Source organism: Spea bombifrons, chromosome 1 (genome assembly GCF_027358695.1).
Source record: "Spea bombifrons isolate aSpeBom1 chromosome 1, aSpeBom1.2.pri, whole genome shotgun sequence".
In the NCBI taxonomy this organism is placed as follows: Eukaryota; Metazoa; Chordata; class Amphibia; order Anura; family Pelobatidae; genus Spea; species Spea bombifrons.
In genome coordinates, this window is record NC_071087.1 from 19848791 (window position 1) to 19992969 (window position 144179).

At 39.3% G+C, this 144179-nt stretch overlaps 1 protein-coding gene across 4 annotated transcripts; it reads left to right on the plus strand.

Moving 5' to 3' along the window:
- Positions 1-23511: 23511 nt before the first annotated feature.
- TBC1D1 (TBC1 domain family member 1) lies at positions 23512-85716 on the plus strand. Of its 4 annotated transcripts, none has more exons than XM_053458361.1 (21): positions 23512-23685; positions 39176-39679; positions 40062-40151; positions 44440-44544; positions 45185-45317; positions 46535-46626; positions 48126-48236; positions 48793-48918; positions 49329-49412; positions 51120-51397; positions 55837-55992; positions 57066-57185; positions 57624-57763; positions 68753-68938; positions 70105-70266; positions 70554-70712; positions 75746-75990; positions 76987-77146; positions 81961-82130; positions 82484-82657; positions 85247-85716. In XM_053458361.1, the coding sequence occupies exons 1-21, from the start codon at positions 23620-23622 to the stop codon at positions 85433-85435; spliced, it is 3450 nt and encodes a 1149-aa protein (XP_053314336.1). In that variant the 5' UTR covers positions 23512-23619; the 3' UTR covers positions 85436-85716. The 4 variants fall into 4 exon arrangements, with proteins under 4 accessions (XP_053314336.1, XP_053314339.1, XP_053314340.1 ...); XM_053458363.1 differs by lacking the exon at positions 23512-23685 and adding an exon at positions 33891-34159; XM_053458364.1 differs by lacking the exon at positions 57066-57185 and having other exon boundaries at positions 23513-23685.
- Positions 85717-144179: the final 58463 nt, after the last annotated feature.

Here is a 144179-nt window from a genome sequence, read left to right on the forward strand (position 1 = left end):
GTGGGATCCTTTAATTTGTTCCAGCATCTTTGAGATCAAGCCACAGCTTGTACAGAAGTTGATCTATAATAGTCAAGATCCAGATTATTTTGCTTTTCTGCTAAGAGAGGAAAATACTGAATGTCAACAATGCACATGTTATGTTTTCCGATCTGCTGACCAGTCCAAAGTAAGTGCTATTGTTTTACAATGGAAATGGACACCTTTACTGTACATTATGACATTGTAAAGGCCAAGTGTACACTAACGAGAAACATAATGTGAAAAGAGTAAGTAGTAAATATTTTACCACATGAATTCAATGCATATAGTTTGAACTTCACCAAAACAGGTTAATATACCTTATATATATATATATATATATATACACACACACACACACACACACACACTATAAATACTACTTTTACTGTACTATACATATATATATATATATAGTATTGCAACAGTCAAATTGGACAATCATACAATGGCCCCTTTAAATGTAGGACAACTAATGTATAAAACATTGTTGGAGTTTTGTACAAATTGAAACGCACACTGTGGATTGCCACATCAGTAGTGACGGTACCGCATCCACGACAGACTTGTTTGTATAAAAGGTTGGTAATTCTAGTGTATATATATATATATATATATATATATATATATATATATATATATATATATATATATATATATATATATATATATATATATATATTGTTGTGGTGCAACTGATAATTATATCATGGACATAAAGCATTTTTGTTTATCATCCCTAGTGTATAATAGAGGTCACTGTTTCTCAAATGCTCTCACTTTTTACTGCACGTTATGCTAATATACCGTAATTATATAATTAGTATTAATAAAAGCATGCCTCTGTTACTTTCCATTGTGCTGTATGCAAGATCTGGTATCTTTCAAGTACATCCCATAAGCATTAAATGTAATAACCCAAGTAAATAAATGTTTTACAAAAAAAAAAAAATCTATAGGGATACAGAATGTCTGGACTCAGTTAAAGATATGAAAACCAGCAATATTTAGAAATACATTAAAAAGAATACCAGTAGTGAAATGAAAACATACAAATACATGCTACCAGGTAAAAAAAAAGACTTAAATATAAAAAAAAACTGCATGAGTGATTGTAGAGCAAACTCAGCGTGCATATACACCCTAAAAAGCGACACTCCGAGATCCAGACTGCATCCAGTCATCACCCCATGACACTAAAAAAATTCCTTGTTTTTTTTTTTTAAATAAAAGCACATTTTTGTCAATTAAAACAACATGAAATGGATCAGACATATAGTGTATAGTGATTTTTAATGGAATATACATACATACAGAGGGCCTTTATCACTCCCATCACTCCTGTGCTCCAATGGCCCTTTATCACTCCCATCACTCCTGTGTTCCAATGGCCTTTTATCACTCCCATCACTCTTGAGCTCCAATGGCCCTTTATCACTCCCATCACTCCTGTGTTCCAATGGCCTTTTATCACTCCCATCACTCTTGAGCTCCAATGGCCCTTTATCACTCCCATCACTCCTGTGTTCCAATGGCCTTTTATCACTCCCATCACTCTTGAGCTCCAATGGCCCTTTATCACTCCCATCACTCCTGTGTTCCAATGGCCTTTTATCACTCCCATCACTCTTGAGCTCCAATGGCCCTTTATCACTCCCATCACTCCTGTGTTCCAATGGCCTTTTATCACTCCCATCACTCCTGTGTTCCAATGGCCTTTTATTACTTCCATCACTCCTGTGTTCCAATGGCACATTGTGAAAAAGCTAACTGATCATTAGAAAGTGAAATTAGGCTTACTACGTCTTTAGGTTGAAAAGGTGTTAGATCTCATTATGATTGATTTTCCATGCCGAGACGATATCTCCTTGTATGTGATAGATTGTACCTTCACATTCTGGGAACTTCGGTCTTATTTTAAAGGCAACACAAACAGATGCTGGTCAGATGTCACAATCCTGGAGTACGTGCTAAAAGGGAAACCACAGGGTACAGCTGCCTTATAACAAATCGAACATAACAAAAGTCTGAACCTGACCCTGTTAACTGATCCAATGAAAAGCTTCAGCGCCAGGCATTTCTTATTTCTCTAGCTACATGGATAACATTTAAGATAGATATTGTCAAAACGCAATTTACTTATTCAGGGAAGATCTCCTTATCTCTCAAACATTTTGGCTGATAAAAGGGAGGATGATGCTACTAAAAAAAAAAATAAAAAAAAATATTCACACCCTAAAAGTGAAATGAAAGTCCAATAAAATAAAAAACTTATTAACGCTATACAAACATGGCGGTCCTCATCACTCAAAGTAATATGTGATCCTGTTTGTTAGCGTTCGCTGCTCCTGCTATGATCCTTGTCAGAATATTACCGGTCATTCTTAATTAATTCCTAAGACGACTTATTGTGATTTTACCCAAATTGATGTTCTTAGTTTCAGTGCTATTGAGAAGTTCACTCTTTTGAACAATTTCCCACACTTTTTACCCCCATTTTTCCACTTTCAGGGTATATGGGCAGTCCTCATGGTCACAACCCTTCATAGTTCACACGTGTTAGATGATTCTTTACAATGTATAAAACCCCTGTCCATATCCAAGTGTCTTCAATATCATTACAGAATTTAGGTTTCATAAAATAAATTTATTGAATGCGGTTTATGTTATGGCGCTCCCTTCCCGGTCGCGTCACTGCTGACGTCACCCGGAAGGTCATCGGAGGACAGGATATCCCCTGCAGGGTATAACCCTCTTGCCCCTGTTCACAACCCCCAAACCCATAAGCATAAAAAAAAAAAATTACGAATAATGTACACCTTATAGTATGTTCCCTATAAGTGCTGGAAAAGTATGGAAAATCTATATAAACTAGGTATTTCTGAAATCAGGACACCTGCATTGATACACTTGGAGGGGATTTTCCATCACTTTGGCTAATTTTGTGAGGATTCAGAGGGAAAATATATTAAAAAAAAATTAGTTTTTTTTCTAATTTTCACCAGTTTTTACTGATTTTCTGATCCTACATTTTCAGCTAATCATCTAACTATGGTTTCAAAAGAAAGCTCTATCTCTCCATGAAAAAACAATATATAGTTTACATGGGTATACTATTAGCAGGAAAGGAGAATAATCGCTGAATCGACATACCGCAAAAATGGCAAAATTGCTCAGGGCTTTGAGGTACCAAAAACCCCTGGGACTGAAGGAGCTCTTCAGTCCAATCCATTCTCCTGCCCATGTTTGTTTATGAAGAAGGCTGGCAATGTGCTTGGTTTTATACAACTGTTAGCAATAGGTGTGAATAAAACATCTAAACTTAATAATTAGAAGTGGTGTCCACATACTTTTCAGATGTTGGTAGATAGATAGGTAATCACAATTATTATTCATAAAAAGATAAATGCAAAAAGCCAACATAGGCATCAAAATTGGTTGGAGTCTTGAAATACGATAGGTGTTACAGCACCACTTAGTGGTCATCTTGTGTAAATGCATGAAAATGATGATATTCTATGTTCATCCATTCTCCAGTGGTAGAAGAAACCAGACCTGATTTTTAGTTTACTCAAAGTATTATCAAAAGATAAATAAAGTGCAGCGCTCTGTTTGTAATAACTATATTAATAGTGTTGTGCAGTTTTGCATTATAAACACTTGAACATGTCCGTCCTTACAAAATAACACCCATCGTGCATAATAAAAAATAAAATAAAAATAAATATAAAAAAAAAAAACAAAAAAAAACAGGTATACTTAGGTTCAGATCACAAATGATGTCTTCTATGAGACTCTCAGCAGGTTTGCATGAAAAATAAAAGAAACATATAGATAGTATAATATTGTTTATACAAAAGATATTGACCCTCCTATAAGATTGGTACTCACAATCTTTTGAGCAACCAAGTTTGCTCAAACTATAGGGCGTCTGTGTAGGAATATCATAGGATCCAATGGTTTCTGCAAAACAGCAGCTTGTGGTGTTCCACTCAATGGTGTTGTTCCTCAATGAGCATCAGCTCAAGATATACAGGAGGTTAAAATGAAGAGGAGGATTTAAAAGTAAAAATAGCAATTTATTATTAGTAAAATCTAAAAAACTGTATGCTTGCAACAAGCAAACAAAGTTCCATGCTTTGCCTGTGTAGTTTGTGCTACTTCCAGGTGGGCGTGTCGCCAATTTGCATAACGCGTTTCACCCAATCAGGCTTCCTCAGATGCATACCAGTCCCTCCTCTTCATTATCCTTATATGCTCTGCTGCATTAGATCTGCCAGGTGGAGTCCCTTTATGTGCAGCTGATGTTTAAATCCAATGTTATTAGAATGCATTATGTATAAAGGTTTGTCCATATCCAGCACTCATATTTAAATGTCCATAAAAATATCTATAACAATGTCCATATTGCACAAAGAGAATGAATTAAAAACACACTTAACTATAAAACATTTAAATCATAATAAGTTAGAAATTGGCTCAGAGACCTATCAAACCCATCCATATGGGGCATATAGCATTTCTCACGTTAGTAGAATGTTTATAAAGATCATGTATAAATACCAATATAAATAGATATACATTACATAATTTGAAACAAATAAAAGCATATATGAGAAATATATATCTAAAATCACATATATGTATTAATAATAAATAGTTTCCTATTTTATGGGGGAATAATTAATCTAAAAAATTAAATAGATCAAAATCCTGATTCAATCCCATAGGATGTAGTGTTTTCAATATATAGACCCACTTCATCTCAATCTGACCAACTTTTTTAATAAAATTTCCTCCTCTCCAATTTCTCTGGACTATCTGTATACCTATATATTTAAGGTGCTTAGGGTCGCTGTTGTGACATTCTTTAAAGTGCAGAGGTACAGTGTGATTTGTTTGAGCCCCCCTTATTGCTCTGACATGTTCATCGATTCTTTTATGAAGTGGTCTCACCGTTCTTCCAACATATTGGAGTCCACATGGACATTCCAATAGATAAATAACATTTTTAGTATGACATGTTATTACATTTTTTATGTTATATTGTTTGCCTGTTCTACAGCTCTTGAACACTTTAATTGCTGACCTATTCATACAGTTTGTCCCTTGACATGAGGTGCACTGCCCACATTTATAAAACCCTGTATTATTGTGTATAAATCCATTATCCTTATGCTGAGATTTAATAAAACTAGAGGTTAAACTTAAACTCAAATTTGGAGCCCCCCTATATATCACTTTAGGGGTTTCAGGGAGGATTTGTTTCAGGTCATCATCCTTTAAAAGTATAGACCAATGACGTTTAACAATTTGTTTTAGCTCGTGATGGCATTTATCATAATTGAAAATTAAAGGTATTGTATTATCTTGAACGTCCCTTTTTTTGGATGTTAATAAATGTGTCCGTTCTACCATCTCGGTCTCTCTCATAGCTTTTTGTAATATTGATTCTGGATAACCTTTTTGTATAAATTCATCGTTAACCTTATTAATTTGTTGCTGGTATATAGAATTATTTGAACAGTTACGTTTTATGCGCATGAACTGTCCCTTAGGGATATTATTCAGCCATGGACTATAATGTCCACTATTATAGAGGATATAACTGTTTGTGTCCACTGCTTTGAAGAAAGTTTTTGTACGTAATTTTGATTGTTCAATATATATTAAAAGATCCAGATATGAAATTTGTTGTTTGCTATGTTCTGAGGTTAAATTGATCCCCCACTGATTAGTATTAAGATGCTCCAAAAATGAATACAATCCTTCCGCTGGGCCATCCCAAATAAAAAACAGATCATCTATATAGCGACGATAGGCAATCAAATTTTGCCCCCAGCTATGGGAAGAATAGACAAACGTCTCTTCCCAATATGCCATGAATAGATTGGCATAGCTGGGAGCAAAACGAGTGCCCATCGCCGTTCCTCGTTGTTGTAAATAGAATTGGTCATTAAAGAAAAAATAGTTATTTTGTAAAATCCACTGGATGGCTCTTATTATAAAATCACCCTGTATTTTAGGTATGTTTTCTTCTCTATTCAAAAAATATCCTATAGCTTCGCAGCCCTTTTCATGTTGAATTATCGTGTATAATGAAGATACATCACACGTAACTAAAAAATAACTATCCTTCCATTGGATCCCTTCCAATTGTTGTAGCAAACTTGTTGTGTCTTTTAGATAAGATCTTGTTTTTTTCACCATAGGTTGTAAAAACTCATCAATATATTTAGACAAATTTGCAGAGATCGATCCAATCCCAGAGACTATTGGTCGTCCGGGAGGATTCTGTAAATCTTTATGAATTTTAGGGAGTGTGTAAAAAGTGGGTGTCCGCGGATAGGTTGTATTCAAGAAATTGTATTCCTTACTAGTTAGAATTCCACATAATTTTCCATAATCCAACATTTCTACTAAAGATTTTTTCATGTCGTTTATAGGATTATTTTTTAATTTTATGTAGACTGTTGTATCATTAAGCTGTTTATAACATTCATCAAGATATTTAGATCTATCTAAAAGAACCAACCCACCCCCCTTATCTGCTGGTTTTATAACAACATTTTCATTTTGACGCAGATTTTTGAGGGCCCGATATTCACCTGATGTAAGATTATTGGTATTAAAATTTTGTTTCTTTTCTGATAATTTATCAATATCATCTGTAACCAATTTCTCAAATATATCAATAGCCGATGATTTATATTGTGCTGGATAAAAGTGAGACTTGTTAGATAATGTGGTATGTTTAAATTGTGTGTTTGTTGTCATTCCTGTGTTTACAAGAGGATTATTTGTGAAATATTTTTTTAAAGTTAATCGTCTGGAAAATTTGTGGACATCTATATATGCATTAAAAGAATTAAAACATCTATTTGGGGCAAATTTTAAACCCTTATTTAACAAACTAATTTCATCTGGTGTGAGATTATGTGTAGATAGATTAAAGATCCCTATTGGTTCCACCAACGGCCTCTTTTTTCGCCATTGTACTCTCTGCCCCCCACGACACCCTCTCTTTCTTGGGATCTCCCTCTTTTCGGTTGTGAAATGGGGGTTAAATTCTGTCGCCATTGGCCCCTTTGGGGGCCTTCTCCTAAAAAAGAGGAAGGTGGAGTTGAGGCCTCTCCCATTTCATCATAATTTGCCAATGTTTCAAAACGATTTTTAATGTTAATCAAATTGGGGTTTTCTTGATTATGAAGTTGGGGGATTTTACGTGTATTGTGTGTTCTGGGGGTCTTATCCCATCTGTTTCCCTTGTTTTTATCTCGGGAAATTCGGGTAAAGCCATCCTCTTGTTCCTTATATGCAGTCTTTATAGTTGGATATTTAGTATGGTGTTGACCATTCCAAGCCCTCTTATTATATTGTGTATTACCTTCTTTTTTAGCATAATTCCTGATTCTATTATTATTATAATCATTTAAATCTCTAATGTATTTCTTTTGTTTCATATTTTTAATTTCTTTATCTATTTTGTCAAGATCTTTTTTACACTTCTCAGATAGTTCCATACAATCTTTTGTTTCCAAAAGCGGGTATAATTTTTCGCGAATGTCTGCAATATCATGATCTAATTTAATTAGGGATTCTTTACGTGTACGAATAATTAAATTCATCCACCCAATAGTGCAATGTTCCGCAATTAGATTCCAATCCTTCATAAAGGACTGATTTTCTTGTTCCATAGTAGGAAGTTTGCAGATACGTAAGCCCCTTGGGGTTATTTTCTCTTTAAGATATCTCTCTAGAGTGGCTATTTCCCACTTGTACTTAATTTCTTTAATCAACAATTTATCTAATTCTTTAAAGATGTTTTCTATATTGTCTGGAATACTTGGGGCTTGCTCCACTGATAGGATGGTATTAGAATCCCAATTGTAATCAAGATTGCTACGGTACTCGAAGATAGACATTATGTGTGTATATATATATATAAATAAATATAAATCAGCAGCCTTCACCAACAGGGAATCAACAGAAATTGTACAAAAATAAAGTGAATGACGGCGCTTCTAATAAATATTTGGATATATTAAGTGAGTATAAATAGCTGCCAGCACTTGACACTTAACCCCTACGTGACAGTAAAAAGAACACAAAAGATAAATAAAGTGCAGCGCTCTGTTTGTAATAACTATATTAATAGTGTTGTGCAGTTTTGCATTATAAACACTTGAACATGTCCGTCCTTACAAAATAACACCCATCGTGCATAATAAAAAATAAAATAAAAATAAATATAAAAAAAAAAACAAAAAAAAACAGGTATACTTAGGTTCAGATCACAAATGATGTCTTCTATGAGACTCTCAGCAGGTTTGCATGAAAAATAAAAGAAACATATAGATAGTATAATATTGTTTATACAAAAGATATTGACCCTCCTATAAGATTGGTACTCACAATCTTTTGAGCAACCAAGTTTGCTCAAACTATAGGGCGTCTGTGTAGGAATATCATAGGATCCAATGGTTTCTGCAAAACAGCAGCTTGGAGAGGAGGAAATTTTATTAAAAAAGTTGGTCAGATTGAGATGAAGTGGGTCTATATATTGAAAACACTACATCCTATGGGATTGAATCAGGATTTTGATCTATTTAATTTTTTAGATTAATTATTCCCCCATAAAATAGGAAACTATTTATTATTAATACATATATGTGATTTTAGATATATATTTCTCATATATGCTTTTATTTGTTTCAAATTATGTAATGTATATCTATTTATATTGGTATTTATACATGATCTTTATAAACATTCTACTAACGTGAGAAATGCTATATGCCCCATATGGATGGGTTTGATAGGTCTCTGAGCCAACTTCTAACTTATTATGATTTAAATGTTTTATAGTTAAGTGTGTTTTTAATTCATTCTCTTTGTGCAATATGGACATTGTTATAGATATTTTTATGGACATTTAAATATGAGTGCTGGATATGGACAAACCTTTATACATAATGCATTCTAATAACATTGGATTTAAACATCAGCTGCACATAAAGGGACTCCACCTGGCAGATCTAATGCAGCAGAGCATATAAGGATAATGAAGAGGAGGGACTGGTATGCATCTGAGGAAGCCTGATTGGGTGAAACGCGTTATGCAAATTGGCGACACGCCCACCTGGAAGTAGCACAAACTACACAGGCAAAGCATGGAACTTTGTTTGCTTGTTGCAAGCATACAGTTTTTTAGATTTTACTAATAATAAATTGCTATTTTTACTTTTAAATCCTCCTCTTCATTTTAACCTCCTGTATATCTTGAGCTGATGCTCATTGAGGAACAACACCATTGAGTGGAACACCACAAGCTGCTGTTTTGCAGAAACCATTGGATCCTATGATATTCCTACACAGACGCCCTATAGTTTGAGCAAACTTGGTTGCTCAAAAGATTGTGAGTACCAATCTTATAGGAGGGTCAATATCTTTTGTATAAACAATATTATACTATCTATATGTTTCTTTTATTTTTCATGCAAACCTGCTGAGAGTCTCATAGAAGACATCATTTGTGATCTGAACCTAAGTATACCTGTTTTTTTTTGTTTTTTTTTTTTATATTTATTTTTATTTTATTTTTTATTATGCACGATGGGTGTTATTTTGTAAGGACGGACATGTTCAAGTGTTTATAATGCAAAACTGCACAACACTATTAATATAGTTATTACAAACAGAGCGCTGCACTTTATTTATCTTTTGTGTTCTTTTTACTGTCACGTAGGGGTTAAGTGTCAAGTGCTGGCAGCTATTTATACTCACTTAATATATCCAAATATTTATTAGAAGCGCCGTCATTCACTTTATTTTTGTACAATTTCTGTTGATTCCCTGTTGGTGAAGGCTGCTGATTTATATTTATTTATATATATATATACACACATAATGTCTATCTTCGAGTACCGTAGCAATCTTGATTACAATTGGGATTCTAATACCATCCTATCAGTGGAGCAAGCCCCAAGTATTCCAGACAATATAGAAAACATCTTTAAAGAATTAGATAAATTGTTGATTAAAGAAATTAAGTACAAGTGGGAAATAGCCACTCTAGAGAGATATCTTAAAGAGAAAATAACCCCAAGGGGCTTACGTATCTGCAAACTTCCTACTATGGAACAAGAAAATCAGTCCTTTATGAAGGATTGGAATCTAATTGCGGAACATTGCACTATTGGGTGGATGAATTTAATTATTCGTACACGTAAAGAATCCCTAATTAAATTAGATCATGATATTGCAGACATTCGCGAAAAATTATACCCGCTTTTGGAAACAAAAGATTGTATGGAACTATCTGAGAAGTGTAAAAAAGATCTTGACAAAATAGATAAAGAAATTAAAAATATGAAACAAAAGAAATACATTAGAGATTTAAATGATTATAATAATAATAGAATCAGGAATTATGCTAAAAAAGAAGGTAATACACAATATAATAAGAGGGCTTGGAATGGTCAACACCATACTAAATATCCAACTATAAAGACTGCATATAAGGAACAAGAGGATGGCTTTACCCGAATTTCCCGAGATAAAAACAAGGGAAACAGATGGGATAAGACCCCCAGAACACACAATACACGTAAAATCCCCCAACTTCATAATCAAGAAAACCCCAATTTGATTAACATTAAAAATCGTTTTGAAACATTGGCAAATTATGATGAAATGGGAGAGGCCTCAACTCCACCTTCCTCTTTTTTAGGAGAAGGCCCCCAAAGGGGCCAATGGCGACAGAATTTAACCCCCATTTCACAACCGAAAAGAGGGAGATCCCAAGAAAGAGAGGGTGTCGTGGGGGGCAGAGAGTACAATGGCGAAAAAAGAGGCCGTTGGTGGAACCAATAGGGATCTTTAATCTATCTACACATAATCTCACACCAGATGAAATTAGTTTGTTAAATAAGGGTTTAAAATTTGCCCCAAATAGATGTTTTAATTCTTTTAATGCATATATAGATGTCCACAAATTTTCCAGACGATTAACTTTAAAAAAATATTTCACAAATAATCCTCTTGTAAACACAGGAATGACAACAAACACACAATTTAAACATACCACATTATCTAACAAGTCTCACTTTTATCCAGCACAATATAAATCATCGGCTATTGATATATTTGAGAAATTGGTTACAGATGATATTGATAAATTATCAGAAAAGAAACAAAATTTTAATACCAATAATCTTACATCAGGTGAATATCGGGCCCTCAAAAATCTGCGTCAAAATGAAAATGTTGTTATAAAACCAGCAGATAAGGGGGGTGGGTTGGTTCTTTTAGATAGATCTAAATATCTTGATGAATGTTATAAACAGCTTAATGATACAACAGTCTACATAAAATTAAAAAATAATCCTATAAACGACATGAAAAAATCTTTAGTAGAAATGTTGGATTATGGAAAATTATGTGGAATTCTAACTAGTAAGGAATACAATTTCTTGAATACAACCTATCCGCGGACACCCACTTTTTACACACTCCCTAAAATTCATAAAGATTTACAGAATCCTCCCGGACGACCAATAGTCTCTGGGATTGGATCGATCTCTGCAAATTTGTCTAAATATATTGATGAGTTTTTACAACCTATGGTGAAAAAAACAAGATCTTATCTAAAAGACACAACAAGTTTGCTACAACAATTGGAAGGGATCCAATGGAAGGATAGTTATTTTTTAGTTACGTGTGATGTATCTTCATTATACACGATAATTCAACATGAAAAGGGCTGCGAAGCTATAGGATATTTTTTGAATAGAGAAGAAAACATACCTAAAATACAGGGTGATTTTATAATAAGAGCCATCCAGTGGATTTTACAAAATAACTATTTTTTCTTTAATGACCAATTCTATTTACAACAACGAGGAACGGCGATGGGCACTCGTTTTGCTCCCAGCTATGCCAATCTATTCATGGCATATTGGGAAGAGACGTTTGTCTATTCTTCCCATAGCTGGGGGCAAAATTTGATTGCCTATCGTCGCTATATAGATGATCTGTTTTTTATTTGGGATGGCCCAGCGGAAGGATTGTATTCATTTTTGGAGCATCTTAATACTAATCAGTGGGGGATCAATTTAACCTCAGAACATAGCAAACAACAAATTTCATATCTGGATCTTTTAATATATATTGAACAATCAAAATTACGTACAAAAACTTTCTTCAAAGCAGTGGACACAAACAGTTATATCCTCTATAATAGTGGACATTATAGTCCATGGCTGAATAATATCCCTAAGGGACAGTTCATGCGCATAAAACGTAACTGTTCAAATAATTCTATATACCAGCAACAAATTAATAAGGTTAACGATGAATTTATACAAAAAGGTTATCCAGAATCAATATTACAAAAAGCTATGAGAGAGACCGAGATGGTAGAACGGACACATTTATTAACATCCAAAAAAAGGGACGTTCAAGATAATACAATACCTTTAATTTTCAATTATGATAAATGCCATCACGAGCTAAAACAAATTGTTAAACGTCATTGGTCTATACTTTTAAAGGATGATGACCTGAAACAAATCCTCCCTGAAACCCCTAAAGTGATATATAGGGGGGCTCCAAATTTGAGTTTAAGTTTAACCTCTAGTTTTATTAAATCTCAGCATAAGGATAATGGATTTATACACAATAATACAGGGTTTTATAAATGTGGGCAGTGCACCTCATGTCAAGGGACAAACTGTATGAATAGGTCAGCAATTAAAGTGTTCAAGAGCTGTAGAACAGGCAAACAATATAACATAAAAAATGTAATAACATGTCATACTAAAAATGTTATTTATCTATTGGAATGTCCATGTGGACTCCAATATGTTGGAAGAACGGTGAGACCACTTCATAAAAGAATCGATGAACATGTCAGAGCAATAAGGGGGGCTCAAACAAATCACACTGTACCTCTGCACTTTAAAGAATGTCACAACAGCGACCCTAAGCACCTTAAATATATAGGTATACAGATAGTCCAGAGAAATTGGAGAGGAGGAAATTTTATTAAAAAAGTTGGTCAGATTGAGATGAAGTGGGTCTATATATTGAAAACACTACATCCTATGGGATTGAATCAGGATTTTGATCTATTTAATTTTTTAGATTAATTATTCCCCCATAAAATAGGAAACTATTTATTATTAATACATATATGTGATTTTAGATATATATTTCTCATATATGCTTTTATTTGTTTCAAATTATGTAATGTATATCTATTTATATTGGTATTTATACATGATCTTTATAAACATTCTACTAACGTGAGAAATGCTATATGCCCCATATGGATGGGTTTGATAGGTCTCTGAGCCAATTTCTAACTTATTATGATTTAAATGTTTTATAGTTAAGTGTGTTTTTAATTCATTCTCTTTGTGCAATATGGACATTGTTATAGATATTTTTATGGACATTTAAATATGAGTGCTGGATATGGACAAACCTTTATACATAATGCATTCTAATAACATTGGATTTAAACATCAGCTGCACATAAAGGGACTCCACCTGGCAGATCTAATGCAGCAGAGCATATAAGGATAATGAAGAGGAGGGACTGGTATGCATCTGAGGAAGCCTGATTGGGTGAAACGCGTTATGCAAATTGGCGACACGCCCACCTGGAAGTAGCACAAACTACACAGGCAAAGCATGGAACTTTGTTTGCTTGTTGCAAGCATACAGTTTTTTAGATTTTACTAATAATAAATTGCTATTTTTACTTTTAAATCCTCCTCTTCATTTTAACCTCCTGTATATCTTGAGCTGATGCTCATTGAGGAACAACACCATTGAGTGGAACACCACAAGCTGCTGTTTTGCAGAAACCATTGGATCCTATGATATTCCTACACAGACGCCCTATAGTTTGAGCAAACTTGGTTGCTCAAAAGATTGTGAGTACCAATCTTATAGGAGGGTCAATATCTTTTGTATAAACAATATTATACTATCTATATGTTTCTTTTATTTTTCATGCAAACCTGCTGAGAGTCTCATAGAAGACATCATTTGTGATCTGAACCTAAGTATACCTGTTTTTTTTTTTTTTTTTTTTTTTTTTTTTTTTTTTTTTATATTTATTTTTATTTTATTTTTTATTATGCACGATGGGTGTTATTTTGTAAGGACGGACATGTTCAAGTGTTTATAATGCAAAACTGCACAACACTATTAATATAGTTATTACAAACAGAGCGCTGCACTTTATTTATCTTTTGTGTTCTTTTTACTGTCACGTAGGGGTTAAGTGTCAAGTGCTGGCAGCTATTTATACTCACTTAATATATCCAAATATTTATTAGAAGCGCCGTCATTCACTTTATTTTTGTACAATTTCAAAGTATTATCACTTACATGCATGTGCATTTGAATAGCTGTGATTCCAATTTTTTTTTTATTTAAAGACCCTTGAAGCAGATGCTATACTGCTTTCAATAATAACCAATGCGTTTAATAACTTTCAAAATGCAAATCCATGGGAGTTTCTTCGGAATCCATCCATGTATTTGTAAAGAGGGAAGTGTATTAATTTAAACGGGAGACACAGCTATCGTAAGCATTAAAGTGCATATGATGGCTAGAGAGTCCCTTTCATGGAAAGCACAGAGGCTTATTATAAGGATCGCTTTAAATAATTGCCACCGACATTCTCTTTTTGCATCTTTTCCGGTTTCTAGAGACGTTGCAGGGAGGGGGTTTCACATCATCTGATAACTGACCTTCTGCTGTTACCCAAGTTCCATTATCTTCATACTTTGCTACCTCTCTGTTTCCTGTCATTGTTCAACATACTGCTGCCTATACCAGATCCAACCATATATTCTGGCCAAAACTGGCTGGATATCAGATCTTAATGTAAATACTGGCCATAGAGGTCTCTGTCCTTTAAGTCCTGACCAGATGGAGCGTAAAACACTACACATAATACCTACTCCCAAAATGCAGATACCCCAAATCCGTGACCAAGCTCCATAGTCTTTAGAGTCCCTGATAATTGGGGAAAACATGGTACTCTGTACTAGGGGGGAGAGTAGTCCAAATGGACCTCTTGTACCGACTTCTCCAAAAGCCGAACCCCTTTCAAGGCCAGGGCCCATAGTCTGTAGGGGGGAGGATGGCCCATAGTGTGTAGGAAGGAGGTTGGCCCATAGGCCCCTCTAGGAGCTCAGGACACGGAGGCTTCCGTGACAACTGCTCCAATGGTATACAAATTTAGTTTTTAACACATATTTATTGCTTATTTTAACATATGCATACTGTAGCAAGGTTAAGGAAGACATAGGTCCATTTACTTCAAGCTTCCAAAGTGTATCTTTAATTGTATTGATCCAGATGAAGGCAAATAGAAAAATGCTTTTAAGCACACACTGATTTTGATGAGATCATGAATAAGGTGAGTTTGTCTCTTTCCTAGAACAATTAAATCCGATTTAGTTAAACTTTCCTTTTAGCTATAATCCCTCTGTCATGAAAAAAGGCCACAGGCAAATCCAGTATAAAGATGCCTCTGGTCCAGGCCCTGGATAAGCGTTTCAATGTAAATCTTTGCATGGTCGCAATAGTACAGATGTGCAACAAATAATCCCCTTGTAGTTGTTGTTTAACTGGAAGTCTCATTACCCTTGGTCATTACTTTGCTCTTCTGATCACTTATTAATATTTAGTATATTTACACTTTGTACTTTAATCGATACGTGATACTGAATGTGATAAATGGATTAGTGTGCAATGACACAACAACCAATAAACAACAAAAGGTTTTGTAGTTGGTGATAAACTTACAGGGTCATATAGGTACAGACACAATGGTTTCTCTTCTCCCTGCTTGTGTCCATGCCCTGGTCTAACAGCACGTTTCCTTATTCGCATGGGAGATCAGTGTCATTCCACAGCCTATTACACTAAATAACCAAAAATGTCTGTCTGTCTGACACCACTGGCAACCATGAAAATAAGTTTCCCAGAGGGTCCAGTGGGATTAGCCCACTCAATGGTTGATAATAAATTAGTAAATAGACTCCATAATGATGTGTACAATTCAGTTCCAGGAGAGATCCCTGGAGACCCCAAACAAGTCTAAAAATGGAAAAATATGTGGCTAAACAACTTACTCCTCATGTTTGAAATATACATTAAAAATAACCCCAAAAACGAAGCATGCAAGGAGCCTTTTGAAATCATGGTTGAACAGACAAAATAGCATTGGACACTTAGGACAATAATGGAGGGGTTAATTATAATCAAAATAAATGACTTTGGTTGAACACCAAAGCCTAGGAGGAGACAGCGAATGAGATAAATGGATACGGTGGGATTGTGCATAGTAGATAAAATTAGTATTTAAAAGGACCACCCAGCTATCACATGCATTAAAGTGCGTATAGTGACTGGAGTGTTCCCTTAAACAATCCCTGGTGCATGGCTTCCCCCACATACACATCTACATGTGGGGCAATTACCCCCAAGAACACCTCTGTTTTTTTCTACATGTTAGAATGTTAGTTGTCCTGAAAGGGATACTCTACCTGCCATATGCACTTTAATGAATATGATATGAATGGGCCCTTCCAATCTTTGTGACGTTTCCTCATATGTATTTGCCCCGTCTCCCACCTCCCTTACGTGCAGATTTGGTCAGCCAAACACATCTCCCTTACCATGATATACTTACCTCCGGTCAGCTCCAGCAATGGCTCTGTTCTGACCCCTGTGCATATTTCAATGGGAGAGCTTTCCTGCCGATGATTGGTTACTTCAAGCAACCAATAAGTAGCAAGATATTCTGCATTGAGATGCACTTTAAGTCAGTCCGATGGCTGCCAAATGATGTATGTGCGGCCACAGGCTGCATTCTCTCAACCACGTTCCTTCTTCTGTATATCAAACCGCTGTCTGTATGGTTCTGTAAGGCTAGGTTTCCACTTGGGTTTTTGTCCTGCGTTATTTTCTTGATGAAAAACGCCAGGAAAACTGCCACTGCATTTTCCTGCGTTTTGGCGTTTTTGCCTTTCTGTGGAAATTGCTTTTTTGACCTTAGGCAGTTTTTCCAGCCTTTACAAGTTAGAAGTTTCACCCAGCTAAAAGGGATTAGGATAAATGGCAAGTATCTGCCCTCTCCTGATGTCATTTACTTGGTAGACCCTTTTGTCTCCTTTCTGTGGTTTGTAAGGCATTCTTTATTCCGAATGTCTGCTCCTCTAGGAAGATTGGCCCCAAATGATGGTGCAAATTGTTTGCTGTTGCTTTTGGCACGCAGGATCCAGTTGATGCGTCGCGTATGTTTGTTTGTAATGGCATGTTTGTTCCAAATGGTGTAAAATTCAATATGAACTTTGTTTTGTGTGAAACTGTTTGTTTCCAGCCTATTTCTCGTAGGACACACAGATACTGGGTCCATCCTCTGCACTGTAACTGTGGAAAAAAACGCCATAAAAAATGCCAAGGCAAAACCCACATGGCTTTTTCATGGCGTTTTTTCTCTCCCATAGACTTCTATTGGAGAAAAACGCCAAGATTCCCTTGCAAAAAACGCCAGAGTGTCAACATGCCGCGATTTTGAAAAACTGCCACAGAGCCGAAAAAAGCAGAAAAACGCCAAAGAGGACTGAAAAAACGCCAAACAGAAAACCACCAAGTGGATATGGCATTGTGCGATTTCCTATTGAAGAACAACTAACATCTGGCCGCAGCATTTTTTCACTAATAAAACGCCGTGTGGCTGAATAGGCGTTATTATGGGCATTTTTGCAAAAAAAAAAAAAACCCAAGTGGAAACCTAGCCTAAGAATGCAGCAGTATCCGCATTTCCCCGGTGTGCCATCAACATAATTGTTCTCAGTTCAACAACCTTCATCATACAGAAGCATTTACTTTGCTGAGTTGGCATCTGAAATGATAACATTGCACCCTCTTTTAACCCCTTAAGAACAACGGGTATTTACATCAACCTCTTTACTTTTGTTTGCAATCTCTGGACTTTTTCCAAGCTGTGTAATACCAGGTTTACAAAATGTGGCAAAAGTTGTATATTAGACATTAGAGGCCTGGATACCGTGTGGTTCATCATACAGCGTTTAGTTTTGCGAAACACTTAGTGATAAAATATTTTATATGATACATAATATGAAAAGATTCATGAACTACCAATACAATATACTGAACCAGAGCTAGACTCTTCTGTAACGGGGACACTGCAGCCATCCTGCGCATGTTAATGCATGTGACAGCTTCATGGTCTCTTTACACGCTCCATGTGCATTTTACCCTTTCCCTGGCTAAACGCATTGAAGGAGATGTGTTCAGCTGAATATAATCTCCCTACCTGTGATCATACCTGGGAACCAGTGAGCTCCAGCACTGTCTCGGGGTATACGGAGGGTCTGCTCTCAGTGTGGAAAGTGGTGCCTGCCATTGATTTTTAGCAGCCAATCAGCGATAGGAAACAGAGTTGAAATCGGTTTTTAAAATTTTCTGAAAGATGAGGATCCATTTATAAAGAATGTACAGTAAATGCCACGCAGCTTGTTGTGCTGGACTGATTGTTGCAATGTTTTCAAATCTAATCAAAAAAGTCCCAAAGACAAACAGAGTTTGACAGCAGATAAGAACCGTCTAGTGTGCCCATGACTCAGGTCTTAATCAGTCTTTGATCTTAGATTCAGTATACCTACGCCACACGTTTCAATTCCATAACTGTATTAGCCTCTACCGCTTCTGATGGGAGGCTGTTCTATTTATCTACCACCTTCTCAGTACAGTAAAAACCTAAGATATTTCATGAATATCCCAAACAATCTACCTATTTTTCCCTCTGCCTGGGTGTTTTTCACTGTAAATCCCCAAGTTTTACTGTAATCCAGCCGATGCCCGTGACATCAGCGTGGGAGATCTGGCAGCCTCACGTAGTGGACTTTATGGAGGAGGCAGAATGCTGTAAGGCAATTTGACAGATTGCCAGCCCTCCGCCTTGGCAGCAGCATGCGCGTCAGTAGAAGAAGAGTAACGGTACTGCTAGAGGCACATCACATCCATAGCAGGGTTGTGTTTATATTTAAATATTTCCAGCTCTACAGCCCTCAAAAAGCTGGCATATTTATTAAAAAGGTAGCAGCTAGCAAGCTCAGCGGCTCAGACCGTATGACCTTTGAACACATTGAGTGAAAGGACTTTACTAAGAGAAAAGGCTTATGGTATTCTTCAGCAGCGTTCTCAGCCTCTCCCAGCGATGTTAGATCTACAGTCGGCAGGGTCTGCCTTTTTAGGTAACAGTCTCCAAAAGATCCCAGGGCTGTTACAAAGCAGATCTGTGTTAAACTGACCAAGTACTCAGAATTTCCCCTGGGTAAACATTGCAGTACCTGAGGGGGACTCCTTCAGCATCAATGACTGCGCTGTTTACAGTATTTTGCTCCAATAAACGTCGTTTATCGGCAGACCTGAAGGCTGCTGCTGTTGTCAGTTATGTGAGATTTTGGTATCTTTCACTGCCGAAACACCACACTGAGCTGATTCTTTATGGCAATGCTAATGAAGTCCATCCCCCCACAGACTTTCAGCATTCAGAGTGTCCAGCTGGGTGATTAACAAAGAGCAATTCTATTGTTTGCCATGGGCAGTATGATAAGAAGTCTGGGTGTTTGTCTAGTACAGGGGCGTCCAACATGCGGCCCGCGGGCCAAATGCGGCCCGCGAGACCTCGAGGTGCGGCCCGCGTAAGATCGGCAGCCAGGGCAACCGATCTTATGCGAGCCGCACCTCAAGCCCTGCTACTTACTTGTGGGAGGGTCTTCTGGACTGCACACAGAGGAAGCGGAGTTCACGTGACATCCTACTTCCTCTGTGCTTTAGCAGAGAAGGCAGAGGGAGGCCGCGCCCCCTGCTGAAGTTTGCAAGCGGCATCGAGGAGTTGCAGTGCAGGTAAGGGGGTGGGGAGGGTGTTTGAATGAGTGTGTGTGATTGAGGGAATGAATCTGTGAATGAATGATTATATGAATAAATGAGTGTGTGTGTGTGTGTGATAGCATGGATGTGTAAGTGCTGGAACATAGGCATGATGGGACTGTGATTGCTGTTAGCAATCACACTCCTATCATCCCAAGTCAGCCAGTACATGCTGAAACCTGGCCAGCTGCCCCCCTTGTGTATTGATGCTGCCAGCAGTATGGGGTCTGCACTTACAGCCACCCTGTACCAGCATGTACTGGCTGACTTGGCATGATAGGAGTGTGATTGCTAACAGCAATCACAGTCCCATAATGCCTAGGTTCCAGTATTTACTGGATGGATGTGTAAGTGCTGGAACCTAGGCATGATGGGACTGTGATTGCTGTTAGCAATCACACTCCTATCATGCCAAGTCAGCCAGTACATGCTGAAACCTGGCTAGCTGCCCCCCTTGTGTATTGATGCTGCCAGCAGTATGGGGTCTGCACATCACTTACAGCCACCCTGTACCAGCGTGTATTGGCTGACTTGGCATGATAGGAGTGTGATTGCTAACAGCAATCACAGTCCCATCATGCCTAGGTTCCAGCATTTACTGGATGGATGTGTAAGTGCTGGAACCTAGGCATGATGGGACTGTGACTACTGTTAGCAATCACACTCCTATCATGCCAAGTCAGCCAGTACATGCTGAAACCTAGCTAGCTGCCCCCCTTGTGTAGTGATGCTGCCAGCAGTATGGGGTCTGCACATCACTTACAGCCACCCTGTACCAGCATGTACTGGCTGACTTGGCATGATAGGAGTGTGATTGCTAAAAGCAATCACAGCGAGCACAGTCCCATCATGCCTAGGTACCAGCATTTACTGGTTGCCTGGGTTGCCAGCATTTACTGGTTGCCAAGTCATATTGCTAATTTTGTCCAGTTGTGTGTTACCTACTTTTATTAAAAATTTGAGTTTTTATTATTATTTTTAAAGGTGGGGGTCGGTTTTGGCTAAGTGAACCCTGAATGTTTTGGTCCAGCATTTTCATTTTAGTTCATCCCTAGAATAAATCTAGGGAATCCTGAATTTGTAGTCGCAAAACTTTCTAGGCCCAGAAATCAGCGAGTGGAAGAGTAAAGGTTTTGTGTCATTTTACTTTATTTTAATCTGCATATTTTATTAAAGGCCATATTTTTTGTCACAGTGAAAAATGAGTGCGGCCCGCGCACGTATACAATTCTGATGAAGTGGCCCACTGCAGAAAAAACTTGGACACCCCTGGTCTAGTAGACCAGGCAAACGTTATAAAGCCTGGACACATACAAGCGGCCAATATACAGCTGCCTCAAAACATTATATTCTATACACTAGAACTTTATACAAGAGTATTTCAGAAAACATATTCTTAATCTGACACAAGTAATACAAATAAATGGTGGAGATTCCCCTTTCAGGAGACGTCACATCAGCACCTGATGTTACAATCACTTTTTTTATGAAGAGGACATTAAAACGCTTGTATAAAATGTTCCGTTACTTGGCTTTGTACTTCTCCATGGTCCATTACAGGACTCCAGCATTCAGGCAGCGCCGTCTCATCAACGTCACAGGGTGTTCAGCAAATCGCTCCAGGACTGAACTGGTCAGGAAGAGGTCGAGCTTCTCTGACATCAGTATACTAACAGTCACTGGAAAGGCTCTCGAGGCCAAAGCAGGCGAGTCGCAGAAATTGTATCTACCTTCCATTGTTCCATGTTTTCCCTTGAGAAACACTCCATAAAACAGGGCATTAAAACCTTTGCCCATAAGGGTCTGGCACAGGCATCCACAGGACTATTTTCCAGAGGGGGCAAAATATCCTCCCCTCCTTTCCCTTCTCTCACCACAATACTTCCTTATCTCCTCCGCATTGCCTACCTTTGTTGTCTCAGGAGAGGGGTTTCCTGGTGGGAGGTGAATGCCAGCTACTACTACCATTAATTAAAGGGTTACAGACCACCATGTACCTGCGCAACATGAGAACTTTAGTTTCCAATAGTTGGGGTGTAAAGATTAGCCACAACTACCCAAGTCTAGATTGTAAGCTCACAAGAACAGGACCCTCTTCTCCTTCTGTACCTGTTTGTTATCGTGTCTGATTTGAATTTAATTTTACTGACTTTGTTTTACCAGCGCCATGGAATCTGCTGGCGCTATTTAAATAAAAGTAACGACTGTATATCATGGGGGCTGCAGTTAGTGTGTAGTGTCGCCCACCGCAACCCCAGTCTGTAACTACAATTCCCATGAAATGCAGCCAGCAATATGGGTGCTGAGTATTATTGTAGATGAAGTCAACAAAAGTTAGTGTTTGTACTGAAGACTTATTGTAGCCCCCCAGCCCCATCTACAGTTACCAGTTGTAGTCAAGAAATGTTAATGTTGTGTAGTGTAGCATTCTGAGGTGTTACAAAAGAGAGGGTAGTTAGAGGGGAGTAAAGGGGACATAAAGGCTCGGAACCAAAATAGAACACTTGGCAGTTTGCAGCAGTTGTGGTAACGTTTGGCACTCAATGTGCTCTTATTACATGTCTCATGATATTGAGCCAACTAAATGGACGGCTGAGAATCATGAGATGTGCATTCCACTGCAGCACCAATCCATAACAATATAAAAACTAACCTCAGACACTCCAGCTGTACTCACCTTCCCATGATACTTAACTTACCAGGCTAACTGAGAGTCATGGGAGCTGGAGTATCAGCTAACCCCAGCTGCAATACAGGATTGAAATAAAACCACCTTGTCTCTGCGCCAAAAAGCAATGCATATTAATGTACTCTGTGCTTTAACATGCATTGTTTAAACATGAAAACAGGTACAATTATTTACCTGAGGTAGAAGCTGCAGCTGCCTCTTCCATGGGCCTGAGAATCCTCCTCACTGATTGGCTGCTTGAAATTGCCAATCGGTGCTTGCTGAGCCAGTGCTGGAGCTGACTGGGGGTAAAATTGCTGTGGGATGGACAACGGGGCAAATGTATATGGGGGGGGGGATTCTGCAAAATGCCCCACTGGCCAGGGGCAAATCACATCCATTAAAGTGCATATGATAGCCGGAGTGTCCATTTAACAGCACGCCACGCGTACCTCCAAGTACTTTACATATTTACCCCCCAAGAACGTCACACATTTACATTTACCCCCCCCAGAACGTCACATATTGGCCCCTTCTTGCACGGCGCCAATAGTAAGCTGTCCCAATTAGTAAGACATTTGCCGGAACATAATCGCTGAAATAACGCAAAAGTACATTTCAAAGACAGTAACGCCCTGGGCGGCGGGAGCCCGTTATTCCGTACGGCTCCGTACAGCGCCAGCCGTCCGTGTGCTCGGCACTGCGCATTACTAACGACGAGCACAATGTACGCTTTGAGGAACTCGGTGCCGCTCCTCTCCTCATCCAATGGAAGGGGGCAGTTTTAGCGAGTGTGGCAGGCAGGGCCCGGATTGGCTGGCGCTCCCCAATAGCCGCTTGAAAGCTTTAGGAGCTCAGCTCGGCTCCAAGCATGTTCGGGAAAGCGGGCTGCGATCCGCACGGAGTTTGGGGAGATCGTCCTGACCCGCGCACGGATAACGATGAAAGCGAGGCTGCAGAAGCTCATCTCCGTCCACCTGGACGCGGGGCAGGACAGGGACCGCAAGGTATCTGCCGCTTAGGGGTGCTTTCTTCTTTATCCGCCCGGCTGCTGAGGGAACTTACGGGGCTGGGTTTCCATGAGCACAGGAGGGAGTATACTTTAATACACAACCTGCAAGTGCTGGGGGTATTAGGGGTCTGAGCGGGTCACACTGTCCGCCCTCTGGTGTGTTGCAGTTGCTAAGCCTTTCATCTCCACTGGCACTGAAGGGGTTAACTTGTCAGGCAGTGCTTTTGAAAAGAAATCCCCTTTTTTTAAGCAGGGTTTAACTCTTTCACTGCTATGACTGCAAAGTGCCGCTGACTGACTGGCTCTTGTATTATCCCTTTCAGTGCCAGACCGCTTTAAATACGCCTGCGCCGTAAGGGTTAAAGTTAACCGTGAACTGCCCAGGACATATTTATTTTAAGCTTTTCCTGTGATTATTAGTATATTTAACGCTCGTTAAACTTCATTAGAACTTCTTGCAGCCCACCCTGTATAGGCAGAGCGGGCCTTGGATGCGCTATTGAATATTTTTGTTTCCCCCAAATGTGTTGGATGTTTTATTGTGTGGCACACTTGTGCTGTTAGGTGTGTTCCCGATTGTGTCGTTCCAGGTTAGCGATGTCCTGTGTCTTGCGCTTTTGGTAGAAGAAGAGGCCGGAATATAAAACTAGTGGGTCAGAGATTGAAAGAAACTTTTACTTTACTGAGAGGGTGGTAAATAACTAGAACTGCCTCCCAGCAGAAATGGTATGCAATTTAAACACACATGGGGCAGGCATAAAGCTATCCTGAATCTAGGGCCACACAGAGGACCGATTAAGGTCTGAGTGTTTCTATCAGAGAAAACAGACAGACTAGACGGCTGAATGGTTCTTATCTGCCGGCAAATTCTATGCCTTGCATTGATCTGCTGCTTACAGCGCTCTTATTTCTAAATATTTACCCTGTCTATAAATTCTAATGATAAATACACAGATACGGCGGCGGAGGGCGAGATCCCAGTTAACTGACTCCTTTTTTGAGGTTATAGATCTATTTTTACAAAATATTTTACATTTTTTATTTTAAATATATTAACTCTTCGTGTGTTCCAACTCTGGAGGGTAAAAATGTCAATTTGCCAAGAGTCTGTTTTTCTGAATTTGTAGACTGTTAGCTGACAAGTAACTCTTGAGCTGTCGTCGGACTGCAAATCTCATAATGCTCAGCTGCTCGGAGTCACTCTTTGAACGCAGCCGCGGTGTAAGGAGAATAATCTTTGGAATAGATCATATGTTTGTTTTTCATTGGGTTTAACGATTGTTGCATTGATAACCCGCAGCTATTAAGTTATTCGGTGGAGTGAACTTGGCTGTCGCTCCCCTGGACCCCGTAGAGTTCGATATTAAATGTAGGGAGAGCCGCCGGTAACAGATCCCAGCAACAAGTGTGTTTAGTAATGCGTGATGTTGGACGCTCCGGCAGGAATTTGGCGGCTTTGCTTCGTAGCCGATGTGGTTGAGGAAGCGATGGTTCAGGTTACAGGGTTTCCTCAGCCCCTGGCTCTGCTTGAGTGGTATCCCAACGGCGTTGCTTGTGTCTGGCCTGAAGAATGGGCTTGAGGGGGCCCAACGTTCTTTGACTTTCTCTCGCTTGAAGACCACTTTTTCGTTTCAGCTTCTGTTCTTTGATTAGAGTCAGAAATGCTTGTGACCGGCTTTGTAAACTATCTGATGGAAGCCAAAGTTCTTCCACTTTCTCTACTTTGTATCAGGTGAGAAGATGGGTGAGCCTATGACCGGCTATGTAAACACTTATGGTGGAACCCAACGTTCTTTGACTTTCTGTAGTTGGTACCAAGTCAGGAGACCTTATCTTTGTGTTTGTTTCTTTTGGTATAGTCCTGATCATGTTTCTGGTGACCGGTTCTCTAAGGTATCTTATGATGGAACCCAAAGTTCTTTGACTTTCTCTAGCTTGTATCGGGTCAGAAGACGGGTCATTGTGCGATGTGAACTATGTGATGTTGGAATCCGACGTTCTTTGACTTTCTCTACCTCGTATCCGGTCAGGAGACCACTTATTCCAGTGAGTGCCTGTCTCTGGGTTGGACGTGTTTATATGGGTATTGTGGGAGATGTAATTCTTGAAATTCTGCACATCTCTGAGATTTTTGCGTGCGCAGGAAAACTTAGTATCGTTTTTTTATTTGTACTGTTACTTTACTGATTAAGAGTTTTAAAAGGACACCTTAGGTGCTTCACATCTTCTTCAAGCGAGCTGGAAAGAACGAGGAAACTTGACTGGGTTACGTAAAATACCTATCATTTAGAACATCTTGTGTGTAACAGTCACATATAATGGCTTAATTGCAGACATTTTATCAAGAAAACGTGGAATTAATAAATAATCCTATTCAAAGATTAATAATTCTTTGCCGTTTGGGGATGAGGATTTGGAACGCAGCAGTTAATGGATTCTTTCTGTTGGCATGCTTGTTTCTGTACACTCACAAGAGGCATTAGGCTTCTTCCGCGGGATTGAGTCACTTCCTCGTGCTTCGTGCCTGATCCTGCAGACCCGGACGGTCCCCTCCTATTGGTTAGTCAGAAAACCGAAACAAAAGTGCAGGAAATGTGTCAAGGAAATCCAACCTGGGATGAGGTCACTGCCTGATGCTATACGTATTCCTCTCATCAGTCTGCCTCCTGTTTAGTTTGACATACCCCGGAGAGGGGCAATTCTTTCCCTTTATACGACCTTTCCTCAACTCTTTGGAATAGTGTATGTATGTATGTATGTATGTATGTATGTATGTATATCTCTCACTCTCATGTGTGTACGGCCTGGCCATATTCATATAATGCAGACCGTGCATTCACAGTACCTGTTTTGCTAGTGTGTTGGGATAAACTGGGATGTTTCATGGGTGAAGTGTGACGTCACTCCCCAGAGTGTCGGTAAGTGATGCCATCAGACGTGCGTTGGTGTCTTCTGATTTGGGCCAAGATCATATCGGTTCATCAATCGTCTTGATCCTTTCTGCTGGATAGTCTTAATCTTCTACATCAACATTGCTTTCTTCAGCAAAAAATGTTTGTTGTAAAGGAACAACAAATAAGAATCTATGCCATGTTTCATAAGACCTGAGACTAGACAAGTCTAAGGACCCAAGCAGTCATAATTGATAACTATTTACTGTCTTCATAATAACTTTTAAAAATGTCTATCTCTATGGATATAGAACTTACCATCTCATATTTGATTATTTTCCTTTCTTTTGATCTCTGATCCATCCCTGCTAGCAAGTGGCCCTATGGGCTTTGTTCACTATGCATTATGAAGGTCCAACACTGGCAAGCTTCCGCCACAGTAAGTTCTGAGTTTGCCTTGCATAATGTGTAATATAACTATCCATTATACAGGGCCAGCCAAACTCTTCCTGCCGAAGGAAGCTCACTGCAGTTAGACCTTCATAGTGCATGGTAAAGAAGTTAAAACCACAACTCTCCTTTTAGTGAATAGACCCCTTTTCTGGCTTTTATTTAACCCTGAAGCAAAATACAAATATGCAGCTTTTTACACAAAGTTAAATATCCTTTTTGTTTAAGAAATATAGACAGTATACTTGTGCACCTCAGGTAGTTTTCAGGCTACTTGCTGGTTAGGGTGGTAGCATTATCACCCGTAAAAGCAGTCTACAGCAGCTGCCCCATACCCCTGTAATGTTTAACCTTTTTTTTTTTTTTTTTTGCTATATAAACCTAATTTTAAACTTTTACAGTTTCTCTTTGAGTACCTCCGTGCTCTGTTTGGCCAGCCCTTTAGTATATCGCTTACAAACTATCAAATGTACATTAGGATTCAAAGGGAATGATTTCCTGCCGCTGATGCGTTGCTTGCATTATTTATTTATGTTTTCGTGAGCCTGTTGGGTGACCGCATTTTATTTCGGCCATTCAGGGACACACCAACGTGTGTGTGTGTGTGTGTACATACAAACTGATTCACATATACTATTATGTCATTAGGAAACCTTGGAAACCGTGTTGATATCAGATTTAATAATATACCGATACATATGCTAATTACAGACATAAGCAAATTCAGAGTGTTATCTCCTCTTATTACCTGACATTAAACAGACACACTCAGTCACACAGACACACATACCTGGTGCCGGCTGCAGCTTACACTGAGCTTGGTGTGAAGGAGGGACTTGGCCTATCAGGAGAGGCTTCTGAACTCTCAGGCAATCAGAGTTGAGAAGTCTCTTCTGATTGGCTGAGACCTCCTTCACTCGCAATCTGGGACATGTGGTCACTCTACTTGGAGACATTATCATACCTGCAAACTTTCTGGCTCAAGCTACCCTGAGCCCTCCCTCTTCTGCCCCCCCCCCAATGGGGTTATAAGGAAACAGCCATGCTCTTGCCTGCCGGTTCAACATAAAACTGGGGTTTATTAACTAAAGCAGTAGTTTCCCAGGGTAGCTGCAGCTTCGCTGTACGTTGTGAGCTTCTGCAGCAAAGTGAATTGGATGAGCTGAAGTATCGCGGCAACTCTGCTTTAGTAAATGAACCCCACTGTAATCTTCCCCCCAGACTGGCAGATGCCCCGTGGGCTGATGGTGCCGCACGGTTACCTTTACTTCTGCTCTGGTGGCAAACTGTGTCGTTCAGTACGCAGCTGCGGCTGTTGGTCACACGTATATGACTTAGCAGCCATGGGCTTTAAAGTGTCAAGGGTACTCTTCTTCCCCAGACGGGCCCTTCTTCCCTCTATAAATGTGCCTGATGTTTAGTTAGCTCTCGAGGCCCTACGTTTCTTAGTGATGCACAAACACCGACTGCTGTAATGAAGGTTTTACGGCAGGAATGTCTGGTATTTTTGCCTTTAACGGCAGCCCTGATAGTCTCGCTTCTTCTCCTTGATTGTTTAGGGAGTTTTTTTGACCCTAGGTCTGTTTATATTAAAAAATATGCCGCTACATGCCCTGTTCTTATTTTTAGCACCTTGGAAAGCCGTTTAGCGCACGTGTGCTCGCTTGTTTATAAGACTGCCTGAAATAATATTTTGAAAGCTTTATTATTGTGAGATGTAGTACCGGAGATTCAGGTTCTGTATCAGTAGAATATTTATGTGTCTCTGCCTATATAGACGTTTATTCCTAAAGGTGGAAGGCCCTTTGGACTGGCCATCTGCCACAATGGGCAAACGTCTGGTGAGCTGGTGGCCGGTATCAGATACTTGCTTTCACCTGCTGCAACATCATCGTTTGGCGCCCACTGACCTTTAAAATGCCATCACCAGTCTAGCCCTGCTTGGAGTAAGGTGTTCATGTAAGGTTCTGGATCGTTTAAAATAAAAAGTGAAATAAAAATGGAATATATAATATGTATGTATATGGGGTTAGAGATCCATTTATATTTCATTAAAGCTGTGGTAAGTTTTGTCTTCCTGCAGTTAGGCTTTTGTGATGAGGATTTTAGCAAACCCCTTTGGAACCTCTTTAATGCAGCGGGTGCTTTACATTAAAAAACATGTTTCATAAATCATAGTTCCGTATTTACAAATGGATTCTGTCTAATACTTTGGTCTTTTGTAATTTTATGTAAAAATAGATGGAAAAAAATCAATTGCCGGTAATGTGCTCACTGAAAAAGGAGCATACTGTGGTATGCTTCTTGCACATGCTCAGTAGTACGCCCATCCATGTGACTGGCTGCAGCTTCACTGAGTGCTACTGAGCATGTGCAAGAAGTTTACATACTAATGCCTCCTGGTTTCAGTGACAGCCGGGGATGGAGGAAGACAAAAGTCTTGTTTTCTCACTGCGGTGTGCATTAAAAATACCCCTTTGGGGGCTAGACTGTCGCTGTGATGGACATTCTGATCTGACGGCCTCGATGGGTAACGGGAAGTGTAAGGCAGTTCCAACCTTGTAAATACAATATAATCCATTACTAATGTCTTGGATAGAAATAAACTTGGCGTTCCTGAACCAAATCCATCTCCCTCTCGATGTGTTTATCCAGCGGCTCGTCGTAGAGCGGCTTATTCGATGTATACCCTGAGACTTCCTGGTTAAATAGTATATGCTGTATACTACCGGCCACCGCTGCTTCCTCTATACAGGGGCGTAAAACCATACGTTTAATCTGCTTCCTAACCTTTTACCTTTAACACCGGAGTCTGCCAGGAGAGGATGGTGTGCAATTCACTGGAGCAAGATGCCCAAGTGAAAAAACAATCTATTTCATTAGATTAGGTAATGTGACATCCTTCAGAAAATGTATATTATAATAATTTCTTGGACCTTGTAAGAGAACAGAGTGGTAGTAGAGAAAGCTGTTGCAAGTCTATGAAGGGCTCAATCATGGAGCATGATGTGTAAATCTGACGTATGTATAGCCTTTATAAATAATGAGGACATCGATACCGCTTCTGGTATACGGTGGAAATTTTTTTAACACATTAAATATGTCACTATTTGCAGCTTGCCTATATTTCATAGGCTTGGTAAAATAGACCTTATTCACTAAAGAGGGGGTTTACAGGAGAGCTATAGTTTAAATTCAACAACTTTGTTATGTAGGACCAACCCTGCTAGGGGAGGGCCAAGCTGGTCCTGCACACTGCATAGTTCAATCAGCCGAGTCTTCTGTCAATAAACCTGCCCACGTGAAGCGTTTCTTGTATGAGACACTTGGACGTTTTGAAGTGCTTGAGTTGAAATCTCTGTAAACTTTAGAGAATAAACCTCCACGTCAACAATAAAATTGCCCGATCAGCAGTAACTCGGGTGGCTGTTGAGAAGACTGCGTCTGAAGCAGTTACTTTCTAGTTAAATAGTGACTGGAGAGTTGGTCAAAAGCCGTGAAGTTGTTGCAGATATAGAAGTAACCCCTGCTTTATAACCTACCTCCCGGTTCCGTGTTTCTTGCACTTTCTTTTTTTATTATTATTATTATAAATTAAAGGAACAGAGCCAGCTGCCTAAATACATTTTTTTTTTAAATTGTTGGCAAATTTTACTAACCTGTACTTTTCTGATATTGTGGGATTAAGATAAGTGTTGGGCAGAGCCATCTTAATTTAAAGAGAAGTACGATGGAGGGAAATGGAAAGAGGTTTTAATTCTTTTCTCTTTAGATCTGTATGATTGTAATAATAAATCTGCGGCAATACACGGAAACACTGCCACCAGGCGGCTCATTGCAGGTAGTGAAGCTGCACCGGGTGATCGGGTGCGATAGTGTAAACTGCACTACGGTTGTGCTGAGCGAGATTGTTGGCTGCAAGCCCCGGCCCCGCTTCTCTTCGGTGTTGGTGTGAATTTTAGTGTGTTTGATTTTCACTTCCCTTTTGTAACAGATGCTATGACTTACTTGATGCTATAAGCGCAGTATTACTCCATTGTGTAGCTGATGACTGCCGTGCTTTACATGGCCGGGAAACATGCGTGTGATTATTGCGGCAGATTTTGACAGTCACAAGGTGTTGGATGCTATGGAACTTTGGAAGATCACTTGTGATTAGATTGTAAGATGCAATAGTTGGGTGCTCCTGCTTTTGTACCAGTTTAATGTGAATGATTTAACTTGCTCTGTTGTAACAACTCTATGGGATCTGCTGGCGCTCTATAAATGAATGGAATATGTTCCTAGCACACCACTGCTCCAAGGGGGGAAATAAGAGGACCCCCTCGTAACTGGCCTATACACTATGGAGCTCCATAGTGATCATAGTCTGCACCGCGTGTCTTTGAAACGCGGCGTGCCGGGATATGACGTTGGCTTAAAGTGGTGGGCTGGCAGCTGGTGCTCAGGCCTAGGGCTGCACCCAGCCATGATATACCACGGGCACAGAGGATTGTTAGTGTCAAAGGTGCTCTCCTGTTAGTGTGTTTACAGCAACCATCTTATATGATCTTAAGTGCATTTTTTTGTGGCTTTGCTTCTCTGAGGACTCTATTTATTTTTTTTTTTTTAAATGTATATTTTGCATAATTGTTATACAGCATGAAGATCCATCCCTCAATGAGCTTCTGCTGCCGGAAGATCGTTTTATACATTGCGTTATGCACTGTCCAGGGTCCATAGCTTCATGAGGGTGAAACCTCCTAGTATTGGCCCTTCACAATGAATGGTAAAACGACAACTCTCCTGCTAACTCTGTAGTGAAAAAGGCTTTTTGAAGCAAACAGTTTAGTGAATATCCCCCAATATTATGTATTGGCTGCCCGGAATAAACCATGGGTTGTATTGTAAGTGGATCAGAGTAGAGAGATGGCCGCCTCAAACAGCACTGCCAATGGCTTTCTTATCCGTCAGTAATTTATAATCAGACTGGTAATTGGCAAACAAAAATATACAAATATTTACACAAGATGTAGACGTGAAACGACTGTTATTGTTCCTGTCCATATGTATCCTAGTTACAGGTCCTCTGCGCATGGATGTGCAGCGGGCCCCTTAATAACTGCGAGCAATCAATGTAGAACGGTAAGATTCTGTGCATATTCCGTTTTTGTCTTATTTAAGGAAGAGACATGGAATTCGCGAATATACTGTCCAGCTGGGAAAGGTGAAGCTGGGGTGTTTGCGTTGGGGCGAGGCTTTCTTTTCTATCCCCGTCTAGTGCTAGATGCCATGTGGAACTGGTCTCATCAAACCATGGTGTCCTTTGTTCAACAAAAAGCTGTCTGTCTAGCTTCTTAGTTTGCTTTCCAATGTCTTGCATTAATAATAATAATATTATTAGTAATATCAATGGGGTGAGCCTGGCATTGCTGTGAAAGGGTTACCAGTATGTATCCTTCCATTGTGTGGCTTTGAGACAGGTGTTTTTTCTCCTCCTCCTTTCACCAAGAGTACATTATTTATTTTTCAATCAGCACAGCCAAAGAAATGCATTGCACCACTTGATATAATGCAGGGGGGGGGGAATAAACTCCTTGTTTAATGTACCGCCCCCCCCTTTAGTAAAAGTGTTTGTGGGTAGTTCTTCATAAATGTAGATTATACATAAAGCCCATGTATGTTTTCATACACAATGTATGGCAGGGTAGGTACACAGAATTGTGTTTAAAGTATATTTAGGGCATTTAAAGCTATGTAGGGGATAAATGCACACTCCCACTTCTGGTGCCCCTGCTTTTGGGGACTACAACTCCCCTTCCCTCTTCTACATTTCTTTTTTTTTTTTCCAATGAACAATACATGTTTGGGGTATAATTGCTGCTGTTAATAAGAAATGGTTATTTGGGGGTGATAAGGGCACAATGCAGGGTAGCAGACATGCTAACCAGAGGCTCAAGCAATCAGATCTTCTGTGTCACATAGTTTACAGGATGATGCAGATGGGCTTACTGATGGCCCCCCAAGGACAGCCCCGGTGTCCCCTGAACCAGAAGCATAGCAGTGATTTCTTCTTATGCCGTGCCGTGAAAGGGTTGAAGCCCACCCGGCACAGTAAAGGTGTTGGATTCAGGTTCACAAATACACGGCTTTCGTTTTTCAGTTGGCCGCTGTTGCCGTAATCACTGGTTTCACGTTACCAAATTATCTCTGTGTATCCTCTGTCATTATCCCAGCGCCTCGGGGTGTGAATGCTGCATCTGATAAAAGGTACAGCCTCCTCGGCCTTTCAAGTAAATGTAAAAAAAATAAAATCTTAATTTCTCTGCTAAACTTTTTTTTTTATTGTTGAAAAAGGGAATTAACATTTTTATGTGAGTTTGTAAATATGTAAATTGTAAATATAAGCCTAGCAGCTGCCATCGTATGAGCAAAAAATGGGATTGTTTTCTGTGCAGTGTGTTGCCTTAAGGAGACTAAACTGTAATTAATACAAAATGATCGCGCATGTTCTATATGCACTACGTGAACAGACTGCTAGCAAATGTTTAGATCGGGATAAAATTAACAGATTACATTGTCCCATCATTATGACGTACCACATGCAAATATACACGTCACGTATGTCTGTATAGTGTGTGTGTGTGTATTTTAATATATAGTACAAAATTGTGTGTGTATTTTATAATTTTATATATATATATATATATATATTATAAAATACTTTTTTTTTATTTTTTTTATAAAAATGACTCTAGCAATCCTGTTACAAAGATTTGCAACCAAATTATTTTGGCCGGAGTGAAGTCCTGCCGGAAAATCTCTTTTTTCACTTTTCTCCCGGCTGACTCGCTGCCGCACGTTCACCTTGTGTAATTGGGAGCAGGCGGGAGTCGCTGTGAGAACTTGCTGGTTCGGCTGTTTTTCTCCTCCCCGCTCTCAGTCTGGGAAGTCTTTCGCTCCGTGAGATCACACCGGCTGCGGCTCTGCGATGGGAGCAGCGATCTGCTCAATGGGGCTCTGAGCCCGCAAACCCCGCTCTCCGGACTCTCACCATCCACGGGGGCAGAATGTCCGCGTTAACCACGTAGACCCAACGCGGTCGCTTTCAACTCAGACATGTCTCCGCTGTTTAGTTGGCTGTCTAAGGTGAGTTTTGCTCATTCATTTCTACTTTTGAGTGCCTGTTGAGGAAAAACTTTGCAAGAAATAGATCTGTTCCCCAAAATACTGACAGAAAAACTTGTTTGCGTCACAAAAACCATTTTTCCTCTGCTTTATCTGTTAAGGCATTTTTTTTTTTCATCCCCGTCATATTTTTATTAATATGCAGAATTCGCTGTGTGCTGACGTCGGCTGTAAAATGCCGTTATTTAAAGTTGAAGTAACATCTGATATTTAGTTAGACCGGGTTTTACGGCTGGATTTTTGTGCCTTCGGATTGGTAAATTATTTCTACGCAGCCGGATGTCGGCAAAGACATTTGAATATTACTAAAACTGATAGCGACCGGGAGAGGTTCTTAAATTGTGAAATACGACTGGGTTTCTAGAGCTGCCAGACGGTGTCTGACGGTGGGCAGATGAAGTAAATATACTATATATGGCTAATTCTTAACAACCCGTCATGTGTAGTTTAAACTTCTAACGTGCAAGACCAAAAAAAGACTTGTGACGACAGCCCTGCAAGTAGAGTATGTTATTTGTGCGACCAATCAGATTCTGCTGATTTCAGACGGACATTTAATAGTTAAATAAAACAAGTATATGATACGATGGGCATGGAGGTTCGGGTGTTCATCTGTTAGTCTTGTGCCTGTGGATTTCCGCGTGTTGCGTGGGGTATGGTGTGTATTTTGTTCGTATGTAACATAATATTCCCGATTAGTTTTGATGTCATCGTCTGCATTGCTCTTTTCTGTAGTGTACTTTTATGTCATAGTTCACTTTGAAGGCTGATCTAGTTTATACATTTCATTTTGCGACCTAGAGAGACATTCCAGCAGCATTTCTATGTAAATAAAGACAATTTATAAAGGGAAATATTTAATCTTTGGATATAAATATTTATCTCGCGTTGTTGCTCGTCTGGTATTAAAGCCTACGCTGCTGTGTGTTTTATTTACAGGTTCTGCAAACTCTTCAAGATCCAGTGTGTGTGTGTGAATTTTTTTGTTTTATACAAAATGTTATGCATATTTTCCATGAGCTCTCCTTTTTTATTTATTATGGTTACCTAAATATATATAGATATGATGGGAAATGAAAAGGAAATCTATTTTGCTGGTGGCAGGGTTTTCGGAGCTGGACTCCTGTAATCGTATTATGGCAGAAATGCTTTGGAAGTCAGCGGCCGTGTCTTGGATGGGGTTCTATATGGAATCGATCGTATATGAGCTTGCAAGCAGTGCCCTCGTGGCTTGATGTGTTGGTTTGTCTTGGTCCGTGAGTTCTAGTGTTTTGTCGGACCCTTTGGATATATGTATTGGAAGAATAGCCAGCCGTGATGGGTGGGGGTGTCTGTTCCTAAATGTAGGAATATTTGTTCTTCCCAATTCAAAGGAACAATGGATTAAATGGCCTTTCAGCAAAAGTAAATATAAAGGTGCCATGAATTTACCAATTTCCTCAACATCAAACATGACCGTTGAGCGAGTAATTGTGCGAAGAGCAAAGAATAATTTTGGCAATCTGTGGGCCTGACCTATGGAAACTTTCAGCAAAATCTTCAAGTTTATACCATAAAAGAGTGAATATTCACAATCCAGTCTTTTAGGTGTCTTCTCCCGCGTTTTCCTCCTTCCTATCTGTTGGGTGGGTGGGGGGTGCTTCGTTCTTATCTACAGGCATCTTTTTGTGATGGGTGACAGAAGCTCCTATCTGTACTCCTCTTCTGTCAGCAGGGTAGTCCTGTCTTAAAGGGACAGGCTAGCCATCTGTTTGTATGTGGGGATTCTGCAGAATCTGCCAAACATGTTTAATGACGGGGTCTGCTTATGGCCCCCGTGTGCAGAAATCACTCGGATTGATTTCAGTCTTCGGCCCCCAGAGGTGGCGGGTGGCTGCAGAGCTCCAGCATCTATCTTCGATACATCTTTTATTTTTCTGTAATATGCAGTCTTCTTTAGTGGGGCTGTCGGGCTCTTTAAACTGACCCTTTTTAAGCTTTTTCTTTCTTTAACCCTTTGACTTTCTGGTTACTTTAACACATCCAAGGAGGTTAAGTATGGGCTTCTAAAAATCATATGGCTTGCTTCCTGCCGTTGGAAATACACCATTTAAACCACAAAAAAAAGTTCTCACCGGGGTAAATATGAATACATCGCCTAATTTTATTAAAGTTAAAAACAACTGTAAACAAAAATAATAATTATATATATATTTCATTATCAATTTTTGTTTTAATTGTAATAGAATTATATGAATGTAAATTTATCATTGCAGAAAAAGCCTCTTATTCTTTGCCTCCCCCCTTCTTCCTTTCATATGGAACCTATCCTAATGACAAGGCAAAGTAATATTTGATTATTGTCATTGTGGGTATTATTTAGCGAGCACACATTGTCTGTAAACAGGGCCTGTTTATTCTGCAAATTCGTCAGTGTGTATAGTGTATGTGAATTGAAGTTGTCTTCCACTTCATACATGCTCTCTGACTCTTCGTATAGGTGTAGTATGCGTGTCAGCTTCACGTGTGCTAGGTGTGTGCAAGCGTCGCCTGAAACCCATGAGCAAGCCATTATCTATTTTAATGTACGAGTTATTTGCACATGACTGCTACCTATAGCTGGGTCTGCTATATGTGGATGGCTTAAATAAAGCCAAATCCTGAGGGCAGCATAAAGCCTGTGGTGTAGCGGATAAGAGCCATGCTTTCGTGGTGTTGGATATTCTTCTAGGAACCCAGAGAAGGACTACATAGACTTCTTAAAATATTGAATAAGTTGTCTTTTTTTTATTTTATATATTTTTTTTTGTTTTCTTTGGATCTGTGTCCCAGCATTTGGAAATCCCAGTTAAAGGTTTAACTCTTATCTTGAAGCCGTACATTGTTGCGATGAGGACTTGGATCATCATTTAACCGTTTCCGCAGATCACTGAAAGGTTTGCGGACCGTTTGTGTACAAACGCTGAACGTATTCAGATTCTGCCCACAACCCAGCCTTTGGCTGCATGATGTCAGCCGTCTGGTATTTTTAAAGCAGGAGTCGCATCAAATGAGAAATCTGCCTACAAATAGCCGGACTTTAACCCAGGGCGCTGCGCCGTGGGAATTCTGTATGTAACTGGCGGTGTCCTGACCACGGAGACCCCTTCTCCCACCCTTCTTTCTGCTGTTCGGAATACTGACTGTTCTTTTATAGATATGTTTCCCATTTTCTTTCAAACCTTGTTTATTGTAGACAAGAATGAATACAGCAACATGTCAAGTAGGAAAATGTAGAACAGTTACAATGAGGAAGGCCAATTTGTATGTCAGCGACACGTATCACCACTTTAATCTGCTAACTAATAGGGTGCATTATTTAGGGCAAAAATAACATTCAAATAAGTAAAATTACTGTTGTAATTTAAAAAAAAAAAGACTCTAACTACGTGTCATCTACAAGGATGTAATTTGATTTTTAGGATGTAGTTACCCCATACACGGGGGTTTGAGTTGTGTCCCACCTCGCGACCCCATACAAAAAGGCTCTCCACCTCCTTGTCTCGCTAGCAACAGATCATGACCCCCAAGATTGGCAATAATCCACGTTCTATGTTTATCACGCCCTGTCACCATTACTTCCGTCATCACTCAGCAGGCATATTGTATGTTGCGTTGATGAAATAAACACAATTGATACAAGGTGACTACTAGAGATCCCAGCTGTGAGTAATATCTGGCGTTGATATAGCTGAGGACCTGGCTCATCAGAACGCTAAATGTTGACCTTGTGTGAAGTATGGGAAGGTGACATTTACTTAAAGGGACAGTATACTTCCCTGATGGCCTCATCAAACAATAATGCATTCAAAGTTTGTTGTGTGCATTTATAATGTCCAGGGCCTGCTTAGTGCTATTCCTGCTGATCAATTTGCAGACCGTGTGTGTGCAAGCTCTTTAATTACTCCTGTCGACTGTATTTTTAGTTCCAGGATACAAACCCGTGAGCCCTAAAGATCTGTTCTGCGTGAACTGCGCCAGTTTTAGTTCTCTAGCCGGTGCGCGGAACAATAACAGGAGATTTCCCTGATGGCTTTTTAGTAGTTTGCTTATCGCTGTGTGTTCTCTCTCTGGAGGGAGGCTGATAATGTAACGAGCATACAGCCGCTGTCATAAAGGCTTTCAGCAGGAGTGCCTCTCTCCTCCTAGTCCTTGTCTGCACATCGGTGAGATGTTTTACCATTCAACAATGGATGGTAGAAAGTCATACCTGTAGGTGGTAACTCCGCCATCACACAAGCCCTAAATCTATATTTACCAACATTAGACACCCCAGGGCTTTTGTTTTATTTGTTGAGAATGTGTCATCGCCCAATATATAGTCTGTGTGGGCAACTAAGATTCATCCGTCCATCGTAAGCTCTCTAAAGGGCTTCATTGGGAGCTTGATGGGTCAAAACTGGAGGCCTCTCCAAACTGTAGCCTCTTAAGAAGACGTGTATTTAACTTGTCCTGTTCGGATGTCTTCTGTGCTGCGTTCTGGGAGACTGTCACGATTCTAGTGTTCAGTTTAAGTGTAGATCACATAAAATGTATTTCTGCTTATTAACATTCCTATTAGAATGTGCACAGAGGAGCAAACCGCTACAAAATCTTTTTAAAAGCCACCACGTGCGTTTGTATTTTACAGTCCTAAGCGGCTTTGTGTTTTTGACCTTGGAGTGATCTCTTAGAAGAGAGCACAAACTCCTTTTAAATGCAATAGTCAGTGTTTTGTGTTTAAGAGTGCTGTCAAAATGGGGTTCTCTTGATTTTTCTTTTTTGTTTAAAAAACACTGCATGAGTTTGCTTTTTGTTTTATATATCTGGGTTCCGTTTTAAGTGTTCCACATTTGGGGTGTCTCAATATGGCAGCGAGCATGTGTTGTTTTTTTTTTTTTTGTGTGGGTTTGTTAATGAAATTAGTATTGTTTTTCAAGAAAAGTAAATCTGCTTGGATTTTGTTTCCTCTTCTTGCAGGTGCCTGAGATAATTGGATCCATTAGACAAGCTGGAAAATTAGCACGCCAAGAGGCTATTCACTCTCACTTTTGTGACTCAGATGACTCCTTTTCTAAAAAGTTTGAGGTCCTCTTCTGTGGCCGAGTGATCGTGGCGCATAAGAATGCTCCGCCTGCCCTCATAGATGAGTGCATTGAGAAGTTCAGCCATGTTAGCTGTACCAGAAAACAAGAACACAATCCTGAGGACTCTAGCTTTGGAACGTCGTTGGGTGGCAAACTAAAGTCTGTCTTCCAGTCAACATTTAATGATGAAGACAAAAACAAACCCATGCGCAAATCTTATTCGCAGCCTGGATTGCGGACTAGTTCTTTTAAGAGGGAGTGGAAGGATGGAAGATGCAGTCTTCCTGGTTCCTTTGAAGAAAACGAGCTTTCTTTCGATCTACAAAATCAGAATGAAGGGAATCGGAATTTTGTGCAACCAACAGATACGGAGGAGAACCAAACTATGCTGTTTACTGTAAGAGTGATTAGTTAGAATTTTGTTGTTTGGCACCAACACTGACCAACTTACATTGAGTAGTTTTATTTACCTGACATGTACATATTGGGGTCGTACCTACACCATTAAAATGTTACAAAATATTAACCCCTTAATGACAGCCCGTACATGTACAGGCTCAAAATGCATTATCAATGGGTTTAGGGACCGCCCATTGTCCTTAAGGGGTTAAAAAGCGTTTGGGGTCAGGACCAATTATTTCAGCAGAAGGAAATGCAAACCGAAATCTAACAATGCCGATCATTCTAGAAATGGATGGTATGCGGCGTATAGTATTTATGTGTATATTGTTTTAGTTGAATGATTTGTAATTTGTGTTTATTGTTTCATTGTGTTTTAGATTGGCCAGTCAGAGGTTTACCTAATCAGCCCAGACACAAAGAAGATTGTGATTGAGAAGAGCTTTAAGGAAATATCATTCTGTTCTCAGGTGAATACACTGCAAATAAATCCAAGTGTTACCGGTACCACGCTTTCTGTTGTAACAACCACCGCACTCTCCTTTTATCTTGTTGCTGATATTTGGCTAATGAATTACGTGACTAAAAGGTAGCGCTGGCAGACACAAATTGTAGAATTCGCATTTTCCCTCTATTTGCCCCAGTTTACTTTCTAGCTTTAGTTGAATTCTTGTTTGCCCCTTTTTACAGTCTTCAGATTCTATTAAAAGTCTGCAGATCTCCATGTTTTCTAAATAAACAAGCCTATGTAATGGTCTCTACAGATTAAAAACAATCAAATGTGGTCCAAGGAAGGGAAAAAAAATATATAATATGATTTAAAAGGCGAGCCTTTATGTATTTCTCGGTCAGCAGTTATTTATACCTTGCAACACATGGTGGTCTGTTTTTGTGTCTTATTGTGAACACTGAACGGAGTCCTCCGGTTCTTTTGTCATCTGCTGGATGAGTCTAGAGCTGAAACAACGAATCGATAAAATCGATAATAATCGATAACGGAAATCATCGATAACGATTTCCGTTATCGATTAATCGAGTGATCAATTCGTTGTTGGAGCACTCGGCTCCTTTTACTTACCTCCGCGAGCGTTCCCCGCTTCTGCTACACGCTCTGCAGTCTCCGCCTTCTTTTAGCTACGTGACGGATGTGACGCGTTCCGGAGGTAAGTATTCTTCATGTCTATGTGCACGGATCGCACAGAGCCACTCGCACAGAGCGAATCGCTCTGTGCGAATGGAGCCACTCGCACAGAGCGGTTCGCACTGTGCGAGTGGCTCCACTCGCACAGAGCGGTTCGCTCTGTGCGAGTGGCTCCATTCGCACAGAGCGGTTCGCTCTGTGCGAGTGGCTCCATTCGCACAGAGCGGTTCGCTCTGTGCGAGTGGCTCCATTCGCACAGAGCGGTTCGCTCTGTGCGAGTGGCTCCATTCGCACAGAGCGGTTCGCTCTGTGCGAGTGGCTCCATTCGCACAGAGCGGTTCGCTCTGTGCGAGTGGCTCCATTCGCACAGAGCGGTTCGCTCTGTGCGAGTGGCTCCATTCGCACAGAGCGGTTCGCTCTGTGCGAGTGGCTCCATTCGCACAGAGCGGTTCGCTCTGTGCGAGTGGCTCCATTCGCACAGAGCGGTTCGCTCTGTGCGAGTGGCTCCATTCGCACAGAGCGGTTCGTGAGTGTGGGTGCAGGGCAGAGTGGGGGTGGGGGTGCAGGGCAGAGTGGGGGTGGGGGTGCAGGGCAGAGTGGGGGTGGGGGGTGCAGGGCAGGAGACTGGGTGCAGGGCAGAGTGGGGGTGGGGATGCAGGGTGTGAGTGTGGGTGCAGAGCAGAGTGGGAGACTGGGTGCAGGGCAGAGTGGGGGTGGGGATGCAGGGCAGGGTGTGAGTGTGGGTGCAGGGCAGAGTGGGTGCAGGGCAGAGTGTGAGTGTGGGGGCAGGGCAGAATGTGGGGGCAGGGCTGGGTGCAGGGCAGAGTTAGAGACTGGGTGCAGGGGCACAGTGCAAAGTGCTGGGTGCAAAGTGCCAGTGCTGGGTGCAAAGTGCCAGGGCTGGGTGCAAAGTGCTGGGTGCAAAGTGCCAGGGCTGGGTGCAAAGTGCAAAGTGCTGGTGCAAAGTGCTGAATGCTGGGTGCAAAGTGCTGGATGCAAAGTGCCAGGGCTGGGGCAAAGTGCTGGGTGCAAAGTGCTGGGTGCAAAGTGCCAGGGCTGGGTGCAAAGTGCTGGGTGCAAAGTGCTGGGTGCAAAGTGCTGGGTGCAAAGTGCAAAGTGCTGGGGCAAAGTTTCTTGAACAGTAATAGTCCACCTCTTTTCAGAATGTTTGGGGTTATTTTGTTTCATAAATATTGTGTTTGGGTTCTTGTACTTTGAAAATATTGTTTTTTATTACATCATAACAAAATAAGAATGTTAATGTAAATTTTAAGTTGTTTTTTAACATCCAGTTCATTAAATTCTTTTAAATAAACGAAAAATTTGCATATTGTTTTTTTTTATCCGATTAATCGATTAATCGAAAAAATAATCGGCCGATTAATCGATTATTAAAATAATCGTTAGTTGCAGCCCTAGATGAGTCTATGCACTCTTGAAGGAATTTTGTCTCTCGCTGTGGTTAGCTGGAGGCCCAGAGCCTTAGGAACGTAACCCTGATATCCAGGCTGATAACATCACTGACTTGGTTTCTGACCCATTCTTGCTGCTTTTTGAGACCTTTTAGCCGATTGCAAGACAGGTTTGTATTTAATTTCTGTTAAGACTCCACAGTCTGGCCGTAGTCATGCCTGGGTGCGTCTAGTGAAATTGAACCCAATTATCAATTACGTTTTGGCTTATTGGTTGACTTGGTAACTAAGGGGCAATTATGGAATCATCAAAGCTGCATTTTGTGCTTAATCTGGTTATCTTTGTCAAATGTTCTCGATCATCAAACTAATTTTTAATGTTGGTGTCAAATATGCCAAAATCCCGAATGGGCAAATATGTAGAAGAAATCAGGAATGGGCAAATACTTGATCACAGCATGGGGGGGGGCTTGGGGGCACATGCCGTGCCCTTTTTATTTGCAATTGCATTAACCAGATGGCTCCTTTTTTAACCAGGCTCATAAAAACATCTATTGCATTAATATCCCTGCATGATGATAACCTCCATTCTCCACGTGGAGCCACTAATGAGATTGGGTGCTAGGAGGATTAAAATTACCACAAAAACGTCAATTGCATAGTAAGAACCCTTGAAATATATGATAATGCTCTTGATGCATGAAGCACGTCAGGTGACAATGTTTCCAGTCATGGGATTACCACTACTACCGTATTTGCTCGATTATAAGACGACCCTGATTATAAGACGACCCCCCAAAATCTGAATATTAACTTAGGAAAAAAAGAAAAAGCCTGAATATAAGACGACCCCAAAGGAAAAAAGTTTTAGCAGTAAATGTTAATTCATGTAAACTATTTTTTTTTAATAAAAGCTATGATTGAGAAAAAGATTTTTTTTTTGTTTTTATTTCTTGTATTTTCCAACCTGTCCCCCAGTTACGCACATCTGCCCCCAGGCTTGCCACTCCAATATGGCACTGTGGCCCATGATATGCCTTTTAACCCTCTATATGCCACTGTGCCCCATGGTATGCCTTTTGACCCCCTATGTGCCACTCTGCCTCCAGAAATGCCTTATACCCCTATATCCCATTCTGGCATTTAGGGGGTTAAAATGCATATTATGGGGCAGAGTGGCATATAGGGAGGGATAAGGCATTTCAGGAGGCAGAGTGGCATTAAGGGAGTTAAAAGGCATTGTATAGATCACTCTGCCTCCAGAAATGCCTTATACCCCTATATGCCACTCTGGCATTTAGGGGGTTAAAAGGCATATTATGGGGCAGAGTGCCATATAGGGAGGTATAAGGCATTTCAGGAGGCAGAGTGCTCTATTAAATGCCCCCTTAACGCCACTCCGGAAATGCCCTATGCCCCCATTTAACACTCACACCCTATACCCCCATTTAACTAACACTCTCTCTCCCCCCTCTCTCCCCTGTGCTTCCAGCCGGGGCAGCGGGTTGACGTCGCCTTCCGCTGCAGCCGGAAGGAGGTGGAGTTGGCAGCGGGGGTTTGTATGCGTCCGTCGCGTATACTTTCCCCGGCTGTCAGAGATCAGAGTTCCCCGCACCGGTGCGGGGAGCTCTGATCTCTGACAGTCGGGGAAGGTCTACGCGACGGACGCAGGCAACCCCCGCTGCTAGCCACACCTCCTTCCGGCTGCAGCGGACGTTGTCTACACGGATCGCGTAGAAGTCAACCCGCTGCCCCGGCAACACAGCAGGAAGCACCGGTAAGTGTGTGTATGATTGGGGGAACAGGAGGATCCAGGTCCCCTGCAGCGGTGCGGGGGATCTGGATCTTAGTCTCCTTATCAGACCTCTATTTGAGGTCTGATTAGAAGACGACCCCGATTAGAAGACGAGGGGTATTTTTCAGAGCATTTGCTCTGAAAAAAACCTCTTCTTATATTCGAGCAAATACGGTAATTTTATTTATTTTTTTTTAAATTCTATCGCGGCCATTATAGTTCTGCGTTGGATCTCGTTTTCTGGTCCTTTGTGGAGAATTGAAGAGTTTAGTTTTTCCTCCTCTTGCGTTTCACAGGGAGTAGCCGTACGTGGTGTGTTTTGTGAGCAGTGTGGCTACTGCTGTATGCGGCCGCATGGTCACCCTTGTTTGTAACAAATAGAATAACAAGAAACTTCTTTTTGTTATTAGGGAATCCAGCATGTGGATCACTTCGGGTTTATCTGCAGGGAGCCGTTACACAATGGAGGATGTCACTTTGTTTGCTATGTATTTCAGTGCACACACGGGGCGTTGGTAAGAATTTACTGTTTATTTCTTCTTTCTGTTGGGATTCTATTAAAAGCTTGACTTAAAACAGTGTGTTAAAGCACCATTAGTGGGGAGAGGACAAAAGTGACTTCATCCTTAAGTGAATGGGGCTTGTTTTTCATAGACTACTAAAATATCAAAGATATTGCAACACTTTGCATTAAATGTATATCTAAAATAGTGCAACAAATATCTCAAACCACAAAATGGTTTTATTCCCTTTAAAAGGAAAAACATACCCAAGCAAGTATGTTTGAAGGGTCCCTCCAGCACCCCAGACAGCCTTTTCAGACAAAACAAATGTATATTAAAAAATGTCTCACATTTGGTGCCACAGATTGTCGCTCATTTCTATGCCACCGTCCTCTCTGCTAAACTGCCAGGTTATGATGTCATACCACAGGGCCCTGTCTGATGTGCAGTGCATATACCGCATGTTATAGAGGTAATGTTGTAAAGGCACTGCCTCCATAGATTACATTTGTTACATGGGACATTCTAGTTTTGATCTCCCCGTCCAGCGGCTAGAAGCTGATAGGAGGCCTCGGGTTTTGTGACAGCGCTTTCCCCGTTTATGTCTAGTCTGTCCAGACCCGGATGCCCTGCTGATTGTTCTCTCTTCTAGGTGGATGAGATAATGCTGACTCTGAAGCAGGCTTTCAGCGTAGCTGCCACGCAGCAGAGCTCCAAGGCTCTCGCCCAGCTATGTGACGAGTGTCCAATGCAATACATGCACAAGCTGTGTGAGAGAATAGAAGGTACTTGTATAGGAATACAGCCGGATGGGCGTTCAGTGGGAGGAAGCTTCTGGGATGATTAGAATCCAGCAGCCTACATTTTAGGGAAAAGAAAAAATGTCGGTGCGCTAAGCTAGTCTCAGGCTCAAATAATACAAATGTGTAATTCAAGGCCTACCAAACAGGTGTAAGCATGCTGCAAGAAACAGTGTATTGGCTGTACAATGTATAGAAAAAACAAAAACTGTCTGCGCTTCTTACCCTAATAAAGTTGGCAACAAATACCGTACTTACCGGCGTATTACACGCACCGGCGTATAACACGCACCCTCGCCGGAACCGGAAGTGCGGGAGACACGGCTGCAGATCGTGCAGCACAGAAAGTTATCGGCGTATAACACGCAGGTAGGGTTTAAACTTATTTTTTTAGATATAAAAGTGCGTGTTATACGCCGATAAATACGGTATATAAACATAATATAAATGAGAGGTTTTGGTTATATGAATTGGCCAAAGCATAATTAAGCTCACCCGCCACGTCAAGGCACACTCTCAATAGGGTGAGAACCTACTCTCACCTCCTACATAGTGGGCACACAAAGCAGTTTATACTGCTACCAAAACCTTATTAATGTGTTGGGGGAGGTGCAATTAAGTAGGTTCTCACCCTATTGAGAGTGTGCCTTGACGTGGCAGGTGAGCTTTGGCCATTTCATATAACCAAAACCTCTCATTAGCCTACATTTTAGTACAGCTCATTTTGGTAAAGATGATACTTTTTTTTATTGGCTGGTATAATAGCAAGTATTCAGCGCTACCAGACCTCTTCTTCAGGCCTTGGTACTATTGAGAGTTTTTAATCTATAAATAAGCAAGAGCTCGCTGAATACCATTCTTACAACCTAGCTAAGGCATACATATTGGGGATTCCGTTGCACTACATGGCCACACGTTGCTTAGCTGGCCACTTTGTCCAGATACCTAATTTTCCATGGCTTTATTGCCTACCAGGGAGTTGAACGCGTGAGCATGCTTTGCATTTTAACACGTGGTACAGTTCTATACTCCTTTTTCAGTCATTCATTTCTTGGCATTTCCAAAAAGTATTTTTTGTACAACTTTTAGTTTTTCCCCTCGCCCTGAATTTGTACGGGTTACATAAACCCTTGTATAAATATGGCTTTAAGAACGCAGTGTTACATTGTAATGACTGTCCTCTTCCCCTGCTATTTTTCTAGGACTTCCACCATCAAAGGCAAAACTTGAATTGCAAAAGCACCTCTCAACACTAAATAACCAGGAGCAGGCGTCCGTGTTTGAAGAAATACAGGTGAGCCTGGTACTGGAGAAGAAAATGTGTGGGCAACAATGAGAAATGTCATTATGTGTTTTAGTTGATACCTGTGTCTTTTTTGTTTGGGATTGACGTCCCTTTTTAAAAAAAAAAAAAATAAATAAAATAAAATTTCTGATTTCATTGTGCAGTTTTTAATTATTTTAAGGAGTAAATGTATGCTCATAGCGATAGAAGTTCATTATTTTTATATTTTGTATATCGGAAGGTAAAATGTATGTTCTCTAGATAATTATATATATATATATATATATATATATATATATATATATATATATATATATATATATATATATATATATATATATATATATATATATATATATATATATATATATATATATATATATATATATATAAGCACTGCAGTAAGGGCCGCCTGCCTGTAAGATACAGTTAACATACAACGAGCGGTTAACATGATTATCTGATGGGTTCCCGTGGCAGCCAGACTTGGACTCATGGACTTTGCGTTTGAAGTTCCACTTTCATTTAGCAAATCGCACTTTTGGATCAGTTTAAAAGCTTTTGAACAGTAAGGGCTAAGTTTACACCTAGCTGGTTTGTGCGGATTCTGTGGCTCGATCCAGAGAAGCCATCAAGTGATTTTAAGCAGGTATCGCTTATCTTACAGTTCCTTGGTCAACTCCATCAAAGTTTATACTTACAGTTTAAGTGCTAAATGAATGTTTAGATGTGTGTAGATGTATGCGTATTAGTACCATGTGACTAGGAATAATGGGAGTTTGTAACACTTAACCCTTTGGCTACTCTACAAATCTAGTTGGGCTTTGTTTTTAAAGGTGCCAGTTTGTATAAATCATTGAACTCCGACCCCCTCTTTAAATGTTCTTGTTCTTATTTGTATGCAAGCCTAAGAAGTTGACTTGTTTTTAGGCCAGATTTCTCATATGCAGTAATATTTATGTCGGTCTCGGGGCTCATTAGGAGATCCACTACATACTGAGAAACTGCCATTCAAAGGGCGGTTGGGTATGAAAATGTTCTGCATCCGCACATGTACATGCCAGCTCTGTTTTTGTGGGTTGTTTTGTTTTGTTTTTTTTAGTGGAAAATCCATCAAAAGGCCCTGAAAGGGTCCTTAAGTACATAATAATATTAATAATAATATATTATGCTAGAGATTCTGGTTTCTATGTGAAACTTCAAACAAAGCAGATAAACACAAGGCTAGCGTAGAAAGTTGAAATTGAAAATGCTTGAGATTGGAGCATTACTGAACACGATGTGAAACACAGATGCAGCCACCAACGGCTCTGTCACTGAAACGCTGCTCACCGTTATGAAAAACTAAAAGTATTTTGCACCCTACCAGCTACACCCCCCCCCAAGGCTCTGTCCCTTTACAGTGAACGGGGGTGTGGGGGACGTTTACACTGAATACATATCTGCAGTGCCAGCATACAGTATTACTATCAATAGCAATAAGACTATTTCCTTTTTCATTTTTTAAGAAAATTCGACCCAGGTCTGAGCAGTGTGAAAATGAACTGATCGTCTCCAGATTAAGGTGTCTGTATGAAGAGAAGCAGAAGGACCATACTCATAATACTGACCAAAAGCAGGTAATTTTACTCGCACACCTGTGTCTCCAACATTAATAAAAGTGATGCACAAAAGGTAAAGGCAGCCTCTTTCCTGATTGGGACCTAGACTAATTAAATAAATATATCTATATCATATCTATCTCTGTATAAATGATAAATTGAGTTTTAGAAATTAGCAGAGGTGACTTACCTGCAACCAACATTTATCTGGGTTCATAGTTTTAAGCTGGCTTGCCATCCTTTAAATGTATAATTTATTTATTACTTTAGAAAGATCGATTTACATTAAACCACAGAAGGACTACTGTATGTTTTTGTAAGTTGTATTTGGACATGTTGCTTAATGTAACAGTCAGGGATGGGAACCAACAAGCTATGTGGTCCCATAGACAGTGGTTCTACATTATAATGAGGTGTCTGGGGCCAGAATCAGTTAAAGGGGACCCCATCAAAAGGTGTAGGGGAAGGTTAAGATGCAGAATCCCGATCAAATTTTTTTTATATCTATTTATTTTTTAAAGCACATTTTAGTCTCGCGTTATTTTACTGTCTGTTTTTGTGCTTTTGTGATCAGGTTTCTCAAGTGACAGAAAACTCACTGAATGAGCTGCAGACCAGCGCCCCTCGATTCAGACTAGATATGTTGAAGAGTAAAGCCAAGAAATCATTAGCAGAATCTTTAGAAAATATTTTGTCAAGGGTAAGTGGATTAATCTCTGTTCACGCTGGGATTCACTCTTTAACGATATCATGTATTGTTTATATAAAGTGTATTCATTAGGAAACTGTTACAATAAGCACGTCATTGGTATTGATCATTTGGGTCCGTAGATGTAGCCTTGCCACCACCTGCAAATGTGAACGGGTATCTCCTGTTACTCAGGGGTTTATTTTAAATTGGGGCTTTTCGCATCTTGCCCTGCATCGAGGGATCCTGTTCATAAAAACGGACATGGAGATTTTATTTTACATTTGACTTAAACAGAACTTTAAAGCGAAAAAGAGGCGTCAGATAAGGAAGAAAAGGCTGAGGTTCCATAGAATGAAGGAAAAATGAAGTTTTTAGCTAGTAATAAATGCTTTTCATTTTTTATTTATTCTTAAATACAGGGTGGCAAGAGTCGAAGCCAGCAGGACTCCTCTGGAAGCACCGATGAGAGCTTGCAATGCACTCCATTGGATTACAGCAGTAAGGTATATTTGCTAAAGAAAGCCATCTTAGAGCAGAATTACATTAATATGTGAAAACTGAGTTACAGCACAGGACTAGTATTGATGGAGACAAAGTATTGTGAATAAAGAAATATACAAATTTGCTAATTGTTTAAAATCGTGTTTCTGTACAGTTTGTGCATAGTTAGGCCTGGAAATATTTGGACGCTGACACAATTTTCATAATTTTGGCTCTGCGCGCCACCACAAGAAGTGAATTGAAATGAAACATGGAGATGCAATTGAAGTGTAGACTTTCAGCTTTAATTCAATGGATTGGTTTCATCTTTCCAAAGAATATTGTTCCAGAACTGGGCTGATTTGATTTTGGCAGTCTAATCTGGCCTTTCTATTGTTGAGGCTTATGAATGATTTGCACCTTTTGGTGAACCTTCTGTATTTGCTCTCTTGAAGTCTTCTCTTTATGGTAAATTGGACGATGATATATCTATCTCCTGGAGAGTGTTTCTCACTTTGCTGGATGTTTCACCTGTCCATAAAATCGCTTTTGAGTCGATTGTCCGATTTTACTTTTGGTCTCTTGAAAACGAGGGGGCTACGTATTAGAGCTGTTAATCCTAAACCCTCAATCTAAAGCAGAGACTGCACTTATTATTATTTTTTGATGGCCCCAAAACCAGGGGTTAAATAGGAGGAGGTTTAATTGCACCTCCCCAACACATTAATAAGGTTTTGGTAGCAGTATAAACTGCTTTGTGTGCCCACTATGGAGGAGGTGAGAGTAGGTTCTCACCCTATTGAGAGTGTGCCTTGATGTGGCGGGTGAGCTTAATTATGCTTTGGCCAATTCATATAACCAAAACCTCTCATTTATATTATGTTTATATATTTGTTGCCAACTTTTATTAGGGTGAGAAGTGCAGACGGTTTTTGTTTTTGTATACATTGTACAGCCAGCACACTGTATTTGCAGAAAGCTCACGCTGTTTGGTAAGCCACCAACATTTTTTCTTTTTCCTTATTTTATGATGTGCCTGGCACATTCATTGACCACAAGGGGTTAACAGTAACTTACTGAACTGAATTTATTTTGGTTAACGGCCAAATAACAAAACTTTTGCCAGTGTCCAAATATTTCCGGACCTAACTGTAGCTCTGTCTCTCAAGGCATTATTGAACCTTCCATCCATATATGACCTTTTTGGTGAATTTGATTGCTTCTTGCTAAAAGAACTATGATTTTATTAAGGCAGGGAGGTTGTTCCAAACATCTTGGAAGTGCACCTAGAAGAATCGATGCTGTTTTGAAGGCAGAGGGTGCAAACCCCAAATATTGCATTTTGTTAAATGATAAACTATTGACATGTCTAATTTTTTTTTTTTTTTTTTTTTTTTAAGTATTCTTTTATATAATCCATCATTCCACTTTTGTCTTTGTAGGATTACAAATTATTTTGGAACCGTTTCACTTTTTTGACAGTTTTTTTTTTTTTTATAATTTAACACCTAGGGGACCATTATATATAAACAATACAGTACTGGGAAATAAAACTGTTACACAAGAGGAACTTTTTAATCATAATTAAAGGTTCCCTGTGAAAAGATATTTTGCTTTAGATAGAAAAATGCTTTTCCTTTTGCCATCTAAAATCTTGTTTATACCGCAGCACTTACTTTGAAGAATACCAGATCATTTTAATTAGTTTCACGCGTCTTTCTGCACTCTAGGAGCCTTCATTATGTGATACGGAGCCGGAAGCCCCTCCTGAAACTCCTCTGAAGGCTCACGGATCCATGGGAGATTTACCAAAGACCCCGGAGAGCTTTCCCTGTGAGCATCCTGAAGAATTATCTCATCACGGATTTCGTCGCCGTGCGAACACTTTGAGTCATTTTCCTTTCACAGCCCACGAATTTCAAGAGCCCGTCCAGAAATCCCCATCTGTTCATCAGAGAAAGCTTATACGACATCACTCGGTGAGCACGGAGACGCCACACAAAAGAAAGTAAGTACCAATTTTTTATGTGATTAGAGATCTCCGAAATAGAATTAAAGTGTTACGGTTCTTTTAAAGCATTGTCCCCTCTTAGGCGGTATTACAGCTGTAAACCCAAATAATTACAGCCTGCTATAACCCTCATAAATCTATGCAAAGCCTATGGATTCTCTCGCTGGAAAACCCGAATGACTGGTAACTGTCGGGCAGATCTTTCATCCTGTTTTGGTAGATCATTCGCAGATAACACCAGTTAAATAGATCAGAGAATCTCGTTTCCATCAATTTGCAGGCAGCACTTTGTGACGCTGCACAAAGGGTCCTGATGCTAAATTCCTGGGATCATATCTTGTTAGCATCGTACAAGAGTTTAAGGACTCTTAAGACCAACTAATATTGGTTTGTGGAATGATTGAATTTGATGGCCTTTTTTTTATTTGCAATCTTATATATGGTCCATTATTATATGCTACCTTCTGTCACTTTCATGCAGAGATATCTGAAGATATCTACTTTGTGCATACATTTTTAATATATATATATATATATATATATATATATATATATCTAGTTTTTCGTGTTTGCTGAAACTTACATACCTTTTTGAGAAAATTGTTTTCTGTGAGTAGTTTCCTTCCATCCATACCATTAGTTTGTATATATGTATATAATATATAGGTGTGTTTGTATACACGTACTGTATATATTGAGCACGTCTGGGTATTTTATTTTCTCCACCTTGCACGGACCCCCCCCGCTCGCTTTAATGTTGGGGGAAATGCGTCAGCTGCTGTCTAATCCATCGTACCGTAATGTCGGCTGCTGCTGATTTTTGTTTTTATACCAATGGATATGTTTGCTTAGGATTTGGATATGATTTAAACTCAAGAATAATGTAAGGGCTGCTTGGGAAATCTTATGATATAGACTCTAAAGGTATAAGCTTCTTTTAATTTGAAGTTACTTGTATGAATGTTCGTGTTTTTGTTGTTGGTATATGTATTGTAACAGTAATGGGCAGCATCGCATGGACTGCATTATTATACCTGTCCATCCTCCTGTATATCATTAAATATTCTAATGATTTACTGTATTTGCTCGATTATAAGACGACCCCCCAAATCTGAATATTAATTTAGGAAAAAAAGGAAAAACCTGAATATAAGACGACCCTATAGGAAAAAATGTTAATTCATGTAAACTATTTTTTTTTTAATAAAAGCTATAATTGAGAAAAAATATTTTGTTTTTATTTCCTTTTATTTTCCAACCTGCCCCCCCCCAGTTATGCACATCTGCTCCAGAAATGCCTTATACCCCCATATGCCACTGTGCCCCATGATATGCCTTTTGACCCCCTATGTGCCACTCTGCCTCCAGAAATGCCTTATACCTTATACTCTGGCATTTAGGGGCTTAAAAGGCATATTATGGGGCAGGGTGGCATATAGGGAGGAATAAGGCATTTCTGGAGGCAGAGTGGCATTAAGGGGGTTAAAAGGCATTTCATAGAGCACTCTGCCTACAGAAATGCCTTATGCCCCCTATTTAACACTCCCTCCCCCTCCAAACTTACCGGTGCTTCTGACTCCCTGGTCATGTAGCCAGGGCAGCGTGTAGACGTCTACGCAACTCGCAGTGTGGGGAACTCTCCTTGCTGACAGCCGGGGAAGGTATGCGCGATGAACGCAGACAACCCCGCTGCTAACCGCACTTCCTTCCGGCCGCAGCGGAAGTTGCCTACGTGAATTGCGTCAGAAATTGAGTCAGAAACACCAGTAACTTCTGGAGGGGGGGGCTAAATGGGTGGGCATAAGACAGGAGGATCCAGGTCCCCTGCAGCGCTGCGGGGGATCTGGATCTTAGTCTCATAGTCAGGCCTATTTGAGGTCTGATTATAAGAAAACCCTGATTATAAGACGAGGGGTATGAAAAAAACCTAGTTTTATAATCCAGCAAATACGGTAATAAAAAATCCTTATATTCTGTAGCATTTTTTGTTAATTCTATCTGCCCAGGCATTATAGATCTATCCTTACCCAGACAGTCCGTTTCTTTCTTTGCTGTGGAATCGAAGTCTCAGACTTTATTTGGAAGAATAGACTGTCCCTTTTTAATATAAAGGAATTAAACCAGATCGGTCTTCTGCCCCGAACAGCCTTGGCAAAGCATAGTGCATAATAATGTACTTGGTAACTACTCTAATATACGCTTCCCATCTTAAACGCTGCCGCCTTGGAACCTACACCCGCTTTCCTTGCCGCGACTCCCACCGCATACACCGGGCCTGACCTGAGAGGAGTATCTGCGCATGCGCGCTTCCGAACAGGAAAAAATGCTTTGCCAAGGAACTGAGTAGCATGAAGAAGACCATATGTACATGATTCATGCGTGTGGGTGAAATAAGGAAAAATGTGCTGCTTTGCTATCAGACGCACATGATACCTTGAATACACGTTTTTAATGTAGCCAAAAACATACACAATGCGTGGACAGGTATACTTGTCGCCTTGCTTGTTGTCCTTTTTATCTTTACACATTGTGGTTTGGTGCATCTGTCAGCCTGTTGTAGGCGTGAGAGAGAATTATAATAATGTATTTAGGTTAGACAAAGCGAGTGCTTCTTCTGACAGGTTTTGCGGTAAAACAGATGGACATAATATGTGTGTATTTTGCGTGTAATGCTCATTAAGCACTACATGTAAAGAGCCCCCTTAACATCTGTAGATGTAATATAGAAGTATGGTCCGAGGTGCTTGTACTCGGGCCTTTCCACATAACTCCAATGGATTGCCCTGGCGCCGGATTGCCCCGGTAGCGTCTGTAATAAAACCGCTTTCTTTATGAAGCGCTATGGATTTCAGTCCTGCAGTGGGATGTGTGTGTGTGTGTGTGTGTTTATACAATATCCTGTGCGTTAGGAACAGTCTATCACATAATGATGTCCTTGTATATCTGTATGTATACTTTGGGACTTGCTGTATGGTCCCACCCTGAGACTTTTCAAATATTAACCCTTTAATTAAAGCCTGTTCTGGAGATTCTATGTGTAGTACTCACCAAATGTGTTACCAAAATGAGTCTAACCCCAGCGATCATGGAAAACCTGCATTCAAGCAGGGAAATCAACCATAATATACCGGGGTAAAGACACCAACTGGAAGCCCTATATCCCCACAGCAGTGGAGAATAGGAAGGAGTCGGGTTCATAGTGTGTGGCCCTGAGAATCTGCCCCTTTTTCCTGAGACTGGGGCTACAGCCATGAGTATTCACTCCTATAACAATAAAGAGAAATCCATGCATAGGGTATGATGACTTGAACATTTTGGGTTATAATCAGGTTTCTGAGTGAAAATTTTGTAACAACTTAGAATATTTTACCTCTTGCCGTCTGTTTTTTCCACCAGACGTCATCGCGGTAAAACCTGTTTGCATTTGATGTTGACATTAAGGGGCACATGAACGAGGCCTGGAAAGTCCATCCCTGCTTGCGTTGACCGTGCGGTGCGAGAAACCCGTCGCGTGTTTGTTTTTAAAGGGCAGCGTTGTGCTCGTACACGCCCTGTGTTTTTAATAGCATACAATAGCTATCTGCATATTTTCGGTGACATTTCGTGCCTCAGTTCTGCTTGGCCTAATATAAAGAAACGGAATAATAAGTCTAATGGGAGAAAAAAAGACACGGCTAATTATTCTATAGAAATGTATGAGATGCAGTTTTGCAAAGTGTAGTCTCGCTCCAGGTGTTGTAGCGGATGACCTCCTGTATGTATTATCTGCATTATTCTATGTACATAGAATTTGTTTTCTGAATCCACCTTATTTTTCACAGTTTTTGAGAGGCAGCGTTCTCGCATAACTAAATTCATTCATTTAAACCATATCAAGCTTGTGCTTTTTTGTTGGGCAATAATTCTCTTGAAGATATTTCGATTAAGCCTTAACGTTCTGGAAGCAGAGGCAGCCTGTGGCAGGAACAGAATTGGACTTCGTGCCCTGAATTTGTCTCTTCTCTTCACCCCGGACTGCCTGCACTAATCAGGAAAGGGAAAATAAAATACCCTTTCCGATGGCATATCCCCCCCCCCCCCCACACACACACACACGCACGTATTACTTATCCAATAGAGTCCAATAAACACAATTGCATCAAAATTTGAGATGTTTATGTAGGGTGAACCATCTGACCCTGTAAGCACTCTACAAGCAGCAAAAAAAATAAACTGGTCTTGTTGGGTTTGAATGCTTTTTATTAATCTATCAGACGCATAATGTGTTGCGTTTATTAGACGGGGCTGTAACATCACAGACTTGCGAATTGATCCCTCCAGCCAGGCATGCCTGTGTTTCTTAGCATACTTCAGTGAGCTTTATCTCTGCTTTCTATCTTTCTCTCCCGCTCTCCACACCCTCTACTCCTCCCTGTTCGGGATTCCGGCGTTTGTAGCTCCAGCATACCTGTGAGTGAGCCCGAGAGCAATTCTTCACAATCTGAGGAGTATGTTCCCACTCGACTTGTCGCTTCTGCTTCTTCCCCTTTATTTTTTAAGAAATTAAGGCATAATTCTGGCGGAGAGACGAGCGGCCCTGGTACACAAAAAAGGTGAGCCTTTCCAGTGTGATGGTTTTATATACCCTGAGATATTGCGTTGGGCAGTTGTTTTAAGATATCTGGACCATAACGGAGTGGTGTGTGTGTGTGTGTTTTTGTTTTTCTTCTCATGGCTCTATGTCTGCTAGTAAAAATTGGTGTGACAGAGTAGGCACTGTGTCTTCTTTATCAGCTCTTCTAGTCTGCACATATGCTTTCAGATGTTGGTACACTCAGAGGCCCTTATTAATCTTAATCCATACTTGGTTTAAAGTAGATCTGTCATCAATTTGTGGATTACCAGGTATGCTAAAGGGTTAAATATGGTGGGGTCATTTTAATTTGATGGTTAAAACATACGTACATCGACAAACACCATTCACTAGTCATGTCATTTCAACATTAATGTCCTTTTAATATATACTTTGACATGCTGAGTAAATCAATGTGTATAGATATGTAGATAATCCACACTTTGTGATAAAAGTTCCCAAATATATGAATGCTGGGCTAACCGTGTGTAACGCTATCATCTTGTTTCAAACACACCCGAGTTCCCAGTAAAGGGCTAATTCACGTTTACGCATTAAGCCACATGTCCTGTCACCTTACATTGTCATTTGGGGCAGTTAAAGGATTTGTGTGCTTGCTTTTTTTGTTTGTTTAGTATAGTTGTTGCCCCCCCCCCGAATTATGCATTATACAGGGCCACCATTGACCCCAAAAGAGCTTCTATTCGAGAAGGACTTTAAATTTCTTGTACGTCTCTGCTCTATGCTTTATCAACTCTGTCTACATTTTCACATTGTTTGGGAGCGGTAGGAGTGCAGAGCCCTGTTTGGTAATTCATACAAAGGCTATGAATGTTGTATTTAATGCTTCTTTTTGCTATGACTATAAGGTACTCCTTGCCATTGTGAATGAAGTAATAAGCGTGCAGAACTAAGGAGTCGCTGGGTGTCTGTTTTTTGCCCACATCCGCATATTTCTTCAGACTTTAATTTAATCTTTGTTTTTCTATCTTTTTTTCTCTCTCTGCATAATGATCCTCCTCCTGTTTTCTTTCAATCTTGCCTATCGCTCAGCCTCTTCTATCGTTCTTCTCTGCGCAAGAAACTCCACTCTTCTTCCTCCGTGCCAAACTTTCTAAAATTTCTGGCTCCTGTAGCTGAAAACAGCACGTCTGACTTTAACATCAACAAAAGGTAGGTGTGTGAGCCGGTTAAAGCTCTCCATACAGCGTGTCCTCCTTCAGGACATTTATCGCTTTAACTTGGTTTGGTTGTGGGGTCTGGCGTGACGGACCATTCCCGCAGTTACCAGTCTTTGTATGCGGAGGCACATTGTGGACTAAGGACATTCTGTAATTAATTGCAAAGCATCTTGGGAGTCTTATTCCAAAAATCTGTTGGTAAAGCTGTTGCTTAGGTCTGCGCATCCTACAATGTGTTCTGTTGCTGGCTGATTGATGGAAGTTGTCGGCCAAATACGAGAATCTTCTGTGGCCCCCTCTTCTTGTGGTGCGTCGATGTCTTATGTGGCCGCAGGTAGTAATGTGTTCATTTTTCTTCCGCGTAGGTTAATTTAATTACAAATTGTGCCTATTGTTCAGATAAGTCTAACCACGCGTCTCTTTGTTTCAGTGACTTTGAATGTGAAACCAACCACAGTGAAGTTGGATATGAAACTCCTGTAAAAACGCGGCGGCATTCATGGCGCCAACAGATTTTCCTTCGCGTAGCAACTCCCCAGAAGGGATGTGATTCTCCCAACAGGTTTGAAGGTAAGAAGCCTTGTCATATATATATATATATATATATATATATATATATATATATATATATATATATATATATATATATATATATATATATATATATATATATATATATATATATATATATATATATATATATATATATATATATATATGTATATATGTATATATATATGTATATATGTGTGTGTGTATATATATATGTATGTATATATGTGTGTATATATACATACATACATACATACATACATACATACATACATACAGTGTGGCCAATGGCTGGAATATATCACATATATAGCAGAAAAAAAACAAAAAATCTATTCCAGAATAGAATAGAGAGGCAGATAATATGACCTATGAATATGGGCCTCTCTAAATAACATCATTATTTTGTAGTTATAAATCCAATCCTATAGCATTTTAAAATAAAACATTAAAAAAAACCAATGTGTTTTGCCATTATTTATTCTGGTTTGGTTTTCCCCCATGTATAGCTTTCTCTGGGCTATCCCTACCTACAACATGCTCGAATTACACTTTGAGCCCTGTTTAAGTTTAGCAGTCATAATAAATACTCCGCAACCTGTCATCAAGAACTCGCTCTTACCGTCCCCTCAGCACTTATTGTTCTTGTCTAAACTAGGTGCACAACACCAAACCACATAGACAAACAGCCACACAAAGCTACACCTAAACCATTTGCAGCTCTTTCCTGCCTACATGCTCTCTCCCACAAGGCTGACACTTGAAAGAAAGGGTCACATCATGATGCCGCCATTCTTTTTACCTGCTCCTCTGCTGATATAGGGGCTCTAGTTCCCCGTGGGCCACCTGCACCGTGAGAGCTTGTAATACCTCTGCTTCACTGACGTTTCTTTCATTTACAGCCAGTGGAAGTGGAATTATATATTATAGTTAGTGAGAAATTTACAGTAAAATAGAAACCGTTATTCCTGGTGCATAAAACCCTTTTTTGGCCAGAGCTTTTTTTATTTTGTTTTGGCAGTTTTAGTATCCATTTGTTCCTCGCTTCTTCAAGTTTAGTGTACCCACATAAACTTACCGTATTTGCTCGATTATAAGACGAGGTTTTTTTCAGAGCAAATGCTCTGAAAAATACCCCTCGTCTTATAATCGGGGTCGTCTTCTAATCAGACCTCAAAGATCCAGATCCCCCGCACCGCTGCAGGGGACCTGGATCCTCCTGTCGTCGCCCCCCCCCCCACACACACACACACTTACCGGTGCTCCCGGAGGTGAAGTTGGCAGCGGGGGTTTGTATGCGTCCGTCGCAAATACCTTCCCCGACTGTCAGAGATCAGAGTTCCAGAGTTCCTGATCTCTGACAGCCGGGGAAGGTATTTGCGACGGACGCATACAAACCCCCGCTGCCAACTCCACCTCCTTCCGGCTGCCGCGGAATGAGACGTCAACCCGCTGCCCCGGCAATACAGCAGGAAATTGGAAGCACCGGTAAGTAAGTAAGTGTGTGTGTGTGTGTGTGTGTAGGGCATTTCTGGAATGCCTTACACCCCTATATGCCACTCTGGCACTTAGGGGGTTAAAAGGCATATTATGGGGCAGAGTGGCATATAGGGAGGTATAAGGCATTTCAGGAGGCAGAGTGGCGTTAAGGGGGCATTTAATAGTGCACTCTGCCTCCTGAAATGCCTTATACCTCCCTATATGCCACTCTGCCCCATAATATGCCTTTTAACCCCCTAAATGCCAGAGTGGCATATAGGGAGGTATAAGGCATTTCTGGAGGCAGAGTGCTCTATATAATACCTTTTAACTCCCTTAATGCCACTCTGCCTCCTGGAATGCCTTATACCTCCCTATATGCCACTCTGCCCCATAATATGCATTTTAACCCCCTAAATGCCAGAATGGGATATAGGGGTATAAGGCATTTCTGGAGGCAGAGTGGCACATAGGGGGTCAAAAGGCATACCATGGGGCACAGTGGCATATAGAGGGTTAAAAGGCATATCATGGGCCACAGTGTCATATTGGTGTGGCAAGCCTGGGGGCAGATGTGCGTAACTGGGGGACAGGTTGGAAAATACAAGAAATAAAAACAAAAAAAAAATATTTTTCTCAATCATAGCTTTTATTAAAAAAAATAGTTTACATGAATTAACATTTACTGGTAAAACTTTTTTTCATTTAGGGTCGTCTTATATTCAGGCTTTTTCTTTTTTTCCTAAGTTAATATTCAGATTTTGGGGGGTCGTCTTATAATCAGGGTCGTCTTATAATCGAGCAAATACGGTATATAGTTTTTTTGTTTTTTTTGAAGGACAGCTAGGTCTTTCTCCTTTCTTCCACTCTCCATTTTTCGCAATTTTAATTAGGATTTCTTCCACAAATTGGGTCTCGGTGGGGGGAAAAAAGCATGGTAAACGTCTGTTGAGCAGAATACCCCATATGTATTCATATGTATGTGTGTGTGTGTGTGTATATGTGTGTATATGTATGTGTATATATATACACACGATTTATGTGTGTGTTTTGAACTTTAAATTGAGGACAAGAAAGTGTGTTTTTTTTTTTTTGTTTTTTTTTTTTAATACTTTTTGACTCGTCATCCCTTTAGAAGTATTTAAAGACCTCAGGAATCTTAGAACTAGATGGGGTACTCCTTATGTCATGGTGACATCACTGGAATCTTTAAAAGAAAAGCTGATAGGATGAATCACCACTGCAGCTGATCCAATTGACCGATAAGCAAGTCTCCTGTGATGAGCTTTGAGAGCTCATCAGAGGGTCTGGCTTGGCTAGACCCTCTGGGAACTTATTTTATTTTTGTTACATTTGTCCTGATTTGCAAACCACGTTGTTGCTAAGCAGTCTCCACTGGCGGACATATTTGAGACATTCTCCGTAGCGATGCTAGCTCATGCTGACAGAGGAGATCTCGGGCTGCTGGATGAAAGTCTGATCTCCTATCTACCAGTGGGGAAACCATGTTGAGGTGAGCCTGGATGTGCGACCCTCAGTTGTATATGATGTGATAGGTGGAGTAAAGATGTTCAGAAGCTTAAGAGACACAATCTGTTTAGCACACTTCTGGATTTCCTACCATCAGAAGAACGTGCATGGTATTTAAATAAAAGTAAGCATGTAAGGCTAATCATTGACTCCTGGAGATGTTGCTTCCAATACAATTCCCATCAACCGGGTTTGAAGGTACATACAACGCTAATGGTACTTGACATATAATAATGAAAGTAGTTCTACCCCCCCAACCCCCACACCACTGCCACTTGGCACATTACCCTATCTGCACATTTTGTTTCTGCAAGGAAGCAAAGCTTTATGCCTCTGCACCTGCCTTCCAACACCCTTCGCCAGCCGAGGGATAAACCTGCTTCTGTGAAAACCGTATTTCTTCATTCAGTGTAGCATGTATGTATATGTTTGAGTGCTAAGAGCTTTACAGTGTAGAGTATCACAAGTGCTGACAAATAAGTAACATGGTCTACAGATGGTATGAATACATTGGGGAAAGGGGGCTCCTTGCTCCGTGGAGTGTACGGTTTAAGAAGTATCATAAGGAGTGGGCAGACGTACCGATGCAATCATGGGGTGGAAGCTCAGTTTGGAGTTACGGGAGTTGAGCCCTCGCTGGTAGTCGGCGTTCACTATACGTTCTTGCAAGTGTCTGATGTTTGGCCCCCAAAGGACGCTGTCTTCTTCAATTAAAACAGGCGGAGGAGGAAGAAAATGTGACCTCAATCTTATACCCCTGGAAAAATCTGCCCATGTCGTACGTGATAAAATGCGCTGAACTCTGAAAATGGACCGTAAAGTGCTTTTTACTTGGAGGGTAGAACATTTAACAATTTCACTTTTAATGATTTTAGCTAATTAAGAAAAAATTCTTAGCAAACTCCTTCTGAGCATTCTAACTTAGTCAGCAAGTTAATTTATTAAAATGGGGGTATTTCAATGCCCCTGGCACAACATAATGGCGATACAACTAGTGAAAATATCATTAGTAAGTAAAAATGACATCCTGGTTTTTTTTTTTGTATTTTTTTTCTGTATAATTTCAGGGAACTTTGCCAAGTCAGCTTTTAACTTATTTTATTTGCATATGAAGGACTTAGTTTCCATATGCTTAATGTACAAAATATCTTTTCTCCATCTTAAAGGTGCCTTTCTACTGTAATTGCATGTAATAGCTTGGAACCTTCAGAGGAAAATGTAATTTTGTAATCTGCTCGGTTACAACACATTTGTTTCAGTTTCTAAGGCAAATATCTTGTTGCTGCTTTTGGGTCTCACTATTAGGTGTTACAGGCAAAAAAAAAAAAACAGATTAAATTTCCTATAATTACGTTTGTGTCTGCAGGCGGCATTCAGCAGTAGAAATAATGCTTCGTTTGGTTACAGTAACTAATGAGTATACGTTAGTCTTGTAATGGCTCGTATTGCAGCTAAAATTGATGGAACTGCATGACCTGCAGCCCACGATGATTTGAGCTTATTTGTGACCGAAGTCTGTGTCTTGAGATGTGCAATGTCTCTCGTTGAGCCTTAGAGTACATTTAATTAAGCAATGACAGCCAGCGGTGGGGTGAGTGGGCTGAAGCCCCAGGTGTTGTGGCATTCATCCCCGAATGGGGACGCTGACATAAACTTCAGCCGCGAGTCTCTGGCGTCTAAGTTGGGTGCAGCAGGTTCACAAAACTTCTGTAACCAAACTGCCTGGCCGTTTCATGTAATTCATGTCACGGGACTACTCAGGCGCAGCGTGGCAGCTCACACAGGTAATGGGGAGAGCTGCACCGAAGTTGGGGGAGGAAGAAAAGCACTGTAGGAAGTGAGAAATGGGAGTTTTATCTTAGTGTGTGTGTGCGTGCTATTGCCGTGTGTGTTACTGTATGCTGTTAGTGTGTGTGTTTTGGAGCATTGTTTAATTGCCCGAAAAAGTTTTTGCTTTCAAACGTTTGCATGCGTTAACAGTGTAGATGATAATGTAGCATGACGTGTACATCTCATACATATAAACCTTATGAATGTTCTCTAGGTAGTCGGTTTGAAAAAAATATGTATTGTCGATGGGTATCTGTCTACCGGCTTAGGGTTTACATTCCCTGTTTACTTTTACAGTGCATGACAATGCAGTAGGGCAGGGCTTGACAAATTTGTTGTGAATCTAGGCGCCAGGTAAAAAAGTTAGGAGCCAGGATTTTTTTAAACTAACAGTTGGTCAGGAGTGATATGATCATCATCAGCCCACTTACTAAACTCACAGCGCTTGACCTGGAAGCACCCTGGACTTTCAGGTCAGTGCTGGGTTTTTTTAATTAATTTTTTAATTTTATTTTTTTAACTCTTTCGATGCTGATGTTCCATTGGAGCACAGCATTGATTGATATTTAGTCACCACAAGCTTGTGGGGACAAATGTTAACCCCTGCAATGCCACGAATGTGTCATACACAATTGTGGCATTGAAGGGGTTAACGCAGCAGGGGGGTGTTGGGGCTGCTCTCCACACTCATGTGGAGACCAAAGAACCCTCTCCCCTGTCCCTGAAGCTGCCTCTGGCAGCTGGGACTCAATTGCTGGTCTATAGACCAGCCATTGCAGGGAGGGGAGTCTTTGATGACTGCTGTAGGCTTCCATGCCTACAGGAATCATCAAAGGGCTAGTGGGGGCTCGTTTTTGCTGTTGCTGGTCTGCCTGGGCTTCCAGGCAGACCACCAGCAGCAGAGCCCCGTACAAAACGGGAATTAACCCCTAAATGGCGGCACTTAAGGGGTTAACGCTGCACTGTCGCTCTCATGGAGCGATCAGGCAGCTGGGGGGTGTTGGGTCCGGTCCCCACACTTGTGTGGGGACCCAATCAACACACAACCCCCTTCCATGAAGCTGCCTGTGGCAGCTGAAAACACGATTGCTGGTTTTGCAGCAACCGCGTTTTCAGCCTACAGGCTCACTCCGTGGGAGTGGTCTCAGGCTCAGGGGCGGGCTCGGAGTGGCTGTGCTGTCTGCCCAGACTCCTGGGCAGACAGCAGCAGCAGCGCCCCCGTGTGGTGACTCAGCCTCTTACATCCACAATTTTTTCTGGATGTAAGAGGCTGACAAAACCTAGGCGCCAGGACAAAATTCTCTGTCGCCATGGCGACCTGGCGCCTGGGATTTGTCGAGCCCTGCAGTAGGGTTTGATGGATCCACCAATAGCTAATAAATTGGAAGAAGGAAGTAGACTGTTATTTCTCCCACTGTTATCTGTGGAGTGATCATGACTCAGATTTCAGTATTTATCTGAGTATTTGGGGGAGAGCTAACAAAACCTAGTTCTTAAAATGGTTTAATTGTGGATAAAATGTCCGGGAACATACGGTAACTCCAGCAAAGTTCCAAGTACAAATTCGTGTGAAACCCACATGCATCACCGGAGGCTTTCTGTTTCATGTGCTCGCTTTACTTTCGCAACTTAACGCATTAATAGTATCCTTTTTTTTTTTTTTTTTTTTTCTTTAAAGAAACATTTCTTATAATAAAAGTAAAGTTTGCACAACATTTCTGTGTATTACTTAAAAACCAGGTTAACATACAATACCTGATATTTTTGGCTCATCTTTAACACACCAGTAGAGGGAGCCAAAGCACCACGTGTAATAAAGACAATAAAACATGTTCTTTAGAACTTAACACAATGATAACTTTTTCATAAACTGCTGCAGTGCATTCTTGCAAATTTGAGCTCTCCTATGGATCTTGTATTACTTTTTTTATGGTGCTTCTATATTTCTACAACAATGTCTAAGGATTATGATGTAAACAGAGTATATACGTACATACGGTACTCAGATCTTTTTGCAGTGGGGCATTTCTGTTCTACAACCCAGCTGCAAATCCCAATAAAAATCCCAAACAGTGGACTGATCAAACCACGGAGCAAATTAGGATAAAATATTTTCAAATCAGTACAGTACTGTAGTCATGGCTAAAAATTTACTCAAAGAGTATATTCGGGGTAATAACAGTTCATAGTCATTGGCTTTCAGGAATTAAGTAGAAATTTGGGATTTTTATTGGAGCTGTTATTACCCCAAATGCACTCCTTGAGCAAATCTTTAGCCATGACTACAGTACAGTACTTTATCCTAACTTGCTCCGTGGTTTGATCAGTCCACTATTTGAGATTCACAGGACCCTACTCCTCGTATTCTTTATTAAAATGAATAAATACAATTTAGATTTGATATTTAAAAACTTATTAAATGTGTTTTCATTCCCAGAAATGGTCTTCAAATAACGGAAAAAATTTTTCAAGAAAAATAAGCCTTTTATGTCCAGCCTGACAACAGGAGGACAACTACCCAGTGTAGCTCGTATGTTTTAGCTGGTTAGAAGCATAAATGTCGTTTATTAGAATCAATCTCCTTTATTTCAGTAATTTATTATACGTAGAATATATGGCAAATCTTAAAAGGTAATCTTCCCCTTTTTATAATCCTCATCGTGTAATCTCTTTTCTAATACCTGTGAAGGTTGGGTTAAGGGAGCCGCTCCTTGTGTTTACTCTTCGGTTACATTGCGTCCTTATCTGTGACATGATGTGACTGGTAACCATTGGTGGTGTTCGAATCCAAAGTTCTGTGCTGGTGAAACCAGTCACCGTTTTGTATAGCGATGTCTTTTGATTATTACTAATGCACATGATATGTAACTATTACAAGTAGATCTGTGTAATAAATATCGTATATGTACATTTGTCTTACTGTTAAATAATTCCAGTGTTGTATATACAAAAGGAAGTATCTGGACCCTGCAGTCATTTCAGACCTTATCACATCTATGTGTAGTGATCAACAGGCTTTGTGATGGGTATTAAACAGTCTACTGGCACCAATGACTTTCCCAAGCCTTGCCATGGGTGTTGGTGATCAACATGTATCTTATTTTATATCCATCAGTTCAGTCCAAAAAATAAAGTTATATCATTGGAATATGAGCCATATTAAGATATAAAATAGGGGGCTATATAAGTGTCTTTTCATCCTCTGAACACACTTTAAGCAGAATAGGTAACCCTACTTGACTTGCTCTATGGCCCATGACTGCGCCTTCTTCCCACACCCTGCAGAACATTATCTGTTGCAATTTAGGTTACTCGGCCCTCCCGGCCAGCTTTTAACTCTTGAAGCAATACATTGAACTGCATAAATGGTAGCACCTTCAAATTCCTTCTACGATACAGTATTTGCTCAAATATAGACTGTCCTGACTTGCAAACCACATCTTTGGTGCGTTTGTTAATCTTATGATGTACATTATGACATCGGGTAAGCAGTGGGGTTCATTTCTGGCTATTACAATTACAATATTACTCAAAAAGGGTTCAAAGTTATATTACATTAACTCTGAGCAGGTGATCCATTCTAGAATTTTCTGACTTAAGATAAATCTGTTAACAGGGTTATCTATGAGCGAAGCAAAGTTTAGTTAAACTTGTACACATTCTGTGCTGCTAATACCATAGCATACCACATTTTGACGCTTATTTTGCTAAACTAGCAATCTTCTCCTGGCCTCGGGTACCAGCTGCACCAAAGAATTCTCAAAATGTTTGTTTTTTTCCCCCCTCCCATTTTCTTCATTTTTATGTATAGTGTGAATTATGTATGTTTAAGTTCAAAGGTGTTTTTATTTCTACTATTCAATTTCTATCTTGTCTAAATAAACTTTAAGGATGTCCTACTTTGGTTACATCAGTTATGTTTTTGCTCAAGCTGTATTAGAAATGGAAAATACCTTGATAATGTAACTAGTTAAACCCCAGTGAGATCTGCAATATATCATGAAGGACGCTGTCAGCAGTTCCTTGCAATTCTCTGTTAATTAAAGCTATATTTAGCGCTCCTCCCGATCTAACTAATGCTGAATTAAACAATTTAGTGCCCAAAGGACACTAATTAGATATGCTGTTAGGCCCTGAATGGACCCATTGCGTAGATCTGTCTGGCAATAGATTAGTAAATACCAGTTGATTGCCTTCACTAGACGGCTTGCTTGGAAATATAGGAAGCGCCTCGGGTTAAAAATGGTGGACTTCATAATCACCTGCACTGGCACAAGAGGTTTTCAAACAAAAGCGCTCCATTGTTTTACTTCTCGAGTCGAGAACAGCTGCGGTATTAAACTTACATCCTTTTAATTCCCATCTTCTTATCAATGCACGCTTGTTTTCTGAAAAACCTTGGGTTTCCACATAATTCCTCTGCATGAAACTGCAAGATTGGACATGAGCTGTCTCGCATACAGTGATTTCTGTAGATCGCGGCTTATTCAGCAACGTATATAGAGCAAACAGCAACGTGTGTTGCTTTTTGGTTACCATAAGGAGTTGATTTTTATGGCTGTTAATTGCAATGCCAATGGGTTGTATTAAGCATTACATAAAAATACCATAATCACTAATTTTAGGCGTTTAAAAAAAAATAAAAAAATCTTGCATTCAAAGGAAAATATTTAAACTGGTCCCTGTACTAATGTTAGTGGAAGGAGTGTCTTAAAATGCTATTTCAAGTCTACAACACGTGATTTCCCCACCGCAAATTTCTGCTGTAAGAGAACACTTTTTCTAATCCCCACGTGGTGAAACTAGCATAAGTTAAATTGCCTCTGTGGTCACACCAAAACCAAGTAATCAAATAGAATGATGGGAGTAAAAACAAATTGCCAGCATATTCTGATTTATCCATCACCATGTTATGCCTTCCCATTTAAACGCTGGTTAGACGACAGAGTTGCTCTCGCTATGCCACCGATCATCTGTCAGACTGGAGAGAAGAATTACATTGTGTGTCTTTGGCTTTCGGCAGTGAAACCACAGCACGGAGCAGCTGTGCCTAACACAGATCCCAATGTAGTGTAGATAAGATAAGAGAGCGTGCCCTATAAACTAGCAGATAGGCCATACCTCTGTTTACACAATAGTCACATTTCTCACCCATGCAGTGTTTGCATAGTGCTTTTCTTCACTTGATATGGACTCAGACAGCCAGGGTGGTGTTTATCCTGTAGATTGACCTCTGAAATATTCGAGTTTCTTCCTTAAATATTAACAAGTGTTGTGTTCCTTGTGTTGAGTAATCCATTGTTAACTACACAAATAATAGCACCTGCCCATCCTGATGGTTGTGAATTGCTGTTCTTAAGGTGTTCGCTGTCAACTATAATGGTTCTTCTTACCCGAACATCTCGCTGTTTACGAAGCACTAAAAAAGGTCATACAGTGCTGTCTGGATAATAAAAATTTCTGAATATGTTACCATAACAACTTTTACAATACCTAAATTGAGATATATAGCTGCATGAGGCACTTCCAGCATTATCGTCTTTGTTTTCTTAAGCAGAAAACGGGGAGAAATTATACCAGGTGTTATACCAGGTACCCCACAAAGCGCTGACCCTACAGGGCCAGTGACGTACTTGGTACATGCATTCAAATTGGTGTGGCCAATCAGCTAGAGCTAGCATTGGTAGATTGAAAGCTTGAGCATTCCATTCCTGGAGCGCCCAAACTGGCACCACACAAAACGCTGTTAAGATTAGCTATGATGCCCATCAGCCCCTGAAGTGGCCTATTTGTTTTTAGTGTATCTGGTGGAGCGCACCCAAAAAAGTAATTATTCAGTGGTTATATTTTGAATTCATAGTTGTTCTCATGTAGGTTCGTGGTGTTGTGCAATATTGCATGATTAACATAAAACATAACTTATGTTGTACTGCATGTTCAATACAGCCAGTAGTCGTAGGGGTTTATTTGAATTACAAAAACGGCAAATTGACTCCAACCTCTCCCCTTCCTCTTCACCATTTTCCATGAAATCTTGAATAGTGAAATTTGGTTCAAGAACTGGAGTTTTATTAACATGTTTAATTCAAGTAGGACATAGGTGTAGATTATAAAATGTTTTAGGTGGATTGCCACGGAATTATATGTGGTATTATATCTTTTGTGTAGAGCGCACAGAATTGGGAGATATTGCTCCCAGATCCCCTCTGGAGCCTGTTTGTGAAGATGGCCCGTTTGGCTCAGTAGCCGTATTTAAACATCGATCACCGGAGGAACTTCGGGAACTTTGGAAGAAAGCTATCTTACAGCAGATTCTACTTCTCAGGATGGAAAAGGAAAACCAGAAGTTACAAGGTAACATTTCAATGCATTTCTTGGTCATGACATTCAAAGGCAGAGTTGGCAGGAGTGTTTTGGTATCATCACTATACTTTTTATGAAGGGCCAACATCGGTAAGGTTCTTAATAATGCATAGTTAAACTGGTCTTCTTACACATTGAATTGGGCATTATACTGGGACACTCAGCCTTTCTTGCTGGAGAAACCTACTGGTTTCACTATAATATATGAAGTGAAAGTTAAAACTTGGTGACCTGACCAGTAATATGTATTAGAATACACGGCCTCGCTCCTTCCTTATAAACCTATTTAAAATATATCTTCGTCTTAGCACTTGTACCGTGTTATTCAGTTGATCTACTTACATGTTGAGTTATTTTCTGTGGACTGTTTTCCTTTATCCGTACGCATGCATTGTCCTAGTAGTGGCTTCCATCATCACAGTATGTGCAGGTTTGTGTTTGCCAAGGGCTGGGCGCTCTGTGGTCAGAGATTTAGGTGTGTAGATTGAGCCAACAAGGAAGAAGATATATTTACTGAAACTGCAAGAAAACAAATGAACACTTGTAAGCTGTAAATAACATATTTAGCATTTGATATCTGCTTCTTGGCATCAATGCCTTTGCCCCTATTGGGGGAGATCGTTATTAATATTTGTAGAATGTTTTAGTTGCCACCTCGCAAATGGCTTGACTTCTAAATGATTACTTATGTAGCCAGCTAAATTGTCCTTTTTGAAAGGGGCAGTTATATCCAAATATGTATGGCTCATTGTGACAAACCACCTCCTGGTTATGCCACACAGGGATTAGGCGTAGGCGTGCATTCTCCTGCAGCAACCAGTGGTGACCCATCATCGCCTTGGGCATGAAAGCTTGCAATACGTGGAAGTATGGCAGCCCCTATGTGGCATGGAGAGGCTGGCAGGCTTTTTTTTTTTTTTTTTTTTTTTTTAGAGCACTCTGCTGGATGGGGTAACTTGTACCAATAAGAGTAAGAGGGCCTAATTTGGCTCTACTCATAGCTTAAATCCTTTAATTATCCTAACTCTGTCTAGCTAAAAAATAAATCTTGAAAGTGTGCCATTCATCAACATTTGTTGGAAGGCAGTTTTATATAGTAGTCTTTGTTTTACCCATAAAGTGGCATCTCTTTTGCTTACGCTAAATGCTTGTTCCAGCTTCAGAAAATGATTTGCAAAATAAGCGTCTAAAGCTTGATTATGAAGAAATCACGCCTTGTTTAAAGGAGGTGACTTTGGTTTGGGAGAAGATGTTGAACGTGACTGGAAGATCAAAAATTAAAGTAGACATGGAAAAAATCCACGCAGCAGTCGGACAAGGTAAGATCTGTTGCCTAAATACCCAACAGACATGGGGCCTTTTCATGGATGTGGTGTTTACCAAGGATGGGACTGTCTAACTGTAGACTTGTCCTGTGGACTTGTGTGTTGCTATGTGAAACCATTGGTCTAGTAAGTGGGTTTTCAGCGAGTTTCTGATCTAAATGTCATCCCTTTGGATCATTTTGCAAAGAACTTCTTTTTGTTTTTTTAATCATTAGTCATGTTCTTTCTGTATATGTAGAGTGTTTTTTTAATGCAATTGTTTTTGTGTTCATTTTAATCAGGAGTTCCGCGCCTCCACCGAGGGGAAATATGGATATTCTTAGCAGAGCAATATCAACTGAGGCATCAGCTGCCAAGTAAAAACCTCTTGAAAGATAATCCGTACAAGGAGCTGCTCAAGCAGCTGACCACCCAGCAGCATGCCATACTCATCGATCTGGGTAAGTGATAAACCGCTCCACCAGTTAATGTCTAGGTCCATTTTCTGGATCTAATCTGTGTAACTATAGGGCATGGCCTCCGACATCTGCTATACTTTTCTGCCATCCATCAGTATGCCTCGGGGGGCTTTTTAGGATTGATTGACACAGTAAGACAACATATCATCCATGCAGTGTGATTACCATTTTCTAATTGTCATATTAGACGTCAACATAGCAAAATTACATAAGTTTGATTTGAGATGGTAGAATCTTGGCGCTTGATCGAAGGCAGAAATACAAACTATGAATATGTATATTACACTCCCCTGCTTAAAGTTAAAAAAATCTCTCTTGATGAACCTAATAGTTTTAAATATGTGTTGGTTTGGCAAATGGGGGGATATTTCAATGGTGGGCAAATCATAATCGGGCAAGTTATAGATTTCTCCTTTTTTTTTTTTTTTTTTTTTTTTAACTTTTGAAAATCAATATAATTCTCAACTAGGGGCTAAACCATTTAATTCTAGAAGGATTATTGTTTGCGTTAGAATTAAAGTTGGTTTATAACTATTTAAGGCAGCTTTTTCATTAATTGAATACTATAAAAGAATAAAACTTTTTCATATGAGTCTTAAATGTTTGGCGCTGGAATGAAATAAAAAAGCATGTTGTAGTAACTCTGTTGCTCATTAACCCTTTATTTACTAAGGGAATCTTGCCCCCCGATAACCTGTAGCTTTTGTCATTATTTTTACCATTTGTTCAACCATGATTCCGATTTCCCAAATATATATTTGTGGACTACAATGCCCATCACGCTCATCATCAGTCTCTACATAACAGCAGGGAACAGACACAGGGTAGCAGTACTGTACTGTAGACATGACAATTAATGCTATTATTATGCATTGATTTATATACTGTATACATATGCTACAATTTATTCCATAAAAAATCAGCTGTTCCCCGGTACAATAGTCATTTACAACAGTAGCAATATCTGTGCTGTATTTCTGATCAATTTCATGTTGTTTTAATGGATAAAATGTAACGTTTCTTTTGAAACAAGGGCATTTGTAAGCGACCCCAAACTTTTGAACATTAGTGTATGTTTTCGGCTAAATAAATGTATAATTAAAGTATGACTACTTTTTTGCTGTAGTTTCATTCATATTGTCTTTTACAAGATCTGACTTAAGAGGAAGGGCCTCGAGGTATAAATTAAGTCTGTCAAATCCCACGATTGTGTACGCTGCTGGTTTGTGTAAATTGTTAGGTTTGTTTTATTGGATGGGTTAACAAGTAAGTCATTATATTAACATACTTTGTGCGTCTTGTTATGATGGGAATCTTCTCTGCCATATAAAACAATCCTCTTTAGCAGGACACACAGGTTTACAACATTATAAACCATTATTTCTATTCCAGAATGCTGTTGTGTCAAGTTATATTCTTAATAATATGTCTTGAGATCTTGTTACAATATGTGTCAAAATGTGTGGCATTAAGAACTAAAAAAAAAATTTAATCTCTAAAGCACCATTTCTCTTTGAATTTTAAAATGCTAATAGACTAGTATAAATTAGCCTTTTTTTATTTATGTATTTATAACCTTAAGTGATAGGTGCTAAATCTCCCAATTTTTTACGACATAATTTTAAATATATTTAGATGTAATCCTAGTGTGTGAACTAAATTATATAACGCACATGTATGCTTTGTGTTCTGTAAGGTAGCATCCTTGAGAATCAAGCAGATGTTCCCAAGTTTCTTTGTGTCTGCTATCTAAAATCTAGAATGGAATTTAAACTATAACAATCCAGAAAGTATCTGTAGGATAGACAACAAACCTGTGCTTATCTCATTGGTCCCATGTTACATAGAATAAAAAGATATGGAAAAAAAAATATATATATTCCTAGTCAATTGTAAGCCTAGTGATAGTAGTTATAAAAAAAAAAAAAAATACTAGTTATATATAACTTCAATTTAGTTCTAAGATAACGTTAAATATTTAAACACATGTCCTGCATCCCATTCTGGTTTGTGGCCGCCTGGTGTTAGAGTACCCAATTGGAATATCTGAAATAGCCCTTGTTGGCAAAGAAGACATCCCCCTCCTCTTGGTGGTTAACCTTAAAGTCTAAACACCGAAAGGCTCCCACTCCTTGAGAAACAAAATGCGAGAACATTTCTGTTTTAAGGCTGGCACATACGACCTACATATTGTATATGGTACATGTGATCATTTAAATGACATGATCAAAGCTGTAGTTGGAATAAGGGTTTAACTTGTACTGTGCTCCAGAGACTGAGAAATGTAAATACCTGCCTTAGCCACTCGCTCCAATCCTGAGCCTGCTAAAAGCATGAATAGATGTGCCTTCCCTGTGTCACATACCTTGTTATATCCAAGGCTGTATGTGGTAAGAAAGGAAGGACTGGGCAAGGTTATTTTCAGACCTTCATTTGTGGCCCTCAAAAGGGACTTTCTCCTAATACCCCACCCGTCCTCTTAGCTGTGAAGACATCTGGTTTGGAATAGCCCCTGTCCAGGAACCTCTCTACCAAGTCTTTGGTGACAAGATCTGGCATGTGGAAGATGGTTTCGTGTGCTGGGTTTCCTTTTGTAGGTAAAGGACACATCCAAGTAGTTTACTGGAATTATGCTACATGTGTACCTGACTACAACCAGAATATTAAGCTACACTTGCTCTGGTTTAAGCCAGAGCTATGTTTACGTCCGGGTGAGACTGATCGGCTCGGCTCCGTTAGTTTTCTTGTGAGATGTGTCCCAGTCGTCAATCCGTGGTCAAATTAATCCAGCTAGATACTAATTATTTCAATCTTTTATTTGTTTACTGTAGGTAACCCGTAGGTAAATGGCATGCATGGCCAGCCTTTAGAAATAAAATAGTCGATGACACGTTAAGGCCAGAGGCTGATAAATGACGTTTGTGTGGCCACGCACTATGCTCTCGCATTCTCGCGGCATGTGGCCGCTTGTATCTAGCCTATGGCTGCACAAGCAGCATTGATTTTTAACTGGGCAACACCATCGGGCAATGGCCCTCTGGGCACGTGTCTGGTTTGTCAGCCAATCTGGGCCTGTTGACGCAGGAAGATAGACTAAATATGAGGTCTTGGGATTATATTCGTTATCAAATTGGTTATAGGAACTAAAATGTCTTTTGCCATTCTGTTGATATTAAGCGGGTGTAGGTCTATCTCACCACGTACACGCACACCTGTGATATGTTGAATCCAGTATGTTTTGTAAGGCTTTGTATTGCTGAAAGGGAATGTAATTGTATCCGGTAACGCCTCCGTACCAACGACATTATTGCTGCAGCATTCCTGAAAGCTTTGGGTGGGGTGATGTTTAACAAGAGGGCTGCGGGGAGTGACACTTCATTTCACTTTACGAGAAGCCTCCCCGACTTCTGTTTAATCGCTAGCGAGTACCGCGTTAAAGGGTTGCGATAGCGCGCAGGCTCTCATACTGATGCTATTCATTACACTTGATACATTATTGGGATCGCAGTGTGTGGTTACGCCACTCTATTTTATCCTGAAGGTTCCCAAATTTTAGTTAAGATAATAGTCAGTTAGTGTAACCTTGCTGTTTTTGACTCAGACCTTTTTATGTCATGCTTAACCGTTCATCTGTAGATCACGGCTCCAACACGCAATTCTCTTTAAAATATTACTGTCCTCGTTATAGGCTGAACATTTTAATTAAACTAGTATTTTGCCTTTAGCACTTACAGAAATAGGACATTAAGTACCTGGACTTTGGTTTAATACATTATCTACATTTCCAAGATGCATAATGTATTATTACTACTCATCAGGTGGGGGTGAAAAATGAGAACAGTGTCCATAGATTGTTACCCAAAATGTGTGTGACATAGAACCTTATTGGCCCTTATTTCCTTCATGGGCTGTAATGGCATCCACACAATGACCTTGTCTTTTTTTTTTTACACAGCAGCTTCCAATTATTATTGTTCACGTAAAATGAAATTAAGAAAAAGTTAACTTGTTAGGAAGGCTTAAAGTCAAGTTGTTTTGTAATAATAGTATCAGGTGATGATCTTTAACCAAACTCAGCTTGGCATAAAATAATCACTGTAGATGATACCGAAGACAAGCTGGGTTAGTTTTAGTGCCAATTGGAAGACAAACCCTTTATTCCGCACGGTATCATGCAAATATCTAGGCATCGAATACAGCTAGTATTAATCATTCATTGCAATGTGCAATACCGCTTTCACAGCAAAAGTGGCCATTAGTTAACCTTGAGTGACCGCCTAGGTTAAGGTAAGCTGGCACCGTATCTGTCACAGTATTTGAGTATAATATATTTTGATTCTACAATTTTCCAGGACCAAAGTAAGATTATTTTCCCTTTTATTAAGAAAAACCTCAAAGTTGTAGTTTGTTTGTTTTGACATTTTGTATCATGTTTGTGGAGCAGTGCCTTATAAAACCCTGGAAATGACAGCACATCTACATTAGACTGAGAGTTGTAGCTCATCAAGAGTTGATGGTTACCGGTTGCTCATTTGTGACCTAAACTGGGTATTCTTTCCCCAAACCTGAGAATATGTGCCGTGGTCGCAGTGAGAGAAGCACAGGTTCGTTGTCTATCCACACAGACGAGTGACTCTGGTGGCCATCGGGTGTCACTGCGGTTGCTTGCTGTCTCTGTACATGCAGCGATGGCACGGTATGAGGCGAACGCACAGATCAAGCGGTACAGCCTGTGTTTCTCTATATCTGGGTATAGATAGCAGGGAATTTCTTTATCTGAGCGACAGCAGGGAACCTTATGAAGTGGCTCATTTTCATTAACTGAGTACATATCGCTCTGGGGCCAATCTGAGTTGACTTTTTTTTCTTGTTGTTGACCTAGTAAGTGGCGTTGAACGTTTACTTAAGGAGATAAACCTACGTAAGAGAAAATAAAATCTGTTTTGTTTGATATGTCTTGCTAAGCGAGGATCATGTAAACCTATTTGAGTTGCTAACCTCAATTGTTTTCACAGGGCGCACCTTTCCAACACACCCATACTTTTCAGCCCAGCTGGGAGCAGGACAGCTGTCCCTGTACAACATTCTGAAGGCCTATTCACTGCTTGATCCAGAAGTGGGTTACTGCCAGGGGCTCAGCTTTGTTGCGGGGATTCTTTTGCTGCACATGAGCGAAGAAGATGCTTTTAAAATGCTGAAGTTCCTCATGTATGACGTGGGCCTCAGGAAACAGTATCGACCCGACATGATAACCCTTCAGGTACTAAGCCTTTTTAGTGAGCTTGACGGACACGTCGATATGCAGCACGTGCGCGGAGACTTTCACAAATCCTACCATTGCCTACATATCGGATAGTAGTTTCAATGCCGTTAATCAACTTTTTATGTAAATTTGATTTAAAAAATGCAGTGTAAATTTGCTAAGTCTTGTAGCCCATTTTAGCCGTATACCACAGGGTGTACCCGCTCAGTTTCCTGTTTACGGGTTTTGGATTGTTTTTCCTCCATATTATTGCTTCACTAATGTGATATTGCTGTACCACTTGGTTGGCAGCCTTGGTAAGGGTAGAGGCAGAGAAGGGGAGAACTTCAGGGCAGGAAATTATTATTATTATAATTTTACCGCAGAGCTAATCTTTTTTTCTAAGGTATAACAATCACACGGTACAAGGGTAATACAAAGCCAGTTGGTTAGGTGGCTGTTGGGCACCGTGGTATTTACCAGTCAAGGCCTTCCCTTAAAGATAAAAAGCTACTTTCTAGGAATGTTTTTCAACCTACTTGTTATACCGGAGACGTTAGCGGAGCTATGGTAATTCATAAATCTTTACAACACAAAATAGAAGGAAACAATGTGTCAGAAGTCTGATATCTTCAATAGGCTGTGAAGTGGATGTTAAACAATATACAAAGAACCCCTTTATATCATATCCTTTTTGTGTTGTATGTTCTTAGACGACAGGGCTCCTCTACATCATCCTCCCTCCTTTACATTGATATTAGCTCCTTAATTGTTTCTCTCATTGCCAAAGTTAGGCGTTAAGGAGCTGTGTACCCATTGGATTACCTCCAACTATTGTTCACTTCCAAATATTATATATAACATTATGAGAGGGGGTACTAAAATTGTAATAAGCTGCACTGCCACTGACTAGGTTAAATGGTACTCACTGTTCTGTTTATAACTATTGTACTACCCTAACTAAAGAACACATCTGAGAAATGTACTTTTAAAGATTTTGTGTTATTTCCGCAGATCCAGATGTACCAACTCTCGCGACTTCTTCACGACTATCACCGAGACCTCTATGATCACTTGGAAGAGTATGAGATTGGACCCAGCCTTTACGCTGCTCCTTGGTTCCTCACCATGTTCGCTTCTCAGTTTCCTCTTGGTTTTGTGGCCAGAGTCTTTGGTAAATATTTCAGGAAACGAATACTTTTTTTTTTATTTTAAATACTATATATTTTTCAGAGGTGGTAAGGGTGATCAGGTGATATAAAAAGCAGCAAGTCTTATACTCATAACACTAGCTAACAGTTACCTTTATGTGTAATCAGGAAATGGCAGCAGTAACTTACATAAATGCATTAATATGTGTTCACTGTATTTGAAGCCCAACAATTAGTCTTTGAGAAGGTGCAAATCTTTTTATTTGTTGATGTGATGGGTCACTTTAAACAAATTTATCTTCAAACATGTGCCTTTGCAGGTTTAGCCTTGTATATTCTACACAGGTGTGGGATTTTAACTTTTTTTTCCCCACCGCATTTACTAGTTTATTCAATAGGCCAATATAGCAACCACAATCTAAATTCAAGGACGGCTTTGGCTAAACCGATTACTGAAAGCAGGTGTATGTATAGTTACAGATCTACGCGTCCTCTCTTGTCCATGGTACTGAAACGCATGCTGACCTATTCTGGGGGGTCAGTGTAGTTCTTCCAAATTGGAAATCTGAGTCATTGACAGCAGGTTATATCTCCATTGGACGTGAGGAACAGACCTCTTTATGTGCCAAGCACTTCGAAACAACTGTGAAAGGGGTAGATTAACCGGTTAGCTTCCAGGTGGGTCCAAAGGTAACCGTACTTGTCTTTTTATGACCTGGCCAGGTTCGCCCAAAATCTGGCAGTTAGTCTACCCCTCTCATACAATAAGCAGACATGCCTGTCTATTGTGCCAGCTGGATTCCATTAAGTTCTGATTTAGACAGGATGTGTTGTGGGTTTGTACGCGCCGATGAGTACGGCAATCTGCCCATTTTAATCCAATTGCATCTCTGATTATAAATCCATCTCCGATAGAATACAATAAAGTTTTGATTCCTAGGTCTCCGGAAGGTAATACAACTCATCTTTGCTTTGTATGTCTATTTTTCTTTAAACATATGCAGATAACCGTATGTACTTGTGATTCCATATTTGCTTTTCTCTATATGCATCTGTTTAATGTTTCCGTATATCTTCTATATTTGTTTATATCTCGCTTGACTCGTCGTGGTTGGCTATGAGTGTGTTGTTGATTGGAATTGGGCTCTAGGCTAATAGTTCCAGACATCGTTTAATATGCTTATGGAACAAACTGTTGTCTGATAAACAATCTGAGTTTTTTTTTTTTCTTTCTGAAGTTGAGAACATCATTAAATGTGGAGCTCATCCACACAGAAGGAAAAAAACATTCTCTTACATTGCTTTATGCCAATGGTTTTGTGCTGACTTGACAGTGCGCTCGCCTTGGCTGGAAGCCACTTCACAGAAGAGCTCCTAGAAACTCATTTGGCTTGTGTCTGTGAATCTAAAGCCGTGGCATAAAGGCTGCCCATATAAAGCCAGTATATGCAGTTACTGGTGAGGTTCAGCCATGATAATAGTCCTTGTCATTCCTATTAGTATTAAACTCTGCAGCACACTGCATGCTATACATACTTTGAAAGTGTTGAATAACTCCTAAAATATTTTTTTATTTAAATTGAATTTATAATATTGGCAGTGTTTGAGTAGATTTTTTTTTTCTTAAAAATGAGTCTGGTGTAGATTTTGTTTCTTTCTTGACATGTAAAGAGATTAAAATCTGAATCTTGGCAGATTTGTGTTGATGTTCTACCGGCGTGCTGCAGTTAGCTGCCTGTTACAGGGACAGGCTTTGTGTGGACACTTTTGTGTAATCTTAAGGTTTTAAAGGAGCATACATTTTTAGGCAAACATTCAGAAAAGCCACTTGTACCAACACCTGCTTTGACGCAAGGAGAGGCCGAGAGGTAAAACATCACTAAGTTAGAGGAGCGGAGGTATAAAAACTTGTCGGAGGGAGGAAGCAGCTGTCTAGACCAGTGTGATGAAATTGCACGCGTGTAAATAGTGATCAGTGCCATTCACATGTACAGTAGCGGTATTCTACGCTAACATAACATTGGTACATCTATGTCTCTTGAATCCTCCCATTCGCTGTGTGTGATATAATCATTAGTGAGTTACATCATGTCCTTTCATATAGCTTTCACCTTTTCTTCTTGTACACGATGCTAGGCGTTGGATGCACGCTGGTGCATGGGCTGCGCAGGCACCGTAATATGTTATGTAAGCTTCTTTTGTGTGCTTGTTACTAGAGTTTCACCTTAAGGGAGCGTTTGGCCGGTTATTTTTTCCAGTTCGACATTATGAGCGCAGCATTTAGACAGGCTGGTTTAGAGATTAGTGCTGAGCGGAGCAGGAGCGGATGGAAAGTGCTGGCTCTATTCTGCACCCAGAGAAGACTTTGCTTTTGTTGGCAGTTGTAACAAATGTCCCTTGTGTTTCCTCCCTGGTAAATGCAGAATGTTAAGGAGGAAAAGGAACGGTTGATGGACGGAAGCAATATTTTTTTTTGTTTGTTTCTTGTTAAGTTTGTGACTTCTTATTGGCCTCTGTGAAGAGCTTCTGTATGTTTAACTCCCAGACACCTGCACAATGTATACTTTTATTTATATTGGCTCTCTCATTTACTCATTTAAAACATTTGCATCTTTCCAGTTACATTTAGCGTTTAGAATATTTGTAAAGGTTCTCCTTGATGATAAAATATGTAAAATGCAAACTTTGTTCTAAGAAAAGAAAAAAAAAATAGATCATGTAGATCAGAACTTACACAATTACTTCTTGGTGTCAAAAATGTGTGGGTATCCTCCAGCCATTAAATGCACTTTAATGGATATGACAGATGCGTGGTTGGTTTTGCAAATCCATGGGGGTATTCTGCAGAACCCCCCCACCAAAGTGCATTTGCCCCTTCCCCTGCCCCCTGCAGGAGATGTGTTTGGCTGAATGCACGTGATGGTAGTTGCCTCCAGTCAGCTATGGAGTTTCAAATACATTTTCGATCACAAATCTTCCCTTGTCGGGTAATGCTCCACAATCATATGTCCCCGTAATGGGTAAAATATTATAAATATAAAGATTATAGATTATCTCACAAAATATACTAAATAGAAAATGTGTGTATATAAAATGTATTGATCAATACATTCAATTATTGGTCGATTAAGTTAATAAATATAAAATTTCCTAAAACCAAAAATAAAGCTGAGAAATGCATTGGTACATGAACACAACCTGAAGCTACACACGCCAGCACTCCCGGACACTTATACTAACCTATATATATATATATATATATATATATATATATATATATATATATATATATATATGAGTTGTGGGTGTTGTGTGTCAGGGTTTGTTAGCGTGAGTGTCTGGGCATGTGTGTTTATATATTTATATATATATATATATCACACACATGCCCAGACACCCCAGCTTGTCTTTGAATACCGTTTGCACACCGTGTGAGCTGCTGCGGTCTTCCCGCAGGGTCTCCCACCGCTGAACCCGGCGTCCTCCATGAAGTCAGACATAGAGGGAAGTCGGGGTCTCCCACCGCTGAACCCGGCCTCCTCCATGAAGTCAGACATAGAGGGAAGTCCAGGCAGTCGGAGCATGTCCTGCAAAACCCAAGGCACCAGGAAGTGGTTTCTTGTCACCATGGCGACCTGCTGTCTGGGTTTTGTCAAGCCCTGATAATGTTATTTATAAACATGCCACAAGTTAACAAAAGTGCATTGGGACAGCATTATTGTGCAGGCCTCTGCTTGCTGTGACCTCGGATAGTGACTCATGTTGGTCACGTATGAACGCTCTGTCTCCAGCCACATCAAGCTTAGTCCATTACCATGAGAGATATCACGGTTAGCAGGGGAGACACAGAATGGCCGCCACTTACACCGACCAAACATTCTGTGAGGATAAAGCGTGTACAATAAGCTGTCTGTCAGGCTTGCGTACAGGGGTACATTTTATAGCACATGGATTATGTGTACCCCCAGCCTCTCGTATAACTCTCACTCCAAAGAATGTAGAAGCAGCTATTTCTTAATCCGTACCCACGACCCCTCACAACCCAAAAGATCATACGCGTTCTAATCGAATTGGTATTATATGGAATCCACAGGTAAACATGGAGTCGTGGCAGGAGAGTCTCCCACTGCGTGTGCGCCCCAGGGGGGACTCTTTAGACAAATTGATCGGAATCTGTGTGTTTAAAACGTACAACACTGCAAAACGTTTCAGGCAGGGGTGAAAAAGTGTAAAATAAGAATGCCTTCAAAAACAGACAAATAGGATTATTACCCAGCGCTAAGGTTTCTGGGAACCATACGCTGTATCATCAGAACAAATAAACAAATCATGCTGGTAGCTCAATTATGTAGCAAACTATTGTCTGGGCTGTAAAGAGGCGCTCCCTGGCCTCAGGTTAAATGACACCTACATACGCTGTGACATTTACTTAATGGCTTGTCCTTTGCTGTGTCATACAAAAACTTTTTTATTTTTTTTTTGAAGAAATTCTAGCAACTGTTTAAGTTTTTATTTTAAAGAGCAGGAAGAGACTGCTTTGCTGTCTATCAACAATGTTTTAGTTGTGAAAGAGCAAATATGTATGCAATCAGATAAGGAAAACCAGCGAACCCGGAAGTCTTCTGTACGTCTAGGTCATGCAAAGTGCACGCGTTTTTGAAAAAAAAATGCTTAAAAATCTTTCACTCATTTCGAAAGTTTTATTCAGCAGAAAAGATCAGTCATGTGGGAACCCAGGAACTACGACAGTCAAGCTTGAGTTAAAGCAGTGTCCAAATAAATAAGGTTGTATTTATCACGGAATGGTGCTTACATTTTCTTATTTCTTGTCTTGCAGATATTCTTTATCTTCAGGGATCCGAAGTGATATTTAAGGTGGCGCTCAGCTTGCTTGGAAGCCATAAGCCTTTAATTTTGCAACATGAGAATCTTGAATCTATTGTAGAATTCATAAAAAACACCCTTCCAAATCTTGGCCTAGTGCAGATGGAGAAGACTATAAACCAGGTGATATTTCAATATAAAATATTTATTTCATTAGTAGTTCCTGATTTAGAAAGATTGTAACCTAAAAGGTTGCAGGTTTTTCAGACAAGTACTTAAAGGGGAACTCCCACAATACTTTTTAGAATGCTATTTTCCCATAGCTCTAAAGAGAAATATATATATATATATATATATATATATATATATATATATATATGTGTGTGTGTGTGTAAATAGCCCCAAACTGTCAATTATTCCTGTAAAATAGCGAAATGCGTCTTTATTTGCAACAACACTCTGACTTAATGTACTGCGTGTCTCTTCGGTTAATGGGTGTAAACGCTAAAGCTATTAACTATTTTATTTCTGCATAGGTGTTTGAAATGGACATCTCAAAGCAGCTACAGGCTTACGAAGTGGAATACCATGTGCTGCAGGATGAATTGATCGATTCGTCTCCACTTAGTGACAATCAGAGAATAAATCGGTTGGAAAAAGCAAATAATACGCTGCGCAAACAAAACTTTGATCTTTTAGAGGAGTTGCAGGTATGTTGTCTGCTGATGGATATAAGTTAACTATTCAGCTTATTATTTAACACAAAAAACATTCTGCTGAATCATTGTTTGGCCAGTTTTAGTTTCAACTTTTTGCATAGGTCTGGGATTTTAATATATATTCGCTCGTCATGCAATATTGTCCTTACAGTTTACAGTAGACGCGTCCCCTTTGCCAGGACAGATTTGTCAAAAACAAAAGCTACTAGGCCACCCAACTTTGGCAATACACCAGTGTCAGCGTTAGTCAGGGGGTGCGTTACTTTACATTCTCCGATGTCCAACTCGCAGTGAAGTCTTCTGCCGCTGGGTGTCCAGCTGGGGTGCAAGACAGGACGGTGTTGGGCTTCCTTTGCAACTCTTGCTGGGTTTTCCCTTATAGGCTGAATTGATCGATGTCTAAAGTAAAATAAATACTTGTACTGAAAACCATGGTGCTTTCCACATGTGCAAAAGACAAATTCCCGCTCGCAATATGCAGGGCTATGCAACTCTATTTGTGTAGGGAATTTAGGGGCAAGATCCTCAGATCGTTTCAGAATAGGAGTGGGAGACATTAAAAACTCGTATCTAGAGTTTCCTTTTCTGAAATGCGATCTCCTGATTTGTAAAGAAACTTGCCTGCTGGCTTCTGTGGACACAGGGCTCCTCTTGGCCACTCATGTCCTTCCCTCCTTGCGTGGCGATATGACAACGTGTGTGTGTGTGTATGTGGTTTTACTTAGCGCAGTAGAAGACAGCAGTTTGTATAACCGTTATAACGTTGCTTGCCTGAAAGGAAGACAAAGATCAGATGGAAGTCTAGAAAAAAGTGGGGGGAGAGGATGTTGTTTTACTTGGCCGAGCGCACATTCCTCCTCACCAGCGAAGCTCGCTCTGGAAAACTGTCACTGCCAGTAGCTGCACACAGAGTATTATTCTTTCCAAAATGCTACTGCACAGTTACGCACCATAATTCAATGTTAATACCGGCAATTTACAGAAAACTCTGCCCAGCCTAGCAGAAACGTACAGTTCTGTGTTAGTTGGATACTTGCTCTGTGCATTTAGGTTCAAGGGTCAGTTGCCCATAAACTTGTGACCAGTGCTTTTTTGGGGGGGCTCTGCATCAGTCATCCACGTTTTCTTTAACCGTTTGAGTGCCAGGAGTCAGGGAGCATTCCCCCCCCCCCAGGGGCCAGCAGGGTTTTACTATAGTTACATTAAGGTGACAGTACACAACTTTATACTTTTGAGGAAAACCTAACTATATTTTTTTCCCAGGACAAGTTGAAATAACTAGTTTAGGGTAAACGATGCGTCCATCATGTAAAACCACTTTTTGATTGATGGCATGGACGGTGTTGACCGGATTCAATCTCGACCCCTGCTGCTACGGGGGGGGGGGAATATTACGAGCGAGACCACAGTGTCTGTTTACGCACAGTAGACCCAACAGACGGCAACGTCCATGAAAGTAAAACGAGTGCAATTTCTATATGAAACACTTTGTGAAGACCATTTCCTTTACGGAGACTTACTAAAAGGCGCAATCGTTCTTTTCAAAGATATGTCTTCTGCCCCAGCCTTTTAAATAACATCATCCACACCCTTTAATGTTTCGGTTAGTGATAAATGAATGTTGATAGGGCTTAGTACAGACTCCAGTATTAAACCTTAGTTTGTCACCACCACCCAGTGTACATCACAGCAGCCGTAAAGGACAGGCTTACGCAGCTATTAGGAAAACCGGAGAGACAAATTACACATGTTCTTCATGACCCATTCCTTAATATCAACTTTCATTGATTTTGCAAAGTATGTCACTGGAATTGAATACAAATTCATTGCACACTTGCAATCTTAAGGTATGCATATAAATAATGAGTTGCAATCATACTTTCAACCATGCATTTTTTTTTTTAAATTAATTTTTTTTAAAAAAATGGATGCTCTGACGTCTGCGTTGCATCTTTTCAGTTTCCCCCTACGGATTCTTAACCTTCACTTGTCCTCTACGGCCTTTTCCCAGGAGCAACGGAGCAGAAAAGCAGCGCTCCAAAAATGCTGCTCAGATGTTTCTTGTTACATTAATATGACAAACCCTTGTGTTAATGGAAACAAACTGTACTAAATAGAATGAAAGGATAAGCATCGAGCAGCCTATTGTGTAACTTTCTTTTGTACAACTTGTGATTCTGAGCAGAGCAATTGGCTTCAAGAATGAAGCTTCAGAGTTACGAGCATTTTTCTTGGGGATGCATCAACTAACCTAATGCGTTTATTTCAGGCTGTGAAAGCAAGTTTGAATAGTTTGGTATTTGTATATTCTATAGCCTGTTGGTGTGGTTATTTTATGTAATTGCCATAATTACGAAAAGACTACAATTTTCTAAAGTACAAACGTGTCATTCATGCCATTTATTTGGTCACCAGTCATACTGAACCACTTTCTGAGCTAGACATCAATATGACATTGAAAGGAAAGTGCATGAATGGTAGTGTGTGTGTGTGTGTGTGTGTGTGTTATGCTTGTATGTATGTACAAATTTAGAAAGGACTAATCATCTTCTTTTTGTTTTTATTTAATGGCAAATGTAGGTGTCCCATGCCAGAGTCCAGAATCTGGAATCTACACTAGAAAATTTACAGAGTAATGAGGTCAAGTTAAAGCAGTCTCTTCGTACTTTGGAATTGGAGCGATCAGCCTTACTTCATACAATTGAAGAACTGAAACGCCAAAATAAAAACAATCAAGAGGACACTGTACAGAAAGAAAACAATCCATAAGTTTTTATTCTATAAATCACACCGGTGGGTCACTCCACTCCACTCCTAGCCACGTTTCTGCACAGCACATTCAGACATTTGTGGAAGGAGGATTGGAGATGTTGGTATCCAATGCCGAAAGAGCTTGCTTCTCAGGAAGGAATCTTTGAATTCTAATGAACAATATCTGACTTCATGGTTTGTTTCAACTTAAAGCAGAGCACGTCCGTTCATAGATGTACTATGGGCTGATTCCATAATATGTATACATTTATATATAATTTGGTTTTATGAAAGCCTTAGAAAGGGATTTCAATAATGTAGTTTAAGTGGTAAGAGCGTGGGTAATATTACATGTTCCCATTTCTTTGTACACTCGCATGTGAAAATGAGTGAACCATTAGCCGTGTATAGTGGTCTTTTAAAACTGAAGGCCTTTCAGCTGAGTTTTTATTTATATGGTTTAGATTATCACTGTATTATCAGTAGCTTTTATAAGTAAGGCCTTTTTATTTTATTTTCTGTAAGATAACCGTTTTAGCTGTTTTTAGCAATACATTGAGCATTTTCACCATTCTTGGGGCAAACAAGTTTGTTCAAATCCGGTCTTTAAAGGACCACAGGTGAGTTTTTCACTAAACCAGAGTTTGCAGGGGAGTTGCAGTTTGATATCCCTAACTTTGTGTTATGAAGGACCGATCCTTCTAAGTTATTCCCCACAAGAAGAGCGAGCCATAATGTGGAATCTATATGGGTGAGGCGCAGCCAAAGTCCACCATCTGTGCCTATGTCATATGGGCTTCTGGAAGCAGAGAGAAGCACAAAGATGTGCAACGGCATTACAGATGGCCAGCTAAAGCGTGCCTGCGCCTGGGACAGCTTGCCCTCTTGCCCCTTGGAAGTTATGGCCCTACAAAAAGCACTGACTTTACCCTGCGCTAATTCCTAGATCGGTTAGCGAGGTGAATGTCAGGAAATCTCAGGGATTTTAACGCATTACCGAGGGTCTTGTTGGAGAAGCTCGCTATGGCTGGCCCTTCTTAATGTACAGTAAAGACGTTGAGGTGAAATTGGAACTCTCGTACAAACCACCATTTTAACGAATAAACACCTGTAGGTTAGAAGTTTGATAATGGTTCTCGTGACTGGTGCAATGGACCCTTATTGCAGATTTTGAGAGGTGCTAAACAAGTTTACCTTTTTGTCATTGTGACTTAGTGTCACGTGGCCATCAGGAACAAGGGTCAGGTTAAAAAAAAATGCTTTAAGCCCCTTCCCCATCCCGACTGCAGGGGTGATATATATTATACATGCATTAGGAGTTCCCATTACCTGTATTCATCCCACATGTGGAAGAACCTGGTGCTGTTAAATGACTAATGTCAAGAGGCAGCCGCCAGGTACGTGAATGCTGCTAGGACATGACTGCCTTCTAATAACGCCCGTTTCTTACGTTCTAACAAAATAACTTGCGTTTCTATTGTAGTTGGACATGGTATTTTTTTGTGTATTGATGCCATTCTGTTAACAATATTAATCTAAAAATGTTTATTTTTGCAATGTCTCAATGTCCTGACTTTCCATCATAGCCAATGCAAGGTTTTAAAATATATTATTTTATCGATTTTTAAAAATAGAAAAACATGGAATTTTTATAATTGTCCTAAAAAGGAGAGAGTAGTCCTTAACCCAAAGTTTGTGGATTGTATTGTCACGGATCTGCGATCGTGTACGGTATCTGCTGTGAATTACTTTCATTTTATGTGATTTCAGTAAAGTGATAAACAGCTTTGGGTGTGTTTCACAGGTTTAATCAAACAATAGTATCGTGTAGCATTCAGTACCAACCCTCTCTCCCCCGTATTTATCATGTCTGTGCTGGCTTGCGTCATGGGAGTTTGCAAAACACATACACGCTCCTCTTCTGAATAGTACAGAAAAAAATACAGCTAAACACAGCTAGACAATGAACAGCCCGTGGTCCTGAACACAAACATTTCAAACGGCACTGATTGTTAATCAGATGCTATGAACAGATGCCCTCCAGGATCGCCTGCACTGTATAAGCCAGGACTGCGGTTTCCGTCTTTGGTACCCAGTGTTACTGGAATGCCGATGTGTTAAAATGCTGCTCTCACTAGCGGTTCAGGTTTTATATATGCACGTGATACCCACAGAATAATACCCTCGGGGCTGTGTGTTTAAGGTCACGAACAGCTGTAAGTCCAATGGGTTTAATCGCTAAATGGAGCATTAACAGAATAGCTTGCAGAAGAGTTGCATTTCAGCTACTTCACGTCACTATACATTGTGAAGGGCCAAACCCAGTGAGCCTCTTATACATTATACAGGGCCAGCCAATATCTAAACGCAGAAGTAAATCGGTGAGATTTCTTTAGTCTCCTAACACATTGAATTACACATTATACAGGGCCAGCTCAGTCCTTCATTATGATTAGTGACATGAGTTAAAACCACAACTCTCTCGCAAACTCTTCTTTTAGTAAATAGACCCAATCGTGTTACAAATCGTCTTAAGGTATGTTCAGCGCATCTACTGTGCTTTTGGACTTTTTGATTAGTATACGTTTATGTGATTCTCATTTTATCCGTTTAACTGAATTTTATACAACCGTTTTTTGTTTTTGTTTGGTTTTTTTTTTGCCAGCCAGTATCACCATTTTGTTTGAGGAACTATGATTTCCACAACTATCAGTCACAGGGTACATTATTGCAGTCTTCGTATCACAGACCTGGCACGCTACATGCAGACCCCTCCTGATTTTGACAATAGGTTATCCATGTTTAATCTATAAATATGTCCTAAATTATCTGTTGCAATCCTGTCTGGTTGCACCAAGTATTTAAGGTGTATATATTTCGTAAGTATATAATATTTTCTGTTACACAGATGCACATATCTCACACCCACTCTTGTTTTCGCTTTATCAATATAAATGTAACTGTCAACAAATCTCAAGATCTGTACTTACTGACTTCACAAGCACGTCATGAAATGACTTTAATAACAATAAAAGGAACTCCTTCTGAATCATAATAGAACTTTGGTATTTTGTCCACCAGTTGAAAAGATACAACGTAAGCCGGAATATAAATATCTTTATAGTATAAGTTAAGAAATATACAGCTCTGTGGAATACGATGGCACTATTTAAAACAATAAATAATAAAATCACAGATAACTAGGTACCCTACAAGAAAAGATGATTTTATTGGAGGTTTTTCTTAAGGAGGGGGATTGTTGGTGAGTTGGCACAGAATTTTTTTTTTTTTATGTACCGTAGTTTTGTAAATACAAATATATATATAATACGTGTGGTTCCTTTTCATTTTTGTGTGGTCCATTTAGCAATTGCATGTGGGATTCTTAAAATCTATTTGCTCCTTTCCCTACCCCATACTAAAATGCCCCGCAGGAGATGCATTTGTCCGAAGCGTGAGGTCTACTCATTGATCTCAATGTAAGAACTTAACTGCCACAGATTGGCTGCTTAAGCCGTCATTCATACTACCATTGATTTCATTGGAAGAACTTTCTGCCACTGATCAAGAAATCAGATCAGAGAGACGCACAAGATTTTCCAGCATGGATATAACTTCTAAATGCCCCCCCCCCCTTTTAGAAGAATGCATATTAAAGTACTTGCGGAGTGTTAGGGTTACTCTGAGTACTTTAATACAGATTCTTCTAAGTTGATACTTGCTTAGACAATTGGCTGTGTGTGCAACTAGGGTCTGCACCTGTAGGAGGTTTGTATGCTTTCTTATGGAATTTGGTAGCAACTGAAGATATGTGTGTTAAGGTACACATTTTTTTGATTCCGCTTTTCTATGAAAAGTAGAGAAAATATACCGATATTTCTCTAGTAAGTCTGTTTTTCGGTCTAAGGCTGCTTCATTAAAAATAGTCATGTTTCTAATTTCTATCCAACTAATGTAGAAAACGTCTAAAATATGTTTTGTTGATTTGATCAAAGAGAAATGTGTATAGATAGGTTGAAAGACACAATCTCCATAATTTGACCTCTGATCAGAAAGGAACATGTACTTTAAAATACAGATTACCTAAATAATTTTTGAAGATGAAATGAAAATCTATTTATTGAATGTTTTTCCCATGAATTTAGAACATTGTTCTGCTGTTTGCCAAGCAGCATGTTAACGAGTTTACAAATATATTAGTTATGTTTCTGAATATAATTAGGGAAAATAAATGGTGAATTCATTTACAGCAGTGTTTACCAGTGCTTGTAAACCAGTAAACAGTGCTTGTTTATCCAAGATCTGTAGCACCAAGGCTCTAAGTAATGTAAGTACCCCTATAGACATACTTGAGCGTTCCCGGGGTAGACTGCCAGGGGCTTTTGGTCTAGGCAGTGCCAGTCGTGGTTGGGGCATGTCTTGCCCAACACAGCCTTAAGTAGGGATGAGGAGAGGGCCTAGTCATACCCCTGCCTGGAAAAACCAGAAAAAGGGCCACGGAAACCGTGCTTCACCTGGCTATTCCGGGTCAAACCTAGAGAGTTCGTAGGTGTGCTACTAGGGTGGTGTTGGTTAAGAAATAAATAAATCCTGACTTTGGGCTTTATTGTTTATAACCCTATGATTTACCATACTTTTGACCTTCAAACATTAGGACCCGTGAGTAAAAGCTTTGTATGAGGTAAGTGTCTCCTGAAGCTGTAAAATCGAAACCGACGGAATGTGGATCATTTCTGTAACATGTAAGCATTACAAAAGAGCTGGAAGAATATTGTATGCATGAAGTGAACCCCCAACGTGTTATGCAGTTACATCTAAACGGTCTCCTGGTTTTCATTAACATAATTGTATACAGTGTTAATAACTAAACACATTAGCTCACTGAAATGAGATCTTTTAACAAAATAATAGTTTTTGAGTGTCAAGGAGCCCACATTGGCAGCACATTAACCACATCATGATGAAACAAGCCCAGATGTGGATTCTGGACCCACACGTCTTGTGTTTATAACACCGTAAAATACGGGTTTACAGGAATGAGAATTATTTCACATATTTTATGATTAAGAGAACATAGAAAATCAAATATTCTCATTAACATATTTATACTTGAATTGAGATCCTCTTAATTTTAAATCAAATATTGATGTCATGGTCTCAAGCCAACGTAAAGGCGTAGGTAATAGAAATGTCATTGCATTGGTTTTTTAATAGCCCTTCTGAAGCCGGACATGGACTGTTGAATTCAGTAGTTGATGAAAGTGCACATTTAACACGTACCTATGGGGTCTGTTCCCTAAAGAGAAAGCTGTTTAAACTCATTCACTATACATTCAGAAGGGCTGAGTTGTCCCTGCATAATGTGTAATATAGTGTATATGTTAATGAAACCCTGCTGATTTAACTATACAGTATACAGGGCCAGACAAGCTCTTCCTGAAGCAGAAAATCACTGGGTTGGTTCTTCAAAATGCCTTCAAATATGGGCTGGATGATTTTTTAGCACAGAATATACAGCGATATACAGTAACCAGTTATAGGGACCGCATTAGTCGAATCAATAAGAACTCAGATTTCCATTTTGTAATCAAGAAGGAATTTTCCCCTTTTTGAGGCACAATCGGAGAAGTTTCTGGATAAACGGCATAGTTGGATTAGTTCTTGTTTCATCATCTTCCATTACAGCAAGTGATGCAATTATTTTACTTCTGTGCGGCTGCCCCTTGGATTTAACTTCATGCCATATCAAATAGCTCTTAAAAATGCAAGAGTGAAAAATTGTTAAACTAATAACTCTTATTTGCTGTGAGTGGAGGCAATCATAGTACTTTATAAAATAAACTTGTCATACTTGTCATGTGGAATATAGTTTATGTACATTTCCCATCTGACTGACAGCATGGATTGGAGGATATCACTTTACTCTTCTTCAGAATTACCAGCTGATGGAGACTGCAAAGTTCCTCACATAGACAGTGATTGTTAAACTTTTGGCCTGGTGTTTCTTAATGCTGCTATCCTAATGCAACTCCCACCATCCCAAGGCAGACATGTTTCCTCTTTTGACCTCAGGCGTAGGTTCAGTTGAAGAACTCGCTTATAGATCAAACTCAGAGGTTGCCCATGGCCAGCTGAGGAAGATAGGAGCTGCATCTATGCAACCAAATGGGTTATGGCCCTTACTAAATCACTGATGGCCCGAAGAGACTGCATAGTGTTTATACGAATATCTTTTACAAAATCTATACCTATTTTATTCCAGTACAAGCAATTTTCTTGCTTTCTAATCATTGGAGTTGAGGCGTATTCTAGAGCCGACATCAGTGATGAGAGAAGAAAATGCTCTCGGCCAGGAACTTAGGAGACTGAAATATTCTTTATAGTATTAGCAGGGACTGTTATTCATGGGGACAGCATCATCATGTACACAAGAGTAGTTATTAATGTGATGGTATTTTACTCAAAAGAAAGTAAAGACTTATATTCCAAATGTCCTTACAAATGCCCTGGTTAGTGGGGCTGCTGCCAGCCCGTGCATGCAATAAAGGGGGCATCGATGGGGTGGGCAGAGCGCAATGTGTCAAATATGTGTTAAGTATGGTTTGGTATATTGGAAACCAACAAAGTACCGCTACTGAGGGTTTTACATGATGATAACAATGGGTGGAAATAAGTTAGGACCCGCATGGCACATTTTGAGAGACAAAATATAAATACGGTAAGCTTTTAAAGGTTTCAACAGATTTGATTATACAATACAATTAAGTTCTACACTAAAAATTAACCAAGAACAAGGACTACGGCATACAATCTAAAGAAACAAATAAGTAGGCTTAATTAAGAAATTAAGAGAGATATTTAATACGCTTGGTAAAGAGCTATAAGATCCACTCTACCGGATGTTTTGTAAGTTGGAAGGAAGGGTGCTTTGAACTAGGGCATTAATTATTTTGTTAGGAAAAAAGTGTCAAGAAAAGGAGTCAGATTTTGTTTCTCACAACCAATGGTCCTTCTAAGCTGTGCATGTGAAGACGTCCACACACCCCACACACCCCACACACCCCACACACAACACCACAATAAAGCGCTGAAACAGAGGTCTGAGAAACAGAGGTCTAAGATTTGGGAAGAAAGGGCAGATATTACAAGAATAAAGAGAGATTGGGAGAGAGCTAAGAGAAATGAGGTAAGGGTGATGTAAAGAGAAGGTGACTAAAAGAGGAGAGGAAAAGAGAAGAAAGAGATAAAGGAAAGAAGAGAGAGAGTGATGGATAATGAGAAGGGGAATCAGAGAATAAATAAAGAGTGCAGAGGTATAAGAAAGTTAAATAAATAACTGGGTGACTCCTGTGGCTCTATTATGGGAAAGCCCTGTGGGTGCAGTCCGTGGTCTATGCCTGCAGTTTAGTGCTTCCATGCATTCATTTTATTGACACCTTTAACCCCTTCAATCCCCTATAGACGTACCGGGACGTCCAAAAAACGCCCACAAAGAAACCCCTATGGACGTCCCGGTACGTCCAGCCCTTTGTGCAGCGTCAGGGACACATCCCTGCCGCTGCACGGGACTCCCCACTGACAGCAGAAGCCGGCTTTCTGCTGTCCGATCGCCCGTAACAGCTTCCGGCATGAAAGCCGGTAAACTGTTACCGGTAAACTGCCCGATCGCGCAGTTGCAAACGCGCGATCGGGCATTCCCTTCCGGGTTACGTCACTGCTGACGTAATCCGGAAGGTCATCGGAGGACAGGATATCCCCCGCAGGGGATATCCTGTCCTCCGATGAGGCACAGAGACGCTGCGATCTCTATGCAGGTCTGTGAGGACCTGCATAGAGATCACAGTGTGATCGGTGCAGGGGATCGCGGGGAGGGGAGTGAGAGACCATCTCTCTCACTCCCCCTCCCGTCCTGTAAGAGAAAAGCAGAAAAAAAAAACGGTTAGTCATTTAAAAATATTATTAAATAAATCATTAAAATATTAATATAAATAATACAAAAAAAATTATAACGTGAGCTGTGATGTCATTGTGACATCACTGGCATGTTCAGGAGGTCCCTAGGAGGACCTCTAACCATTTCTGTGTAAAAATAATATATAAAAAATAAAAAAAAAATGTTAAAAAATTAAAATAAAAAAAAAATTAAAAAAAATATCTAAAAAAAGATAATAAAAAAATTATTAAAAAACCTTACTTCCCATTGCCCTAGCATAACATCTAGCCAGTATAACCCTCCTGCCCCCGTTAACAACCCCCAAACCCTTTAAGCCATAGGCATAAAAATTATACAAAATTGTACACCTAATAGTATGCTCCCTGGAGCTGGCAAATTCTGGAAAATCTATATAAATTAGGTATTTCTGAAATCAGGACACCTGAATTAATAAACTTGGAGGGGATTTTCCATCACTTTACCTAATTTTGTGAGGATTCAGAGGGAAAATGTAAAAAAAAATTAGTTTATTTTTCTAATCTTCGCTAGTTTTTACTAAATTTCTCATTCTAAATTTTCAGCTAATCATCCAACTATGGTATCAAACGAAAGCTCTATCTCTCCTTGAAAAAACAATATATAGTTTACATGGGTACACTATTCACAGGAAAACAGAATCATTGCTACACCGACATACCCCAAAAATGGCAAAATTTCTCTGGGCTTTGAGGTACCAAAAACCCCTGGGATTGAAGGGGTTAATGCTGGGTTTGTGTGTTATTCATTTGCTAAGTACCTGCAATGCTGGGTTTCAATGTCATTTATTTAATCTATACCTGCAAATACAGGCTTTGTGTGTTCTCTTTAGTCGATCTATACTTGCAATGCTGTTTTTCCACATGTTGTTTATTTGACCTACACCTGAACTACATGTGGAAGAAAATAGAGTTGCATCACAGTGAAGGAGGAGAGACAGGGACTTTGGCATAGTCTTTCTCTCGTAGCTAATAAAACTGACGTTACCCCCAAAGTTATCTTGAAACAATTTCAGGCTTATATTTGCACAAGCATTCAGCGCTCAGCGCTCAGATACTTTTGTAACGGTAAAAATTTGCACAACATAAGATTTCTTCCCACATCAACTCTCACAGTTTGAAAGAATGAACTGTACAATAAAGAATGTCGGCATCTTTCCCAAAGACAATAAAATTCATCAGCAAATATGTTTTACTAACTAGTATTTAAACTAGGAAGGGGATGCAGGTTGCAAGCGAACGACCGCCGCTCAGTACAGCTGCCTGCCGTGTCGGAATAGGTTTGGGTTTATGGTAATACCGTGTTTCTGACGGGTGCATATTTGCTATATGAATGTGTTTTAGCTATGTTATCTTTAGCCTAATCTACTAGACAAACACATTAAGTCCTTATCTTACTCCCTTGTGGTAAGTAATACAATAGAACTGTCACTGTCAGATTTGTAGCATTACTAAATTAATTTATTAAAACTACCTATACCCGGTGTTTTTTTCTTTTTCCACTGTGATTGTTTTGGAGATATTTGGTAAGTAACAGACCATTTTATCTCACGGAAGCTGAGCTCTGTTGCAGATCTAGATGTAGTTTGGGTAACCGCTGACATAGGGCTAACATGCCCCACAGATACCAAAGGCTGGGCTAAAGATGTATAAGGAAGGTGAGACTAAAGTCTAATTTTCTATCTCAAATAACTTAAAGAATGACAGATGTGATTTGCATAAAAGTAAAATGCATTGGAGTGCATCGCTCTACAATAAATATAGATTTATATCAATATTATCTAGACTTCCCTTCTGTTTAAACATGTTCTAGATTGTAAGCTTGTTTGAACAGGGCTTTCCTTGTCACTCGTTGTACAGGGCTGCAGAATATGATTGCGCTATATCACTCAATAAAAATGTTAAACTGATACATTTTAGTACGTTTTTCATATGAACCCTGTCATCGCCAGGTGAAGCTTAAAATGTGCCAGCATTGCTTTGCAACACAGAATAGTGTACTAGTCCATATGTTTAAAATTTACTGTAAGAATTAACCCCTTAAGGACAATGGGCGGTCCCTAAACCCATTGAAAACAATGCATTTTGAGCCTGTACATGTACGGGCTTTGTCATTAAGGGGTTAATAACTGCATGACAGTATCTCTAAATACGTAACAAATATTGAATACTGAATTTTAAACAGCTCACTAGAGCCCATTGTACTTGTACCTAATTTACTGGGCAACAGCGGTGACATGAAATAGCAATAATTTTAAAAAGAAACTTTTATGAAATTAATATTAAGAATTTAGTTATTTCGTTGATAAATTGCTTTAATCCTAACATATAAAAAATGCATTTAAGGGTTAATTTTGGTGGCATTAGGTCATCTGAAATATTTATAGTTATTTACCCTGAATAAATAAATCGGTCTCTTTTTATTATGCTTCTGAAATGTTCCCTCAAATTTGTTCTCTTTGCTTTTGGTTTTCAAAAGAAGATGAATTAATCGCCCAACCCTTTCACCACAAGCTAGGCTCCAATGCACTTATAGAAAAATAATCTCACCATTAAATAAGAGACAGACATACAGATTGCTAAACCCTGGGGAGAGTATTTCTGTAAACATATCCCATTCCTGCTCCACCCTGTTAAAGTTCTAGACTGAATCGGACCCAGATATCTGTCACATTGCTCCGTGTGTAAATAGCTCCATGATGTACGTGCGAGTTAACAAGACCTCCGCTTCACCGATGCCATGCAAAAGTCATCTGTTATCCTGTTACCATCTTACATTGTTATATAAATGAATCGTAGAAAATCTGTTGTATGTAAAATGTAATTCGAATTGGATGGCAACATAGAATCAAGAACAGTGTAATGGGTAACCTGGGTATTATTATTGATAGTACATTAATATAATTATTAATATTAGTATTTATATAGTGTCGTCATATCCTGCAGCACTGCGCAATGGGTATAATAAATAGTGCATATCCCCCATTTATTTATGTGGAGTGGTCCTGATTTTCGCAGGTAGCAGGAATAATGGGCCAGTTCAAGAGATCCTCGTGTAGCAACTGACTGGCCCAGGGCGCTTTAAAATGAGCGGAGGGGTTACCGCGCTAACCTCCATTGTAGGTCCTACTTGGCTACCTTCCAATGCTTTGAAGCCAAGCGCAGAGTGGCGGCCCTTTGGCCCAGGTTGCTACTGGTACTGCGTGCTCCCAACACTGGTGTCCTGATTTGAACACGTGAAACATTTAGGGATATGGTAGTGTGATTTGGAGCTACAAAAATAAAAGGTCTTATTAAATTACGTAATCATGTATTAACATATCTTGTAAATAACATATCCTCCACATGAAGCTCATCAAACCATGTCTTTATGGACCTTGTTTTGTTCACAGGCATATAGTCATACTGGAACATACCCTCGTAGCCGGGACCTCTCCGGGTGAATCATGTCTTCTCTGAGGCACTGTTTAGACACACCCCACTCTCCACCCATGGTAAGTTACCCCTCCCACCCCCATACAAATATGTGGTTGGAGCTGGCCCTGCCCACAACATTTACAGTCCTGTTCACTGAGGTGGGCTCTGCCCACAAATGACATTAATCACGCCCATCGGTTATATTGGCCCCACCCACCAACATCATCGGACTTCCTGAAGAGTAAGGGCCTCGGGAGCTGGACCCTGGACGTTCCCCAGTATGGTGATGAGGAAAAGATGGCATGAATTTCTTTACTTAAATAGTAATGCCTTTTGCCAATATATTTTATTTTGAAACACAAAAAGCCTTGTGAATCCTAAGACCAGCCCTTTCCGAAAATACTTTTTCCAATGTGTGAAACAGCATTGTTATCGGTGAAACATTTACTTATCTTCTAAAAAAAAAAAAAAAAAACTGCTGCGCCACATTTACAGCCAACTAATACTCATGGAAGCAGATTACATTTTTTGAGAATATATAGTCAACTGTAAAAAATGTTTGGTTTTGTAATATTAGCTTCTCAGGTGTCAAACATTCCTGTATGTACAGGTCCTCCGTGGCACCTCACCTGTTCTGTGGTGGTTTGCTTATTACTGTGCAATACAAAGTGACGTCTCTACTCTCCACTAAACAGGGTTTGTTAAAGCATTTGAACCAGGTCCCATAAATCATGTTACATCAAAGCCTCCCAGCACTTGATAGATACAAACTATTGTCTCCATTAACCTTTCAGAGGGGTGACATATCAATTAGCTCAAACCTAGCAACTTTTTATGATATGCGTACAAGTGTACCAAGCTGTGTGAAGGATTCTGTAGCTTTGAGTGTATTTCACTAAACCAACAAGTTTTGTAGGTCAATAAGTTACACATCAAGTCTGTGTTTGTCAAGACAGAGCTTTGTATCGGTTTTTACAAGAACAATGCCAGTGGCTACAGTTTCAGACCAGATCAAAGCCACGGTTCTTGTTTCTACTTCAGTGTTTGCCTAGACATAATGTTCAGAATATGTCTTACGTTCAAGTAATTTCCAAGGAAATAAAAAAAAAATCTCAAAAAGGATAATTCAGTAGAAGAGTTATTTATATATATATATATATATATATATATATATATATTTGTGAACACTCCTCCGGCTCTGCAAGACCTTTAATCTGTCCAGACTGCCTTCTGTCATGTTCAAGGAGACTTCTAGCACCTAGAGATCAATGATTTGCCACCTCATACATGCCATTAAAGTACTGAGTATGATGCAGCATAGTTATCAGATGTTAACTTATGTTATTCTTGGTCTTCAAGAACTTTCATTTACAAACAATGCTTTTCTTTTTGTAGATAATGCTAATAATACAAACATTTGTTCACGATGATCCAAGTCTGATGTATTAAATAAACACCCAAGTACCTGGGAAAATAAAACATTACTATACAAACCACAAAATAACATTCATAATAAATCTTTAAGTAGGCAACAGCCAACGAGGCAGAGTTAAAATGAACAAATGTGCGTGCGGCTTACAATGCATCTTTTGCATTAAACCACAGTCTGCAGTGCAAAAAGAGAGTCTAGACTTTAAATAGACAAATGTGTGCCCAATAGATACTCAGCTAATAAGTGGAAACGCTTCTCTTTTGTAGGAAGGAAATGATGGGTTAGATATGCTACAGGTGATCTCCACTATGTATTTAGAACATAACATTAAGTGTTAATAAAATCTATAAAAAAAAGTAAAATAAAAGGCACGCTTGACTTTTGATTCTCAAACAAAATATAAATAAATGGGCATTGTGTGTTTCTTGCTTTTTGGGAAAAGATCCTGGAACGAAATCAGAGTAATGTAGGCAGCTTGTGCCGGGAACTTCCAGCTTTGGGACCTGGCCTTGCCTTCTTGTGGCCCTGAGAATCAAAAAAGCACTGGGGCTTAAATGTGCACATCCACATCCACTTCGTGCATGGAGGAAGAAAGACACACCACTTCTGCAGGTAAGTGGTGTAGGCAGGGGCACAGGCAGGCTACTTGTGGGGAAAAGATGGCACTGACAAGCTGTTTGTGGACAAAGATGACACTGATAAGCTGTTTGGGGGGCAAAGGTGGCACTGTGTCAGACGATGATTGATGATGTTGGGGAGGCCCAAGGCAATTTTTACACCAGGTAAGCACATTTTCTCTACAAAAAAAGGACTCTTTCCCACCAGGTAAGCACATTTCCATAATACTGGGTATTGGAACTAAACATAGACCTTATAGGCAGGGGAACACATATTGTGTAATATGCAAATGGTAATTAACCATTACAGTGCCTGTAAGGAAAGTTGCACATTAATTTACCTTTACAGACAAGCAAGGATTATATTGTGATTCAGGGCAGCTTCTATTGCAGGCATTGTGTACACTATACGCACTCCCTCCTTCTCTCATGTCAAGTTCTTCTCTGCAGCCGCACTCACACTGACATGATCCCCTTCCATGCCCCATCCCTTCTCTCCTATCAGCGTCTTCTCTACAACTGTACACTCTCACACACTGACCCTCTCCCCTCCCATTTATCCTGTCAGTATCATCTCTGCAGCTTCACAGAGAGATCAGAGGAAACCAGACAACAGCTGGATAAGGTGATTGAGTCAGTAGGGGGGAGATACAAGGAAGTAGGAAGAATGGGAGGACAAGGGCACAGACAGGGCAAGGAGGAGAGAGAAGGCTGTGGGGAAAAAGTAGAGCAATACTAGGATGAGAGTGTATCCGAACCCAAACAACAGAAAACGAATGAGCCCAAAACCAAACAAAAACATTCTGAAATTACTTTGTACTTTATGCACAAGTCTGATATAAAATAAAAACAAAAAAATCAAAAGCAATTGTGAAAAAAAACATATTTTGCTTTTTGCAAAAAAAAAATATTCACTCACATTCTAAATACTGATTGCAATCAGGGCTCAGTAGAATGTGTTGCGTAAAGAATTCTTGGCTTTTTTTAATGATATTCTATATACTCAACCATATTAACACTGTGTAAATACCATCTGTTTCATTGATGTCAAACTTAGTAATCACAGAACTGAGAAATGTAGACACAAAAAACAAAGGATACATGTTTTTAAAAGATTAACCAGATTTCATATCTTGTACATACATGAGTAAGCCAACTTTCAAAGGGATGGGAGAGGAGCGTGCTTGTAGCCTACACACGAGAATTTGCTTCAGTTGGTGAAACTAAGATTAGATTAATCTTTGGGGAGGGGAAAACACCTTCACTGGTGCTACGTCTCTTGGCCAGCTTAGAAATGCTTGATTAATTTAACCCCTTAAGGACAATGGGCGTTCCCAAAACCCATTGAAAACAATGCATTTTGAGCCCGTACATGTACGGGCGTTGTCATTAAGGGGTTAATAACTTGTATGTATTTATACCTTCCAACCTTTCCAATGGATTAAGGTGGTTAGTATGGGGTATTACTAACACTAACTAATGTTATGTGTCTTTGTGACCTTTTGGTAGCTACTTATGTAATATAATAAGAAATTAAGAAGAAGAATGGTGTAGTTTTTGTTTGCTTTTTACATTTTTTTTACAGCGTTTAATGAATAATAATAGCAATTTTCTACTGTTCCCATACATAGCTAGGGTAGAAGATCAATGTTATGTGCTCATACCCAAAATAGGGACTGCCTCTCCTTAATAGGGACACTTGGGATGTATGGCAGGTTCATGTTGGGTGTGTAAATGGAAACTAAACGGTGTAAAACCAAGGAAACTAATTAACAATTTGTTTTCATTGAATAAATTCTAAACCTAAAAGAAAAAATGTCCTTTAGTTTCTAATGATTTTTGTCTTTTTTGTGTATGTTTTTTTTTAAAACCAAGTTTGAAATGAATGTGACTATACAAGTATTATGTGCATCTGATTGCATCTCAACATCCCATACACAAGTATAGAATGTCAATCACAAATCACATCCGTCTACACAGACAAGAAAAAAAAGAGTTCACTTTCAACTATAATAGAAACAATTGCATTAACTCACGGCTATGGGGAGGGACAAGTGACGATTCATTTCGGCGCATTCATTCTGATATGTATGATGTGGCAATACAGGTATTACAATTTATTCACAGAGATATCATATGCTGATTGAGAAGGATATCTGGTTAAATTAGTGCAGATTACTGTAACTGCATGTGTTAATTTATTGCATATTGGAGAAAGATTTAAAAAGGTAGGATCAATTGAACAATGGACTTTGTTTCAATGCTTTATTGATAACAACTAAGTTAAAATACCAATAAAACTGCTATTTGGAGTCACTGATTTATAATAATTACAAAAGTCGGATCTGCCAATACATCTGGTAACATTGTATTGTATGGACTTTTGCCACATTAGACTAATCATTTATTTTAAAGAAAATTCTTTAAACCCAAAATGTGTATCCTCCCTTGGCATGTGCTCAAGTACGCTTGTACATATAGCTTCAGTTCCACTTACAGCAGATACGAAGTGCCTGATTCAATTCCAGATTCAAGTCAGTCCATAATTTAAATTCACAGAATCCCTGCGCAGGCTTTCCAAGAATGTGTTACAGCTCCTAAACCTTGACGCAATAAGCAGTGTTTGAGGTTTTAAGGAGGCTCACACCCAGACGTGCATGGCCAGTGATTCAGTTTCAGATTTTAATAGTCATTGTTTATCAAGAACTACATGCTGTAGACAAGCAACATATTCAAAGAAACTATCTTCTAAAATATACTTTTAGTAGCCAGTTCTTAAGATCTAAATGATTTAAGTTATCACTGAGACACTTAACATGTGAGAATATTGTGAAACAAAAGCAATATGTATGAAAGGTTTGAGGTGTCTATGTAGCTGATTGCAAACTTTTTACTTGACTCTATCCCTGGATGCCCCTTTCACTTTCTTGATGTTCCAGGAGGGAATGAAATCAGAATTTACCGAGACAGAGGCTGAAAAATTGGGTCTCTTAACATCTACATCTGAAGAGGCCCTAATTGCATGCATGTCAGCCATGCTAAAACTAGTTAATTTGTCTGTACCAAATCCCAATGATTTGCTAGTTATTTGGTGACATTTCACTACCATACTTAGACATTAAGGTAATAGCTTTTTGCCGAAGTTATGCTCCCAAGATGTGATCGTGCTACACTTTCCCTGCATTGGAATATACACCTTAGTGTTGATCTTAAACTTCTATCTTAAAGGTCTATCATTGTATCCACTATAGATGGGCATGAAACTTGCCTTAGGAGACCGATATAATAAATAATTGTGGGAGGGGTGCAGTAACAAACACACACATACTAACACACAAACTCACTCTGGCACCATACACTTACATACACAATACTCTCTTATATCACAAACCATAACTTACCTCTGATACTCATGCTAACACCACACATTAACACCCACTCACAATACCATATACTAACATGCTCACACGTACTAACAGCATGTATTTTTTTTTATACATTCTACTATGCTGGTAATGTCCTATCATTTTATGACTAAATCATGTGAATCTTTTTGTACACATTTTTGTGTGAATGCATCCAATGATTTTTTTGTGGCCAAAAGGCAGAAGTGCATTTCAGGGGCCCGTCTAGTAGAAGATCTAGTTTCATACATTTTCAGACTCCATTGGTGAAACAACCTTCCGCTTCCACTTTGTAACACGTTGCGCAATAACATTTCTTTCATTTGCTTTTCTTCAATAAAGATAGACAGATTTTTTTTTGGCTTTTATTGCTACTACTACTTTCAATATGACATTAAATTATAGATAATATTTAAAAATATGTAATTACTATTCACACACGTGCAATACAGTTGTAACATTTAAATGTAATTGGAAAGGCTGTATTTATCTTGTACCAGTTTCAGTTCAAAGGAAATCTGGATACTTTTATTGCGAGTTTACCTTAGCTGACCCTAATTGTTCAATTACTTTGATTTTAAGATAAAGGAAAGCATGGAAGTAGATTTTACAGTAGTAATTACAATTAATATATCAAACATGACATTGTATGATCTTAGTGTGGAACATGTATATTTGTAACTCTTTATAGCGGCAAGACTATGGAAGGTGTGATTCGGTGGTTGTGCTGTTATCATTCAAAGCACAGTATTTTGTGGCAAACCAATATCCTGTGCAAGAGCTGCTTCTTAAAGATTGACACCTATAACACAGCAAAACATAATGCTGTTATTGCAGGCAAATGTCATCAGAATACCAGGTATAAGTGTAAATTTGGTAACTCGCATTTTAATGCTGACTAACTAGTCCTTATTTTCAAGAAAAAGGTTATTTGTAAAAATGGATAAGAATAAAACTGGGTTATGTATTAGGAGGAATTATGGCTCAAAAAGTCATGCTAGTAACCAATATTCCATACTGATTGATCCATTTTTATCCCTTTGCGCATAAACAGCTCTTAATGCATACATTGATTGCTGTTAAATTAAATGTGCATCATATTGTTTTTTATACTTCCATATCTGGGCAGTACATACTGTAAAAAAGTAGGTAAATTCATACCTTTACAAAGAAACAAATACCGTATTTGCTCGATTATAAGACGAGGTTTTTTCCATATCAAATGCTCTGAAAAATACCCCTCGTCTTATAATCGAGGTCGTCTTCTAATCAGACCTCATTCTGTTGGGGCCGTGCTGCTTACCGGTCTTTGATCGCGAGCAGTGTCTCTGCTATTAGCAGCAGGAAACAGGAAGCTAGCACAGTCCTCACATAACTCTACCTCCCCCCTCCTTCCTCTGGGGGCGGGGCCAGAGAAGTTGCTCGCACAGCCGGCCCCTGCAGAAGTCTTCGAGTGGGAGATCTGCAGTTCAGGTAAGGGGGTGGGGGGTTTGAGTGTGTGTGTGTATGTGTGATTAATGGAATGAATGAGTATTTAAATGTTTGTGAATGAGTGTGTGTGTGTGATAGCATGGATGTGTAAGGGGGGGTGGGGGTGGTAGCATGGCATAGGGAGGCTGTAATCACACTTCTAACATACCCAGGTTCCAGCATGTACTGGCTGCCTTGGCTTGATAGGAGTGTGATTGCTGTTAGCAGTATATATATATATCTCCAGAAATGCATTTTAACCCCCTATATGCCACTCAGCCCCATGATATGCCTTTTAACCCCCTATATGCCAGAGTGGCATATAGGGGTATAAGGCATATCATGGGTCAGAGGGGCATATAGGGGGTTAAAAGGCACATCATGGGGCAGAGTGGCAAATAGGGGGGTATAAGGCATTTCTGGGGGCAGAGTGGCAAGCCTGGGGGCAGATGTGCATAACCTGGGGGGGGCAGGTTGGCAAATAAAAGGAAATAAAAAATATATTTTTCTCAATCATAGCTTTTATTAAATATGAAAATTAGTTTACATGAATTAATATTTACTAGTAAAACTTTTTTTCCTATAGGGTAGTCTTATATTCAGGCTTTTTGTTTTTTTCCTAAATTAATATTTTGATTTTGGGGGGTCGTCTTATAATCAGGGTCGTCTTATAATCGAGCAAATACGGTAATATAAGTTGTGTTATGTTCATGACCAAAGGTCTGCGTCAATCTACCTTGCCTTTTGAGACCATTTTCAAACAAATAGTTCCCGTCCCCAATACCATTCCATATGACACCCCTACGAATGTTCACCAATAACTACAACCTTCTGTTGTTTGTAAACGATTTCCTTGTCTAACTAAACCCAAACACTACAATTCATTTTTAATCTCATATGAAGGACAGTGCGAAATGCCTTCAGGTAGGTTTCACAAAATCTCTCTGCAGTTAACCTGTCTTGGTTTTGATCTTGCCATGTATACGAAGATATTTAGCAATCGTTTCCTTTAACATGACTTTCTTCTTGAATGATGTGTCACTTTTTGGATACCCTCATGACTGTATACCTTTAATTAAAAATTAGCCTTATCGTTTTGTCATGTGCTTCTGATTTGCCAGCCCTATGATAATACTTAATGGGTGATTGCTGACTCTTTTTTCTTTTATGCAGATTGGAGTAGCCTTATTAGTCCAGTGTACAAGACTGCAAAAAACCAAACTGAATATTGCAGAATCTCGTAAAATACCTTTTTTATTGGACTAACAGTATTTAAATAATAGACAAGCAATTTTCTTATTGATGATGCTTGGTTTGTATCCCCTGTGTTTTTAGATACATGTCTCTGTCATCAGTGTTGGAGCAGATGCGGTGGTACCTGGTAGCTTGGCTATGGATGATGCCTTGCTTTGTGTGGGATGGATGGAAGCTGGATTTGTGCAAATAGTTGGATCGGTCTGTGGGTTTTCTGTATAGCGATGTATGTAGTGTGTCCTTCTTTATTGTGACAGTTGTGTCCAAGAAGTTTACACTTTCTGTGGAGAAGTCCATTTTGAGTTTGATAGATGGGTGACATGTATTAAATGCATTATGAAACTTTCTGAGGTTTTTTTCCCTTCTGTCCAGACAATGAAAATATCATCGATGTAGCGATAATATTTGTAGGGTTTGTAAAGTTGTGTTTCCAAGAATCGTTGTTCTAGGTCAGCCATAAATAGATTGGCAAATTGTGGTGCCATCCTCATCCCCATGGCAGTAAGTGTAACTATATACAATATCTTTATAAAAAAAAGCCCTAAAAGTCACAATGATTTCAGCACCGCAAAAAAGAATGCATGTATGGTTACATAAATTATTTAAAAAATAATTTAAAAAAGGGAATATGATAAATGCCTGAGGCTACCATGCAGTGATGTCTCCAGCTTTCATATTTAGGGGTGGGTACATGGGGGGACAGGGACCAAAGTGGGGGGGCCAATTATAAAATGCTTCATATACACTCTGTGTGTGTGTGTGTGTGTGTGTGTGTGTATGTGTATATACTTTAGATATGAATTTTTAACTACATAATATGTAATTACTTGTCTCCTTGAAGTAAAGTTCGTGATTGAAATATAATTTCAAAATAACAGCTGAACTGGCAGTTTTCATTCTTTAATATTAGAACCTGCCGTTAGCCCCTGCTGCCAATATATATTAGACCCTACTGCTAATATATATATATATATATATATATATATATATTAAACCCTGTTGCCAATATATTTTATATTAAAAAAATTGGACCCCAGGAGGGCATTTTCTTGGGCCACACTCATAGCATGCAATCAATCCCTCTGCTCCCACACCAAAAACAATATTTGCCACACTGGCAGCAGATTAGGGGAATACTGTGAGAGTCAGTGCAGTCTTCCCTCTTTATGACCCTACCGTGACATTGAGAGGTCCTCTTCCCCATAATCATCCCCAGAGTCCCTTTGTCCCCTAATTCACTAAGCCACATCTCTCTTTTACTTACTCCCTGTAGTTCAGGTTTAGATCAACATATGTAAATGGATATGACATGTATAGATCAACTGAATAAGACATTAAAACCCTGTATTTGCAGGAATACAATAATGTATGGAAACATAGCATAGCAGGTATAGCTCAACAGAACACACAAACCCAGCAGTGCAGGTATAGTTCAACTGGAAATCACATGTAAACTCAGCACTGAAGGTATAGATCAAATAAACACATGGAAACAATACTGCAGGTATTGATCAACTGAATAAGACATACAAACCCTGTATTTGCAGGTATATAGTAATAATGCAGATATAGATCAACAGAATAACACAAAAACCCAGCTTTGCAGGTATAGATCAATTGGATTCGCATAAAAACTCAGCATTAAATCACAGGTTTCACACCCCCAAAGGCCAGCCCTGGCATCCACAATGCCCACATAGAACCTGACCAGCACCCAAATTACACACATAGGACGTGCCATCTTTGTCCCCAAACAGCCCAGCATGAGTCAACTTTGTCCCCAAACAGCCCAGCGTATAACATCTTTGTCCCATAAACACGCTACCTGTGCCACCCTTGTCCCATAAACATCCTGCCTGTACCATCTTGGTCCCCAACGATTAAACACCCTGCTTGTGTCATCTTTGATACACACACGTTTACAGTCACTCACTAATTCACACTTTCATTCACATAATTCATTCACACAATTTATTCTCTCACTCTTTCACACAAATCATATTCACATATTCATAAATGCATTCACAAATTAATTGATTCTCTCACTCATTCACACAATTCTTTCACACATTAATTCATACACTCGCTCATTCAGACAATTCATCCACACATTAATTTATATGCTCACTCATTCAGACAATTCATACACACATTAATTTATACTGTCACTCATTCAGACAATTCATACACACATTAATTTATACTGTCACTCATATACACAATTCATACACACAATCCATACTCATTCTCACTCTTCATTTATTTAACTATTCTTACTTCCCTCCTTTCTCACTACCCCCTCTTCTCATTTTCTACCCCCTCTCCCCTCTTTTTTCACTATCTACCCTCTCCCCCTTTGGTAGTTCACTTACCTTTCAGAAGTCCTGCGGTGGGAGCGTGAGGCCTCTGCCTCTGCCATGGTGCACGCTGCTTCACTGCTGAGCGCCGGATATTACGTCATATTCCGGCGCTCAGAATGAAATGCCGGCACCGCAACCAAAGCAGAGTCCTTGAGCAGGAGAGTGAGGGGCGCCGAGCGGTTGCTGAAAACGTATTCCTGGGCGACCGCTTGGCGCCCCTCTCTCTCCTTCCTTGTGGCTGCAAGTCTTTTTTTAAATTACAGCGTTTCAATTGGGGGGCATGTGGTGGGGCACAGCATGGCCCCCTCTGCCCCCCCTACTGCTATCATGGTGAAACTTGAGATCAGGCCTAAAACTAAAAATCAGTGCATGGATCTCCTTACATTATAGTTATGTAAGTCAGCCATTGTGTCAAAACTGCTGGGACCCAGGAGCTCACAATGCAGAAGCCCTGATACACCTAGCAAGGAATTCAGTTCCCAAGATAACATGACTTTGATGTTCCCAACAGTGAGGGGCTTAGGTTTAGGCAGTTATAAATCAGTATCGATAACAAAGCAGGAGTAGCCGGGTACCTGTATAGGTGATGCTGCAGATGAATGCTAGGATAGGTAGCACAGGATGCCAGGTAAGGTATGCAGAATAGGTAGTCAGCCAATGTCAGGTTTGGTACACTAAACGTGTAGTCGGCCAAAGTCAAGGGCGGTATACAGAACAATTAGTCAGACAGAGCCAAGTTCGCTATGTGGAGCAGGTGGTTACAAAGTCAGGTTCTGTACACATAGTGAGCAAGCTGACAGCACGGTAAACAGCTGACTGTCAAGCAAGGGCCACACTCTGGCAGCATACTCCAGCAGTTCCAGGTTTTTGAATCCTGGCGCCAAGTCGACTCCGCCACCCGCTGTCCATCATGGCACTCATCACAGAAGCTCCTGCAGTACTTCAGGAAGCCTGTGCTGAGGACAGTCGGTGGGGAGCCCCATTTCGCTATGTAACACATTGCCTGTAATATTGACAAACAATAAGGAAACACTGTTCAAAAGGCCATTATCTAGCAAAATGAACAATAAATTGGTCCAACACAGCAGCAACTATGCTCACATAATGGGTTAAACCAAAGGTTTTAAGTACAGTATGAATTAAACATTGTTTAGGGAGGGTAGAATTTCTCACTCCTGTAATGAGAGACAGATGAAGCATTTTGGAAGAAACCAATTTAATACTGGAATGAAGGCAGGAGGGAAGGTGGTAAAAATCCAAAGTCAATAAAAGTTCTATAAATATGGCTGTTGGATATACGTAAGACTTGTTTTCTGCCTGAAGCCAGAGTAAATCCCTCTTGTGCATCTCCTTCTTGACTTGGCTATGGTTCCCGTATTCTAATTCCCAACCTCTGATGAACACTTGAAAAAAATACAGGAAAAATATAATAAACTCTTTTCCATTTTAAGAATGCGAAAAGATGCTTGAAGGAGGGAAGAGGAAAGTGTAGGAAATCCACCAAGAGTCCAAACTGTCAGTTTACATTTCCTTTGGATGGTGAGGCAGGAAACTATAAGACATTTTATTAGCAGTGCGTTGCTTTTATTACAGGAAGATTAACAATGATTTTCTTAAACTTGACATAAAGAAAATGTATTGTACCATGCATGGTAAACTATTAGATGACATGTATACTATTGTCAATGCAACACATATATGTCACTGTCAGCCTTATGTGAACATGCTGGCAGTGATATAATTTGTGGTACCATTCTAAAGTCATATCGTTCTTTACCCACATGTCTTTTGGGATAGGTCTATCCTTTGGTCGTACCTAGACTAATTGCCCTAAAGGAGTATACTGACAAAAGCCTAAAATAGGGTTTCATCATACTTTCCACCTCCCATGAAGCTGCCATTTTAATGGGCAAGGAAGGATGAAAGCTGTTGTGTAGACTATCTATTTGAATCAAATCACTGTAAAAAGTTCTATCCACTCCCTTTCATCACTCCACCTTAAGCAAACTATATGAGAACAAGGGCAAGCCTAGGGTTATTGGCATTTGGGTGCAGTATTTGTTCAAGGCTCCCTATAACTATAACACACTCTTAAATACATGCATACACTATCCCATAGCATACATTAACCCACTGACTATATACATATATTGTAACATCACACACACACAGTAACACTTACACAGACTAACATCCTTACACACACAGACTAACATACATACATACAGCAACATATTTTCACACACTAACATACCTATTTATGCTTACATACACACAACCCAACTTTGTTGGCTTGGGGAGTTGGTTGTTGCTGGCTCTTCTGATCACTCCATGTCCTCACATGCTATGTTGGAAAATCGAGAACTGACACCATATTCCAGCGAAGAGTTAGTGTGTTGGGCCTCAGGAAACGTGGCCAGCAATACCGGCCTAGCAGTATGTTGGGGACAGGGGTTGCTGAGGCTGGTGCTAGGGGCCCGTGGGGGCCTCCTTTACATCAGTGTCTCAACTACCACGCATGTTACGTGACCCTGTTAGGCGCTTCTCTATGGCAAAGCAGGGCAGCCCGGCTGGGCCAGGTACATCAGTACCAGGTATACCCTCCTTATGGTGGAACTGGTGGGAAGACTGCCTTCAGGTTCAGGTATGATAATTTTGAATCTTGTGATGCTCTGGTTTGTGCAATGCTCCAACCATCTGGACAATAAACTGGTTTATCCAACAGCTCTATAGGAACACCAGAAGCATGTTGCCCAAGTCCTTACCTGCCTTGGTAAGAACAAACTTTGTGCCAAAGTGGGAAAAATGTCTGAGCTTCATAATATTCTCATAAAGCATTGCTAAAAAGGTTACTGCAAATCTCAACTGCTCTTACTGCTTGCATCAATGGTATCCACAATTTTATTAGGTTTGCCAACTTCTACAAAATGTTTGAGTAGCTTGACATCACTGCAAAACGTTTTGTAGTTTGACATCACTGAAACTGTAGTTGGTGGTGTACTGCCCCAAAGCCATAAGGTGAAAAATCACATATCTTGCCTCTTCTCATAGAAATTAACAAGCACTCAGAAAAACTACAATTTGGGGGAATAAAAGCTTTCCTGCCCACAATTAGAGCAACAGTGTAGCAGTAGTATTGGTCCCTCTGCTCTGCATTTTTATGTATAAAATTAGCATAAATACCGGTGTTTTTAAAATCCTATTACAAAAAACAAAACCATAGAACCAGTCATATAATATTGTTCATGACAGATTACTAATGAATGCAAGAAATACATCTTTGCAGATTATAATGATTATGATTGTAAACACTGTTCTTTTACATATCCCCGCAATATTTTTTAATACTTTTTTTATGAATGAATGCTTGATTAAAAACACTTTCTGAATGGCAGTAGCAAATAGAGCAAATACACTTTTGTGTCAGGAGATTATAGGAGCCCAGAGGTAGAAACCTGACGAGAAGCAGAACAATGGAACTGGAACCAGGGTGCCAGGGCACCAGAACTAAGTCATGAGGCAGAATCAGAGTCCAAGGACAAGCCGGGCCTAAGTCAATCGGGAACATCAGTGCCTAATCGGAGAGAAGGCAGGTAGGAAAGGAACCTGGGTGGGGAGTGGACTTGATAAAATGTTGCTCGCCTACTCAGAGACTAAAGATGCTAATCCGGAGTGCCCATGGTAAATCCTGGCAGGTTTCCTGGTATGGTGATCACGTGTGCGCAAGAAGAATCCTCTGTGTATAGAAATGGAAAATCAAGAAAAAGCCTAACACCGAAATAGATGTCACTAAAGGAGAAGCCCACTGACTCCAGATCATTTAAATCTTTAGACCAAATGTTCTCCAAATACTTGATGTCAGGGTCATATATAATTTAAGATTATATGCTATTAAAATAATTATGTATTGTAGGGAATGTAGGCAGAATGAAATGAAACAGAGATGCTCACAAATTCAGATATCAGAAATCAAGGGGGTTGTGTATTGTGTTGCAACCACCATAGAAAACTACTCATCAGAATTTATTTTTATACATAAACTCAATGACTGGTCAATCTCTAAATCAATAAAGTAATTGTAACTCTGTGATCATAAAACATATTTTACTGCAATCATGAATTCTAATTACATTTTAATTAAGAAACCTTAAACCAGACACTATCCCTATTTAAAGCACCATCCAAAAGGCACAGCATTTCATTAATCCTTATTTAAGGTAAACCTATATAAATTTCTGCCTGCATATAGAAAACAAACATCACTGTTTCTGTATGGTTTATTCAGCAAAGTCATGGCTTTATACTCAAAATATCCAGTGCTAACTCAGTACTTGTGCAATTAAACAGTCATAAAATATCCTTCGTTTACTATCAGTTGAACTTAATGATCATAATAGTAAGTACTAATAATAAGTAGTAGTAGTTATGAACATGAATTGGTATGGGGTACTTAAGGGTGTGAACCACTTCCTTGAGTCACTTGCCTGAGGATACAAGAGCTGTAACAAACCTCAAGTAAGCTGCAATCCTCCACACGATGCTTCAACTTGCCCGACAATCTTAATGCTCTTTGTTCTTTGATAGTACTGGTATATATGGAATCACAACTAACTATGAGTACTACTAATGTCTACAATTCACACAACAATGATTTACAGATAAAGAACAAGATACTGAGAAGTTATAGTTCTGTGGAATATTATTTTACTAGTATATATGCCTGTCACCAAAATGGAATGCCTAAAAAAAACATTATTAGCTTTCTATTCTCTCTCTCTGCAGGTACTGCATTCATGAAAGTCAATGGAGTCTAATTTTCTAATTAGTAAAAAAAAATAAAAAAAAAATATTATGCAGTTTCATCAAAAAGTAAAAAAAAAAAAGTAAAATACTAGCATTTGAAATAATCATGGGGTGTCTAGTATAAAAAAAATTATGGTACAATGTGAATGAAAAAAACACACACAAATTTACTACCACAAGCTTTGGCAAAGGCTAGTAGTAGAATTAGTTTGTGGAAAGTGTTAAAACACCACTACTTCAAAAATATTTTCAAAAATATATGGTTTGATGGGGTAAATTGAATTGGCCGTCTTCAAATATGTCCTAAATAGGACATGTGGAAAGGATAACCAGATCTGAAAAAAAGGTTTTGAAATTGAAAAATGCTTATGGTGTACTTGGCCCTATAACTTGAAAAAAAAACATAAAAACTCTATTTCTAAATTCAGAACAAACAATAGAATCTATTATGCAGTTTCTTTTGTTAGCTTTTGTAGATGAGTAAAATATATATATATATATTTTAAATGTCCACCATATTTTATTAATTTTTTATAGGAATGTACATTACAATATTGTAAGATGATAATGTATATTGTATTGTCTTTCAATGGAAAAAAAACATTTATAGGAAATTAGGTGATATGATCAAAATGGTATCTAAAGAAAACCCTGACAAAACAACACATAACTTGTATGGGTTCACTAATCGAGAGAGAAGAAAATTACAGCTAAACAAGAGCACCACAAAAATGTTAAAACAGCCTTGGTCATGAAGGGTAAAAAAAAAAAACAGCTCAGTAAGGGGTTAATGATTTTGACTGAATGTTTGGGGTTGTTGTCATGCTGCAGAAAAAAAATTGGGGGGCCAATCAGATGCCTCCCTGATACTATTGCATGATAGATAAGTATCTGCTTGTACTCCTCAGGAGTTTTTAAGAAATGCACCTCAAACTTGTAGGGAGCCTCCTTTACAGTTGTGTACAAACAAAAAGAGCGTAGATGAAACATCTGGAAGCTCCTGATGAAAACTTCTTAAATTTATGTGTGGGAGAGACCCTGCTGATGCAGTGTAACTACCTTGTGCCTTGTTGTTGTGCTCCGTCTTGCCATGATGTATGACTTTTGGCATTAAGCAACTTCATCTATTTTTTGTTGTTTCTCACCCAGTTTTATGTCTCCCATAAAACAGTTTCTGTTTCAGTGAATAATTGTGAAGCTACATATTAAATTGATGACCATTAGCACCTGCTTGGTATAAACAGTTAATCATAGGCTTAATTATATGCCTACAAAAACCACATGGTAACATACTTCCACAGACACACTAACGCTTTGCTTACTCAGGAGGGGCCAGCCCGCCAGCCGGTGACTGCACTCTCTTGTATTCCTTCTTGGTCCTCACATCCTGCTCCATTAAGTCTGAGCCTTGGGAAATGACATCATATCCCAACGCTCATACTCAGTGAGACAGCGGTCAACAGCGTAGTGGTATGCTGGGGAGGGTTGTGAAGCTGGGGGCCCTACTTGTCAGGGGACCTTCTGCAATGCAGGGCCTCCGTTACACAAGTTGGGCCACCGAAGATAGGTCTTATGATCTCCCTCTTCCTAGGGCACTTGCACCCCTTATTCTTCTGCCCCTGAATGCCAAGGAGTGTATTGGTATGGCCTTTTTCATAATCTTGCTGCAAAGTTATAGTAAAGGGACTAAAATAACATTTATGCAATAGTTTTAAAAATCAGACAAACTTTGATTTGTGATTACAGTGAACAACATAGCAGATAAACATCAATAAACTTAAGAGTTTCTTTCTAAAACACATCCACTGTGAACTTTTATCAGATAAGAAAGTAAATTCATATGCATCTCTCTATCATGTTTAATTATCTGTCACCAATGCTGTGCAATGGGTAAACTAAACATAACAGATAACAAAATAATTGGAGGTCCCTGCTCTCATGAGCTTACAAAGTAGTCAAATGCAGTAAAAAAACGGTACATTTGGTGATTTATTACAAGTCAATGCGTCATGCGTTTTTAAAAAGAAACAAAAAATGTTTTATGGAATACTTATAAATATATACATGGCTCTGTGCGTCTCCATATATTTACCATTACACAATGAATAAACACATCAGGGAAAAGGCACCGTTTAATTTATACATACAGGGCTGTTTATGAACCATAGGTGTCAAATGTAGCAAATTCCAAGACCCTTTAAGAAGGGAAAATGCCCTGATCTACTAAAGAATTTGAGTCAATTTAAGATGTACGCCATGGAGAGTTATTTGATCTGATTAATGAAATGCAGTACAGCTTCTATAATTATGCCCAAGTAGTAAATGTTTGTAGGAGATCGTAATGCTTTAAGCAAGCAAGGAAGGATTTGTTGTAGAAATGGCATTTATTAAGTAAATCACTTTATGTAAATGCAGAATAGCTGGTAGACATATGTGATAATGATTAGGGACATTTTGTGCTGTAAGAGTGAAGAAGAGGGATCAGTGGATAAAAGATACTTTTTGAGCATCATCAAACTATTAGTTTGTCAATGTAGCTGTATAGACGTTAAATAAACAGTAAACATTACAATGGTCCAAATGAGAAAAAAATATGTGGATACCTAAGGTGACAACCAGTAAAAAAAATGTCATGGAAGCCCAAATTACTGGAAGATCCATGAATAAATGGGTGGCTCACTGTTTCAAAATCTTAGAAAAAGGTCCAGAAAATCAATGACTTTTTATTGTTATTGGGTGTGCAGAGTAGGCTTTTTGAAGCTTCGGTGCAAAATGAACAAATCTAAAAAAATTCTCTGTAGAAGAAATCTTCAGTGTCACCGTGATTGCAAACTCTAATTGCAAGCAGACGAAGAATGTTGCTATAAATCTATATGGTTTCGATGCAGTGGCCTCGGTCAGTTTGGACACACGTTTGAAGCAATATACTCCGGGACAGGAGTTGAGTGTACCATGATCAGTGATTTGCTAGTGAAACATGATTTGTTTAAGTAATTTGCAATTACAAAAACAGCAGAGATCCTAGCAAGCATAATATGATCTTACCATGATCTTAACCGTTAGCCAGACTTAACCGTTCAGTAACTTAGCTAGAAGGATTTTAGAAACAGTGACCGGGTCTGTTCCCCAGGACTGGCGCATTGCAAATGTTGTGCCAATATTCAAAAAGGGGACAAAAAGTGACCCGGGGAATTATAGGCCTGTTAGTTTAACTTCTGTTGTATGTAAACTGTTTGAGGGTTTCCTAAGAGATGCTATTTTGGAGTATCTCAATGAAAATAAATGTATGACTCCATATCAGCATGGGTTTACAAGGGATCGGTCCTGTCAAACTAACCTGATCAGCTTTTATGAGGAGGTGAGTTCTAGACTGGATCGGGGAGAATCGCTGGATGTCGTATATCTTGATTTTTCCAAAGCATTTGATACGGTGCCACATAAAAGGCTGGTACATAAAATGAGAATGCTTGGGCTGGGGGAGAATGTGTGTATGTGGGTAAGTAACTGGCTCAGTGATAGGAAACAGAGGGTGGTTATTAATGGTACATACTCTGAGTGGGTGACTGTTACTAGTGGGGTACCACAGGGGTCAGTTTTGGGTCCTATTCTTTTTAATATATTTATTAATGACCTTGTAGAGGGATTGTATAGTAAAGTATCAATCTTTGCAGACGATACTAAGCTCTGTAGCGTGGTTAACACAATAGAGGACAGTGCACGATTACAAATGGATCTGCATAGGTTGGAGGCTTGGGCTGGGATGTGGCAGATGAGGTTCAACACAGATAAATGTAAGGTTATGCACATGGGGAAGAAAAATCCAGGCTGGGAATATGTATTAAATGGGAAAACACTGGGGACGACTGAGATGGAAAAGGACTTAGGAGTCTTGGTTAACAGTAAATTTACCTGTAGCGACCAGTGTCGGGCAGCTGCTGCTAAGGCAAATAAAATCATGGGGTGCATCAAAAGGGGCATGGATGCCCACGACAAGGAAATAATTCTACCATTGTACAAGTCACTAGTCAGACCACACATGGAATACTGTGTACAGTACTGGGCACCAGTGTACAAGAAAGATATAGTGGAGCTGGAGAGGGTTCAAAGACGGGCAACCAGAGTAATAAGGGGAATGGAAGGACTGCAGTACCCAGAAAGATTATCAGAATTAGGGTTATTTAGTTTGGAAAAAAGACGGCTTAGGGGGGACTTAATAACTATGTATAAATATATAAGGGGGCAGTACAGAGATCACTCCCAGGACCTATTTATACCCAGGACGGTATCTATAACAAGGGGACATCCTCTACGGCTGGAGGAAAGAAGGTTTCTACACCAGCACAGACGGGGGTTCTTTACAGTAAGAGCGGTGAGACTATGGAACTCTCTGCCAGAGGAAGTGGTAATGGTAAACTCAATAAAAGAGTTTAAAAGGAGCCTGGACGTGTTTCTTGAAAGCAATAATATTACAAGTTATGGATAGTAGATTAATAGGGCAAGAACGTTGATCCAGGGATTTATTCTGATTGCCATATTTGGAGTCGGGAAGGAATTTTCCCCCTGGTATGGGGCAATTGGCATCTGCTTCATAAGGGTTTTTTGCCTTCCTCTGGATCAACACGGTAGGGACACAATATGTATATAGGTTGAACTTGATGGACTTTGGTCTTTTTTCAACCTTATGAACTATGTTACTATGTTACTATGTTACTATGTTACACCCAGTTAGTATCCCAGTTGCACTCCCCAAACAAAGCAGGCAATGGAACGCAGAATAATCTGATATATGTGATTTGAATACCAAATTATATATAAATATATCTTTTAAGAACATATTATTATATTTTTTGTGTTGGTATTATTTCTTTCTAAATAAAAGGCATGATGATTTTCAGTTCATGATGAACTCATTTTACTCACTTCATCTTTGTGAAATATATTATTTTGAAAAGCAATTTGTAATAGTTTAGTAGAGACACATTTGTCAAAGTAAAAATTCTGAACTCTCCAAAAATGTTGATGAATGCAAGTAACATAACGAAAATGGCCTAGAGTGACAGTTGAGTTCCTCGTGTGCGGGTAGGTTGGGTTGTTTCGTCCCACATCTTGCCTGCAGTCCCAATGCCTTATGCCCCAAATTGCTCCCTGCCCCCAATGCTGCAGATGCTGTGCTGCCCACACCCTTCCTCTTATCTTAACCCCTGATCAGGCTCACAACATGTTTTTCAACTTGAAATTTACCTTCATCGTATGGAATCTGGCTCTGTTCCAATTCAAAGAAGCTTAATGCAAACAACGCTTTGCCCTGAGCAATACAATCATAATTTTGTCTAACTTCAGGAAGAATCACTTGTGTTTTTTGTTTGTGTGTTCTCTGTTAATTATAGAGTTGCATACACACACACCCTATGCGCTTATATACTCCTGATGTTCCTGCCATCTCTATTATGGATTTTTTTCTTTTCTTGCAGCCTAAGGATGGCCTGTTTCACTTGCATCGAGATCTCCTTTGACCGCATGTTGAGGGTTCACAGCAAAAGCTTCCAATTGCGAACGCCACACCCCAAACCTGCTTAATTGATTAACAAATAATGAAGGAATAGCCCACACCTGTCCATGAAACAGCTTTTAAGTCAATTGTCCAATAACTTTTGGCCCCTTGAAAAAGAGGGGGCTACTATTAAAGAGCTATAATACCTAAACTCTTCCTCCAATTTGGATGTGAATACCCTCTAACTAAAGCTGAGAGACTTTAAGCCCATATTTATTATTTAACTGCAAATTGAATTTATTTTGGTAAACAGCCAAAATAACAAAACTTGTGTCAGTGTCCAAATATTTCCGGACCTAACATAATATTCGGATCTAACTTATTAGAATCTAATAGCCTTCTATTTGCTTGTTGCGAATTGAATTTTTACATTGTAAGTTTTCCCCCCTGACTGCAGTAAATACCAGTAATACCAGAGATATGTATATTGTCGATTATGACTACACAAATTCTGCTGGATATTTCATTATTTTTTGTGTAAACAAGAATAAAACATATGGGGGGGGGGATGTCACACCGATGGAATTTTGCCCGGTCAACCCGCACAACCATTGAGAACATCAAAGCGAATTTAAGTCATGTGGCCTAAAAAATGTGCAAAAGGGTGAATTTAAATAAAGCAGGGAACTGAAACTGTTCTTAAACTTGATATAAAATAAAGTTTGTGCGTGTGCTATTTTATTTAATTTCCTGTTTTTATGTGTTTTAACTCTTGACATTAAAATTCCAGTATTGATTTTGCAGCAGTGTTACATACAGACGCATGTTAAATAATCTTTGCTACTGGTGTACTTTGTGCATAAATCAAAGTAAGTCTGGATTAAATCTTTTATTACCTGCTAGATTTATATCTGTCGACTATAAAACTACATATAATTTAGGCTCTATGCGGCCCTGCTGATTATTAATTCTGACATAGACAAGGTGGGTTAAGGACAGAGTGCTTGTGTGGCTAAAAAATATTACAAGTCGAAATGTCCATTAAAAGAAAACATTATGCATTTCTAGCAAGTGAAAACAACTCAAAGCATGCTTTTTACTAAAAAGAAGGTAATTAGAGGCTGCTGGAATATGTGATTCCATGTCAGTTCAGCTGAAAAGGCTATTGAAAGAAAGCTTTTAGAATGATTGGATGGCACAGATCATAACTGTGTTCAATAATCAAATTTGCTATTATACAGATTATTAAAGCTGTAGGTAGCAACCATAAAATCTTAGCTATAGTACTCTGTATAATGTTTTACTGCAACTTACGATCAAAATTTATACTTCAGTGCATATTATACCCACAATTGTACATATATATATAGATATTTTTCACAAGCGGTGAAATAAAAATATTTGGTATATTAATTTTTGAAATACGTGATGTTTTCTCTGTGTGTGTTTACGTGAATTTCAGTTGTATGCTAAACTAATTAGAGTTTAGAGCATCCATTAGAAAACAACGGTTTCTGCTTTTATCGGGCCCTGGTCTATATCCCGAGTATCCCTGACACAAAAAAGGTTGGAAGATCACCAACAACCTACAAATAATAAGTGCATTCTGTTGGGCTATAGATGGATGGAATATTGTAAAAATAAGATGGGTAAAATGGAGCCAAAACCGTGTTAAGGTAAAATCAACTGCATCCAGTTTTCTTCAGATGCAGGTCATTCTGCAAGTGGTGTGTGAAGCAAGAAGCGAGCGAAGCAAGAAGCGAGCCATGCAAACAGATGCCGACTCATAGAGCACATGTGTTGAATTCATTGACAGGCACTGAGATGTAAAAGAAGAAAAGAAGAGAGGGAGCAACACTATCCAGGTAAACAACATGGTCCATGAGCCAACTTTGTGGAAGGAAGGGAGGCCTGCAGTGGAAAGTGTCTTGAGCACTCCCCCCTTGGCAATTGGAACGTGTGGTGTTTACTCATATGTACACAAGGACTTGTGTCTGCTGAGGATGAGTTGACGCACGCCATTTGGTGGCTTCACAAACCTCTGGATGCCTGACTAAATCAGTGCTACTGAAAAGTGAAATGAAGCTGTTAATGTTTATGGAATTTTGCCAAAAATAATGTCACACAACTGAATTCATGTATTTATAACACAAGATAATAGAAAATAAATAGTTATGATCATAAAACGACATGTAATTTAGGATGAATGCTGCCCTCCTGATTATTAATTCTGACATGGACAAGGTGGATTAAGGACAGAGTGCTTTGTGTGGTTAGAAAGTAAGTCAGAGGGGACGGTGCATAAACCCAGGGTTCTGCCTATAGTTCACTGTAGTATGACTTGTAGTATGACTTTATGGCCCAATGAGTTTCTGTGTTGGTACAGAGCAGTGACATTGCAAGGGCTGCCTCTGCAATTGAGATGTACTCCTTGTGCCCTTGCATAAGCTGGCATGGTACCCATCTAGAAGCGACATTGTGTGTGTGTGTGTGTGGTGCTGCTCCCACTCCTAATGCTTCAGCAGTGAGTGGTGCTAATGTGTGGCGAAGCTATGAGGCTGTGGCTGATACCATCAGTGCTCAACTTTCAAAGAGAAGTTGGAGTTGCAAGTTGAGGTGTGACCTTCCTTCCTCAGGACAGATGTTCAACTTTAACAGCTTCTGAACTTTTGGCTAGTTCTCTGACCCATATTGGCTGTATTTTGCTGATCCAGTACGGACCTCTGGCATTCCCACCTGAACCGTCTTCTAGTTGTACATTTCATGTCACATATTCTTGTTTGTCTGGACTCGACCCGTAGCGCTCTACTTGGCTCCTGACTCAGGTCCCTCATTTTCCTCTTGGTTCCATTGGCATTTTACCACCTATGTGAACTCCCCGTCCTTACAACAGCATTTTTTCCTAGACAAATTGAAAGGCAATGAGGTGGATTATAGGAGTGCAGGGAGGGGCTCTACTCCAATTCACTTCTTGTATAATCCCCATTTCTGGATTCTGTCCAAACAGAAGGTTGTAGTTAATTGGTGTATTAATGGGACCCATTGTTTTTAAAATATTTTTATTAGCACTATTACAAATGTCTTAAAGGTATGTGTTTACAGATCATACAAAGTTCTGCAACAGGGTGAAGATTTCTGGTAAAACAATCCAAAATACAAATTATTTAAGTAAATTAGAAAACTGAATGCAAATGTAACATGTTTTAGCATTCTTGGAACAGAACTTGACACCAGTAGCAAATAAAGAACCCCACTCCGTTATACGTATGATGGCCCAGACGCAAACTAGGAGGCAGGGTTCACTATAGATGGCTGAGCAGGAGAGAGGAACTCTGGACGGTATGGAAAATAACTGGATAGCACTGATGGCAAGGAAGGAGATGAACAGAGCAATGATAAAACTGTGTTCTGGAACCAGGAACACGTGAACACAAGCACTGGAGAGATTTCAATAACTGAGTAAGCACCTTAGGAAAGTGAAGTGTTTGTGAACACCTGACTGATTGCCCAATGGGAACAGTTGACGTAGAATATATAGGCTGAGCTGGCTTAGGGCCTTCATTTTGTTTTAACAGCAAAGTGATCTAGAATGCTCTCAGACCACCCTGATATTGTAAAGGGTGAAGCTTATTCAAACTATTTGGGGCTCAACACAATTTTACCTTTCAAGGCACACAACAAAACACCTCGGAATCACAAGACAGTGTGTCACTTAATGTGTCACTTAATACGAGAATGTTTTTACCACAGAGAACATGCCCTGTATATTATGCAGAGCAGAGGTTTCAGGCTAGATAGGTGTATGACACATTATATGGAAAGTGTGTGTTGGTTTTAAACCTAGACGGTCTCTCTGTATGCGTTAAGTAACTTGTTTTTCATTTTGTTTATTCTTCATGCCTTATGTCAGTCTGCTGGGTTTTGCCTTCTTTTGGAGAGCACCTATAATACAAATGTTATACACAATGATTCCATCATTTAGGCATTACATATTCCACCAGCTGATGACCTTCTTACTGTGATCATAAAGAATCCAACAACCCATATTTGAGATACTAAATCACATACTCATTGTGTTTTCATACTCATATGATGTCCGTTAACAATGCTTGTATATTCTCAGTAAGGCTGATCTCCAACCGTTTGACCGTACTTTAAGTTACTGATGAAAGTGTTATTGAATTCAATAAATGGAGATACATTTTACATTAACAACTGGTTGGCTTATTGTATGTGTTTAACTGTTCTGACCGGTAACTTGGATGTTGTTAATGGACACAGAAATGTGGAATCAGAAGATACTTTGTTTTAAAGCAACACTGATGTTAAGGTTTTGGTATGCATAAAATGTGTTGAGTGATGGCACTGAACTCAATAGCTTTTAGTTCCAAAGAAGTTCTCTTTTGTCTATAAACTGGCACAGAGGGAATTTATTAGGTGTGGTTGCATACTGGCACCTGTACGTTCGATAGAATGGATCATTTACCTATCGTGGCCTGCTTCCTTTTGCCCAAGGCTTTTAAATCCCCAGTTTGAATTGGAACATTTCTCCAAGTCAACAATGTAGTCAGTGTTGACTTAATTACAGCAGACCTGTCTTTACTTTCAATGAAATCAGTGACATGCCAGGAAAGTCAATGCAATAGAGTGATATTACTGGTACAGAATACAGCAAAACTACTGTATTAGGAGGTGTTTTAATGAGTCTTAAAAGAGAACTGCAATCATACTATCATCAGTTTTTGGCTTAACTTTTTACTAAAACTAGAAATTATTTTTTTGTTTTTAGACATAACACAAGGGACAGTGGTCCACAACACTGACATATTTAAAAATGCATCTGCCTAGTTTGCCTTTAAAAATGGTCTACCTATGTCCATGTCCTTGCTGCCACCAGACCCATAACTTTTGCTTTAGGGTGTGCATGAAGCAGAGGCCCACAGACAAATTTCAGAAACTACTTGGATGGTGCACATAGATATACCCGGGAAAAACCAGGGCCCTTTTTCCAAAAAAACAAAGGGAGATGTGCTCAGGGAACATACCTTCTTCTGGAGCCCATAGGTCATCTGAATTGATAGAGAAGGTGATGTTGTAAGGGAAAAAGTGCATAAAACATTTGATGGCACACATTATAACTATGAGCTCTTGAGAAACACCAGAGCAAATCCAAGTTATTAACACTGCTAAGTTTTAGGTTAGCTGTTTGGGGCAACTACCTTGTAGACTGTATGGCCCACTGTCAGATGCTTACCAGAGATTAAATGCCATTAAATACAGCCTTATTTAGATAGGAATCTTCCTTCTGTATTTCATTCTTTATCAATGGTTAACCACAGTCCTTGCATTTTTCACCACACTTGCTCCGACATGCTGATGCTGCAACTGCCTTCACAAATATATTTTGAAAATGAGAAACACCAACAGAAATCTTGAGGGGTTCAAAAGGTTCTTGTAGCAATAATTCATTATCGTAACAGACAGATATTTCTGTGGTGTGAGAGAGCATCTGTCAAAAAAACTTTTTTAGTGTTTCAAAGAAGTAAAGATTTAATAACTTTTTTTTTACATAATACAGCAGTGCAGCTGTGTACTATAAGATCTCTTCTGTAAATAAAAACATAAGTTTCTAAATCACAGCACAGATAAAAGCCATGAAATCATACTTCATAGTGTATCCACCAACATTGGTGCCAACATTGGTGCCAGCATTTGGGGGGGGGAATTACCAGGGACAATTTCCAACTCGGCTATCAATTATGTACTTGAAAATGTACCACATCCACTTACTCAAAGCTCCACTCACTCTGTCCAGCCCACATATTTATAATAATTTAGCTCTATCTTGTAATGATGGTGCAGATTACATCACTAAATTTACACCAACGCTACCATAGTTCCTTAGATACATTGGAGTTATGCAGTGTCTCTTTCATTGTTTGGCTCTATATACAATAATGGTAGTTATGCACTATAACCATCAGTATCTGGATCACTATATAGTCGTAAGAGTTAAGCTGTATCACCGTCTGTGTCTGGATCACTATGTTGTGATGCAACATTGTCAGGCTCAGTATATAATGATGGGGGTTATGCTCTGTGTCTGGCTTACTAGATAATGATGAAAGTTAGGCTGTACCACTAAAGGTGGTTCAACATAACCTCCATCATTATATACTGGGCCCGACGGTGGTACAGTATAACGCCCATTAATACATACTAAGCCTAACAGTGGTAAACCACAACTACCATAATTACATAATGATCCAGACACAGACAGCGGTACAGCATGATTCCTATCATTATATAGTGACCATGACACTGAGGGTAGTACAGCATGGCTCCCATGATTATATAATGATCCAGACACGGATGGTGGAGCAGTATGACTAGTGATCCAGACACAGATGGTGGTACGGCATGGCTCCTATCATTATATAGTGGCACTGACTGTGGTACAGGGTAACTCCCCATAACATAATTTATGTTTGCATTTTGTTGTTTTTTTACTTTCACACTCTCAAATCTTATTCATGTTCCCTCACATTCTCACTCACTCGCTCTCAAGGGTGGAAGAGGGTGTTGTAGAGGCTCCGCCCCTTTCATGAAACACTACGCAAGGCCTGTTCAAGAGAAAGAAGATGTGCATGTGCATTTCAGCTACAGCTTCACAGTCACCCAGTAAAGCTTGTCATAGGGCCACTATCTCTGACGAGAGGGGCCTGTGAGTCAGCCTCCTTCCTACAGACTATGGGCCCTGGTACGGAGTGCGATGTTTCTTAAAGTACAAGAGACTCTAAAGACTGTGGAGCTCGGAAACAGATTTGGGGCACCTTAGCATTTTAGGAGGGGGTTTATGTGTGGTGTTACTCTCGGTCAGGACTTACAGGACAGAGACCTCCATGGCCAGTATGTGTACCTGGATCTGATATCCAACAGGTTTCAGCCAGAAGTCAGGAAAACACTGTGTTTACCATCCTCCCCACAGACTACAATAGCGACTACTGGGCTGAGTGCAAATACCGAGCGGTGTGCGAAGAAGGACCTGATGGGGAGCTGTGTGTGGTTAGCTGTGTCTATTGTATGTAAATTACCCCTTGTACTGTTTAAATACTGGTGTGTTTCCAAATAAACTGTGTCCTGTTTTCACCACAACATGAGTGCTGTCTGATGCTTGGGGTGGGCTGCTATGATCCTTAATTGTCCTTTTTAGGACAATAGTCACACTGTGTAGCTAAGCTTCGGCTACCCACAATGCGAGCACAGCTCTAGTGCAGCGCCGTCCCCCCTTCTCTCTGCAACGCTGGTTCTGTCTGGCGCTGAAGGGGTTAATCGTTGGTGACCCAGCAGGAGGAAGCAACGTTTGGCGGGAGTACTCAGTTGGGGTACAGGGCGTCCCGTCACAGCCCTAATTTCAGAAATAGTTACCATATGTCTCAGGAAAACAGCAACACAACAACAAGATCAAAAAGGTCCCTCTTTGGCCATTTGAAAAGCTGTCGTGTATGGTATATGAACCATTTATATTTTTTGAAATTGAAGAGTGTCACAACAGAAGAATTGTGAAAAGCATTCATACCGAGGCACTTTACACAATTTAAGAAAATGGTACCGCAAAAGGCCAATCTTGCAACTACTAAATTTAAGCCAAACATACCAAAGATACATTAGAATGCTTTTTTAATAAATAACAAAAAATCCACATTCTTTCCCTGGGACCATTTTGAATATTAATAATTGAAATAACAGTCCACACTAAATACTAAGTTTACAAGACTTAAGGATACCAGTAAACGTCATCATTTCAATGTCTTGTAAAAATGCTAATGATATATTTTTGCAATTTTTAGAAAGCAGCTTGTGCTTTTGAAGTTACGGGCTACTTTCTCCAATTGACCAAGAACGGCATGTAAATAATCTGCTTGGAGAAAGTGCTCCTCCAGTTAAACACTTGATTTCACCCCAGTGTAATAAAAGGAGTGCTAACTATATATATTGTATGAACAGTGAGAAAAGATCACTTGCAACATAGCTGCTCCTGTAGCCAAACGGTTGAGCTGTATGCTGGCAGCATCAGTGCAGTAAACGCAGTGTATAAAATTACAGGATGTGTGTTAGGTGCAAAACCTAAACTAATACATTCAAAATACTAAGATAGAAGCCTTTACTCATACTCGGTGCAGAAGATACATATGGAAATTAACACTTTTTCAGAAATCTCAAAATTAATGATACGTTTGCTGAGCTTACTCTACTTACTTACTAAGTAGCAGCAGCCAATCACACAAATGCTATCCATGATGTTATGTTAACATACACTCCATTGGTGTCTACTTCATTTATCAATGCTAATGAGCATGTTCACATACTTGGTAGAGGCAACCAGGGCGACAAAAAAATGAAGTCTGCATGTGCCAATTTACATACAATACAATTATTTGCTACAATGAAAAGAAGCAAGAATCTAATCGATTATAGTAAAGGGAACAAACCTTGTTTTACATGTCATAGACAGAGCATTTACTTATTCAATTTAAATAATGTAAATCGTATTCCGCCTTCACCATGTGGCTAGCATTCCAGTTCGCAACTAAATCTTAATAATCCTCACTATTCTTATGCATTTATAGTGCTGTCTCTCTAGGACTCAGAGTCACCGACATCGAGTTAGGCCCGCTTATTCCTGACGCGCATTTCGCCGAGTGTGCTGCATTCGTTAGGGGAAATGCAATATATCATATATATAGTTATTACTATTATTATTATCTTCTATTTATATAGCTCCAACTATTTATGCAGCTCTTCTTACAATACATAAATTCAGGGTATATGACAAGACTAGGATTGACAGAACAATAGATTAGGCAGAGACAAACAATTCTACAAATAATTCTAGAAATAAAAAAAGGCAGGCAAGTTCTGGAATGTAGTTCAGCTAATTGCTGTGACACTTTTATGTCATTTGATATAAGGGTTAATTGAGGATTTAAATATTGAACAGGTATACACAGAGTTCTTTAAGGAGTAGTCCCATCTCCTCCTTGCATCAATACACAACTCCACCTATTGCCTCTGGGGAAAAGGAGGGTAAAACCTGAATCCAAACACACACACCCAGTGCTTTGCAACATTATATGTCAATTTTATTTTGCAGGGGTTATTCTTCGGTCACCAAAAACGAAATACCTTAAAAAACCTTTGGGCTAAAAGCAAGTATATAAAGGAAAACAATGGAGCGTTCTTCTTACTGTTAGACAGGTGTTGCTCCAATGAAAGCTTATTATCATTTTTGAGAATTAACCCCATAAGAGCCAGAAAACTTAACTTCACACATCATCCAGTGTTCTGTGAAAACACATTTTTAAAGACGTAACACCCACTATGTAACTGAGAACTGACCTAGATGGAACTTCACGTATCAGCAGTTTTGTTTATATTTAATATTGGCTTATCAAACAGCCTTATCTACACAAGACATAACTCCGTTTTTATTGCAGGAGGACTTTTAATGAAAGGAATTGTCGTATAGTTTTGTGTCGTACTTAGAGAATGTTTCCGAAATTGGGTGGGTTATTTGTACTACATTAGCCATAAATGTATATTTATCCTTTGTATATCACTTTAGCATGGTCAGCAGTCAGCAATAATGAAATAGGTCACGTCAACATATTGCTTCCACTAACCTGCTATTGTAGGGTGGGGCGCAGCACCTAAGCAGGTGTTGACAGCAGGGTGTAAGAGCAAACAGGAAAGCCACCACTGTCTTGATGTTGGTGAGCAATGCAGGGGACCTCAAAAGAGGAAGGGGCTAGGCAGGAATTGGCCAGTGAGACTAAGGCCTCGCTTACACTTTCCTAGAAGTTTGCAAGGTTGTGGGCTAATTGAGGGCATTCATCTTGCCAGACTCCCCTGCTTTGTTTTAAAAGGAAATATTCCACCAGCCCGTTTTAGAATAAATATATTGTTCTTAATTACTGGTATTGGGTACATGGTAGATCTGAACAGTGACATGAAGTTTACAGTTTCCTTGTGTGGGAAAAGAAGACTATTTTAGATTATCAAGCATGCATATACACCGATCAGCCATAACACTATAACCACCTGCCTAATATTGTTTAGGTCCCTCTTTTGCCCCAAAACAACCCTGACCCATCGAGGCATGGACTCCACAAGACCTCTGAAGCTGTGCTGTGGTATCTGACCAAGATATTAGCAGCAGATATTTTAGGTTCTGTGTTGTGAACCTGGTGATCCTGGTGCCATGTATGCTCCAGGTAAGCGACTCACACGCACCCTTCCATCCTCGTGATATAAAAGAAAATGTGATTCATCAGACCAGGCCACCTTCTTCCATTGCTCCATGGTCCAGTTCTTATGCTCACGTGGCCTTTGTAGGTGCTTTTCGGAGGTGGACATGGGTCCACATGGGCACCCTGACTGGTATTTTGGATCAACAGCGTTTAACAAGGAATAGGAAAAGGGTTAAGCTTGAAATACGCAAGTCTTTTCTCAACCTAAACTACTACTACTATACGTATGTATTGTAGATGTTTAAGTCTGCGGCTACGCAACCCCATAACAACAAATTGAGATACACTATGTGTTCTGACACCTTTTTATCAGAACCAGCATTACCTTTTTTCAGCAATTTGAGCTACAGTAGCTCCTCTGTTGGATTTGACCACATGGGCCAGCCTTCGCCCTGCACTTGCATCAATGAGCCTTCGCCAGTCATGACCCTGTTGCCGGTTCACTGCTTCTCCTTCCTTGGACCACTTTGGGGGTGGTTTCTATACTAAGTAGCACCAAGGCAAGCATATTATTTTGCATCCCCTCCCATTCTTTTATATAGAGGGCAATATTTTTAAAGCCCAGCAGGATTGAGCAGTGATGAAGCTATACAGAGAAGGATGCAGAGCAATTCGTATACAGGGCCATCTGAGCCAGGTACACAGGGTGAATCACACCTAGGCACAGGAAACAATTGCTCTGCCCCTGCTCTGTACAGCCCCACGCAAGCAAGCTCACTCTACACTAACACGAAACTATGATGTCATATCCTGGTTCTCGGCATTAATCAATACCATACAATGCTAGAGAGCCCTAAAGCAGAGGTCTGAAGAAACAGACCTCACATTCCCTTCTTTTTTTGGTGGTTAGAAGGAGATCCATGATCACCCCAGCCTGCCCTGCTCCTTGGTCAGCGGGCACCCCCTGGTTATTGAGCCTTAGGTGGAATGACTTGTACTAGGACCAGCCCTGCAATTAATAATGCCCATCTTGAAACCTTTTGTTTAGAAGTGTCTCATAAATTTTGCTGAGTAGTTCTCAGAATTATAATACTCATGGTCATTCAGTTCTGCCAAATTACACTATTTATTAAATTAAACAGGTTTTGAAGCACATCTAGGGCCCATCAGGGCTACCTCAATTGGTGCGTGCACGGTGTCACAAGTAGAGAAATACTGATATGCGGTACATTAACCGCCACCATATCAATATGTTGTAAAATATTTTGTGAAGGCATGAACAGTTAAATCATCCATTTCTAATGGAACGTATGATACCAGAGTCAACTATTTTATTGAAGTGAAATGAGTACAGAAACAGAAACCCCTGAGCTATGCTCCAGGCTACTATATCATGTCTATTGCTCACAGCTGGTTGTAATAAACAGCATGGTATTATGTGACTCAATGGGGTTCAATGATTTAATGCGCAATTCAAAAATAGACAGATTAGGTAACTTAAGTATATCTTTATTTACCATTAACTGCTCGTAGTTGTCATTTTGTGTTTAAATCAGTAGACACACAGGTCTGGGTACTTTTCCTTAATCTCTTATATGTATTCCGAGCAAGTCGTTGTTGCTGTGTTGTAGCACTTATGAAAAAATGATTTCAGGCATACATGAAATCACAAAAATAGACCAGCGCTAATAAATGTGAATGATTTTCTGTTAACACAAACTTTTTTTTTTTATCTTTTCAAATACTGGAAAGGAAAAAATAAGGAAAGCAGATTATAGCTATTACACATCTGGGTTTGTCATTTTTTTTTCTTCATAGCTTCTGTTCCCTGGCGTAAATCATTATAACACAACTGAGCACTTAATATATTTTTAGGATGGATTAGGTAAAACAGAGAAGGTTCAAAGCTCATTACAAAATTATGAAAATAGATATATAAGAACCAGTGAGGCTTTCTCAATGACGTACAAAGTGGTATTCTTCATAATTGAAGGGTTTTATCCTCTGGGCCTGTCCTGCCCATTGGGATTGGAATGAATGCAACTATTTTGATGATAAGAGTGGTATAAAGTAATGTCTGTCTGATAATCTTGAATGCTTCCTAAGACTCTACTACCCTCCAAGTGCCAGAAACACACGGGGACTGATTATGAGCCTAACATACTAAACATGAGTGACACTTCTAGACTAAAGGGAATAATTATACGAGGTCTATGGATAAAGCACCTATGTTTAATTTAATTTTAAGCGCAAATACCATGTTATGAGCTTTTTGTGAGATTAAGGAAAGATTTGACATATTGAAGATCGGATTGATTAGTATTTCTCTGTACTATAGGCAGATAACATTTTGTGGCTTTGCTTCTCTAGAGATTGTTTGTACAGTATTAGAACATAACTAATTCTGCCTTTTATTTTATATATTTTACTACAATTTAGGTTCAGCTTGAAAGTAAAGATACAGTGTCCTCCACTGATATTGGCAAATTTGAGCAAAGAAGGTTGTGAAAAATTGTCTTTATTGTTTAACACTTTGATATCCTCTTCACAGTGTGTTGAGACAATATAGAGACACATCCTCTTCCAGGAGGATTCATAACATTTCCAGTTGACTTGAACTTCTTAATTATTGCCCTGATGGTGAAAATTAGCATTTACAATGCTTTTGCTATTTTCTTATAGCCACTTATCATTCTGTGAAGCTCAACAACCTTTTTCTGCACATCACCATTATATTCCTTGGTCTTACCCATTGTGATGAATGACTAAGGGAGTTTGGCCTATATGTTGCCTAATATTTATACCCCTGTGAAACAGGAAGTCATGGTTGAGCAATTTCCTGTTCCTAGCCATCCAGGTGTACTAAAAAATGTAAAATATCAATGGGAAAATATATATAGCAAATTTATTCTCTCATATAAGTTCAATGGTGTGCCAATAATTGCGCCATGCATATATTTTACATATTTTTTTTTTTTGGATAAACCTGAGTAGTGTTTGCAATTGTTTGATATCCATGAGAGTATTTTTGTGTAGTTTTTGAAGGAAAGATCAAAGGGTTACACAAAAGACAAATTTTCACAGCCTTCTCTGCTTATATTTACTTAATGCCGATATTAGTGCAGAGCACTGTTTACAACCACATCCATGATAGTGTTAATGTAAATGTCAATTACCATTTTATTTTGTTTCCTAGATAGTGATAGCTTTCATAGAATACTTCCCTTACAAAAAAAATTACTGCAGTTTTTCTGCAGTTTTTTGGACATGAAAAAACTGCAATACTGTACTTTTACTGCAGTATTACTGCACGTTTACTGCAGTTTTACTGCATTTGTACTTCACTGTACTGCATTATTACTGCGTATTTAATGCGCTTTTTTTTTACTGCAATTATACTGCATTGTACTTCAATGTACTGCAGCTTTATTGCAATTGTACTTCCGTACAAAAATAACTGCAGTAAAACAAATGCAGTAAAACTGCAGTAAATGTGCAGTAATACTGCAGTAAAAGTGCAGTATTGCAGTTTTTTCATGTCCAAAAAACTGCAGTATTACTTCAGAAAAACTGCAGTAATTTTTTCGTAAGGGTTGCCTTGCTTATCCGTAGCAACGTTTGCTAACACAGGTCTAGAATCCCCTTTATCATAAACTATTCAGTGGGCTTCAGATTTAAAACAATGACTAAACCTGTAAGAACAAATAATGGATTTTGCCAGGAAAACGCTGAAATATGACCATGTGTGGGGATAGTTACTGCGTACTGAAAATGTATGCATGCACATTTTTGAAAGCCTAGAAGAGGGAAGCTACCATCTGTATATGACAGTTCCTTCTGATTTAGTACATGAAGCATCCAATATCTTGACAAATGTCTTTCCAATACCTCATTCTTAAACTCTGTGTGCCTCATTCACGTGTAACTTTCCCAGAAGTCCAGCCTCTAAGTATTACTTTGAAACTGGTTTCACATTTAGTCTTTAGACACTAATGGACCAGTGTCCTTACAGTAGGAGTCAGAGACACATAAACCTTTGATATGTTCAAGGTATAATCTTAAAGGAATAGACATGGACAATATAGAATTAATATTAAGCCTATAATGTTAGCAACAAAACCACTATGCACGGCTTTTTGGGCCCCTCTCCACTAGTGTCCATTTGATGGGCATCTGTGCTTCTGATAAGTCTGGTAGACCCAGCTAATTTGGTGAATGCAGTGTGTAGAGTCACTTCCGTCTCTTGCGTATTCACGTTCTAAGTGTTTGTATATGTGTGATGAAGTTTGATAAAGTTTCCACTCACTAGTCTTTGGAAGGTGTGAAGTTAGCAATGGTTAGCAAGTTTGCATAGGTTAAAGATTGTTAGCATTTTTAACCCATCGTAGGGGCTTACACAGAGAAGCAGATGAGGAGTGATATCATAAATTGTCCATATTATTTTTGCAATGCGGTCACAATTCAGTTAAAAATACCCAACACACTTTTAGGTTCAAGCTGAAAGATGGGCAAACTGGTTCACAGAGTTCCTGGCAAACAACTGAGATTTGGGATTAGAACAGGTTCACAAATCACTTTAGTAGTTGTTTGTTCTTCTAAGCAAATACATTAAGACCAACGAAGAATGGATACTTTACAAATCTGTAAACTATGCTGTGAAACGGTTCACAACCCAATTTCCTCTTTTCGAATCACTAACCTAGCTGTATTAATGTATGAAAATTCATGTGATATTTGTTTGTGGAACTACTGATATTATGAAATACATCGTATCCAGCGAGTGCAGGTAAGACTAGCCTTTCTTTCAGGTTGCCACACCTGTGAAATTTTTGGATCTGTCCTAGAGGCTTCACACATGAAGGCTGATTACCCAGGTAGTTTTGGATCTTTGGGTTGGTGGAGCACACTCGGTTTTGTTAATCCCTGTCTAGCTCTACTTAATTTCTGCTCGGTTCCACCATTTTCCTCATATGACTAGTGACTAGGCATGCCCTACCTCCAACAATCCCTCCCCTGACTATTTAGAAATAGGAACGGAAGACCTCAATATGTACCCTCTGTGCCTTATCTCATAGAGGATAACAGTCCCTCTATTGTTACTTGACAGAGCCTTCTCAACCTTTTTTCCCACGACAGGTTCAATATATAAAAGTAGCTTGTCTGGGGGGATGACCTTGAAATACTTAAGTGTGCTTTATCTCAAAGCAGTCAGACATGCTTTCGTAAATGTTAATTGTGAGGTAAAATGCTGCATTCCGAAGAATAATTCTAAACAGCTAATACAACAATATCTCCATCCTGTGTGCAATGACCATTTTTACACATCACTGCCCTAGTGTTTACATTTTATTAATCAGCAGACTTTCCGGCCCGATACGTAGACCATGTGAGATGTTATAATGGAAGCCAACTGTTCTGTTACTGATGAAATGTTTTGCCAGGTTCCCTGTCTGTTTTGCCATGTGAAGATTATGAATTGCATGCATAATGAGCCACGTTTTATGTAAATCCACCTTGTTGAAAATGACTACATGGATAGGAATTGCAGAGAGGAAGTAGCGGTGCTCATTGTGATACTTACAGCCTCTACACCTTCCCACGTGCTGCAGATTCTGCGCATATCTACAACGAGCAGCATGTTCTGAGTCCTCGTGCCCTTGACATCACATATTGTGTTTCTATAACTGTTCAAGATACATTTGGTTAGTAGTTGCTATGAACTTCCAAAAAACAAACATTCAGTTGAAATCTTTAATTTGGGCAAAGCAATCATATTACCGCTTACCACTGTTATTGCATATCTATATATGATGTGGATTTGATTTCATTTGAACATCCTATATGCTAATGGATGGTAATAATTATCAATGCTAATGCAATCCTTTGGCACTAGTATGGAAGAAGTAGACTGTTGGCTAATAATATGAATCCAACATTTGAAGACAATCTTTCAGTCCCACAAGCACACCATAAATAACGTTCAACCAGATCAACCACAGAGAATGAAATGTGGAATTTTGCTGACTGTAGCTTTTTATAATATCTGGATGCTAGTTTTTAAAATGAATATGGTGTAAAGACCATAATGTTTTAAGTTACACAAGTAAAAATCACCAAAGCCATATGGAGTCACAATGTATATTATTTTAATTAGCAATACCCTAACGAGCCAGAATCATAAAACAAAAAAGCTCCGCAAGTCACATGGGAACTACAAGAACAACCTCATGCTCTTTCTATGACAATGAATAACTTAAAAAAAGTTGGTGTTTTAGTGTCTTTACTAGTTTTGAGTTTTGTGTTACTACTAAAATTTTATTTTTAGGGGGAACTTGCGCATGGCTGTTCTGATTTTAAGATATTGTGGCCTGAATGAAGTCAGGCCTTCCCTGCACTTGCCCTAACTTGAAACTGCCTGAAAGTGCAAGTCTGTTCCTCCACCCCCCAAAAAATTGTATATAGAAGCCCATGAGTCAAAAGACAGAGCAGCCCATCTTTGGATGGAAAATATTTAGCTTGTCTGCAAACTGATTCAACATTGGGGGTTATTTATAAAGAACAATGAAAGCATACATTTAAAAAGGTAGCCTAATCCCCAAAGGAACAAGTGGAATGGTGATGTCAATATTCCATTAAAACCACTTTTAAAACTTTGTAAAAAGATCATTTTTCATACACCCATTACATTATAAAGTATACAAATGTCTGCCCTAGTATCTATAAAACATTATAGTTATTAAAGACAGATCCAAAGTAAAGCGTTCGCGTTAATCTCTTAACTTCCAGAACGTGATGTTTTGCTTACCAGTCTTAATTAGAAGAACATTCTCAACAACAATACAAATGAGCGAAAATAGGACAACCTCACAGTTGTAACAGTTATCGTAGTGTTGTAATTCGTTTGGCTGATATCTAAATGATGTTTTATGGTTGGAATTTGTATAACTTCCAAAAACAGAATAAAATAGACTATCTCACTGGATTTCAAGTGGAAAAAGTGAGTTAACTCCATATTACGTATCACAGATGGCTAAGAAATAGGAAATAAGCCTCAATCTGAAAAATTATTGGCAAGTTAACCAGTCTGCGATTGTTAACAATTATCTGTATTCTTGAGCAATTTACTAGTATTCCTGCTGACATCCTAAACCATTTCCCAAAAACCTCAAAACCTATTGACACATTATTTCCAGATTCATCTGTGTATTTATTTTTAGATGTTCTTCTACCAGAAGAAAACAAAATGTTGTATTTTTGAACTTTAAACCTTATAACAATAGATTGTATTTCATAAAAAAATATGAGTAAGAATTCTAATTCTCTCATCTTTGCACATACCAATGTAATACGACGTAATTGTAATATACCTTCAAAATGACATCGGATATGAATATAGGGAGTATGGTTGATATGTGTTCTAATGTATGAAGCTGCCTGTCATTCTTGAAGGTTCTCATAATTCATCCCGTCCTGTTATACAAAAATGCTAAAAAGAGTTAAACTTCTGGGACATTTGCCAATGAATATAGAAGAAGCAAAGATATCTTCAAGGGATTGTTTTAGTAGTCATACCCAAAAATCTGCTAATTGTGCATCTGCTGGAATTTAACTAAAATGATTGGGATTTATTTCTCCTTGTAAGGACTATGTGCAAAAGGAGTGACCCGTCTATTGTCTGCTGGTAAAGCAGGGTTAGGGTTTCTAGTGCTCTAGGTGAACGACGTCTCTAGTGGTCCCTACTGAATGCACTTGCTTAAAAGAAAAGTAGACACTCTGGCAACAACAGACCCACTCACAGCTAATACAAATGAAAACCAATCTCTATATATATGTATTTATTGTCTTGAGTGTGGAAACACCTCATATATCTGTGATTTTCATCTACCTTCTGCTTTTACAGGCTAATATTAGAAGGTTAGCGTGCACATTGTACCAAGGTTAGTATGCATAGCTTAATAGAGCTCACACAGTCCAAGCCAAAACCAGAAATGTAATTATTTTTAAAGAGCACACAGCCTAGGCTATTTCACAAGGGTCACTCTACAACGTTTCATGCAGTTATTTCTTCACCAACAGCAAGTTGCCAATTTTTTTTTTCTTTGTACACTCTTTGTATTTGTCCTTAGAACCCGCTGCCAAAATAGCAGACCAGGAAATTGAGAAGGTAACGCTGGCTCTGACACTGCCCATATTGACTTTTATGATATACTATGGTATAGTTGTTTTGAAAGATGATAAACATAACACTTGAATCCCTTCATGGCCAAGGACCAAGGTATTCATCACAAAAACAAGAGTTATGTCCTTTAGGACCAATGACAGCTAGGGATAAATTTGTGACTCTCTGCTGTCAGATTCAGTGTTATTCTTTTAGGTATTTAAATCACTGAGCTGTATACAGTTTATGTACACGTAGAACTATGATTTTTTTAAATATTTTTTTGCCACTTATTTTCTATTTTAATTATAAAAAATAATGTTATATGGTTTTAAAAGTAAGCCCTGCTTGTGCTGAAAATTCAATATATAATTTGTGTGGGTACACTAAGTGAGACAGAGGGACATTACGATTGAACAGGCATGAAAATGTATTTGGTCCTGTAGTGGTCTTTAATGGGCTAATAGCACAAATATAGCATAGTAAGAAACACACATAACTGGTTATTTATGTTGTATACGATATTTAATTGTGTGACAGCACTTTTAACAGTAGTTCTACTTTGTCTAGGCTGAACTTATTGTTAAAACTAGCGTCTTTGCTATATTTTTTTTTAATTTGTAAATAAAACATACACCAATATGTGATGGCCATCTTGCTTCTTTGAAATTGACAGCCTTTGTAATAATGGTATTGCAAAACTTGTAAGAAAAATTCAAATGGATTTATTCATAACTTTTGATGGTAGATTTCATAAGCTCATTCATTCACTGATAGAAAAATAACATTCTTGCTCTAACATTTAATAAAAACAAAATGGTACCAGGAAGACATTATTCTTCTTCCTTCACATTACTTGATGTTTTGTATTTTAACTGATATTAAAAAGTGTATAAAGATACAAAAGTTTCACATATACTGCTCTTTACAGATAGGAAAATACAAAGCGATCATATATACAGCTCCTTGCAGAAATCAAGACTGGTCACAGGTAATGCTATATACAAAAGTAATCACTTTTCACATACACACTGTGCAAAACTAAAGCTGCTAATACACATTGCTCCGAAAACACTAATACACAACTATTACAGATACAGATAACATCATTCCTCTTTATTATCTTTATTATCTCTCCCATTTTCTTCTTTGCTTTCCTTCCTCTCTTCCGCAATTCTTTTTCCCCACTCTTTTGTTTTCCTCAATCTCATTGTCCACTTTTTCTGCTGAATGTTCCCACATTCAATCACTCTCCAGAACACATGGGTGGATTTTGATCAAAATATACAACAGTTACTTTTGTAATATAATTTTAATTATTTTAATAAAATGCAATTGATTGCTCATTAATTATTTCCAACCTTTCATTGCTTGGATAACCTCTATCTCCGTCTTCACTGTATGGTTAAGATAATTGTAAGCAATCAATTTTACTCTCAACTCAACTGCTTGACCATGAATTTGTTTAGTTCCTACTTTAAACTCTGGATAGCAGTAACGCCAGACTGCGTTGCTTGGGAGTTCAGAATTAGTTTAGTGAGTGAGCTAATCTTACAAAAATGTAGTTATTTTTCAAATTCTTCTAGTTTCAATATTTTTAATGACAGTAAAAAAATACTTAATCGATTACAGTGATGTATATTTTCTTTTAAATCACTTAGATCCAGCAAAGATTTCCCCATACCTATTTAGACTCAACTGACCCTGAGAGGTATAAATATTTGTAGATGTTTTACTAAACTTTACAGGCTGCCAAAAATATTGTATCTTCCAGCATTCTGATGCAGTCAGTATGGCCTGTCTCATATGAGTTTATTCAAACACATACTATTTGTGCAATATGGCAGGTTAGATTTTCTCTGGTTAATTTGCATAAAATACATTATGTACTTCTTTCTTAACTTGAGATTGCACAGACAAAGTGATTTTGGTGTAGAAGAAGAACATGGGAAAAAGAAGACAGTATCTGGTAGCAGATAAAGGTACTTAGAGAGATTTCCCTGTCTGTCGTATGATCATGGACTGTTCTTGATGGATCTTTATTCCCTATCTCCCTGTAGTAGTAAATGCTTTCATTTTGCGCTGCAAATCAACCAGAGAAAGCAGGAGACATGAAGCTCCTTGCTTCTTCTAAGTGCATCACAATTTATGGTTACCCTGAACCACTAGCTCGTGACTCTAGGAATCACAGCCTGGGATGGAGAAAGCAATAGATGACAGACTCTGCAAATGCTCTAGCAAGTGAACCAAGCCTTTATATATATAGTGAAGGGTATCCCGAGCTCTCCCCTGTAACCTGTCCACTGAGTAGAAATCTGAAATCTACCCCTGGTGTTGCAGCAGGGTGACTGCCGCTCCCCAGACCTACCTAGTCAGCTTAGGCCAGGGTACGTCACTTCCTGTAAGTAATATATAATATGTATTTAGAGTAATTTATAATAATGTATATTATTATACATGGCATGCCATGGCGGAAGGCATGGGAGCCAGTGCACAGTTACAGGAGCGACCGTATGTAGGACTAGTGTATGGTTGTACTGAGCTATGGAAACATCAGGACAGGAGGAGGCAGAGATACTTGAGAGACGTGGCACTGTTGGGATCATCCAAGTCCCTGTCCAATTTTCTTGTGGTTCAACCCCTTGCTAAGTGATTCAGGACGAAGAACAGGGAGTTGTGTGCTCCTAAGGTAAAGGAGACATGACCTTAAATGATTGAAAAAAAAATAATTACCTAATTAAGCTAACTGGACCCTGCATGCAATAGACAAAGGTTGCATGTTTTGGAAATAAAATGACTCATAATATTATTTGCATTAATGATAGTTTAAGACAAAGAGATGCTTTCAGTCAGTAGAAGGTAGCCATTGAGCATTCCAACTCCCATAATGCTAAGCCATGTGTACAGTTCAGTATGTTATCCACTATTACTAGCTAGTTAGGAATCAAATTCTTGTATTTTGGTTTATTATGTGGATCTGTAATTTTCAGATTTGTGTTAAATTATAGAAAGTAATTGTTGACCTTATTTGTATGCACCTACCCAGAATCCATCATGGTTGAGGCAAAAACAAGCCTCCTGGCTTGTCTGGATATAGATGAGTGTGCGTAATAATGCTTCTGCTATACTGTTAAATTATAGATTTCTGATGTGTCAGCAAACCCAGCTAGCTCTCTTAATTGTTGTTGAGAAATCTAGAACAATGGCCTTTAAGTAAGTAAGAGCGTTTTCATTTTGCACACGTATAACATAGGTGTGACTTGGGTGGAATGCTACATGTTTGAACCCTGTGAACAAAATCACTGACCTGGATAGTAATTATTGTTTTGCTACATAGTGACACTGGGTAATACTGTTCTTAAGTACATGTTCAAGTTCTGTCACATTTCTTTGAAGATGAAAGGAAATATTTGACACAGCCCAGTGCCTTCAGGGATGTTTTGACCAGTTCACAATTGTCGTTGTTTGCATTCCTGGCAAACAGTGAAATGTATGGTCCTATGGTCCAACCCAGCAGGAGAAACCAGTCCAATTAGCTGTTGGTGCTGCCCTGTGCAACCACTGACATCGCTCTCCAATCCCGCTTGGGTTTTAATATAATGAGACAAGTTATGGTGGATGTTATTTGCAGTCAACCAACCAGTCCATATTTGACCTGATGAGAGCTAATCGGTTCTTGGGACATGTGACACCAGCTGAATAAGCATGGATGTTGGACTGATAACGTGGTATCACACTGCAAGATCCTACAAAAACAATTTATGGATACTTGGTTTGTAACTACAAGCATCATTTTCATTCTGTTGGAAATTGAATACCTGGATAGAAAAATGTTTAAACCTTAAACTGAATTTAGAGAGAAAGAGTTTTTTTTATAAGGGTAAAATAGAGCTATTCCCCTACAAAGAGCTTATAACAGGAACATTACTTGTTTTGTAAAGGATTACCATTAGTAATCAGACAGATTGTTCGAGATTCCATTGACCAACACCACTGTTATATTTGAGAAAACATTAACTCATTGTTTGCTATTAGAGTTGAGACTTGCTTTCTTGATTTTTATTTAAAGGGTATGTTTTACTTGGAACAGAGAAAACTAGAAAACAACAACAAAAAAACTTAAAAGATACTCCCATAAACATTCAATTCTACTAGTTAAGTCATTAAGTCAAGGAGGCTATCAAAGTTGAAAACTTTAGTAAGAATTTCAGTAAATCATACCGACCCCTTCACCTGAGATTGAGACATACTTTATCTCTGCATGTAACTATCATCTACAGAATCTATCTATCTATCTATCTTTCTATCTATCTATCTATCTATCTATCTATCTTTCTATCTATCTATCTAGTTATCTGAAATTCAAAGATATTCTTTCAAGAGCATATTTAAAGGATACATAGGTAAAAAAAAAACAAATTAGAAATGATAATAATGAGCCTGAGCTTCAAATATGCACCAGATAATTTCACATTGTTCAAAACAAGACTATATCTAAAACTTTCCTAAAATGCCCCCATGCTATTATTCAGTATTTAATGTTATAAGCAGATTTGTATTAACATTTCTGCTCATGCCACCCCTCTGGTCATTCATCTAACAGGCACTGAAATTTAGTACAAGCTCTCCAATTATTATCCGATTACTGTTTTGCTCCATGATGCAGTATGAAGCCCTGCTACTGCCCCTTTCCAGCACTCAGGAGGTTAATCGCTGCTGTTACTTTGTGTTGCGGTGTACATCTGCTCTCATGCGCTTTTCTATGCCTAGTCGCTAGGTGTGGCATGCAAACACACATCATGACACCAATTCAATATAATATTATAACGTTAACCTGTAAACAAATGGAAATATCTTTTGACAAGTGATGACGGCACGTGTAGCGCATGGTTACACGCTGCTATTGTACATAGATACACGCTGAATATGACAGCTGCTGGGGGTGATTTAACCGAGCAACAAAAGTAATCTCCAATACCTGGTTAAACTGTGATGTGTATATAATCGGCTGTGCCTAACTTTCATATCTATCTGATCATAGGTGATGTCAGAAGTAGACCTTAATAATTACTGAATGGAATTAACCGAAATGGATAACACCTGCTCCAGGCCTGTTTGGACCTATGATTCTAAAATTCACTGTAAAAAAGGCTTGTCTTCTTAAGTAGCTGCTGAGTCACGCAGCTAATTTGTGATTGGCCTATAAACTAGATTCAGTTACACGTTAGTGGCAATCGGGGGCACTGCAGCTGCTGTCTGCCCGGTAGTCTGGACAGTCCAGTAACAGCGACACAGAGCCCCCCAGGAGCCATCAGGGTTAACCGACGATCGCATCCTAGATGCCAGGGCAGCTTCAGAGACAGGACTCGCTGCCTGATCGCTCCATGAGAGCGCTCATGCAGTGTTATCCCCTTCAAATATGGAATTTTATGGGTTAATAACAAGCTTGTTTGGGCTCTGCATAACTGTTATTTTATTTAAAGAAATGACTTATTATAATGGCATTTAAAGGACTGACAATCCACTAGAATAAAAATCCCCAATCAATTTAAATGTAAAATGAAATAATTGCATGTAATTACAGAAAGTAATGAAATAATGAATTAATTTCATTACATTCAATAATAATATAATGATATCATTATATAAAGGAAAACAATGATGGCAGAAATAAAGTAACCTAAGGAAATGGGATGCTGTCAAGAGATAAAAAGCACCAATATCAAGAGAATTTACAATTCTGTTTGCGGATACGTGGGAAACTCTGACAAAACTATAAATAAATAAATGCTGTGTAACTACACAACAGCCGGTCAATTGGCACACGTGGGAAGAAAACACGCCGACAGGTAGCCAACAATACGCCAATGACCAGCGGAGTTGGAAACAAGATGGTAAACGTGAGCCAAATGATGAAGCACACAATAGACACAGAGGAAGAGAGAAAAAAAGTAAAGGCTTACTATATTAAAATAAAGTAAATAATTAAAGGGACTTGAGTAAAAGAGTAAGACTGAAAATATATACCTAGTTGCAATGAGGACAGCAAAGAAAAAGGACATTATGAAGAAAATGGACTCTATTTATAACAATGTTCAGTCCTGATTGGTGCTTTTTCCTTTTAGGTGTAAGTCAAACCTTGATTCACTGTACTGTCTGCTGTTACAGTAAAGGAAGATATTGCATTAGATGAGCCCCCTATCGGTAATAAAATCAAATAATTCTACCTGAACAAAACACCTCTGAGGTCCCAAAAGTGTAACCGTACATCTTTCTCTATGTTGGCCCAATAAAAGATATCAACTATAACTAAGGCATTTTTGCTTGGGCTAATACACCTATATGCATGTTTTTTTATTATATGACACATATGTGATGCCACATTTTGCAGAAACATTCCTAGGAATGCAAATATTTAATAAAGCACCTAGCATGATATCATAGTCCATGCAGTAAGTTGTGCACTCGCTTAGCGCTCCAAGATTCAACCTATTTTCCAAATTCTTTACATGAATGACAACTTCTCACAATTTCGTTTCTGTCCACCATTTATGTGTACTTAAATTGTTCATGTCAAATTCTTAAATACAGACTTAGTGTAAAGAATTCATCTTTTCATGAGAAAATCTTGGACCAGGTAAAATGCTTTATTTTAATTTTTCTTATAGATATACCACATAGATACGCAATTGTGATATAAAACAAGATTAATGTAATCTGCCCCTTTATGCATCTGTAAACAGACATATAGATATTTCTTATTTAACAAACAAATGAAGTCACTGGACTACGAAATTTTGATTCAATCTGGGGATGAAGCTTTAGTGATGTGTTGATCTATAAATAAGTAGATTGCATTTAAAACAGGGGGGAAATCGCAAGATCAAGAAAATGTTGAAGCCTCAATGCAAATACAGTTTTAAAATAAATAAGACAAAATATGGTAATTGTGAGATATTGTATTTTATGTGTACATCCAGAGCCTGTCCTCACCTGTATGGCCTCTATGGGCACGTGTTGGCAACGGAGCAGGAATACTCCTCTGGCTGTGTCGATTGGAAGAATTTTGGTTGCAAAACAGTTTGTTTTATTTCACAGAGCACGCTTTGTGCCTCAGATACTCTGATGAGATACGATCTCATCTTAGGGTGACACATCATTTACTTAACAAACAAACTGCTATAGGCAAAGGGTGTGTGGTGCTTGCTATGTATATCTAACAATGTATACAAAAAACAAAAACTGTCTGCGCTTCTTACCCTAATAAAGTTGACAACAAATATATAAACATAATATAAATGAGAGGTTTTGGTTATATGAATTGGCCAAAGCATAATTAAGCTCACCCGCCACGTCAAGGCACACTCTCAATAGGGTGAGAACCTACTCTCACCTCCTACACAGTGGGCACACAAAGCAGTTTATACTGCTACCAAAACCTTATTAATGTGTTGGGGGAGGTGCCATTAAACCTCCTCCCTATTAACCCCTGGACAGCAAGCTGCAACCAGACTGATGAGGAGCCAACAACCTCAAATATGTGCAAACAGGGAAAAGAAAAAAATGTCGGTGCGCTAAGCTAGTCACAGGCTCAAATAATACAAATGTATAATACGAGGCCTACCAAACATATTATGTTTATATATTTGTTTTTGTTTACATTGTACAGCCAATACACTGTTTCTTGCAGCATGCTTACACCTGTTTGGTAGGCCTCGTATTATACATTTGTATTATTTGAGCCTGTGACTAGCTTAGCGCACTGACATTTTTTCTTTTCCCTGTATATCTAACAATGCACTTACATTAGCTGGTACAATACATTCAGCACACTCAAATGGTTTAAGAAATAAATGAAAAAATAAGGTTTTCTGCAATGGTGATTGATTAAATCCTTACAGTGACTTTTACCCAGAAATCTAATACATTATACATAATCTCCATTTCAATTCATCCCAAAGGTGTTTGATGGAGTTGAGGTCAAGTTCTTCCACACAAAACTCATCCAACCATGTCTTTATGGACCTTGCTCTGTGCGCTGGGGCAAAAAAGGATTGCTTCCTTCTGTGTGATTGGACCAATAGTGCGAGAGAGAGAATTTTGTTTCCAAAAGTCCAAATCGTTTTGATCTAATAGAG

Excerpts from the sequence above, each read along its gene's own strand:
- TBC1D1 (XM_053458361.1), top strand. The coding sequence starts at position 23,620 with ATGAAAGCGAGGCTGCAGAAGCTCATCTCCGTCCACCTGGACGCGGGG. Across the intron at positions 44,545-45,184 it reads AGTGCACACACGGGGCGTTG|GTGGATGAGATAATGCTGAC; the intron begins GTAAGAATTTAC and ends TCTCTCTTCTAG. Across the intron at positions 45,318-46,534 it reads GCTGTGTGAGAGAATAGAAG|GACTTCCACCATCAAAGGCA; the intron begins GTACTTGTATAG and ends CTATTTTTCTAG.